The sequence below is a fragment of the Chamaea fasciata genome, unplaced genomic scaffold (assembly GCF_029207755.1).
Source record: "Chamaea fasciata isolate MVZ Bird 193981 ecotype frontalis unplaced genomic scaffold, bChaFas1.0.hap1 SCAF_20, whole genome shotgun sequence".
NCBI lineage: Eukaryota > Metazoa > Chordata > Aves > Passeriformes > Sylviidae > Chamaea > Chamaea fasciata.
Genome location: NW_027094105.1, coordinates 100,328 through 241,893, shown reverse-complemented (window position 1 = coordinate 241,893; position 141,566 = coordinate 100,328). Strand labels below are relative to the sequence as shown.

At 46.4% G+C, this 141,566-nt stretch overlaps 5 protein-coding genes and 2 long non-coding RNA genes across 9 annotated transcripts in view; 4 read left to right on the top strand and 3 right to left on the bottom strand.

Annotated features, from left to right (window-relative positions):
- LOC136299611 (uncharacterized) overlaps positions 1–368 on the top strand; it is a 5,220-nt gene extending 4,852 nt beyond the window's left edge. Inside the window, exon 2 of the long non-coding RNA XR_010723532.1 lies at positions 212–368. This is a non-coding gene — a long non-coding RNA (uncharacterized lncRNA). The remainder of the gene's footprint in view (positions 1–211) is intronic.
- Positions 369–5,135: 4,767 nt separating this feature from the next.
- On the bottom strand, positions 5,136–17,624 carry SAPCD2 (suppressor APC domain containing 2). The gene is given in 6 exon segments (XM_066201149.1): positions 5,136–7,279; positions 8,162–8,275; positions 8,753–8,878; positions 8,996–9,142; positions 12,452–12,585; positions 17,111–17,624. Coding segments are annotated over 6 exon segments (1,161 nt in total). The 3' UTR covers positions 5,136–7,153.
- Positions 17,625–27,850: 10,226 nt separating this feature from the next.
- UAP1L1 (UDP-N-acetylglucosamine pyrophosphorylase 1 like 1) lies at positions 27,851–46,735 on the top strand. The gene is made up of 9 exons (XM_066201136.1): positions 27,851–28,177; positions 35,122–35,326; positions 37,514–37,689; positions 38,719–38,891; positions 39,808–40,001; positions 40,828–40,968; positions 42,509–42,694; positions 43,452–43,518; positions 44,408–46,735. Exons 1-9 carry the CDS (start codon positions 27,901–27,903, stop codon positions 44,492–44,494), a joined length of 1,506 nt encoding a protein of 501 aa, XP_066057233.1. The 5' UTR covers positions 27,851–27,900; the 3' UTR covers positions 44,495–46,735.
- Positions 46,736–48,811: 2,076 nt separating this feature from the next.
- MAN1B1 (mannosidase alpha class 1B member 1) lies at positions 48,812–75,622 on the top strand. The gene is made up of 13 exons (XM_066201135.1): positions 48,812–48,978; positions 51,208–51,316; positions 52,448–52,584; positions 53,576–53,736; positions 55,391–55,500; positions 56,753–56,938; positions 59,453–59,601; positions 60,216–60,404; positions 61,233–61,423; positions 63,070–63,190; positions 71,619–71,816; positions 72,123–72,254; positions 73,055–75,622. The coding sequence occupies exons 1-13, from the start codon at positions 48,850–48,852 to the stop codon at positions 73,256–73,258; spliced, it is 2,016 nt and encodes a 671-aa protein (XP_066057232.1). The 5' UTR covers positions 48,812–48,849; the 3' UTR covers positions 73,259–75,622.
- A 581-nt stretch (positions 75,623–76,203) lies between these two features.
- On the bottom strand, positions 76,204–100,859 carry DPP7 (dipeptidyl peptidase 7). Its single transcript, XM_066201137.1, has 13 exons — positions 100,758–100,859; positions 100,342–100,455; positions 96,198–96,337; positions 95,334–95,497; positions 90,225–90,360; positions 86,758–86,839; positions 84,863–85,029; positions 83,603–83,663; positions 81,708–81,826; positions 81,468–81,624; positions 81,086–81,150; positions 80,191–80,261; positions 76,204–79,099 (listed from the first exon to the last, which is right to left on the bottom strand). Exons 1-13 carry the CDS (start codon positions 100,828–100,830, stop codon positions 78,958–78,960), a joined length of 1,491 nt encoding a protein of 496 aa, XP_066057234.1. The 5' UTR covers positions 100,831–100,859; the 3' UTR covers positions 76,204–78,957.
- Positions 100,860–100,924: 65 nt separating this feature from the next.
- Positions 100,925–106,033, top strand: LOC136299574 (uncharacterized). Of its 3 annotated transcripts, none has more exons than XR_010723528.1 (4): positions 100,925–101,060; positions 102,744–102,848; positions 103,214–104,556; positions 104,935–106,033. It is a non-coding gene; the product is annotated as an uncharacterized lncRNA (long non-coding RNA). The 3 variants fall into 3 exon arrangements; XR_010723527.1 differs by having other exon boundaries at positions 100,925–101,067; XR_010723526.1 differs by lacking the exons at positions 100,925–101,060; positions 102,744–102,848 and having other exon boundaries at positions 102,855–104,556.
- An 11,716-nt stretch (positions 106,034–117,749) lies between these two features.
- LOC136299483 (ficolin-1-like) lies at positions 117,750–133,507 on the bottom strand. Its single transcript, XM_066201148.1, has 9 exons — positions 133,429–133,507; positions 132,522–132,653; positions 131,721–131,774; positions 129,823–129,858; positions 122,216–122,251; positions 120,284–120,411; positions 119,752–119,893; positions 119,088–119,222; positions 117,750–118,218 (listed from the first exon to the last, which is right to left on the bottom strand). The coding sequence occupies exons 1-9, from the start codon at positions 133,505–133,507 to the stop codon at positions 117,971–117,973; spliced, it is 990 nt and encodes a 329-aa protein (XP_066057245.1). The 3' UTR covers positions 117,750–117,970.
- Between the last annotated feature and the right edge of the window lie 8,059 nt (positions 133,508–141,566).

The window sequence follows — 141,566 nt, the reverse complement described above, 5'->3', positions numbered from 1 at the left end:
CATGGTGCAGTCACAGCGGGAGGTCTGCCCCTCCTCAGAACCCATGGCACAGCTGTCCTGTGGAATGCAAAGCAATTGGGTCATTCCTGGGGGTGTTGGATCCTGTGGGATGAGGTGCTCCAAGCCTCACAGCCCGAACAACCCAGTTAAATTTTGCAATACTTATCTTTTTCATAGTCTTTGGTTTTCTAATTCTGGGCTCCCTCTGCAGGCAAGTGCTGCATGAGAAGCTGAGCAAAGGGAGTGAAGGCTGAGGACCCTGAAGAGAAATAAACACCCTTTTCTAAAAGTATTGCTTACAAAGGCTGCTTGTGTGTGTGTGTGGTTTTGTTTTCTTTTTTTTTTTTTTTTTTTTTTTTTCTCTTTTTCATCTTCCTAATTTCTTGATTTTAGGAGGGCTAAGAAGATTTATGACTTTCTGGGAGTTGGCAGTGATGCAACAGTCTACTCATCCAAGGAAAATGTGAAAAATGACTAGGTTAGGAAAACCCACTTGTGATTTGGGACAGAGAAGTAAAACGGGAGCTGACAAATGCAAGTGTCCAGGCAGTGCAGAGTATGGGACACTGCAGGGGTGAACCTGCTCCTGGAGACCTCACCAAGAACCACCCCAGAATCAGTCACATGCCTCCAGCTGTCATGGATGCAGGGGTGCCAGGGATGCTGCTGGGGTGCTGAGTCCCTCTAACTCAATGGGACAAGCCTGGCATGGAGAAGCAGCTGCAGCCACTCACCAGCCACCAGTGAGAAGGCTTTGGCATCGGTGCAGGAGCATCGGCACCAGGATGTCTATCACAAACCCAAATTATTTCCTTCCTAAGTCATCAATACTAAATATTTAATGATGGAATTGTTAGATTATTTGGTTATTACCTTCCTGGCTGAAGCAGCTGAGGCCTTTCCAAGCTAGACAGGGCACAACCATCACAGGGGACGGGACACTGGACTCCGAGCCTGGGGTGCATCCCAGCCTGGCACAGCAGGATGGTTGATCCACCCATGGGACAAGGTCTTGCCCACAAAGTGGTTCAGCCTGAGGACTAATGAAGGTCTCAGAAGATTTGAAAAGCTAATGGAGATTTTGGAAGGATCCCAAAGAACTGGATGCTTTCTGCCTAGCAGAACTCATGCATCCAGAAAGAAAAAAGGGAAATGTTTCAAACGCCTCACTTAACTCAGTGCAAAATATTTTCATCTAGGGCTAAACAAAACCTTGGGGGCCAAGGCAATGCCTTTTGGGTTTCTTGATTTAATGAACAGGACAAAAGACTTTCTTTCCCAGTTTGAGCAGCACCACATGGGAGCAGTGACCTTCAGCAAAGAGGCCATACCTGGGGGACCTGGGGCTAGGGTCTTGGGCTAGGATATCCTGCTTGCACTGGGCTGTCACCGCTGTGTCATTCTGCCCTGTGGGTCCCCATCTATGGGCACAAAGGCATGGATGTGGTTGTAACCTTTGCCCATGGCAGCTGCAGGATGCCCAGGGCTAGCAGTGCAGGCAGCCCTGCCTGCCCTCAGGTTCTCGACAGGAAGATGCCATAATTTAGGTAATAAAAACTGGATTACTTTTTTACCTCCAAGGAAAAGGGCCAGGGGACATCTCTACTAGTAGGCCATCATGTCCCCACCTGGAGTCTTCTTGGGCTTGTAGACACTCACAGATATCCTTCATGGGCAGGAGTTGTTTTCAGTAGCCAAAATAAACCAAACCTGCCTGCCTGGACCTGAGGATGGGTTGTCCCTGGCTGCCCATGACACATTTGTGGGTTTTCTTAGATCCAAAGTAGGGAAGCTTTTGGGGTAAAAGGAGGGCACATGCCCAGGAGAGGCTCTGGGCCAAAAGGACTTGCTACTCCCAGTGCTGTCCCCTGGATCTGGCCGCAGGGCAAGCAGGAGTCACGTCTTCCCTACCCCATGTCCAGGGGGCCAGACAGCAGCAAGACAGGGGAGCAAAGTGCTGGGCTGTTTGTGCCTATGGAATAGTCCAAGCTTTCTGCTTTGAGGATGTGCTGGTCCACAGAGGAGGGCAACAAAGATGATTAGAGGGATGAAGCATTTCTCCTGGGGAAAGGTTGCATAAGTTAGGCTCTTTCAGTCCAGAGAAGAGAAGGCTCCAGGGTAACTTTAGAGACTCTTCCAGTGCCTAAGGAGACTCCAAGAGAGCAGGACAGGGGCTTTAGACAAGGGTCAGGACAAGTCACAGCACAAGGGGGAACGGCCTCAATGGTTAGATAGTGTATTAGGGAGAAATTCTTCCCTGTGAGGGTAGTGAGGTCCTGACAGAGATTATCCAGAGAAACTGTGGTTGCCCCACTCTGGTAGTGCCCAAGGCCAGGCTAGACAGGCCCAGGAGTAACCTGGTGTAGTGGAAGGTGCCCCTGCCCATGGGAAGGTGTGGAACAAGATGGTCTTTGAAGATCCCTTCCAACTCAAAGCTGTCTGGGATTCTGATTCTCTGATTCAATGGTCCATGTGCCCAGCTCTCACCTACAGCTGAGGCAGGGCAGTCAAAGAGTGTTTTTATATGGGTGGATTTTGATGGCTCCCTGGAATGACTGCAGCCCAGATCTAGTGCAGGCTCTGTCCCTCCAGTTGCCTGTTCCCACCCAGAGCATGATCCCATCTCCCAGGAGCAACCAGAGGCATCCCAATGGCACAGCAGGAGGATGGAGCCACCTCCAGCCACTGTCTGCAACCACTGCCACATGGGGGTGTGTCCCACAAAGGGACACTTTGGGTCTAAGTGCAGCGCATGTGGTGCTCTAGGGCGCTGGCCAACACCTCAGCCCCTGCTCTGCTCCCTGACAGCTGCTTTTCCCGGGCTGGGTATCTGCCATATGCTGCTGTCTTCTTTGTGTAATGTGGGGGAGTTTAAGTCCCTGTGGTACACAGCTGCAGAGCAAAGCAGGGATTCTGGGAGCCTGGCTCTCCTGGAGGGAGCATCTGCCTTCAATCAGCTGTACCTTGGAAGAGTGGGATGGCTGTGCAGTCAGAGGTGAACGCCCACACCAGGCTGGGATCACAGCCACAGTGAGTCATGGGCCCTGCAGAGATCTGATGGGACACTGAAGCAGAGCCTGGATGCTGTGACTGATGCCCTCAGGATGGGAAGTGTCCCCCAGAATGAGCCATGCTGGTGAGTAGAGTCTTAGCCTCCACCATACCCTGCAGTGGGGAGGGCAGACCCTCTCCACTCCACATGGGAGAGGGCCTTTGCTCACAGTGCTGCAAATGTCAGCCACAGGCAGGGAGGGGGAACAGGGAGCACAGGGTAGCACCGCGTGACACTCCTAAGGCAGGAGGCAGTTTATCCCTGCCAAGAGAATAGCGCTGGCATTCTGGAACCTGGGATAGAAGCAAGAGTCCAGGATACAGGCAGGGCTGCAGCAGCACAGGAATTGTCTGGGATGGGAGAACACTCTAACTGAGGGATCACAGCAATGATCAGCACGTGCTTGCAGGTCTGAGATGCAACAGGCACCTCCTTAGTCCAGTCAGTCCTGCAGGGCCCAGCTCCCTATCCCAATGAGAACCATCCCCAGGACCCAGGGTTTTCTTCAGGTCATCACATCCTCAGTTCACTTTCCAGGGAGTTGCACTGACAACAGCAGGACAGTAGGTACAGAGCAGGAGAGCTGAAAGGCCAGGGCAGCAAAGACTGGTGGCCCAGCAGTGCTGACCATATGGCAGGGAAGAAAAACAAAAAAGACAGAACATTCAGGTCAGGGGCCCAAGATGTAGCGGTATCCTATGTGGGATAATAGCTCTGCTAGGACAGCATCTCTTCTCGCATGGAGCCCATGCTCAGAGGGCAAGTAAAGGGCATGTAGCTGGGCAGGAGAAGAGAGAAATTACAAATAGGTAAACCTGGGTGATTGGATCCTTGCCAAAGTTTATGGCTGAGGACAGAGAGGATCAGATCCTGCATCCCTGGGCAGCCCAGGGGCCAGGTACACCTCCACTGGTGTACTGAGCTCAGGAGACGGCTCACTCTGCTCAGATAGTAGCACCAGGCCCTGGCAGTGGGGACACCCCATGCACTGCCACCCTGACACCCACCATAAATTCCCAGGGTCAGGCATGTTGACCCCATGGTGTTGCACCTGCATGTAACAACCTCCAGTGTGGAGGGCTGTGGGGAGGTGAGGTGGGTTGGCTGAAGCTGTCCTGGCTGGGAACAGCAGATCCCTGCACCAGCTGTTCCCAGTGTAACCACAGCTTCCCACAGTTGGTTCCAGCCGCTATGAGAGTCCTGGAAGTGCCACAGATCTATGCAAACCCAGCTCCTGCAGGAAGCCTGAAGAGAATGGGAGGTGTACACCCACGTGACCCAGCACTGACATCACTTACAGACCAGGCCCCAAACACAGGTCTCATGGCTCCTGAGGCAGCCCCCACAGTTAAGGGTGCCAAAGTGGACACAGCCCAGACCCACAGGGAAAGGTCAAGGACCTAGAAACACTGTGGCCAGGCCAGAGTGACAGCCTGAGGTGAGCCCTGCAGTTCCCAGGGGAAACCTGGTTCCAGAGGGCTGTGGCACTGCCAGGGCTACCCCGCAACCTGCAGCAGTCTCACAGAAAGTGGAGTGAGGGCCAGTGCTGCTGGACAGGGCTGGGACAACCCCCCTAGGCTGAGCCAGAAAGAGCTGCCCTGGCTCTGCATGGAGCAGCCTGGAATGGGAACCATGACTATTTTTCCTTTGGAAGCCTACATGAGCTCCACATCCAAGCAAAGGCATAAAATGGGAACCAAGGGCAATTACCAACCCTCTTCCTGCCCCAGCTGGAACTAGTGGCTGCCCTAAGCAGCAGCTGGAAGAGCTCATGGCAGAGATCCCTGTGCCCAGCTGCCAGTAAGTGGACTGGGGTCTCCCTCTTGGCTCTGCTCCCCGCAGGGGAGGCTCAGGCTCTGCAGGATGCAGGGCTCACCCCACAGCCTGTGAAAGGAGGGTGCCCCAATCAGTGCAGAGCCACATGTTCACCCCATGTGAGATGCCATCTCAGCATAGGGCAGAGGGACGTGTGCCACACATGCCATTCCACCGAGGTCCCCTGTGGCTGACCCTGTGGAAAGGAGTCATTGCAGACCACCAGCAACTCTTGCCATCACTGTGGGGCAGCTCTGAGAAAGGGCACTTAAAAGCAAGAAAGAGGTTGTGAATTGCACCAGCACTGCCTGAGCAGTGTGAGTCCCAAGCACAGCTTCTGGAGGAGTAGACAGATGAGGCTACAGCACTTGGAAGGGGTGCAGGTGACTTTTCTTTTTCCCCACAGCAGGGGCCAGGGGATCCCCAGTCCCTGAGAAGCCCAGCGATGATGGGAAAGGACATGGAAACATGACCACGTGCAGAGACCCTCGGGCTCTTTGTTTCCTCACCAGATTGCAGCTTCAGCTCTCCCTGCATTCTGAGAGACAGGACAGTCAGGGACTTCAGCGCTGGCAGCAGTAGATGGGCTGATTTAGGGAGAGAGACAGAAGGATAAATTAAATAGGTCACCCCACTTTATTATCCCTACAGACAGGTAACCCTTGTAAAAAGGGTCAGTTCTAATTAAACCTCAGGCAGAACAGGCACTGGACACCAGAGGAGGCATCACAAAAAGGATGGCAGGCACTGATGCCCAGGGGACAACTAACACCCAACTCCTGCAGACAGGGGACATGACTAGCCATGGCCTTGCTGCTTCTCCTCCACCATCTCCCTGGCACTTTGCTGATCCCCACTTCAGCTGCAGGCACAAGGGCAGAGCAGAGATTCATGCCTTGCAGTGAGCTTTAGCTCAGGATCTATTTCAAAGAGAACAGCTGGATGGGACAGAGTCCTGACAGATAAGAACAGGAGTGAGAACAGAATTGGCCTGCATGTGTCAGCTCAGGGCAGAGCCAGCAAATTCTGCCCAGCCCAGCTCAGTGTCACAGCATCACGCCTGGAGAGTCAGAGCATGAAACAACCCCAGAGATAAAGGTCCTGGCCTTGAGGGTACAGAGGGCCAGGCTGCATTACATGGGATCTCCAGTGAAAGTACCATGGATACCAAGTACCAAGCCATAGTCAAATGTCATTCAGATTAAGCATCATCAAGCTGTGTGGGAAGCAGGAGTCCCTGAGATGTGCCACCAAATAGGACCCATCTTAGACCACCACCACCACTCAAGAAAGGGTGGTGCACTCCCTGCAGAGGAGTCCAGCTCACAGGCATGATGTCATCCCTGGCAGTAGCCTCCACAACCACATGAGCTGCCATTTCTCCGTGTGGAGATGTGCACAGGGAGGAGCCTGTCAGTCTTTGCTCTGTCCCACACTCAGTTAAATACAAAACCAAGTTTTAAAGCCCCTCTGTGAGGTCAGGCTGATGTGAGCATCCTCAGGCTATGGAACATCACTCCTCCTTTTACAGTCATCACAAAAAGAATCTAATCCTGGCAGACATCAGGAAGTATTTGCCAGGTCAAGCCAAGTAAAGGGTGAGGTTTCTGTCTCAACTTGTCAACAGCCCAAAACAGCAGCTCAGAGGTGTAGGCTATCTTGGTTGGGTCTATGGCTCATTCCCTACAGCAGCCTGCAGACATGCAAACAGCAACTATGGTATCACTACCACAACCACGACAGAGGGGTTGCCATGAGGGCCACCGGATTGGCCACTACAGGGCCAGGACAGTGTTTCTGGCAGGCAGAACATGGGCCACGGAGAGGGGCCAGGCATGCCTCCTTGGATTTCCAATCTTGCCTTCCAACAGCAGGACAAGCAGGAGCCAGCACCCTCTAAGGGCCGGGCTTGTCTGGAGATGCTGGCTGGAGTGTTGAAGATGCATCACTTTTACCCAAGAGCACCCAAATTCCAGCCTAAATCAGCAAGGGTACAGCAGCTCACCCCACACAGCCAGCAGCCATGTCTCCCACATGCTGGGGTCACAGGGCTGGGGACAGCATCCCTACAGCACATTTAGAGACAGGAAAGGAGCAGCTTCAGAGCAGCATGGCTGATAAGCCATCAGCAGGGCAGGGAGGGGGGCCCAGCTTCCTCCCACAGAGATGCCACCAGCAGCCACAGACCTTGAGACACAACCCCTGGACAGTGAGTGTGAGGAGTCTGGGGCAAGAGTCCCTTGAAGCCCCTCAGGAAGTTTGGGAATGGGACAGGGGAGGCATATGCTAGATGAAGGTGGAGTCCAGCTGGCTCATCTCTTGGTTGTGGGCACGAGCCTCAAAGAGCTGCTTGATCAGGGCAGATTTCTCCTGCTCCAGCTGGGTGATGTGCTCACTCTTGTCAGTCACCTCCTGCACAAGACAGGGGAGGAAAATACTGGTTAGAGGAGGAAAATGCTGGCAACTGGTGTGCTGCAGGTAAAATTTCATAGAACCACACAATCACAGGCTTTGGGTAGGAGGACATTTAAGCCCATCTCATCCCAGACCCTAACCATGGACAGGCACCTTCCACTAGATCAGGTTGCTCCAAGACCTGTCCAACCTGTTCTTGAACACTTTCAGGGATGCGGCAGCTTCTCTGGGCACCCTGTGCCAGGGCCTCACCACCCTCTCAGGGAGGGATTTCTTCCCAGTATTCCATCTCACCTCACCCTCTGGCAGTGGGAAGCTATTCCTCCTTGTCCTGTTTACCCAGGCCCTTGTCCAAAGTCCCTCTCCAGCTCTCAGAGTGCCCATAAAGCATCCTTTAGGCACTGGAAAGGGGCTCTAAGGTCTCCCTGGAGCCTTCTCTTCTCCAGCTGAACACCTCCAGCTGTCCCAGCCTGGCTCCAGAGCAGAGGGACTCAAGCCCCTTTGTGGAGCATCTTTGTGGCCACATGCTGGGACAGAAACTGCAGCAGTGAGCCTGGCCCTGGCAGTCCATCTCTTCCCTGGCAGCCCCCAGCTGCAGCCTCTGCACACTCTCTTGTGATAGCCATTTGTCAGTTCCCTCTGTCAGGAATGCCCCATTCCTGCCACTGACTCACCCAGCAAACAGCTGGAGACAGCCGGGCACAGCTGTGTGCCAGAGGGTCTCCATGTGCAGCCCACATACCCTTCTCTGGGATGACCAAGCCTGGCCAGGCTGAAGGAACGCTTTCCACTGCCTGTCATTCCTTGCCCAGCCCCATCCCATCCCCTTCCTTTCCCAGCACCCCCAAGGGCATTTCCTCCACCCCTACCTCCACTTACCTTGGTGAGAAGCCAATTCTGCTCCTTCAGCATGTTGATGACTTGCTGGGAGCCTGTGAAGGCTGGGGATGTCACAGGGACCAGCCTGCTAAGGGCTGAGGAGGGGGTTGCTGTCTGCAGAGAAGATGAAGGGATGAGACACTAAGCCTCCTACCCTGTGGCCCTCCCCAGCCCTTCTTCAAGGCAAGATGTTTCTATGGCACACAAAGAACTGAGAGAAGCCCAGTAGAGGATTAAAATCCCAGCACAGACCATCACAGGGTCTCCAGCCCAACAGGCAGAATGGGGAAGCATTCCTGCCAGTGTGCCTGGTTCCTGCCCAGCAGGACAGTCAGCTCTGAAGTGGCTGACTCAGCATCTCAGGAGGTTGGGCTCCTTATTTCCTTGAGAACAGGTGTACCTTTTTTGAGGATCTCCTTTAGTCACCTAAATGCCTTAAGCATCCTCTAGCCCATTTCAGGACCAGCTGTGCTGTCCTCTTGGCTGTCCCCCACCACCTTCCCAGAGCTGGGGGAAACTCTGGCAGCTCCAATGTCAACCCAGTCACCAGCAAGGCAGGGGCAGAATTACTCCTAAGATCACACAAACAACCTCAAGCTGCTGATGTGCTGTTTTCATCTTGCCAGCAGTGGAAAGAAGGTCACTCAGGCAGCGGTTGACCTCCTGCAGCTTGGGGACCAGGCATCCCAGGTGGCTCTGGCCACCTTCAGGAAAATCCTGCAAGATGGGGAAGAAGAAGAGGCTGGAGGTTACCATGAGGCCAGCTCCAGGTCCAGCCACCTCCCAGCCCTGTTCCCCAAACCCACACACAGACAGAAGAAGCCCCAGACTCACAGCACTGGTTCTCTTGTTCCCCAGGAGCCGCTGGTGCTCCTGCATGAGCTGGATGCGCTGGTGGTACCACTCTCGAGCCCGGTCTATAAGCTCCAGGCCCTGCAACAGGAAATCCTTCTCCTGTTCCAGCTCCTTCATGTACTTCAGCTGCAGGACAGAGCACAAGGATGTCACTCGCTCCCCACCAAGGCTTTGTTACGCCCCAGGAGTTGGTTTCTTCATGAAGTGTGGGGGGATGTGGACACAGGCAAGGGTCTCAGTCCTTTTCCACAAAAAAAAGAGGAGTAGGATAATGATTGCCACCTGAATGCTGCTTTAGAAGATTTTCAGAAGAAAAGTTCTCCAGTTTGGGAGAACCAAACTGTGTGAAGGATGCTTGGGTCAACTCCACCCTCCAGGTCACCATTGTAGGTGCAGCTTTCTTCACCTATTTATCCAGGGAGGCAGCAGGAGCAGTGCCTGCAGCTGCCCCCAGCTCCCTTCGGGGTGTGGGTATCAGCCCCAGAACAGATACACCTGGATTTCAGTGAGCACTGAAGAGTCAAGCTCACTGTGCAGGCTGGAAGTCAGGGGAAAACTGCAGCCCTGTTTCCCCAGCTTGCCTCATCCCTGGAGGTGCACAAAGCTGAGTAGAACACAGCACACCACCTCTCTGCAGAGGATCTCTGCCAGTTGCTCAGGTTCCAGCACCAGCATCATCTGGAGAGCAGTGGGGGCCTTGCTGTGCCCAGAGAGCTGCTATGAGGGTGTCTGGGGCTTCTGCCCCCAGAGAAACCCCTTGAATATGCCAAGCAGGACCCAAAGCTGCTGCAGAACTGGGGGCTTGGTCCACATCCATAGGGGATACACAGTCCTCATTCTGCTGTCACCTTCTGCTCCTGCTGCCCCTTGGCACCACGCCTCCACCAGCAATCAAAGAGGTGGAGAGGGATGAGGAGACATCCCTGGAGAACAGAGCAACTGATGCAGTGACCCATTCATCACCCTCACCCTGTGAGTCCACGGCCGTTGTCCCCTTTCTGCTCCCCCAGCTCCCAAAGGCATGGGGAACTTCCTGCCTCACTGCCTCTGCCTTCTTTACCACAACATAGCCTGGCCTTCACCAACAGCACAGCCTAGGTTCCACAGTCTTCTCCAGGCACCAGACACTCTGGTCACCCAAAAAATGCTGGATGCACCAGAACCTCCTTCTTTGGAGAGCATCAGGAGTGGTGCGACTCAGAAGTGACCGTGAACAGAACCCTGTGCACAAGTGGCACCAGATGGCCTTCTTTGGGCCATCAGCATCTCCATGCCACCACTGCCAACCCCAAAGCCTCCCTGCATCCCATACCTGCCACCCATTACACTAGGGCTGCTCTTGCTCCCGCAGCTCCTGGAAATGCTTTTTGCAACACAACAACTCCCCCTGCACCTTTCTCCAATGGCCCAAAGGGACATACCTAGAGGAAGAAATGCAGAGCCTTGGTGTTGTTGCTGAGGGGCATGAAGAAGGTGCTGGACCCCCGCCCAGCTGAGGGTGCAGCCCACTGCTGCCTAACCTGCCCTCCTCCCACAGGGCTTTCTGGCCAACGGAGAGACTGGAGGAAGAAGGAGCATCCCACAGAGCAGAGGGACACTGCCAGCCCTGCCAGTGTGGGACAGGCAGCATCTTACCAGGATGAGACACTTGGGGCAGGAGAAAGACAAAGCACTGGACTTGGCCGGTGCTCAGTGGCTGGAAAAAGGGAGAGGATAGAGCTGTGCCCTGAGATGTCTACAAATGACAGTGCTCCACCTCTCAAGGAACATCTCATCCCAGCCACCCTCGTGGCCATGGGGAAATCAGGCCAATAGATGAGGCACTGGCTGGAAAAACACCAGCTGAGTAAGTGGGCACCAGATGAGACGGTGCGAAGGGTCCTGGGGCTGCAGCACAGCCTCCACAGCTCTGCTCCCTGCTCAGGAGGAACCAGTCCTGGTGCACTTCAGGACACAGGACAGACACCAATGCTCCCATTCCCCATGGGCTTTAGGTAAATTAGTCTAATGACAGAGTTCCTTGTCCCTTGGGAGCCCAGCATCGGGGCAGGGAGGGGTAAGGGAGGTGACAGTACAAAGATCCAGTCCTTGCTGGACTCAAACCTGTTCCAGCTGTCTCTGTAGGCTTGGAAATAGCACCAGTGCCTAAAGGCTGTGCTCAAGGTGCCAGGGAAGGCTGAGACACCCCTTCTCTGGGGTCAGAAGCACAGAAAGGCAGTGCAGCACTTGGCAACACATAGGCAGAGAGGGAAGGAGGGGACATCCCTCCCACTGCCCACATGACAACTTGGGGGAATAGAGACCAGGGCAACACAAGCCCAGGGCTGGGGATAGACATGGTGGTCACAAAGCACCCTGAGCTTGGGACTTTGAGATGTACTCCAGCCCAGAGCTGCACACACAGGGAGTACCCTAGACAGGGAAGCAGAGACCTTCCTCTCTCCAAACAGCAACCCCCAACCCCCAAAACCCCAAGAAGCAGAGTCCTAAATCCCAGACACACAGAGCTACATTTATCACTCCCTATCAGCACCTCTCAGCAGAGGCCCCTCACATGGCTGCGAGCCCAGCAAACTACCTGCACAAACATCCCCTCCCCCAGGCTGGCATCGGGGCATGTTGTGTCCCCCAAAGCCAGCGGGAGGCTGGGCACCACTGGTCAGGCCTGCTGGGATGCAGAAGCAGGGTGACACCAGGGCGCAAGGAGTGAAAATGCAGTGGTGACAGCACCACTAAGAACTTATCCTGCAGGCTTGGTCCTGGCTGTATGCCCAGGACACTTTAGCTTGAGCCTGTGGGCAACATGTCCAAGGTAGCTACTTCACTCCACCTGGGAGCAAAGAGATCCCTTCACCCAGGCAATTTGATCCAAGCCCCTCCACTCAGCAGTGGAGATCCCTCCATCCTGGGCTACCTGGATAAATTCAGTGTAGATTTTTCTCTGCTTTGCTACCAGAAAGTCTGTCAGAAGCCAAGAGGACCTGCATGTTTGAGCCCTGATTTACATGGAACGCCTGGGAGGGGACATAGCCAGGCCCCACTGCTTGCCAGCACAAAGAATACCTGATCCTCGCTGGGGTGCTCTAAAGGCCCAGAGATCCATCTGTTCCCACATCTCCACTTTTATCTTCCTCTTCCCAAGACCTTGCCCATGGGGAAGGCAGCCAGCACACTGGCTTCATGGGCTGATCCCACTCTGGAGGAAGACATCCACCTCCTCCCTGTCTGGCATGATTCAGGACAGAAAGTACCTTCGAAATAATGGCAGAATATCCACATATATCAACAGACCTTCATATCCAAAATATCAGGATTTGCCTGATGTCCCACAGCTAACATGTGCAGAGAGGAAGCCAAAGCCCAGAGATGGTGTCAGCAGCGAGGGACCCCTGCAATCTGCCTTCCCCTTCATGGGGGCCCACAACATCCCCTTACCATGCTGAAGTCCACGCCACTGGTGATGGTGTGTCTCCGGTGTTCTGCACGGCCTCTCTGATGCCTCCAAGTGTCCTCAGCCCCCAACTGGCCATTGTCTCCCTGGGACTGCCCAGCACACTTTGCATCACCACCTGGAACAGAGGAAGGCATGAAGCCACAAACTACTTTCAAGAAAATCCTCCCCAGGACGACTTCTGTGAGATGATCTGCAGGGCAGTCTCTCTTAGGGAGAGACTGAGCAAACCACCAGCCTGAGCGCCTGCTCCTGTTTTTGTCCAAGCAGCACAGATGTCAGAATAACTGACTCAGCTGTGCCAGGCTGGCAACAGACCTCAATGTCATCTTCTGTACAGAGCAAGCAGCTTCCAAGCAAAGCTGGTCCAGTCCCAGCTGGGGCAACTAAACCATTAGTGATGTTGCCTGCTTTCACATGTCCTCATGGGACACCTGGCTTCCACTCAGGTGGGACCAGATTTGCCAGGAATCCAACTGAAGGCAGCTCCTGCTTGGTGATGGACTTGGCCATGTGGATATCCAGCCCAGACACTGTGATGTAACCATAAAGTAAATCAGGCTGTAGATTTTCAAAAATTTTATTAAAACCCCAACATCCTATCTTGCAAAAGACTAATCTACTACATAGTGCTGATGCAAATCCACAAATAACCTATTTTTGAAGATTAAGTTCATACCGGCAGGTTCCAGGCTGGATCAGGCACCTCCTGCCCATCAGTAAGGGAATTCCCTGGGCACCGGCAGTGAAGTCCATACAAGCCCCACAGTGCCCACCCTCATCAGAAACCCAGTCCCACAGTAACAGCCGAGCCAGCTCCAATCCACTGCTACTGAGCTGGTAGAACAAGCACCCTGACACCCCACTGTCCCAAACCACAGCATCAGGGCAGTCAGGGGTGCAGCCAGCACATCCCCAGGCAAGTCTGGGCAGCAGCCTGCTGCCCCTCCCTTCCTGCCCCAGTCCCCAGTATACCCTGTCTTGTGCCACCTTCCCAGTTCTACAGCTCACCTGCTCCCTGCACACAGGTTTCCTCAAGAGTTCCTTTCCCAACCTGGCTTTTCAAGAAGAGCAGCAGGGAGCCAGCAAGTGATGGCAGGCAGCTGGGGAAAACGCCCTCTTCCCAGGACAGCTCCCCAAGTGTCTGCCAGGCACCCCCACCCCTCAACATCCTTCTGCCAGAGCTGCCTGGCACAGGTCTGACACATTCCCTGCTGCAGGCACATGAAGGGCTGCGAGTGCCAGGACAGGGTGTGTGGCACCACATGGGCTGGCATATTTCTTCCCTCTGCTCCACAAGTTTCCTTAGCTGAGCACATGGACATGACAGAGGAAGGATATGAAGCAGGAGAGGGCAGCCATGACCACAGGAGCCACCCTTCACCTTGAAGGTACGATGCGTGGGAGCCCTGTACCAGAGCTGCCCGTGCTGCCACAGTCACACTGGTTCAGGGATAGGAGACAGGCTCAGGGGCAGCAGGCAATGCAACACTTCAGTTTGACACTGGGGAAAGAAGCCACCATACTATGGGAAAAGTCCTCCTTCTGGTCCATCACAGTATCTCACTCCATCTTCTACCAAGTACTCTGGCACAGACTCAGGCTGTGCACATCAGATGTGCAGGTCTCTAAGCACATCAGTGAACACAAAGCATTTGTGAACACAAAGTCTTTGATATCACCCATCCATCTGCTTTACCAGCTCCTTTTGTTTTTATACACCTAAATCTATCTGGGAGGAACCCAGCAAGACTAGTGTGACCACACACATGTTGTCCTAGCAGACTTGTAGTGTATCCTGCTCAAAAAGCTGAGAAACAGCCCCCAAAACAATAATACTCTCACCAGTCAGAACCCCAAGGCAAAGCCAGGAGCATTTCTGATAGAAGCTGTAGGACAAACACAACTTAAATAACTTTTGGCCGCAGTTACCTAGAAGTGCTGGGTTGAGCTGAGCTGCACCTGTGTTAAGCAGGTGCTCCTGGTCAACCAACTGATCTCTGCACACTTGAGCTGACAAGGCAGTGGCTAAAACAGGACACCTGCTAATGAGCTGGGGTAGTTCTTCTTAGAGAAATAACAGGATCAGATCACCAGAGGTGGAAGAGATCCTGCCCTGAGATAATGGACAGGTTCCTTCCTCCCTCTGGGACCCTCTCTGCCCAGGATAAGCAGACACCTCATGGCTGCTTTACACTTCTCCACAACTATCCTTGGCAATGGCACAAACAAGTCCCTACAAACCATCCCCTCCCTCCTGCTACTGCCAACAGCTCTCCAGCTGCTAGAAGCCAAGTCACCCCAGGAGCAAGGGAAAGAACTGTGCTGGGGAGAAGCCAGTGCCCAGGGCTATCACTTCCTGGGCTCTTTCTGCTCTGTGCTTTGACTTCTCCAGGTCCCAGCTCACAGGGGAACTACGGGGGTAAAGACCCCTAAGAGCGATGCACTCAGACACTGCACCAGGCACCAGAGGTAGGGACATCGTTATGGTGACTTTCCTGCCCTGTGACTTCTCTGATATCCATCTCATCATCCTTGTGTCCAGAGGGTGCTGTTGGCTCCTCAGGGACCATGGGGTGCCAAGCAGCAGCTCACAGACTGCACCAGTACTGCTGGGCTGAGGAGAAGCTGAAAACTGACTTAACCTGGGACCTCAGAAGCACTTCTGCCCCCACACTAGCAGAGGTTAGTGCGGGAGAGGGGACAGAATTGTTGTCCCACTGGCTCATTGCACCCCTGGACGTGCCAGGAGAGCCAGCTGGCCCCAACCTCTGCCATTTTGCCGTGAGTCACATCCAAATCACGTCTGACACATGCAGATGCTCCTTACACCATGAAGCAGAGCTGGGGAGGCAGCCTGTGAGCACCCTCTTCCCCCAAAACACAGGCAGGGAGCATTTCCTCTGACACACTGCAGCTTATGAGCACTGATACATCATCCCACTGCTCTTGGTTGGGGTCTTACAGAAGCCACCACATGCAGCTGGAGCCTCAGAGCAGCCTCACACCCAAATGATACACTCTTAAAGGAAACAGGTCTTCCTGGAGCCACAGGCGGCTCCCAGCATCCACCACACATCTCCACAGCAGGAATGGAACCGTACCCTGCCACGGCACTGCTCAACTCCCTTGCAGCCAGCTGACAACATCCACGTGTTCAAATGCACCCTGGGAAATCATCTGTGGAGAGGCACACTGGGCAATTGTGCAGAATCTAGAGCTAGAAGAGATGGACTAACAGAGCTGTACCATTTTGAAACTCAGCCCTCTTGCCAAAATACAGCCCTGCAGTGTGGGATGCTGGCAGCAAGGGCTGAGACACAAACCCTGCCTGCAGGTTCTGGACAGTTATGAAACATCACCCTGTAATGGAAAGATCCTCAGCAAGTAGAAAGCTTCTGCAGACATCTGCCCTGCTCCTTCCCAGGGCAGAGCTTTCAATCCACTGTCTATTCACCAAGCAGGATTTTTTTTCAGGTTTTTCCAGATTTACACTCTTGGTGATAGAAGAGTTAGTCTGCTTAATAATATTCCCTTAGGTGAAAGTCCAGTGACTAGTCTGGAGGCAAAATGGAAAGCAGAGAACCTCAGTCACAGTTAAAAGTTCCCTCTCCACGCAGCAGAAGGGACAGCAAATCAGCCTGACCTTCCCAAGGTGAAGGAAGTCATTGCACTCAGGTGGTGCAATAAAAAGTACCAGCTCCTCACACAGACTTTGTCTCCTCTAATCTCAAAGCACTTCACAAACCTAAATAAAGAACTATTACCTACCCAGATAAACCCAGAAGCATGGTTTCCTTACAACGTCTTCTACTGACTAGCAACAAATCAAGAAGCCAGCGAAACAGTCTCCCCCATGCCAAGGTCAGTGTACCACCCTGGAGGGCTCTGGCAGAGCCAGCACAGGGAGCCCAGATCGCGATGAAAGGGCAGAGTCCACAGGGATGTGCAGGTGAGCTCTGTGGACAGAGCCTGGGACAGCAGCGCACATTGCCCTGGTGACGCTCTCCCATTAATTCACTGATCAATTATTTGTTATTGGCAATACTGCTGGGGTATGATCCAAATCAAAAAGCTGGATCGGGTTTTGCATTTTTTACTTGTCTAAACCATGCATGACACCGTGAAAGGAATAATTTCTGAGGGCCAGCCCAGCGCAGAGCCCACCGAGCACACGGCCGCTCCGTGATAGATCCGTGACCGCAGCTTCACCCCAGCGAAGCTGCTCGGCTTTGGGGGTCCCCATTCGCCGAGAGGCCCGGCAGTGCCACGCACCCCGGGGGTAGGTCAGGACAGACTCTATGCCAGAAGACAACCACAGACACATTACGGCAAAGCCCTTAGTTTGTCAGCGCTATAAACAGCCTAGGGCATCTCGAGGGGAGCACAGCCCTGGGCGGGCCGCAGCGCTGGGATATTCGCACCGCGATGGGAGTTCTGCGAAGCCAAACCAAGACCAACAGTAACTCTGGGGGAGTTTTACCCCGGCCCTGCGGGAACCGCTGGCTCTGAGCCCGGAGCAGGACACAGAGGAGCGGGGTGCGCCGCGGGATCCCATCCCGACCTCCGAGAGAAAGTCCCCGGCCCCGGTGCTGCCATCACCCCCACAAGCCCGAAGCCACCAGTCCAGTCCCGACACTCACCGCGGCCTCGGGGCTGGCCGTGCCCCGGTTCCCTCTGCCGAGTGCTCTTCTCCCGCCGCTCCTCGGAACAGCGAGGGCTTGGCGGCTGCTCCACGCCCCGCCGCCTGCCGCTATCACCCTCCACCGGGAGCTCAGCCCCAGGCAGGGCCGCCCGCAGCCCCAAAACGAACCTCTCAAAGGTGAGGTACCCGCTGGCCGGCGCCGCCTGCCGCAACCCCTCCATCACCCCGGCGGGCAGCTCCTGCGCTTCCGCTCCCCGCCAGCGCGACTCGATCTCCCGCAGGTGCACGTAACCCCGCCGCCGGTCATCCAGGATATCGAAAAGAGTCCGTAGGCTCTGCAGGAAAACCCGGGGAAGACCCTCGGTAACAGCGGGGAGCGCCCGGTCACCGCGCTCCGGGGCCATCGCCGCCGCTCCGAGCGTTACTCCAAGGTCCGCCCCCCGGCGCCTATTGGCTGGCGACGGGCAGCGCCGTGCTCCCATTGGCTAGCGGCGAGCAGACTCTCCGGCCATTGGCTGAGAGGTAGCACGGCAATTTGAGTTGCACGCGGCTCCCGCCACGCCCTGGGCCGCTCCTCTCGCGGAGGGAGCCCGACCCTCCCCTGCGGACGAGGGATCGCGATAAACGCCAAACCCCTCCTCCTTCTTCTCCACGCTTTATATACTGAGGATGATGTCGTATGGTCCAGAATATTTCTTGGGACCGTTGGGGTCATCTGTCCTGGCTGTGTATCCCCCCCAACTCCTTATGCACCCCTATCCCCCTCCCTGGTGGGATGAGGTGAGAAGAAGAAAAGACCGTGGGTCTCTACAAACCCTACTCAGCAATAACTGCATATTGTCAACACCATACTTTGGTCTCTGTATTTTCAGCACAAATCCGAAACCTATCCCCTTAACAGCTACTGTGAAGAAAATTAACTCTAACCCAGACAAAATCAACACAATTTCTAAAGACTATAGAGCCAATGTGATTAGTGAACAGGGACAAAGAAAACCACAACGACTCTTATTGCCACCTTTGCAAACACACCCAAGAAGTGCCAGTCAATGCAGCATCCCTACAGGAGGGGGATGTAGAGCACCAGTATGGAGGAGTCCTGTATGGTGTACTTGTCTGGTGCCATGGGGGAAATAAATGTTGACAGAGGGAATAGAATCCCATCCTCCCAGTGCTGTGGCTGGTAAGGCACCAGTGGCCAGCAGCCAGCAGGAGATGGGATAGGAGCTCAGTCGAACCACGGTCATAAAAAGGAGGGGAAAACCCACCAGTGTTGAGAAAACTGAGAGAAACAGGATCTGGATCTTATCTTTTACAAACTTAATATGCACTGGTAAGAGAATGAGTTTCCCTACTTTACAGGGAAATTTGCCTTGTCTGTTAAACACAGCAGCATGTTAATCCTGGTGCCAGGTGCTGCCTCCTCTGCAAACCCCCTTGATCAGAGTCCAGTGCAACACAGCAGACTGCAAAGCCCTGATGTCATGATTCCCATGTCACAGGCACTTCAGTTTGTTCAAGGAGCTCTGGGTAGCCATGTGCCGGCACCTTCAGAGCCCTCACCTTGGTTTGGTGTTCATGATGTTGAGAGGAGTGTCTGGGAGTAAGCCTGCTGGAGAAGGATGATGGCCAGGAAAGGTGATAAACCACTGTCCAGGAGCTCAGGTTGTGATGTCATGGACAGGTGACACATCCCTGTGCCACATGCCAGGGGTGATTCCCTTTAGCTCTGAGTTGGCTTTGAAGGAAGAGGGTGGAAGCTACTTGGGGCTCAAGCCCTCCCACTCACCTGGCCATTGCTGCTCTCCCCTTGCCATCAGATTCCCCGTCCAGGTCAGACTTCATCCACGTGTCTTCAGCACCGTGGTTCTACTTCTGGCTTCTCATTCCATTCTTGCCACTTCTCTTTTCCATGGAGACTCAGCCTTGACAGCCCCAGGCTGGCCAGGTAAATCACAGGAGCCTCTGGAGACCCTCAGGGCTTTTCTCTACTAAGGTCCTGCTCCAGCTGCTCTCTGTGCTGCAGCTGAACTGTTCACAGCCTGCTTTTCTTTAACTCATTTCTTTCCATAAATTGCCCAGACCCGTCCTACCTGTTTGAGATCTCTGCTTGGCTTAGCTGTGTTTGACTGAACAGGTTCACACCTGCTCAGGATACAGGGAGAAAGGACCAGTGCCTCCCTTCACTTCCTACTCCAAAAACAGGGCAGTCACTCTGGTGCTGCTCAGCTCTTGCAGCATCAGCACATGGGCTGTTTTGCTCAGCAAAGGCTTGATCTGCAAAAAAAGGGGATTTCTTCGAGGTTCCTCCCCCATCTCTGACCTTGCAGGAACAGCCAGGAATAACAGGGGGAAATCAGAATGACCTTAACATTTTGTGTCCCATCTTCCTGCCTAGCCAGTCTATCCCACCAGGAAAGTGAACCAGAGATACCAGAAACAATTTCTGATGTTTACATTGTCTGCAAGTTCAGCTGAAATACTCTTGCTGATGTCCATGTGGCAATCAGGGAACTGGGACACAACTGCCAAGGGCAGCTCTGCTCTTACTGCGTTTTCTGTACCAAAGTTCCCTTGACAAAGCTGCTTTGAGACAGGCTGACATTTCCATCCTTAGGGTGGTCTGGTGGATAAGAATGGAAGATTTTGAATATTCTTGGAAAAATCTTCTTGGGAGGTTGTTTTGTTTTTTTTGGAGGAGAGTTTATTTTCTCTCACTATATAGTTTGTCTTGGGGCTAGCCCAGACTCTTCTGACAGAGATGTCTTTGGTTTTTTTAAAATACAATGTAGTTATTCAGCTCTCCTTCCTTTAAGCTGCTGGGAAGCACCAGCTGCCATTCAGACCTGGCCCAGCCCTCCCTCTCTGCTGGCCTGCAGGTATTGGCAATGACACACGTGCCTGTGGTGTGGTGACACCCAACATATCACAACCCCTCTATAGAGAGGGCACAGGGCATCTGCTGGAGGCTGGTGGCAGCCTAGTCTGTCCCACCAACCAGCATTGCTACCTCTGTGAGGAGAGGCCAGAGCAGCTGCATCAAACCTCATCAGAGCACTGGGGTAAAGAAATGCTGATGCTGGAGACCTTGGCCCTTTCCTACATGACACTGAACATCGAAGGGTGCTGATGGGTGATTGTGGCAGTAGATTGAGCCCTGTGCTAGCTTTGGCAGCAGGTAAGTGTTCATATGCAAATCTTGATGCTGCAGAGGACACACGGTGACTTACAGCCACGAGGTTGTCTCCTGATGACCACGTACAAGGAGATGCAGTCAACCTCTGCTGCCACATCTTCCCAGGGAGAGCAAGGTCTGCTGGGAGACCAGCCACAGGTCTGTGGACTCAATGTGTGTATGCTGCTGCCCGGCACATGGAACAGCTAGCACTTCCACTGGCCCATGCAGTGCTGCATCCAGAGTGGGTTTGTTCCCAGCCAGTGCAGGTCACCACCTGGCATGGTTGGTTGGGGCTGTGCCAACAACAGTCCAGTGTTGCTATAGGACACAAAAAGAATGACACACACACACAGTCAGGTCTTTAGGGCGAAAAGAGAGAGGTTTATTTTCCTAATTCGATTTAAATTTTAGACAATGACCAGGGATTGGACCATGAGGTTGATACCTCTCCCACCACACTGGTCAAACTAGAAGTGTATCAGTTATCCCTCCTCCACAGAGGAATGTAAATATCACTTCGTTTATCTGAAAATCTGTGAGAAACTCCACTACAAAAATGCAAACATCAGAAGGCTAAAAAAAATCAGGGCGACAGTCCAGGTTCCAAGTCACGGTACTTCCTGTCACTGAACAATTAAGTACCATTGGTGTTAAGTGTTCTTTCAGCCCCAAACCTAGCAGGGAATTATTCTCAGTGGGGAATCAAAGTGTCAACCCAGAAATGCATCTGTCTATGCTGAGAGGAGACCTCTCAGCAGAGGCTAAAAATAGTGAGAGGAGGATGGTGGGAGAGGTTTCCCCTTGGGAAGGGATATCTGATTTGATCTTTCCAGTTCTGCAATGCCATTGTTTTTCCATCTTTCTGCTCTGGGACATCTTGAGCACATGCTCTGTTTGCCTTGGTGAAGGCCAGGCACTTGCCATAAAGCATCTTTTCTCTCTTCCAGACTCTTTTTTCCTCCGGAAGGTCAGCAAGCAGGAAGTCTGGTGGATGCCCGGTGACTCAGAGGCTGTCACAAGGGCTGGGAGAAGGGAAGCTGGTGAGCTGTTGAAATAAGCTGTCCAGAGGGTGGTGAGTTGTTTGCTCACCTCAGTCCACAAAGCAAGAACTGATATTAGTAGGAAATGGCAGTCACTGCATCCTGTCTCACCATGGTGCCTCTCCTGCTGTCTTAGCACAGCAAGTTCAAATAGAGGGAATCATCTGGGGCTTAAATGGAAGTCCAATAGATGCTGCAAGGCTTCCAGTCAGAATCCATCTAGCAATCACTGTGTCCTATCACAAACTCCACTCTCCTGCTGCCAACAAAACCAAGAGTGGCCAAGGGCAACAGCAGTGTCCTGGGTTTTGTAAAGAGCATATTATTCTATTCCATCTGGGTGGAGCAGAATTGCTTATCTTTGCCCAAATGGGTCAGTGTCACTTATCAGATGGTGGAGTGCTACTTATCTCTCTTCATTGTTTCACTACTTCCATGGGAATGTCTTCTGCTAATGGACCATTAAGAGCTCATCAATGACATTACACATTACAGTGCACTATTGTAAGCTGCTCCACACAAGGAGGAGGAGCCAAACCATCTTAACCTAGATAAAAAGGAGCCACAGTCCCACTAGGTATCCAGTTTTTCCACCAGATCCCTGGAGGAAGACCAGACCCATCTCACCATTACTGGACCCTTTTTCTTCAACGGGACCATCTCTACTCCAACAGAACCACATCCGCCACTCCAGGAGGGCTTACTTTGGACTGCTTCCAACACCCTGACCAACAGGGCGTCAGGTTGTATTTCTGACTCTGTCAGGGTTTTCTAGGATTTCTTGTTTGTTTATTTGTCTGCTTATTCTTCTGTACTACAACATCTGTATTTTTATATCCCTAGTAAAGAACTGCTATACCTATTCCCAAAATCTTTGCCTGACAGCCTTTTAATTGCAGATTTATGATAATTTGGAAAAAGGGGCAAAGGGCTTACATTTTAAGGGAGACTCCAACCCTCCCTGGCAGATACCTGTCTATCTAAACAAAGACAGATTTGGAAGATTTTTCATGAGCTGGGGAAATGTACTCCCTCAGCATCTGGCTCATCTCATGCATCTCTTTTACCAGAACCTCAACCCAATCCGGGTGGGTCCTTTCTGAGGCAGGCTGTGGGGCAGAGTCAGGCTCTGGGGTATCATCCCTATTCTGTGGGGTAGGTATCAGGGTGGTTATCCAAGTCAATCTTCCCTTATCTCTGAATACTAAATAGAATACGCCTATTAGCAGCACCAGCCATTGTATGATATCATTAGCATTCAGAGAGGATTTAAACTCTTCAAAAACTGGTGAGGCAGACCCAAAGAGATGGGTAAAGGGTTGGGAAAAAAACTCCCCCGGTGTCATTTCCTCACAGTAGGTACCATTGTTAAAGTAACTCCAAAACCACACAGTTAGTGTACAATAGCCCTGAATCCATGTGCCTGCCTTCCAGAGGAAATTAAAAATCCATGAGTTCTTCACCTTATTAAGCCATAAAATAAACTGGATGACAGTCACAGTAGCTTTAGTTATGGGGCCCATATTTTGATAAGGGCTTGCAAATGGCAGAAATACAGCCACAACCACGTGCCACCCAAACCAGGGAAAACTGGACCACATGATGTTGTCCCACAAGGCTTCTATACACAAGAACTTAGGTCACCAAAGAACTGCTATTCCTTTTTCCTCTCAATGCCCTCTAGCCCCACCTTGGGCGCCAAAGTCTGTCTTTGTTTAGACAGACAGGTATCTGCCAGGGAGGGTTGGAGTCTCCCTTAAAATGTAAGCCCTTTGCCCCTTTTTCCAAATTATCATAAATCTGCAATTAAAAGGCTGTCAGGCAAAGATTTTGGGAATAGGTATAGCAGTTCTTTACTAGGGATATAAAAATACAGATGTTGTAGTACAGAAGAATAAGCAGACAAATAAACAAACAAGAAATCCTAGAAAACCCTGACAGAGTCAGAAATACAACCTGACGCCCTGTTGGTCAGGGTGTTGGAAGCAGTCCAAAGTAAGCCCTCCTGGAGTGGCGGATGTGGTTCTGTTGGAGTAGAGATGGTCCCGTTGAAGAAAAAGGGTCCAGTAATGGTGAGATGGGTCTGGTCTTCCTCCAGGGATCTGGTGGAAAAACTGGATACCTAGTGGGACTGTGGCTCCTTTTTATCTAGGTTAAGATGGTTTGGCTCCTCCTCCTTGTGTGGAGCAGCTTACAATAGTGCACTGTAATGTGTAATGTCATTGATGAGCTCTTAATGGTCCATTAGCAGAAGACATTCCCATGGAAGTAGTGAAACAATGAAGAGAGATAAGTAGCACTCCACCATCTGATAAGTGACACTGACCCATTTGGGCAAAGATAAGCAATTCTGCTCCACCCAGATGGAATAGAATAATATGCTCTTTACAAAACCCAGGACAAGCAGTCACAGCTGTGCCACAGTGAGAAATTCACCAGCCTGTCACCTTGTTCAGAGAATGACTGCAATGCCATATTTCTTTGGAGAATATATTGGTGGTGTGTGGAAAAGCCAGTGTCCACAAAGTAGACAGAGGAGTCCTTCAACTTTATTCAATAAAGGGAGAGAGTTTACTGGGCCATAGCCCGGTGGGATCTCTCTTGAGGTTTCACAGGCAGGATGCAGCCTCCTTTTCTCCTAAACTCCTCGCCTCATTTTGCCCTCTTCTTTTCCCCACTGGCTGAGTTACTAGGAAGGTACAGTCTTCCTGAACTGCCCACCACACTTATTCCACCCTTGAACATGTATTGACATTTTCCCCCAAAGTTCAGAAATTCGGGCTTTGTTCTGCAGATCCACCAGAAGTTCAGACTGTCTGGGTTCTGCAATAGACTTTGTGAAGATCCATTTCATCTTTTATCCTGAAGTTCAGAAGCTCAAACTATCTGGTCAAACTGTATGGGTTCTGTTACAAACTTGTGCGGCTTGATGTTTGTAGATTAAGACCCATTTCAAAGATATTAACACTTTTCTATTAACATTTCCATTAAAGACCCTCACCCATCGACTCATTTGTAAAGACATTAGCACACATCTTTCCTATCAGTTCATACTTACATGCTGAAGCCTGGAGCAAGTCCTAAATGCAACCACCTCTGCCTATCTCCTGCTGGGATACTTCACCTTGATGGAGCAGTGTTTGCTGTCTCTGCTATCAGTGAGCTGGAGCTTTTTTCTTGCTGAATTTCCTGTTCCTGCATGTTTGTCTTTTGTTTGGCCCAAGCATCCCTCCCTCCTGTTCACTAGGGTTGTTCTGCCTGGTGTAACTAATCTAACCTGTCACCATTTTTATTGCTCTGCAGAAGAAAATAACTACACACAGAGTGCCATGGGCTGTAGAACCAGCTGGGGGGATGTTGTGCAGCCAGACTAACCTGTTCTGGTGGATGGCTAGATTTGGGGAGTGGGAATACATTTGCCAGCAGCAGCACGATTTGCTTTGGTTCTTCTAGAATCCTATGGGTATGAGATTCCACATCAGGGAGAGGTTTCATTTAAAGGGAAGCAGAGTGAGGTCAACACCCCAAGGCTCTTCTGAGCAGGAGCTGTGTCCAGTCACGTAAAATAAGAAACAGAATGTGAAACAGAAGCTTTGACAACTCTCAGGGATTCTTTCTGACCGGATGGTCACATCCGGATGGGGTCTAGCTTCCCTGACTCCAATTACATGCAGGGAGGTGGCCGTGTCTAAGCTGCTGTCTGTCTTCTCATGTTCTCCTAGCCAGCTGGGCTCTGACTGCAGGCAGGATAGCTACTGCAAGTAAGTGGCAATAACAGCCTGTGGGTGAGGATTTTACTATGCTCATGTAAAAAAGGGACTCCAATATGATATTGGCTTTTGCATTTATATATTAGTTTCTGCACTGATCATAAGTATTAAGATACACTATCATATATACTTTTATTTAGCTGTTTGTCAGTATAACATAATCTACCAGTTTAAGTATGCATAGCTTTTAGAAATAGTAGTGTGGTGAATATATGATATTATAGGCCTTAACTAAACACTGTGTGTTAAAACACCTCTTTGTAACCAAAACAAATGGTGTAAGGCAATCATGATACCCCCACTTCTCTGCTGACTGAATTCTCCAAGTGATAACCGTGATACAAACCAGAGCACCAGAGGACAATTAGAAAATACCATGTTAAATTTAAAGAGGACATCCTAAATCCTTATCAGAGGATGTAAAACGACAGGGTGGAGGTACAAGGAGGAATAAAATATATTAACCTGACACACAGGATGTCATGCAGATAAGCCAGACTATGAAGAAACAAAACAGAAGAATTCCTGTAACATCTAACAGTTCACAAGAATGTTTGAATAATGTATGGACTCTATAAATATGCATGTACCTCAGTAAAGTAACAGTACATAAATATAAATAACACGGTTTTAATGTACCAGTGTGTTCTTCGGCTGATTGCCAGGAGCACATCAGCGCTGGACTTTTCTATCTTATTTTTATTCCCTTATTAAACTCTTTAAAAATTTTGAAGTTTTATTCAGTTTTTCACACTCATGACCAGACTACAAAGTTCAAACAAAGATGTTCTTTGGCATTTTAGTTTGATTTATAGTGTCCTCCTCCTCTTCTCAGTTCATGGCTCCTTGTTCCTGCAGGTTTGGTTATTCCTTCATCATTCCTTTGTCTTTCATAATTTCTTTTATTTGTCCTTGAATTTGTCCTGTTATCCTTCTCATTGGCACTTAATTTCAAAAATTAGGCACTGGATCTGTGAGCAGGTGGTCTGAGCCTGTACCATGTCAGTACAGCTGGGCCTATCCAACTCCTGCTGCATTGAGGGAACCCTGAGACCTTGCAATGTTTCCAAGTGTGAGTGTAAGACAGGGCATTGAGACCTCCTGGCAGAAGTTGCACCAGGACTTGGAGGTCCTGTCACACACATCTCATGCCAGCCACAGGACCATGGCCCCTGCAGGGCAAAGGTTTGGCCACAGGGCCAAAATTTCAAGTAGGGCAAGAAGGAGTACTCCAGAAACTACAGGCCTGTCATGTCACCTTAACACCCAGTAAAGTTATGGAGAAGATTATTCTGGGAGTTATTGAGAAACACCTGAAAGACAACACGGTCACTGGTCCTAGCCAGCAAGGCTTCATGATCAAACCTGATTTCCTTTTATGGCAAGGTAGCCCACCTGGCTGGTCAAGGAAAGCTAGTTGATGTAATCTTTTTGGATTTCAGTATTTCAGATACTGTCTCTCATAGTATCCTTCCAGATAAAATGTCCAGCATTCAGCTGGATAAACACATCATGTGATGGGTGAGCAACTGGCTCACGGGTTGGGTACAAAGGGTGACGGTGACTGGGTTGACATCAGGCTGGCACTGGTCACTAGTGGGGTCCCGCAGGGCTCCATTGTAGGCTCTGTGCTCTTCAACATCTTTGTTAATGATTTGGACACAGGGCTGGAAGGGAAACTGAGCAACTTCACAGATGAAACAAACAGGATAAACAAACAGCAGGAGCTGTTGACTCCTCCAGTGCAAGGGAGGCTCTGCAGGGAGATCTGGACAGTTTAGAGAACTTGGCAATTACCAACCATAAGCTCATCAAGGAAAAATGCCAGACTCTGCACTTGGGATGGGGCCGCCCTGGATATACAAACAAACTGGGGAATGAGATGCTGGAGAGCAGCGCCACAGGAGGAGACCTGGGGGTCCTGGTTGACAGAAAGTTGAATGTGAGCCAGCTGTGCCCTGGAGCCAGGAGGGACATGTATGTCCTGGGGGCATCAGGCCCAGCATCACAGGCTGGTCAAGGCTGTCCCGCTCTGCTCTGGGTTGGGGTGGCCTCACCTCGAGCTCTGAGGGCAGTTTTGGGCACCACAATATAAGAAAGATATTAGGCCATTAGAGAGTGTCCAAAGGAGGGCAAAGAAGATGGTGAAGGGCCTTGAGGGGAAGCTGTATGAGAAATGGCTGAGGACACTTCTGTTCAGCCTGGAGGAAAGGAGACTGAGGAGAGATTCATCACAGTCTACAACCTTGTTCTGAGGGGAAGAGGGACAGAACTGATCGCTTCTTGGTGGTCACCAGGGATAGGACCTGAGGAAACAGCCTGAAGTTGTGTCAGGGGAGGTTCAGTTTCCATATTGGAAAAAGGTTCTTCCCTCAGACGGTGGTTGTACACTGGAACAGGCTCCCCAGGGAATTGGTCACAGCACCAAAAACCTGACAGAGCTCCAGGACTGTCTGGACAACACTCTCAGGTATATGGTGTGACCTTGGGGATGGTGCTGTGAAGGGCCAGGAGTTGGACTCCATGATCCTTGAGGGCCCCGTCCAACTCAGACCATTCTGTGATTCCATGGGGGAAGCGCTGCACTGGCCGCAGTTCTTGCGGGACCGGGAGCGGGGCGAGCCGGGAAATGACACCGGGACCCCCTGAGAAAGGAAGCCGCCGCAGCCCACAGAGCGCGTCACCCGCCGGTGGCGAGGAGGGGTTCCGGCGGACGGGCACCTCTGACCCCGCCCCCGCACGGTGCCGCCCCGCCCGGTCCCGCCGGGTCCTGCGCCGCTCAGAGCGGGCTCCTCATACCATGGATCCGCTTGAGGAGGTGCTGGCGCGGCTGGAGCAGTGCGGACAGGGCCATCTGCTGCGGTTCTGGGCCGAGCTGGACACGGCACAGCGCGGAGCGCTGCTGGCGGCGCTGCCGCCGGGGCTGGGCGAGCACTGCCGGCTAGCGGCGGCGGCCGGGGCCCGCCAGCGCGGCCCGCCCGAGCGCCTGGACGGCCGGATGGAGCCGCTCCCCGCCGAGCTGCTGGGCAGCGCCCGCCACAGCGGCCCCGCCGCGCTGCAGCGTTGGGAGGCGGAAGGTGAGCGGGGTGCAAGTCCGCCTGTCACTTCCATTCCGGGGCTGCCGGGGGTCCGGCGCGGGGGTTCTGGGGCAGCCGCGTTTCGCCGAGCCCCAGCCAGTGCGGGACGGGCTGCGCCCGGCGGGGCCCCGGGGCAGGAGACGCCTCGTGCGGTCGCACCGCGGGGCGCCGGGTTGTCCACCCACGGCACCGCGTGCTGCCGAGGCCGGTGGCCGGCGGGTGGGCGCTGCAGGGACGGCGGGTCGGGCAAGGAGGGAGTTAGCGGGATCACAGCTACACCCCTGCCCTTCGCATCGGCAACCGGTGTCCTCGGCCCGGGGAACTTTGGGTGAGGCACCGCGTTTCACTGTGCGTTATGAAACGCAGCGGCCGAGGCCCCGCCTGGCAGGATCAGATCTCTACAACTCCGTAACAAGCAGTGATGGCCAGGTGGGGCTCAGTCTCTCCTCCCGCATAACAAGCGATGGGATAAAAGGAAAGAGCCTTAAGTTGTGTCAGAGGAGATTCACGTTGAATACTGAGGAAAATTTCTTCACTGTAGGGGTGATCAGGCACTGGCACAGGCTGCCCAGGGCAGTTGTGGAGTCACCATCCCTGGAATTGTTCAAAAAACAAATGGACATGACACTTAAAATACTGTTTAGAGGGTATAGGGATATTCTGTCGAAATTATTTACAATACCTGTCATGAAAAATATGTAATACTCAAGGATTTAAAGGGGCACCAAGAGAGCTGGAGAGGGACTTTGGTCAAGGACGTGGAATGACAGAACAAAGGGGAATGGCTTTTACACTGACAGAGGGCAGGGTTAGATTAGGTATTAGTAAGAAATTGTTCCCTGTGAGAGTGGTGAGGCCTTGGCACAGGTTGCCCAGAGAAGCCATGGATGCCCCATCCCTGGAAGTGGTCAGGGCCAGGTTGGACAGGGTGTGGAGCAACCTGGGATAGTGGAAGGTGTTCCTGCCCGTTGCAGGGGGTGGAAGGAGATGGTCTTTAAGGTCCTTTGCAACCCAAAGCATTCCATGACTAGGTGTCCCTGGGGAGGGTGGGAGTGGGGGGTGGGGGTGTTTCATTGCTGTTGAACTGGGTAGCTGCCTTCATGGGAGGATGAGCTCCCAGCCCACCAACAGGTACAAAGGCCCGTCTCAGGTGCTGATCCCCATCCATGCTGTGTCATGTGCGGCAGGAGGCTGATAGGATCTGGGAGCAGAGAGGATGAAATAAACCGAGGGAAGTCCATAATCCATGATTTTTGGAGCCTGGTAGATGTGGGTGTGTGAAAGCTAGGGGTAATGGGGGGATGGTGCCTGGATGTGCTTTTCCCACAGCATGTAAATATTACATTGATGACCTGTACTTTTTTTCTAAGTGCATTCTCTTATTTGTTTATGAGGGCTCATATGTGTCTTGGAGCTTTCTTTATAAAATATAACAGCACTGTTAAAAACCAATTTTAATTAAAAGAAGAAAACCAGGAAAACCCACCTGTAGAGACACTTGACGAAATTTGTGGTTGTAGAGGTACTTGCCTAAATTTTGACAAGTGGCTGCACAGCCTTCGCCCAACGTTGCCAGTATAGAGGTGAGGATATACGGACAGGGGAGTCAAATTTTCCAAGCAGAAACAGAAACTTCAGGGTCACAGGGCAGAGGAGCTTTTCTGTTGTGTCAGACTCCACTCATGGGGCTGAGTGGTGATGGAGGGAACATAAGCTGGTACAGTGAATCATAGAATCCCAGAATGGTTTAGATTGGAAGGGATTTTAAAGACCACCTCATACCACCCCCTGCCATGGGCAGGGACACCTTCCACTAGACCAGGTTGCTCCAAGCCCTGTCCAGCCTGGCCTTGGACACTTCTAGGGATCCAGGGGCAGCCACAGCTTCTCTGGGTAACCTGTGCCAGGGCCTCCCCACCCTCACAGGGAACAATTTCTTCCCAATATCCCATCTATCCCTGCCATCTGGCAGTGGGAAGCCATTCCCCCTTGTCCTGTCCCTCCATCTCTTGTCCAAAGCCCCTCTCTCACTCTCTTTGAGCCCCTTTAGGCCCTGGCAGGGGCTCTGAGGTCTCCCTGGAGCCTTCTCTTCTCCACATGAACAGCCCCAGCTCCCCCAGCCTGACTCCAGAGCAGAGGGGCTCCAGGCCTTGGAGCATCTCTGTGGCCTCCTCTGGACTTGCTCCAGCAACTCTATGGCCTTCTCATGCTGACAGCCTCAGAGCTGAAGGCAGCACTGCAGGTGGGTTGTCTCCTGAGCAGGGCAGGGAATTCCCCCCTCACCCGCTGCCCCTTGTGGTATCAGCCTAGGGGCTTTCTGAGTGCCAGTGCACTTGGTCAGGACATGTTGAGCTTCTCATCCACCACACTCCCAAGTCGATCTTGGCAGGGCTATTTGAGGGTATCACAGTGAGGAGGAAGGGGCCCTTTGAGCCGTAGAGGCAGATGGGGCTGGGTCAGGGCCCCACAGCTAAACTAACAGCTTTATCAAACTGGGTCACATGCCCCCAGCCAGCTAGGTGAGTGAGGAGCTGGTGTGTCTGCCTTGTGCCACTGGCCACAGCCCAGAAAGGAAGGGAAAGGAAGGCCAGGCTACCTGCGTGGGCTGGCCTTACTGGTTGCCAGAGCTGCCTGCAGCAGCCCAGGTCAAATGTGTTTGAGATCCTGCCACTGTGCCCAGATCATCTGACCCTAAAGTCCGATAGCTCCATGGCACCTCAGCCCTGCAGGCAGCCTGAATTTCTACCAGAAGGGGTACACGCAGATGTTCTGTTTCCTTTGGTTTGTTTTTATGATCCATTTTAAGGCTGAAGAGGGATTTTATTTCCTGGAAGAGGGCAGACAGGAGCAAAGGCTTTGTTCCGCTGAACCCGGGCATTGCTGTGTGTCCCTGCAGATGTGGCAGCATTCCTGCATGGCATTTCCCAGTGGAACTGGTGTTGTGGGCAGAAGCTTTGCGGGATTGTGGGTCTCTGAGGGGATGCAGCTCTGAAATGCCTTTGTTTGTGGTGTGTTGAGCAGGCTGGGAGCAGATGAACCATCCCAACTTGCTGCCCAGTGTCCCTGAGGCTGCATGGCTGGTTCAGCCTGTGGCTATGGAGTCATCATCACCCTGAGCTGAGCTGCTCTGTGCTCTGTCCATGAGTGTCTGAGCTCCCCACAGCTGCCACCTGCATTGCTTCTTGCAAAGACTGAACAGCTGACATGATGTCTCCTCCTTCCCTGTCCCCCTTTTTCTATGATTAAAAAAGATAGATAAAAGAACCAGACAACTGAAAACTTGTCTTGGGAACACCTGAGATATTTTTAAAAGTTAAAAAAAATAAATTTAAAAAATTAATTTAAAAAATTAATTTAAAAAATTAAATAATTAATATTGTTGTCGTGTCTCAGACAACAAAACTGCCTGGTCAGATTTGCTTTCAGGTCTTAAACACCAGCATTTAACAGTCACATTTTCCAGGCAGCCCTAGGAATGATGGTATAAATCAAACACAGACACAAGCATTTTTGAATCATCAGTGTTTCATTAATGAAATCTAAGTCATGGCCGTGGGCTGAGGTGTACTCCATTTCATCAGAGAGTCTGATGAGCCATTCTGGTTATCTGACTGCTCTGCAGAATTGAAAAGTTTGGAGTCTTCTTCTCTTGCTGACTGCTGTTGTAATGGGACTCATGCCTGTTCAGTATGATAATTCAGTCTATTCTTGCAAGACCAGTCTGTTCCTCCTACAAAATCTATTTTTGTTTTTTTTTTTTACTTTTTATGCAGAGTAGGACTGACTGCAGCATTGGTGGGTGTCTCAGCAGCCACCACATTTTCTCTTTAGTTGAGCTGTTTGTATTTCATGTGCTGCAGAAAATAAGGTAGATTTTTTAAAAGCGGATAGATCTTTCCATTGCACCCAGAAGAGTCAGTTCTTACGAACTTTAGTTGTGAATATTGGTAATTTTACAGTTGGGAAGTCAGAGCAGAGCTACTTACTCAATTTTTTTTTGTTTTTTTGTTTTCATGGTGACCTAAGTTCAGAACCTGGAAAACTCTGGGTTGTAGGGTTGTACCGTAAATACTGAGAATGCCATAAATGGTGGGATACACTCCCCTGTCTGGGTTGTTCACGTGCACCATGGTGAGCCCTCCTGGAATACAGCCCTGTCAGTCTGCTGGATTGTAAAAAAAGTGACATCATTGATGTTATCAGTGATATTGCTTTGGGCTTGGGTTTATCCCGATGAGGTTGTGGTTTCAGTCTTGCAGTGAGAGGCCCCTCCAGGAGATGGATGTGAGATGCCAACTCCCCCTGGGGCAGATCCCATCCCCTTGTCACTGCATGGAAAACTTTGAGAACTGCTGTCTCTTGTGGGGCGTCTGCATTTCAGTGGGGTGACGCCAGCTGTGGTACCTGTGACTGAGAATTTTAGCCCCTTGATGCTGTGGGACAAAGTGGGGACCTCCTTGACTTTCCCAATACAGTGTTCACTCCAGAATGCCATGTGCATGATGCCCTTGGTCACAATCTCTTGCTCTGCAGAAATGTCTAAGTTGGGATCTGGTGGGATGTGGTCTGTTGCATCAGAACCTGAGTGTGTGTGTTGATGTGAGCCTGGCAGTACAGGGGGGGGAGATGCAGCAGGGCAAGTGTCCAACTTGTTCTGCTGGTGGGTGAAACTCAATTGCACCCCAAAGCAGCACCCCCCATGCTGCAGCAACTGAGACCAGCATATGCTGAGCTCAGACCTCAAGCAGCTTTGGTTTAAATTGCTGTGAAATACTTTAGCTCAAGTTTCAGTTCTAGATTATTTTAAAGAAAAATAATTTTAAAAAATGTATTAATTGACCATTTCACAGAATCACGGAATGGTTTGGGTTGGAAGGAATGTTAAAAGACACGATTATCTTGTTCTAAATCTCCTGCCATGGGTGTGGATGCCACCCACTATATGAGATTGCTCAGGACAATCTGGCCTTGAGCATCTCCAGGGATGCAGCAGAATAATTTGGAAGTGTCCCCCAGGGCAACTTTTTTAGGATTTTTTTTTTTTCCCCTCCATAAATTCTTTCTGTGCTGGATCCCTGTAGGGAAACAGCCATCACCCAAGCCAGGGCATGAGGTTTGGAGCCATGCTCTGGTATCTCTCCACTCAGCTCTTTCCCTTCTCCTGCGGTGGTGCCCTGTGCTGGCCAACAGCTGAGCATGCAGAAAAACCATGTTATGGGACTGGGGCAAGTACTTCTGGTGTAAGTAATACCTCAGGCCCTCTGCTCTGTACTTTGAGTCTCCTAGGCAGCTCAGTGGAGGCGCAAAGGAGCCATTTATTGCTTGTGGTTTGTTGTGAAATGCTGGTTGCAAAATGCTGGATGTCTTATTTGCATCATCTTGTAGCTCACCCAGATCCTCCATGTTTTAAAGATTACCTATTTAAACCTATTTAAGCTTCCCTGCTATCCAAGGACCTCCTGAAACTTTGAAATTCCAGTATTTCCACTCACAGGTTTCTTCTTAGGGAGCTCTCCTAATCCCACTTGGAGGATTGAAGATCTCCAGAGGTGGCTTCCAGTTCTCACTCCTGTGGCCCTGTGACCCCAGAGGCTGGTCTACAGCAGAACCATGGCTGTGGAACTGGCTCCCTGTGTGGCTGGACACCACCAGCCTTTTTGGAAGGGGTGTGTTTAGGGAGAAAGACTTGTGTTATTGCTGTGGTAAGACTGAAACTTGTAAGCATGGGAAGGGGAATCATGTTAGTGCAATGTCATGGACAACTTAAGTCTTTGCTAAAAAAATTGCTGGAAGCTGCAGTTTTGAGCAGAATTAAAATCGACCCGGGTTGTTAAAACAGCACTTGATGTTTTTGCTCTATTGTTCATTTAAACAGCCAATTATTTAAAGATTAGCATAAACCAAATCCTGTTTTTTTTTCCTAATTCAATTTCTTTGGTCCCCATATCTTTCAGTCCAAATCAGGAATGTTTTAGCCTCAGCTGTGGTTAATGTGGGGTTTTTGCTGAAGGCTGGTGTGCTCCACAGGCTGTCCTTAGCTGCAGGAGCAGTGGCAGAAGGCCCTGATAGCTACTGCAGCAGAGCTGTGGCTTCTGCCATGGGCAAGCCTAGTATTCCTTGCATTCCCAGGGAAACTCAAAATGTTCCCTAATGAAAAATCATTCTTACAGTTGCTAGTCATTATTGTGATGCTGACTTTGGAGAAGGCAGGGACCAAAGTCTGAGAGTGAGCTGAGTGTTAATTATGTGCTCTGGTTCTTCCCCAGGTTCTGGACTTCCCTGGTTTGTCAGGAGCACTGATACTGGTTTCAATTAGATTGTGGAAGTTGTGGCTCCTGTAGGCTTGTCTGTGTTACTAGCCCTGACTGCAGCTGTGTTCAGCTTCTGTTGAAGCTGGAGCACAGGTGCAGATAATTGATTAAGGCAGATTCCAGAAATCTTTATGCTTTACTCAAGATGATCAGATTTGACTTCTTTGGGATATAAAAATAAGGGACTTCTGGAGGTCTCTAGTCCAATTCCCATTTGGAACAGAAGTCTAAACAGCCCGAGGCCAGGTCAGCTACAGCTTTACTTTAGTAAAGCTTTACTTTAGTAAGCCTTGAAAACCTTAGGGGACATTGCTTCCTCTCTGGATGTCCTTTCTAGTGCTGCAGTACCTCCCTAGTAAAGATTTTGTATCCTAATTTGAATCTCTTAAGCTGCAGCTCATGGCTATTGTTGTAATTGCACCAATGGTTGCTTTAGGTGAGGAAACTGCTGCATCCAGGAGGTGAAATGAATTTTCTCCTGTGTGTGCAGTGACATTTCTCTCTGAGCTGCCAGCATTGAACTGGCAGCTTCTGGCTGTTGCCTGAGCTCTGCAGAAAGGCTCAGGAGAAGAACATGGGGTGTTGATTGCTTTGGAGGTTCTTATGTTCCCTTGGGCTTCTTTTCCTGTACAGGTTTACATCAGATCTCACAGAACAAGGTGGCAGTGCTGCTCCTAGCTGGAGGACAAGGAACCCGCCTGGGAGTCAGCTATCCCAAGGGCATGTACAATGTGGGGTTGCCCAGTGGCAAGAACTTGTATCAAATCCAAGCAGAAAGAATACGCAAAGTGGAGCAGCTTGCTGGCAAGAGACACCACTGCAAATGTGCCATTCCCTGGTAGGTGAACTAAAGCCAGACCTGCTGTATTTTGCAGGTCTTTGCATTCCAGTCTTGCCCATGTTGTCTTCAGGAAGCACTGAGCTGAGTGCTGTACAGAGACAGGTCAAGAGGAGCCTTTTGTTGCAGGATTTGCGATGGCAGTGGCTGGAGAAGGGTGCAGAGGGATGGGAGGTGGCAGGTCCCTGTCTACAGACCTGAGGGATTGAGTACTGCCTTTATATCACTGACCACAGCCCTAACTGCTGTACCTTGCTGGCTTTCCAAGCAGCTACTGGCAACACTGTAAACAGCACTTCTCAGTGATTTTTTCAGATGCTTTACAAGAAATGTCATCCATTTCTGTTTTATCAGGTTCCTGCATAGAGGGCAACCTAGAGCTTGCCTTCCCAGCCCTTCTTCCTGCCCCTGTCCATAATCTCTGCAAAAAGCCTCTTGCTTTGTGTTCAGGTCACCTCCTGCTGTCACTGTTTAGAGTTGCCAGTTCTTCTGGCTGCTCCTGGCTTTCAAAAGACATGAGCCCTCGGCAAAGTGCAAAATGTGAATTCCCTATGAGATGTGGTGGGTGAGAGGAAGGCACTGCAGGTGCATCTGGAAATGTTTAATGTTTTCTACTAAATGTTTTTTGTGAGACCATGAGGACTATGTAGAAATACCCTTATGGAATCAGTGTCTGGTCTGAGGCAGGGCTTTGGCAGTGAAAGAGAGGGTGTCTGAGGGCTTCAGGTTGCCACATTGTTTTACAGATTGGAAGTCAAAGTTGATTCGTACATTGTTTCCTTGTGGAAAGTGAGTCCATATTGTGTTTCTTCTTGAAGCCTTGCATACAGGACCTGAATTGCAAATACATCATCCCAGCATCCCAGGTGCTGCTGGAAGCCAGGATGCCACATCTCTTTCCAGTTCCCTTCACCGGGGTGAGGAGGCAGTTAAAGCAGTTTGCATCTCCAGTACATCTGGGTCCAGGCTATGCTGTGCTACAGAGATGTAAATGGGGGATGGGGAATTGAGGTCCAGGCTCTCCTGTGTTGTTTCCTCATGGTTACGGAGGACCCTGTATTCCTGTGCCGATAATTGTTGAAGTTTGACAGGTAGATGGTGAAAGTGGCTTTTAGACAGTAGTGAAGGAGGATAGTGGAGTGTTGCAGTGTGCTTTTCGGGAGTGGAGCTGAAGCCTAGGCCCCAGTAAGCCTCTCTGGTGGAAAGGCTGCTTGGGGAAACTCAGACAGAGCAGTCAGGCTCACACACCCACATGCGCCACAAGGCCAGCTCAGCAAGGAGAGGCAAGAAGGCCTTTGTACTAGATCAGTTCCAGCCAGGTTTTTTTCCAGGAGCCGAAGGGGAATCCAGAACAAAAGGCCTAAACATGTGCTGGGCTCAAGCTTAAGTATGAGCTTTAGCAGCCAATGACCTTGAGACACGGGTGCAAAGGGCAGGTAAGGTCAGTGACCTATAGGGAAAATGAGATCAGTCACTGAGGTCCCACAAGCAGTGGAGACACAGGGGAAAGGAGAACCCAGAGGGCCAGGGGCACTGGGGAGGAGAGAAACTGGGGCAAACCACTGTGTGCAAGGCACCATTGGGAAGTTTTCTCTCTCAGGCTGGGCAGGTGACTCTATGATCTGTCCTGCCAAGGCCGGACCCTGGGTATTATGTCAAGGGGCTATAGGGACTCCACAATGGAGGAAGAGATAGAGGCAACATGGACCTGAAAGGAAAGGAGGAAATAGAAAAACTTGTAACAAAAACAAACCATGCAGCCAACATGTGGAAATACTGCTGTTTGCCTTTGCACTGAAGAGGTGGTGGCAGAGTGAACTGGTCAGGGTTTCTGTAGACACTTAACATCACTTTGAATCTAGAGTGAATGAGGCTGTTTTCTGCCCTTTCTCTTGTTTTCCAGCTCATCCAGATAGCCAGATGTTGTTCACATTTAGGGCAAGGCTCTTCTGTCCTGGCTGAAGCTAGGCCAGGGTAGGATCATACTCTGGTATGGTCATAGGACCCCATGCAGCCTTACCACAGGATGAGTTCTGGAGGAGAGCTTTTGTGTGCAGATGCTCACCACAGATGCTGCCATGTCTCTCATTTCACACTCCTGGGATTCCTCTCTTTTGTGTTCAGTTTGTAGTTTTTCCTTTCGCTTGTGTTGTTCTTTCTCATTGCCCGGTTCCCAATCCTGCCCAGGTACATCATGACAAGTGAGTTCACACTGGGGCCAACAGAAGAGTTTTTTGTGCAACACAACTACTTCAACTTGGATAGATGCAATGTTGTCATGTTTGAACAGAGGATGCTGCCTGCTGTCACCTTTGATGGGAAGGCCATCTTGGAGGAGAAAGGGAAAATTGCCATGGCTCCAGGTACCTGCTGTTTGCTCTTCCATTACCTTCATGTGTGTTGATAGTTGCTACGGGCCATCAGACAGCCCAGGCACACAGAGCATCTGACCTTTGGGGGTCAGGGTTAATGCTTCCAGTTGATGTGGAAAGGTTCTGCTAATGTTTCAGGCTGGTAATCAGGAGCTGGTAATCTGTTTAGTTCTTGCTGGCGATTTGACTACAGCACTTGTTTTTTATCCAAGTCTTGGAGTGTTGGCAGGATTAGGAGTGCTGTGGCTGCAGGTTAGGAAAATCTTGCATTAGCAGAGCTTTCTACGAGGTCTCTGGAGTGCTGCCTCCTGTGGTGAAAGTCAGGAGCTCAAGGCTGATAGCTGGAAATGGGTTAAAAAGCAGCAAGATTAACTCTTTTCAAAACTACAGCAATGTCTCATCTAGACATGGTAAAGAAACTTGGTGACGGCAGCCCAGTTGGGACCATGTTGCAGCTGCAGAGTGGTTCTCCCGAGCAAAAAGGGGCATCCCAGGAGAAACTGTAAATGGGTGATCTGTGATAAATGTGTCTTTTGTACAGTTCAAGCTGCAGTTCAAGTCTTTAAAAAGGCATTGAGAACTTGTGGGGGAAGATCAACAGAGAATAAGATTTATTTTAGTCTTTCTAGAAGAAAGAGAATAAAAATGCTTTTGCCCTGTACTGGAGGAGAAGTGTAAAATACTTTTCCCACCCTTTGCATAGGTTTGCCCTTTAGTATTCTCCCTCTGAGAATCCTACTAGCCTTCATAAAGTCTCATAATTCTGCTCAGTGAGGCTGGTCCCCATGGTCCCACTCTTCCAGTGAGAGACCTGGGGTGAAAATAAGGGACATACTCCCCTGAACTCTGTGACAGAACTGGAAATAAAACCTGGTACCACTGGCTCTGGGCTAGAAAGCATTCCCTACTCTTCTGTTCAAGAAAATTTGTTCACTACTTTCTGCTTTTGCTTAACTACAAAAAAAACTCACCTCAAAGTCATTAATGACCCAAGACTTTCTCTTTTCTCTTGCATTATAGATGGCAATGGTGGCTTGTACCGTGCTTTGATGGATAATAAGATCTTGGATGATATGAAGCAGCGTGGAATCCAGTATGTCCATGTATATTGTGTGGACAATATCCTCGTGAAAATGGCAGATCCAGTCTTCATAGGTTTCTGTGTTTCCAAAGGGGCAGACTGCGGTGCAAAGGTGAAGCAGTGCTAGCACTGGGCTGGTTTCCCACAGGGAGTTTGGATCTGATGATGCTTGGAAGCTGCTGGTTCTGGGGAGCTTGCATGACTTGCAGTGTTCAACCCTTTGCCCATCAGCAGCTCACTCTGAGCAGATTTAGAGTTGGTTGCTGCCTGCACTGCATTTCAAATCCCTGTCCATGGGTTTCCTCTGTTCTTCCCAGAGTACTGTGGAAAAGAAACTTCAGTAAGAGCAGGGGCTATAGCTGCACAGGAAACCACATGCTGGAATTGCTTTGCCTCTACGCCCAGCTCTTTCTCAAAGGCACTTGGGCTGTCTAGAAGCCATATTGGACTGGGCTGTTTTATCAATGCACCTTGAAATCTAATGGAAGCATTTTTTATGCTCTGCTGTGGCAGATGGGGAAAGCCTTAACAGCCTAAATTTTGTTAACCTAAAGCAGCAGGTGCCTGAAGAGAAATTTATGTTACTTGAGTCATTAGTACTGTTCAGGCAAATGGGGAGTTGAAGGCTAATAGCTGCAAACAGCTTTCTTTTAATGCCAGATCCTAGTCCTTGAGGAGAAAAGTGCCCCCCAGTATGCTAATTGCTTTTAACTGGTTTGTCTTTTAAGAAACTGTCAAATTAAGTGGTTGAGTACTGGGGTTTATGCTGAATTGTTGGGCAAAATGTGCCTCCAGACTGCACTGTGCCCCTTACACAGTAAGCCCTGACTAGATAGCCCGAGTGCCTTTGTAGAAAGAGCTGGGTGTAGAGGCGAAGCAATTCCAGCGTGTAGTTTCCTGTGCAGCTATAGTTCCTGCTCTTGGAGGATCAGCAGGCAACAGTCCCATGGGATTGTTTGCACTTGGGAGCTGGAATAGTCCTGGGATTTTCTTCCTCTTTGTAATAAACCTGTGTCCTGTGGCTGCAGGTAGTGGAGAAGGCCTACCCCACGGAGCCTGTTGGGGTGGTGTGCTGTGTGGATGGGGTGTACCAGGTGGTGGAGTACAGCGAGATCAGCCCGGAGACTGCACAGCAGCAGCGCCCTGAGGGGGGACTGATGTTCAGTGCTGGCAACATCTGTAACCACTTCTTCACTGTTGAGTTCCTCGAAGTAGTGGCCCAGTAAGTCCCAGCAGACCTTCTAGGTAGCTGTGCAGCCCAGAAATGCCATCAAGACTGGGTGTTCCTGTTTCCCATTCTGTAATTTCAGTTATGGTTATCCCCTGTGTTGCCTTTCACCTCCTCTCTCTTCCAAACACCTGAGTCCCCTTTCTGACAGCCCCAGCCTACTCTCCAGGCCCTACCCAAGAAAGAGGTTCCCAGGTTAAATCTAACTAAATTGAGATGTACCATTGCACGATCTTCCTGGGCCTTCAAGGGTGAGCAGCTGTGCAGGCTGCAGTGTGGTCAGTGATGCAGCCTCACATCATGGATTTCCAGTGGGAATGTCACCCATGCCCATGTCACCCAATGCTTGGGACAAGAGAGTTTGCAGGAGAGGGTGAAGTTGCAGGTGGACTCTGCATGTTGGTGTTGAGGAATGAGGATGTGATGCTGGGCATTCAGTGAGCAGCTGTGCAACCTTCCTGAAGAGCTTGAACCACCCTTGGGTGAGGGATGTGCTCTGCTCCATTTTCATCCCAATCAGGTAACAATTTGGGTTGCCTCTCTTTTTTTGTAATCTCTGCCTGCACTTTCAGCTTGATGCAAAGTTTTCCCTCTCCTCTGACTGTCATGTCCCAGTGGTACAGAGAGAGCCCATGGCCTGGCTGCTCTGCTCAGGGAAGTGTTTCTTGGATGTGACTTGGTTCACTTGGGAGGGAGCAACACCCACAAGCAGTTGAGAGTTGACCCAGAGCAGTAATGAGCCGTCTGCTTCCCTCAAGTGTATTGATTTTTTTTCTATGTGGGCTTGAACTAAATAAAATGGTTTCTTCTCCTTCTGCAGGAAGTGGGAGTCACAGCTGAAGCATCATGTAGCCATAAAGAAGGTGCCCTACATTGACAAGGAGGGAAATCTGGTAAAACCACTAAAACCAAACGGGATAAAGCTGGAGAAGTTTGTGTTTGATGTGTTCCAGTTCTCTAAGTTAGTGACAGACATCATTTTACTTTTCTCCTCCCCTTCTCAGTGTTTGTTTGAATGACTGTAGGTTGAAACAAGCCATCCCAGGGAGCACATGGTTTGTGGGTGGCTTGTTAGGAGGGTTGTTGGATCTACACCCAGCTACAATCTAACAGTAATGCCGCAGGCTCTAAGGGGACCTCACAAGGCATTGAGTGCTTGTGCCAACCCTGCTCCCAGACTGGTCATCCTCCTGAGGATGTGTTGGCTGGCCTGGGCTCTGTTAGCCTGGGAAAAATAAAAGGAAATTGAGTGCAAAGCCAATGAAGCCTATATTGGAGTATTCAGACTTGCAAAAATCGGGTCTTTCAACATTGTGGCTTCCATGGTAATTGCAGCTCTGGTTACATTTCTGGGTGGTGTTATGCCCGGACTCAGCTCACGCCCTTTGTTCTCAGAAAACTTTACTTAAGCACAGTGGGGCCAAGTTATGGATGCTATGGGAACTGTTAGTGTTCACTTTCCAAGTTCTGCAACATAGCTGGGAGTGCTGTTACATACGTAGTCAGGGGTACTTGTGTCTAGGGATAGGATTTTAGCAATTAAGCATAAGTGTTGTTATAAAATCAATTTTTCCAAGGTCTCAAATTCAGCAGTGAAGAATCTGTTTTAGGCTTAAATAAATGCCAAAGAGAGCCTTCAGGAAAGCTGAATTATCTTTCTTTGGGGATAGTATTTATCTTTTTATATTATTTCCTTTAGAATAGACAGCTCAAGGTTTGAACCAGTCTCTGTTTCCTGACGTGTTAAATAACGTAGTATCAAACTAAAGACAAAACCAAGGTGAATGGGAACACTGCTGAGTTCTGAGCTGTGACAGGACTCATTTGCCTGTGGTGGTTCCTTGAACTTTTTTAACAGCTCAAAACCACCTTGGCATCTGTGCTTCACGCATGAAGTGCAGAAATCCACAGATGTTGCTGTGGGGCATTCTAATTTGCATTCCCATTTCTGGTAAACAGCTGTACTTCACATTCACCTGTGAGGGGTCCCTTGTTGCTTGTTTGTCCTTGGGAACTAGTATCCTTAGCTGGTCCTTACCTACAGACTCCCAAGCAGGGGACATTTCTGGGTCATGGTGGGGAGCTCTGCAGTGAGTGCTCTGCTTGTGCTGCACCTAAGCTCTGGACAGTGCTGTGCTCTCTGTCCTGCTGTGTTCTGAGCTGTCTTGTCCAAGAACGTCCCACTGCTTAAAGATGTTTCTCTGGCATCTCTGCAGAACTGTTGCTTTTTCTCTCCTCTGAGCACAGCTCTGGTAGGTTGGGAGGCTGCTGTTATGTTCCCAAAGAGACAGGGCTTCTTGTGTTTTTCCATTCTACAGCCCTGGTACTCCTTGGCTCTTCAGATGAGTGGTGGGCTTCCCTTGGCTTGAATGTGTCAGGCTGCATCCGGTGCTCCTCCCAGAAATATATGTGAGCCTTTCCCCATGAATGTTGTTGCATTAGTGGGGCTGATCACCAGCTCTGGTTTTCATGATCATTGTTTTCTTCCCTTTGCTGGGTAGGAATTTTGTGGCATTTGAAGTTCTGAGAGAAGAGGAGTTCTCACCACTAAAAAATGCAGACACAGCTGACAAAGATACACCTACTACTGCTCGGCAAGCCCTCCTGGCCCAGCATTACCGCTGGGCTCTCAAGGCTGGGGCCAGATTTGTGGATGAAAATGGTTTCAGGATACCAGAAAAGCTCAGGTATAAATGTGTGACCTTCTCTGCAGCTTCTCTGCTGGAAGTGCTCAGCCATGCCAGCTGGCCAATGGCACATGCTAGGCTCTCCAAAATGGGCATTAGTGTAGTCATAGGGTGGCTCAGCATGATTTTTGTTCAGCTGGTCCTCTCTGGATAATGCAGGTTGATGTCTATTACAGTTCCTGCTCCTCTTATGACTGTTGGTGCCCCAGGTAGTTAGCACACGGGGCTCTGGGCATTCTTTCTGGCAGTTCCCTGCTTTGGGGTAATGAGTTGGCCTTTCCTATAGCACCTTGTTACACAGGGGCAGTTTTTTCTATCACTCTGGATTTAGCAATGCAAGGAATTTTAATTTGTAGGCCCTGACAGCTTTTCTGACTGTGGCCCCAACAGGATTCTCAGGTGATCTTAAGGATTGATTGTTAGACTGATTACCAGTTCGGATACCTTCCTGCATCATGTATAATGGAAAGATCCTTTTACTCCATGGGGCCATTATTTCATCAACTCATAGTTCAGTAAACCCAGAAGTTCATTTTACTTGAAAAGCATCTCTATAAAAGGGGTGTTGTAGTTTTGCTGAGTAACATTTGGGACCTGCTAATTTCTTTTATTTTCACACTGTTTTCACATAATGTTTGGTGCATGTGACTATAACAGATGTCTTATCCTTCCAGATACCCTATTCTGGACAATCTTTTGAAGAAATGCACTGTTTTTTAACCATGGCAGGAAGTTAATCCTGTGTTCTCTTCTTTAGTCTCTCAGGAACCGAAGATCCTCCGGCTGTGTGTGAGATTTCTCCATTAGTGTCTTACTTTGGAGAGGTGAGAATAACCATCTATGGAGGTATTTTTAAGAGTGTGCAGGTGTGCATTCGATTTCCTTCCAAACACAGATGTTTTCTTTAGCCTGGGTTTGCTGAGAAATGGCAAGGTCAAGGAAACAGGGACTTGGGATCTCTGTTACCATAATGTGGTTCCCTTATGATTTACTCTTCAGCAGTTTGTTAACTCTCAGTTTTTAACCATCTGTAAAATGAGATTTGCAACAAGGCTGCACTTTCATTAAGACTCATGAGAACTTTGAGATTTTAATGAGAAGTGCAGAATATTCAAATTAGAAAATCCATGGGTTCTGTGCTCATTTGTGCCCATCTCCCACAGTAAGTGAATCCCGACTGAGACATGGGATATGTGTGTTGGCTTTAGGGAAGCCATTTCTCAAGTTTGTCCCTCTGAAAATAATTGATCCTGAGAAACCTGCTTCCATTTAGTAATGAGAATAGGAACTTCCCTCTGTTGCATGGACAGGGTGAGAAATAGTAGATTGCAGGAGAAGGCACTCATTGCTAGGTTTCCATATCTGTTAACTTGCAAACCAGCTACCTGCATTAGGTGTATTCCTCAACACGTGCAGGTAGTGAACTCATTGCAATCAATAGGTTGTCAGAACAAAATGAAAACAAGGCAATTTGACTTTCCTTTGCCAGGATTATTCTAATGTCAGTTAAGGACACATCTTCCCGTGCTGCCTCCCCAAGAAGCTTGTTTCTGACATCAGGTTTTAGGGTTCCTTAGCGCCTCTGCTTCTTGAACCCCAGAAACACGTTCTGTCACTGTTACTGTTGTGTGTCCCTGACCTTTGTCAGTCATTCCTTGAGGACTTAAAATAGAGCATTTACAGCCTAACAATACCGTTCTCACACCTTCTTAGGGTCTGGAGGTGTACATGAAGAACAAAGAGTTCCCTTCTCCCTTTGTACTCGACGAAAACAAAGTGGAAATGCTGGAAAATTCTTGAAGTGGGAAGCCTTTCCCCCTCAAATCAGATCCATGTTTGTCAGATCCATTATAAGAACTGACAGTATTAAATGTCAGCTATGAAGTGCATTATAAAAAAAATTGCAGTGTCTGATTGATGTCAAATCCTCGCAGCAGTTGTGATTGCATGCATGTGCGAGCTCCCCAGTTCTGTTTGGTAACTTGGAGGGCATTGCCTTTTACGTCAGTCTGTTGAATACTTGAATGTGAGTGTGGATTAACACTTTCTGGGTGCTAAACAGATTCTACATTTCTTATTTACTGTTGCATATGAATATTGAAAAGAGCCAGTCATGGCCTGATAAATCAACTTTGCCTTCAAAAGATTCAATTTCTTCAGTGCCTTTTTAGGTATCTTGTTTATGTTGGTGTAGTTGGTTTTTGGTTTGGTTTTTTTCCTAAATCATGTGCACAGCTTCAGTCAGTTTGAGGTCTCATCCTGAAAAGTATGGAAGGACTTTGGATACTGAGGTTTTCTCTCCAGTGGTCAGTTTTTTTCCTAGAAGAGAACATAGGATTAACTTCCTGCCATGGTTAAAAACCAGTGCATTTCTTCAAAAGATTGTCCAGAATAGGATATCCAGTTTTTTTGTTGCTGCGCCTAAGCATTGCTTGAGGCTTGGAGTCCAAAGTAATACAGACTAGTTTTGTATCTGGGCTTGCTGGTGCCATGCCTAGACTGATTGCTCCTTACAGTTGTAATGACTTGGGTTTTTTTAAGTTATAAAAAGAATATTTTCACAACCCTGTGCCCTTCCTGACTTTAAAACTTTTCCATTTCCTGTTTAATATATACCATATCCCTCAGACAAGGCTCTCTTGAGGTGCCTGAAAGTAGTAAGAGAAACAGATCCCAGTGGTAGAATTTAATGCCTAACCAAAACAAACAAAAAAAAAGACTTACTCTCAGCATCAGCAGGGTACACAGTAAAACACCAGCCTCCGCTTCTACCGTTTTTGCCCAGGTGATTTTCCAGCACTCTTTCACTTAGGAAATAATTCCGTAGATGGCTATCTTTTAGATATGTTATTAACCATAATGTAAAGATAAGTGTCTGCTAATGAAGGACACTAATTGTCAGAACATATGTAGTGTGTGAACTCAGCCTTATCCAAGGGTAGCCCTGACCCTTGAGTCCCTAGTGATTCTTCCTGTTCAGTTTTCGGACACTGCCCTGGAAAGCTTATGCCCATCTGGTGCAGAACCTGCGCTGAGCATACCCGAGTCATTTCAGCCTTGATGAGGATGCATCAGCTGCACTCTCTGGTGGCTGGCCTTAGCATTAGAAATATTTCATACTCTTCCTGTAAACATGGTGTTAGGGAAGGTAGTGAGAAAGATGTTTCATCTGAAATGTTACTTCATGCATCAGTTTCTGGTGAGGAATTGTTTATGCTATTTCATTAAGCATAATTAAGTTCCCTGGCTTTCTGCAATTTCTGATGTGAAGCTCTATTCAGAATAATAGAATAGGGAGTGGGGAGGTACAAAAATTTTTTTGAGAGTAAGTACAGTTTGTAAGTATGCTCAAGTTTTCCAGAGAAAGCATCTAAATATCAGTATCAGGGTTTTTGGTTGTAAAGTATTTCTGCATGAACTTGAGTAAAGATCCTTACACACATGCAGACCAGCTAATGACAGTTCTGATTACCTCAATTGGCATGTGCAGCCAGTAATTCACATTTTTAGTATAAATGAAGCATTTGTCCTTGTCACCCAATTCTGTAGTCTTTTTGCAATGTTTCTATGACACATTCCATTCCTGTCAGTCAGGTTTTATATCTGAGAACAAATTGTGTTTTATTTGTGAGCATTGCTCAGCAATTCAAGCACACACTTCTTTTACACTGCGCTGTGCTATAAAGATTTCTTTTGCTTTTTCGAAAGTTCTTTCTCTTTTGAAGCTTTAGTTTCCATGCACACAGAACAGAGCTGCTGACATGGTTTCCAAGGCTGTTTTCAAGGAGAAGCTAAATTAGAATGTTGAATTCCTTGTCTCTTGGGTTTTTTATTTTCTGTGACTCTTCACATTTTAAACTGGAACATAGAAACAATTTTGAGAGAACTTTACAAAAAAAAAAAAATCTGTCCTGTATGTAATAAGGTCTTTGTATGCATTATAAAATGAAAAATAGTACCTGAAACAAGGTAGGCCTGTAGTACTCCAGAAACTAATGGACATCTAAACATTTTAAATAATAAAGATGTTACTGTGATTTCTATGTGTTTGTCTGTGTTTCTTGTATGTGAGAAAAACACTTGTTGTCTGTCCCTATGAATGTTGTCACCACAGCTGCAGGATGGTGTCACTGGTGGTGAATCTGGAGGCTGCAGTGCCCACTCTTCAGATTATAGGGGCATATGGAACTGAACAGAGGGTGATTCCTGAAGGGGGTTGACATTGTGGGATCTTTTATTTCATCAGAAAACAGAATATTGTGTTCTTGTCTGCAATGCTGTATTATTTTTTCCAGGCTTTTCAGCTTATTTTATTGAGGGCGGGGAGTTTAATTGCAGGTGGTGGCTGTCTTATTTCAAGTCAATTTGAGTAATATGGTTCTGAGTCTGTCTAGCAGCTGGTGTGTAGGTAATGAGCACTCGCTGCAGTGCAACTTTTACTTTGCTTTCCAGTGAGAGGCACTTCTTAAACAGGGCTCTATTTATAGCACAATCAGTAGAGAAAGCCAGTAATACCTCACAAATGGCAGATTGCCCTCATTTGGGGGTTTAGGGCTGAACCCAGAAAGTGTAAGAAGCAAATCTTCCTTTCTTACCTCTTTCCCCGTTTCTCTCTTGACACCCATGTGAAGGCTGCTGGGGATTTAAATTTGTTTTTAAGTTACATGAATCAGTAGTTTCCTGTGATAGGAAAATTAATACTAAAAATGAGCGCATGGTTTAGGCATCTTAAATTATTGTTCTGCTTGTTTGTGTGCTGTTCGTATCTACCAGGATTTTTGGTTAGTTTTCTTAATAATGAAATGCTCAGAAAACACCAAGTTTTCAGTTCTACCTTGAAATCTACTGTGAGGTGGATTCCAAATATAAAGGCTCAAATGATGCATGCTAACCTGCCACTTAAGCACAGCTGAAGGTTGAATTCAGTGTCAGCACTTGGAGCAGCAGCCTTAAAGCACCTGCTTCAATGCTGACTTCTTCCTATTGGACTATGAACCTGAGCTAAAAGTTACTACAAACCCGGTCCTGCTATAGCTCTGAAAGTGTACATCACTAAACAATGCTCTTCCCTACTCCAACTGAGTATGTCCCTCCTTCTCCGCAGGGAAGATGCAGGGACCTCTTTTATTGCAGAGGGAGTGACACAGGGCTGGAGGGCTGTGAAGGAGCAGCTGAAGGAAGGAGTTGTATGGGATGAGTGCTTCCTGCTGCATTCCAAAATTCAGTGCCAGGTCGTATGGAAGGGTTTATTTACACAACTGGGTGCTTTTCACCCACTCACATCCTCGCACAGATTCCAGTTGTCTGCTCTCAGGTCCGTCTTCCCCCATTGCCTGCTGGGAAACTGTGTCTTGGTTTTTCAGTGGCAAGTGATAATGCCTTCTTGACAGCACTTCCCTGTCCTCCCGGAGGCAGCAGCACTTCGGGGTTTTCCCTGGCTGTGTTCACTCTCCAGGTGGGCGGGAGGAGCTGCCAGTGTCCGTGCCCCCTCCACGGGTCGGGGAAGAGTACTCTGTGCCGGGGCTGCGCCTCACCACAGCGGCCTCCTTCCAGCTCCATGAGGCCTTGCAGGCCATTTACAGAGTTGATTTTCCTTACGACCTCCCACATGCACGTCTTTATTTCTAGTTCTTCCATGCCAATGACTCTATGACTGGTCTCTGTGATGTACTCTCACGACACGGAAGAACAGCGAGGATTCCCAGCCTCTCCTTTGCTCCACTGCCCACCCTAGCAGCTGCTGTCCTCGCTGGACAGGACGAGGTACGGCGAGATACGCCGGGACAGCGAGAAGCAAGGGCAAAATCAACGCAGCCCCGAGCACCCCCACCCCGGCCTGAAGCCGGAACCCGTTAAGAAGGTGGGGGACTCGGGCCGGGCCCACGCCGAGGGCTACGGCCTCGGGGCACCTCCACGAGAGGGCAACACGGGCTCAGACCTCCGCCCGCCTGCCCGCGGAGAGGACGCGTCCCCACGGGGCTTCCTCAGGGGAGGTGCCTCCGCGGGGCCGCCGGGCACGTTAGATCCCGCCCCGCCCCGCCCCGGTGCCACCGAGCGTGGATGCGCCGGCGCCAGAGCGGCACCGGAAGCGGTTGCCGGAAGCGGCCGTTCCGTCCCGCGGGGCGATGGCGGCAGGCGGCCCCTGAGGCGCCGCCATGTACTCTGGTGCCGCTGTGGGATCGCCGCGCCGGGATTTCATCTCCGTCACTCTCGGCTCGGAGGAGGCGGTCGGGGTCGGTGGCTACAACAACAGCAAGGCCTGGCGGCGGCGCTCCTGCTGGCGGGTGAGGGCCAGGCGGGGAGCTGTGCGGTACCGGGTGTATCCGCGGGCTGGGTGTGGAGGGTACCTGGCGATGGGAGAGGGCTGTTGGGCGGTCAGGAGTGTTCCTGGGCTTAGCTGTAACTGGAGTGTCATGCGGCACCTGGCGTGGTCCCCCAGTTCCGAGTCGGGCAGAGGCCGGGTCCATGGGGCCTGGGGCGGCCCCGCGCTGGGCTCTTCTCTCGGAGTGCTCACGGGACTGCTCTCCGCCCGGTAAGGCGCCGGCTGGCTGAGGTTATCTCCACGTCGTGTCTTAGTTTTCACGAGCAAAACTGGGACGGGGGCATACGGTAAAATCCTGCCCTCTGCTAGTGGACATTTTAGAGGCAACGCTGCGCTCTCTGGACAGGAATAAGGGGAGTGAGATTTAGTCTCGGTGACTTTGTTCCCTGTCTTAAGGCTTAAGGGGAGGGTCCTGTCTTCTGCTGTAGGAGAGTAAAGGGAGCAGTTCTACTTTCAGTGTGAAAGCTGAGTGTGAGGAGAGGGGTCCTCTGTCAGAGCTCTGGGAAGTGACCTTGTTTGCTTGTGAGTAGAATGGGCAGGCCATCTTCATGTGGAATGGCAGTCTTGGGCTGGAGAGTCCTGTGTGGGAAAGAGTGAGTCAGGGGGGCAAGATAACCCTTGTTACAGATAGGAGATGATGTATAGTCACCTATAGAGGCTTTGCAGGTCATCAGATGAAGTGTATGAAGAGCTTTTTAGGCACACAGTCCCACAGTTCTCTTTTTATTACCAGCTAGAGAGATATGGGCCCAAGTCATCATCCTTCATTTTATCCTTATTCTTTGTAGCAGAAAACCAGTAAGATGGTGGTGATTGCCCTCGTGTATTATTGTTCCTTACTCCTGCCCCTTGCAGGACACCACAGTTAAAGCTTCTTTTCCTGTCCTGCCCTGATGAACCACAGGGCTGCTGGATTTCAAGTGTCTTTCTGCAATGGGGAGAGGGTCATACAGTTTGCCATGCAGGCAGAACTGAAGATGACACAGTGGGACCAGCATCTTTCAGTGTCCACAGAGAAGGGTGTACAGTATTCCTGTACAGTCAGCAGTGCAGGTGGAAGGCAGGAAATTGTGCTGTGGGACTCACAGTGTGAGCACATTGACAGTTCTGCACGGAGACATTCCTGGCCTCTGACTGTTGCTAAGAGAATGAGGACTGTGGGAAGTACTGTGTGGTTTGTGGGAAAGGTCGTTCCCAAGTGTAGCATTGGCAATGAAATTCCCTCTCTGTATACCCAAGGCAGTACTAGTGAATTTCAGGAGGACTGTTGGAAAATTAACAGTGACAATTTAGCCCTTAATGTTTAACTCCAGTTTCTCTCTCTGTAAATGGAGGCTAATGTACATTGGCCTCTTTCAGGTTAGTGTAGTTTGCTGTTACTTTTTCAGTGGTTGTTGCATATAATCTAGTCCTAACAATACATTTTTGCCCAGGACTAAACTTGAAAAGATTGTGGGTTTGTCTTGTTTGTTGTTGTGGTGTTTTACTTAATTTTCACATTGCTGCAGGCTGGTGGCCTTTTTTTTTTTTTTTTTTTTTGTGGTGCAGAACTTGTTCTGTGTGACAGTTCCCATGCTTGTCAGAGCCAGGATACCTGACTTCTCTTTCACAGATTAACAGAATATTGAGTTGGAAGGGACCCACTATTCAAGGAAATGGCCCATATGAGGATTAAGCCAACAACTTGTCCAGTGATTGGTGCTCAGCTTATTTTGAGCCTTTCTTCTTTGTTGCAGTAACATTTTTAGTTTTTCTACCATTGTCTTCTGTTTCTAGTTTTGCATGTGCACTCTGCAGTCCCTCCCCAGCCAGGAGGAAGGAGGTTTTTGGCCGACTTCCCAGTTCATAGCTGGGCAGGTGCTCTGGTCATCCAGTGGAGGTTGTGATCAAAATCAGCTGTAGTGGAAGCTTTCTGGGAGTCTTGGCATTTGGCGGGTTCTGAGGTTCTTGCAGCAAGTGGCTCTTATGTTTTTGTGAGCTTCTTGTACCTTGTGCTAGCTGGTTGGATTTCTGTTTTCTCTGTCATCAAAGAAAATAAGCAATGAATATATGCAGTTGGAAACGGTGAAATTAAACCTACTCAATTTTGTGGGTTTTAATTTGAGAGAACCAATAAGAGTTTATTTTTAATCACATAGGTTCTTAATGTCGTGCTAAATATTCTTTCTTTCACTTCTTTTCTCTTCTAAAGAAATGGAAGCAGCTGTCCCGACTCCAGCGGAGTGTCATTCTCTTCCTGTTTGTGTTCTTGGCGGTGTGTGGAGTAATTTCGTACACGAGCATGGGGGAAGCATGGAAAAGTATGTGTTCTGTACAGCTCACAATTGCCAGAACGAGGTGTTAGAGTTAGGAAATTGGGTAACTGGTCTTAAAACCAGTTTTAATTTCCATTGGTAATGACTGGGTGTATTCATTAAAGTGCATTTCTGAGGTGATTTTATGTGATGTTTGAATGATGTAATGTTTAATCAAAAATATTTTTTTGCGTGCCTTTTCATTCTTTATCTTGACTAGAGCAACGTTTTGTTTTAGTTGATGTCCTGGTTTCAGCCAGGATTGTTAATTTGTTGAAATAGCTGGGGGAGGGGATGTGGCTAAGGCCTGGATGTTGTTCTGTACCACCTCAGTCATTGCTGGGCATGGGAGAGGGGAGAAAGGGGCTCTCTCTGGGGAGAGAAGGGGTTCCTTTTGGTAGAGAAAACATGGCAGGGGCAGCCGTCTGTATTCATGCCTTCGTGTAAATAGTTTCTTTTTCCTGTACCTTTTGTTGTTAATACTGTTGGCCTTACTGTTTTTTTTCTTATTTCATTGCTGTTTACAGTAAATTGTTCTTATCTCAACCTGTGATCTTTGCCTTCTGTGCCTCCAATTTTCAACTCCTCCACTCCAGATGGAAGGGGGAGGGGAAAACAGACAAGGGAAAGAGAGTGGCAGCGTGGTTTTTGTGGTTTCAGGGAGCACTGAATTGGGTAGTACCATTCCTAAACTATGACAGTTGATTAAGATTTGAAGGTTTTGAGTGTGGTTTTTGATTATGTTTGTATGTAGATATGGGTAGCTCAAACCTAACCACTAGAATAAGGTAATCCTCTCTTGGTTTTGACTGCCTGTCAGTTTAGAAATTCCAAGCATTTGTGTAATACTAATGCACATTTACCTCTGATATTATCTTATTAATTTTATTGAAAAACTGAAACAGTATCAATTTCAAAAATCCCCAGGTGCCTTTTAGCAGCCTGCTTTTATATTAGGGAGAGGATTAATACCAAAAGACGCTTTGTATCTAACAATTAGTGTGTGTTTGTCGATGTTTTGTGAATGCAAACAGTTTTTGGAGGTGCATCTACTACTTGAATACAGCAAACTGTTATAAATTTCTAGCTGCAGCCTTAACTGTTGATTCCTTGTGCTGAGTACTTTCGTGTGTCTAGGTATAACAAACAAATCACTGGATGATCAGAGAACAGAACAAGCAATTCCTAGATTAAAGCTGGCAAATCCAGCTGTTCTACCAGCACCCCAGAAAGCAGATGTCGACCATGGAGTCTACCCTGAGTTTTCACTGCAGGTAATATGAGAAGAAATTAGTTTTCTAATGCCACAAAAAGTTTGTGAAGGCAAATAGTGCTTGGTTCCAACAATTGTTGTGGGGGAAGGAGTTAGAACTTGCAATAAAAGTGTACTCTTGGTGGAATGCTGTCCTCTCAGGACGGGTTTTTGGGGTAGTATTTCTTGGCTTTATCTTTTTTACTTGCGTGTTCTGTATGCTGTTTTTTACTCACTGCTCTGCCCAGGAGTACCAGGACTTTAGGCCACAGTGACCTCTTACTTGAGGCTTTACTCGTGCTGTGTGCATCAGTCTCCACTTTTGTGAGGAGCCTGGAGTCATGGTTTATCTGGGAGCTTGAGAAATAGCATCAGAAAGAGCAGATGATAGGTTTTCAAGGGTTTGTGGGGAATGCAGTGGGAAAGGAACGTTAACTGACTGTGTAAATTAGTGGAGCAAAGGAATACTGGTTACTGTGTTGTTTGTCATGGATTTATCTCATGAATTCAGGGATTTTCAGTTAACGAATACAACATTTTGTATGAAATCTTTCCTTCATCATGTAAAAATGTACACGTATTAATGTATAGAAATTCTTGGTATTTACACTGGCATTGTGGAAACTTTTTTTTAAGAAGCCTTTTTTTAAGAAACATTCTTCTTGCTAATTCTTGTAAATTTACTGTGCCTAATAAAATGGAATCAAATATCTTTATAATCCTTTGTCACTGCCTTGTGTTAAACAAATACCTGGTAGCAGTAGAGGTAGTTTAGAAGTGATTTATCAGTGTAAACTTAAGAACTGGATGATTTTACCAAAAGTCTGAAGCAAACAAAACCATAAGGTGTTTAGCATACCTTCCATTCAGGTCAGAATTCCCCTGCTGCTAAACAAACAAAATAAGATTTATCTGAAGTTATGTTCAATACTGGAATGATGTTGATTTATGGTTTGAAATTTTACCATCTCTGCAACTTACCAAGCACTTTTTTTCCCCCTTTATATTCTCAGAAGCCACCAAAACTGCCTCATGTTCGTCGTGGTCCTTCCAATCTTCAGATCAAGGCACCACAGAGAGACATGAGGCTGAAGACCCGACATGATACCATGAGGGCTGTAGAAGAGTTGGTCGAAGTGGATAAAGTAGAGAAAACAGAGAAATCCATTATCAGGTAGCAATAATGTTTCAGGCAAGGTGCAGTGCTTCCCCCTTGCCCCCACCAAGATCCATTGATTGTTGGATTGAAAATTTTAAGGGCTTCTTGTTGTATATGTCTGAGGTTATGTTCTTTCCTTGCATGGGTTTGCTCTCAGGCCTGGCCTGATAGCTGCTGACATTACTAGGCTGATAGATTTAATTTTGATGAATGTGCACTTTCTCTCATTTTACTGTTCGCATCACACAACTGCAGAGTGTTTGAAGCCTTGCAAGGCTGGCTGTATTTCTAATGCACTGAGACACTCTTAATGTTATGAAGGATTTTCTGTGTCCAGAGGTTTATGCTGTTTGTTGTAATAAATGTTAATGTAACGGCATCAATATAATAGTGCTGCTACAAGTGTTTTTGTCCTAGGGCAGGTTTGGAAAGTGATAGCAGTGTCAGTGCTGCTTGTGGGTTGGTGCCACTAAACACAGTGGGCCCAGGCCGATCAGACAGAACCAACGGATGTGTACATGTGTATGTAGTTGCGTGCATGTAACACCATGTGCTTCCTAATTTCTTACAAGATATCTCATCCCATGTACAGATTTAGTAGTATCTTAAACAGGTCATCTGTGTTTCTATGGTTATGGAGGTGTTTTGATTTGGGAGTAAGTGAAGGAAAGTAAAGTGGATATAGAAAAGACTACTAAAAGTTCAACAGAGGTTCTTCAGACTTGGAAAACAAGGCTTGGGGGTTTTATGTATTTATGTTCTCTTTAGCACTGGCTCAGATGATCTGATCACAGTGTGTCTGGCTCAGCATTTTGGCTGTGGTATTGTCTGAAAGTGTTTCATTGTTTTGCTTTTGCTTGTGCTGTAACTCACAGAGTGAAATAGGTGGTAACAAGAGAACTTACAAGAGCAATGAAAACATATTGAAGACTAGTTACAAATTTAAAGAATGAAAGTAAGAAATGAAATATGGCATTTATTTAAGTCAGAAGATGTGCTGACTGTAAACAATATAGACTTTAAAGGTCCTGTAAGCCTGGTTCCCTTAGGAAGCATATAATGGGCTCAAAGGCAACATACCTCTGTTAAATAGTATGGTTGAGATTGTTTGATCTTGATATGACCTTAGCTTGACTTGAAGTCCATTCTGAAAGGCTTCTCCTTCAGGAGATTCTTCTTAAAAACCTGTAAAAACTGATCTATGAATCTGGTGGCAGAGAAGGCTTGTGATCCCTTGATAGCAAAGTTAGTCCTTTGAGCTTCTCATCCTTTCTGCTTAATCATGAGTTTTGGTGATCATTATTTATGTGGTGCTATTTAGCATTAGTAGCTACTGTGGTCATTTCAGAGCTGGTAGAGAACAAATTGCTTGTAATACAGCATTTTCATGTGTTTGACTAATTTGAAGAAGTTTTTTATTAAATTCCATTGCCAAGATATTTAATGAAATTCCAAGAGCTTGTAACACGTGTTTCTTAATCAAAGAAAATTTCTTTGAACAGAAAACTTACCTAATGGGCAACATAGTTATTTTGATCCTTGAAACAAAATCTAACTTCTGTTTTATCAAAGCATTGTGTGACAAAAGAAATGCAGAGATAAGTCCCGTTCATTTGAATGATTTTCTGTGAACAAAAAAAGTCTTAATTACAGTCCCTTGTATTTGCAGCTGGAGAGGAGCAGTGATAGAACCTGACCAAAGCACTGAACCTCCATCCAGTAAAATAATGGAACCAGAAAAACCTTCATCTGTGGAAGCTGAAGACCAGAAAGAACCAGGTAAATATGACAGCTAATGATATTTTTTTTGTTTGCTTTTATGGTTTAAGTTGTGCAGTTTCTCCCCATACACATTTTATTTATTTATTTTGATTAAAGGAAACAAAAAGTATAGGAGAGATTGCTTACCTAGAACATCCTAGTTTTTCAGTGTTCTTATTTCAATATGCCAGCCTTTGTGCTTGTTAGTCTTCAGAATTTGAAAATAAATTTTAGAGACAAATCTTTGAAATATAGCCTCAGGGAGGAGGCAGGACAAAGAAGGAGGGCATGAAAGAGACAGCTTCCTTTTCAGCAGTGCCTTTCCTTTTGTTCTGCAAATATAGGGAAAGTGACTTCCTCCCTTAACTAAATGGAAGTGGTTTCAAGGCTCACCAGAAAGTTGCAGAAATTGTTCTTGAAGTTGCTGTGCTTGTGGAACAAAGAACCTGTTGTTCCTTTTTCTGGGTTCAGAAAAGAAACCAGGAAGTTCTGATGTGATAAACATGGCATATTTCAGTGTGATGTATTTGCACTTTTGCAAGCTCAATATTTATGAGGTTAGTTATCCTGCTTGGCATTTCCTACTCTAGAAGTCTTTGTTCCTAATGTTTCAAAATTTCAGATAACGGCTTGAGATTTTTCATGTTCAATGTGTAACATAAGCTCCACTTCATGGCAAATTGCAAGCAAAAATCAGTACAAGTATGAAAAAAGAGATGGTTTTGCCAAGATGAAAAATGTAAATTTTCTTTGTATTTTGAGATTAAATAGAAGTTCAATAGAAATAATTTTGTAGAAGTGATACTGAATTTAACAAAAAGTAGTTAGTAAGAGAGGGAAGATGAAGAAAAAGTGTTAAGTGTTGAATTAGCTGAGGTTTTTATTGTTAAAGTATATGTATTCAGCATCTGAATTACCATGGATCTTGATCCTGTACTTCCTGATTTTTGTCTCTTTGAGCTTTAGTGATACTCATCTACAACTGTGCATGTGATTATTTTAATGTTTTATTTCCAGAAGTGACAGTTTTGTTGCCATGGAGAATTTTCTGTTTCCACTTGGCTGAATTGCTGACTGGAAACACTGACTGGTTATTCTGCAGAGGAAAGGCTGTTCTGAAACGAATAGTGTGAGGGTGGTTTTTCCGTTGCAATGATCAGTTAGTTTGGATGAAATTTTATTTTCGGTGGAATGCAGTAAGGTGGTGCATAGTAGAGTTCCATCAGTGCCCTGCAGAAGTCCTGAGCAAGGTGCTGTTTCTCCTTTGCAGTGCCAATCAATGAGCGCCAGCTGGCTGTGATTGAAGCCTTCCGCCATGCCTGGAAAGGGTACAAGGATTTTGCCTGGGGCCATGATGAGCTGAAGCCTTTGTCCAAGTCCTACAGCGAGTGGTTTGGACTTGGGCTTACCTTAATTGACGCCTTGGATACGATGTGGATTTTAGGCTTAAAAGAAGGTAATTTTTTTTTCCTCTTCCATTTTTTCCCTCTAAATTAATTCCTTAATTTCTCTTCAGGCAGTGCATGTTCAGAGTTCTTTCAGGGGAATGTTTATTACACATGTGTTGCGGTGTTCGGAGCTGCAACGGCTAGCTCGGTCCCGAACACGCATTCATTGGTACAACTCCACTACTTTCTTGCTTTGTGAGTCCTGGCTCTCAGGTAGAAACGTGGCTTCAGCGTGAAAGAACGGCAGACTCTCTCACGAGTGACAAGATAGGTTTATTGCTGCCAGCTGGCCACATGAAGAGTCTCTTCTCTCGGGTCTTCCTCAGCTTAAGTACTGGAGGTGTGGAAAGGGGCAGGGATTAGCCCAGGACCAATACCAGGTGGGGTGAGAGTTACCAAGACAGAAAGACAGTACACAGGACATCTCATACATGATACAGGGCGGAGAAGTCATAGGCTCTGCCAATCACCCCAGCTCCCCACTGGAGTCTGGGAAGGGTTGTAGGGAGATGGACAGGACCCACAACTGGGGAAAAACCTAAGGGGTTAGAACATGGGGTAATCTGGAACAGACCATTCTACATAAAATTGCAAATTAATAATTTCACACCACAACACATGTGGCCTATAAATTTAGTTTTCCTGTGAGTGTAAATACATACATACATATATATATATGTACACAGTATATATATCTGGTAGAACTTGAGAGATGTTTTACTTAAGTTCCTGGTCGTTATTTCTGTACTAAAACCTCTGTGCCATTATACAGCCATTGAAAGCTTTTTCCCCATCACTCTTGGGTAGTTTGCCATATGTTCATCGCTTGTGTTTTATCACATCTAATATCAGTATTTCATATGTGGATTTAAGAAGGCTGTTTCTGTAAGGAATCCATGGGTGGAAAAAGGGAGTGCTCAGTACCTCTTTCCTGAATTGTTTTGCTGTCTGTATTTTTGAGAGTTTTTCTGGAAATGACAATGTTAGAAAACTTTTGAACAGATTTTAAAGCCAAAAAATTTTGCAATTCTGTTGCAAAAAACTTAAATGCTTAATTAGTGTTTAAGACTTTTTTTTTTGTAGTTGTTGTTGGCTGTTTGGGGGTTTGGGGGGTTTTTTTTGGTGATGCAGAGGAGTATTTTTAATAGTTTTTAAAAATTTCTGGAACAGTATCTATTTAACCAGGGTAGATAGCCACCTTTGTAAACTTTTATTAATCTTGCAGCTTTTTCTGTCAAGATAGGGGGAAGAGAGCTGCCAGTGAGGGTACAATAAATACTCAAACTATTTCATGGTTCTGTCTCTTCTACCTTTGAAGTTTGGGTAAGATAATGTCATGGGTGTGCCACTCTAGGCCTGAGCAGGCTATCTGGAAGTTTGATCAAGTTATCAGTGTCCTGCTCTTTTATTTCCTAAAATATTGTGAACTGAGTAAAGTTTTTAAAATAAATTATTAGTATTAGAGATGTGTTGAAAATGGGTTCTTGATGAGGGCTTTTTTCTAATTTTTATCAGTTCTGCTGACTGTCTTAGAGAGCTCCTGGGGTTTCTTTGGAATAACAAGTGCTATGTAAATGAGAGTTCTGTTTGAGGCTAGTCTTTCTAATCAGCTGATGAATGCAAAAGCAGAGAACTGCCTTTGCTGTTGTACTGCTGACAACACTTACTGGAGGTTTTTAGTAATTCTTCTCAATGTGCCAAACATCCTGTATTTGCCCAGCATCCAAGACTGGAGGGTGCAAAGTCATCCATTTGCTTCAGAATTTATCTCCTAAGGAATATGTTCAATTTCTGGTTGTTCTGCTGCTTCTCACAAGCAGGAGTTTCCAGAAGCTGAGAGATTGCTGAAATAGCTCAGCCTCCAATTGTGAGGGCTAAGCTGACTCATGCGCCATGAAGACACCTTGTTCCATAGCAGTCATTGAGTGATGATGCTGCTAAGCTGGTTGATGAACATAATACAGCTTTTCTTTTAATCTTTATTTTGAATTAGTTGTATGATAAACAACTATTTTTGTTTCTAGAGAAAAAAATTGCAATGTCTTGCAGGAAGCAGGCTCCTGAGGACATTGCTAGATTAAAGCTGTTAACTGAAAATGTTACCAGTTAACTTGGTAGATAACAGCTTTGGTTGAAAAAGATTTAATTAAAGTGATGTGGCTTTGTGTAAGTGTAACTAATTATCTGACAAGTCAAATGGATGGATTTGAAAGATTTTAATTTCTGGACTGTTATAATTAAAAATTCCTCTATTTCTTCTTTCCTTAAACTATTAAGGAAATAAAGGACTTTCTGTTTTGGTGGATTTTTATGTCTGTATGCATCTGTGGTGTGTGCTGAATAAGAATTAAGCCAATGGTAATGAAACTTCTGCCATCATGTGTTCTTCATTTTAATTTTCCACCGAAAATTATCTCTGTAGACAAATTCAAATAACTGTCATCAATATATGGAATACTCATGTCTTTAGTTGTTGAAACATGCCAGGAGTTCATAACCCCATTACCTTTTATGCTTTGCAGAGTTTGAAGAAGCAAGAAAATGGGTAGCAAATGATTTAGTATTTGATAAAAGTGTGGATGTGAACCTATTTGAGAGCACTATCCGTATCCTGGGTGGCTTGCTGAGCACCTACCACCTCTCCGGAGATAGCCTTTTCCTGGAAAAAGCTGTGAGTGATTGACCTTACAAATGAAACTGGGTTTTGTATTCCATATTGGACAAAGTTGAGGGAAGATTCCTCAGAAAGTTCAATGATGCTGCTTTTTAACAGTTTCGTATTTAAAATGGTGGGAAAGGCATTTACCATTAAGCTTTGAAGCCTGCACCTCTGCTCTCTGTACAACCTCAAAGCCTTGCTGTGTTTGTCACCTCTTGTATGTTGGCTCTTCTGATGAATGGCTGATCATCATAAAGTTCATGAAACAAAAGAGGAAATAAATGATTGGCAGAGGGTATTGGTTGTCTTTTGTTGCCCTTTCTGTGTGTCTTAACAGCATCAGCCACCTCATCAGATCAGCTGGATCAGCCAGTGACTGCATGATAGGGTTTGCAGCCTCAGATGAGGCCTGCAGTGGTAAGGACAAGGTGGAAACTCTGCTCATTACTATGAATGAGTTAATGACTTTAAAATTTTTTTTAAAATTGCTTGCATCATCTAAAACTAAGCTGCTGTTCTATCTTTTTCTGTCTGCTTTGTGAAGAAAATCTAATGGGATGTGCATGTGTATATATGTATTTTTGGTTTGTTTGTTGTTTTGTTCTGTGCTTCTGGGTTTTCTTTAGAAAGACATTGGAAACAGGCTTATGCCAGCATTCAAGACTCCCTCCAAGATACCATATTCTGATGTCAACATTGGTCGGGGCACTGCACATCCCCCTCGCTGGACATCTGACAGCACTGTGGCAGAGGTGACCAGCATTCAGTTGGAGTTTAGGGAGCTCTCTCGTCTCACTGGAGATGAGAAATTCCAGGTATTCAAGAATCAGTTGATGTCTCTTCCCTTTTCCATTTGTCTGGAGCTCTACCACTGGATTCACCATCAGTGCTCACGGTTTCAGTAGTCTATAAGTTATGATAAATAAGTTGTGAAACTCTAGACAAGGGAACAGAAAGAAACAAAATATTCTGTTATTTTATTGAACATCACAGTAGTGGAGATGAGTAATTACTTGTTTTCCTCAGAAACAGCTTTTAACAAATAAAATTCTGAGTGTGGTTTTTTGATACCATTTTTATATGCAGAGAACAAAACTGAAATGTTACCATCCAAGGAACTAAAATGTCACTCACTAGGTAAGAATCTGAGAGCAGGTCACCATATAGGGAAAAGTTAGTTGAAATAGAAAGAATTTCAGAGAAAGTAATATTTTCCACTTATGTTTTTGTTACCTGATGTTATTATTTTGAACTATATCCACAGCTCCGTGTTGAAGAATGCAGTAATTTAAAGAACCTTAGCTATTGCTAAATAGATTCTTGTAGTTGTTATTTTTGCTGGACTTCTACTTTGCAAGTCCGAGTAAATCTGAATGCTGTAGTACTGGCTTTTGAATGGGCTTGCCTTTAAGGAAAGGAAACAGTTATAATTGCTTCAGAGTACTTGAACATACCCAGAACATCATATTTTGAGAGTCCCAAAGTCTGACATCTTGAATTTTTGCTCTGGCTGAACTTGATGTCCCTGATGCTTATTTGAGGAAGCAAAGTTACAGATTCGTTACTGGACTGTAGTGACTAGACACAGTTCTGTACCTCATTTATACTTATAATTTGTGTTTGCCATTTTCTTTCTTGTAAAGAAAGCTGTAGATGAAGTGATGAAGCATGTTCACACCCTCTCAGGGAAAAACGATGGCCTCGTGCCTATGTTCATAAATACCAACAGCGGGCAGTTCACCCACCTGGGGGTCTACACTCTGGGAGCCAGAGCTGACAGCTACTATGAGTATCTTCTCAAGCAGTGGATTCAGGGTGGAAAGAAAGAAAATGAGTAAGTTCTTTACAGTTCTCATACTGGTGTGATAATTAGGTGAGATGTAAAACTCTCTGTTGTTGTTGGCTGCTTAAAGAAAAATAATGCATGTGCCCAAGAGTCAGCTGAACTTATTACTGTTTTTAAAAGCAAGTTAAGCAGAAAGAGAGACCTGTGGTAACTTGATGAAAGAACATGACGAGAGTTAGCCTTAGTCTTAAAACTCCCTCTCCACAAAAACCTTTTCTTCCTCAGGTCATCAAATGTGAGGAGTGTCATAGACACGAGATGAGAGTTAAGTCTTTTCAATAGATATTGAGCATAATTAGACACTTCTGAAATACTGTGGGCGTTTCCTTTCAACAGTGATATCTGTGTTTGCTCTGGGTTTGTTAGTAAAAGGAGACAACAGAAGTTTGATGTTTGTGTTATCTTCTCTTTAATTCCAGAATCCCAGACTGGTTGGGGTTGGAAGGGATATTAAAGCCCATCCTGTCCCACCCCTGCCGTGGGCAGGGACACCTTCCACTAGACCAGGTTGCTCCAAGCCCCATCCAGCCTGGCCTGGGACACTTCCAGGCAGCTGCAGTTTCTCTGACACAGGGCAACCTGTGTCAGGGCCTCCTCACCCTCACAGCAAAGAATTTCATCCTAATATCCAGTATCAATCTATTTGCTTTCAGTTTAAAGACTCTTGCTCTATCACTACATGCCCTTGTAAAAAGTCCCTCTTGATGTCTCATATGTTTCTTTTATTTGTACTGCATTAGTGGAAGTGTTTGCAAGGAGGAGTTAAAGATGTTGGAAAAGAAGCTTTCCTTCAAGACAAGGCTGCATATAAGTTAGTTATGTTAGACCTTGGTAATTTCAAGGAGTTTAATGCAGACAGAGCAAAAATGTGCCTCTTGGAAGTATTTCTGTGTGTCAGACCAGATGCCTTTCTGCAAAAAAAACTGTCATCACTGCTCCTTTCAAGGCTTACCTTACTGTAAATTGAGACCAGTGTCTTTTGGGACCACAATGGCATTTTGTGAGCCTCACAATCAACAGGTTGTTTTCCACATTGAAAGTACCTGATAAGGAGGAAATAGGAAATGAAACACTGTGAAACATGTTGCACAATGAGAAAGGTCAATTGGAAGAGACTGCTCAAACTCTTTGAATCTCCATCTTTGGCTGGCGGGTACTAAAAAATTGCTTGGGTAACCACTCAGACAACCTGATGTAATTGAATCTGCTTCAGAGCAGAGGGTTGAAGTAGAGACATCCAAGAGGTCCTTCCCAGCCTAGATCTTCTGTGATTTCAATAACTCTGCTTCCAGGGATTTTTGAAATAAATTCTGGTTATTGCCTAGAAACAGTTGCAGGTGTCTTCTTTAGTATTTGAAAAAGTACTAAAATATTATTATTTACTTTTCAAGTAAACCTACTATTGCTACATGGTAGTGACAACCAATTAATGTTGTGTTGATGGTTACTGAGGGTTTTTTTAAGTTTTTGCGTTTAGTTAAATATTATTTAACTAAATAACTAAAAAATAATATTGGTTGAATATTATTTTTTAGACTGAAGTAACAGTCGCCTAAAAGATTGTGCTGAACATTAGCTATGACCAAATATGTTCTGTGTGCATGTGAGCCAGGTGGGAATGATTTTTTTCACAGGCTGTTGGAAGACTATATGAGAGCCATAGAAGGAGTGAAAAAGCATCTTCTTCAGAGATCAGAACCCAAGAAGCTTACTTTTGTGGGAGAGCTTGCTCACGGCCATTTCAGTGCCAAGATGGTAAGAAATACAACTGCAAAAAAACCCAGAAAAACCATTACAAAATGTAAATAAAAGGTAACACAGAGGCAAATGAAAAGCTTTTCCCTCTCTGAAAACAAAACAAAACAAACAAAACAAAAGCAAAAAAAAAAAAAAAAACCAAACAAAAACCCCCTGAAACTCAATATGATATATATACATACACATCTGTCCAGTGTGATGGCAATAATGAGTAACTGCCTTGTAGATACTAACCACTTGTGCAAACCTGGGGCCTTTTTTTCTCTCTCAGTTACTCTAGTAAACCCATTTTCTTCCTTCAAGACTGAACATTTTGGTGCTGGAATTAAATTTTCTTTCTCGTTTTTCCTTTTTTTTCCTTTTGGTCATAAAATTCCAGTGTCTGAAATTCTTGAGATAATGCCTACTTTATGTATTAATAATTTTCCATAATTCAAAAATATATGTAGACACTTGCATACCTGTGTTTTCAGATTTGCCTTCAAAAGAAGCATGTCATCTAATATTGTATTATGGGGTTTAAAAAGAAATTAATAATTTTGGAGGTTTCTGTCCATTTATGACATCTTTATTTTCCTACCTGAAAGATTATTGAGTAAAACAGTATGCTGTTTGCTGTAGGGAAAATTGATTGATCGTAACTCTCTGTGCCTAATTTGTGCATTTTAAGATCTTTCAGTTAAAATTCTCAGGGACTATATGTGCGTGGCTTGTCTGAAAGACAAGTGATGTATTATTAATGTATGCATAGCCTTTCCGGATGTAGTATTTTTAAGATACTCAGTTCTAGTTTTCAGCATGTGAATCTGAATTTCCCAAAAGTGCTCCAAAAAACCTGCTGTAAGACTGTCTTGGTTTGGGAAGACAGGTATCTGCCAGGTAATAAAAAAAAAAAACCTGCAGTTTCCTTTGGGATGGAGAGTGTAAACCGCCCCCCTCCACCACCTTTTTTTCTTTTTCAATTATAAATTACAATCAGAGGCTCTTAGGCAAAGATTTGGGAAATAGGAATAGCAGTTCTTTACTAGTATGTATTACAAAGCAAACAAACACAAAAAAACCCCACCAAACAGCTACAGCATTAATAACAAACGAAAACAGTACCAAGAACCTTGAGGGCTTTGTTTCACAAAACCCAGGGCAGTTTGGTTTCGGTGTCCCTGCAGGATCCTCAGAGCACCAAGCTGAAACAGTGGAAAAGTCCCAGGCTGGTAGATGGGATTGCAGGGTGTCCCGGCAGGCAGGGGGTGCAGGGTCACTCTGTAGCAAGAGGAACAGCGCTGAGGAAGCCGAAGGTGAGGCAGGGCTGGCCCAGCTTCCGCGGGTGGCAGAGAAGGCTCAGGATTCAGGCTGAATCGGTGATAGTAGATTTCCCAGGACTGGATCTTTTTGGCCACAGTGAAACTCTTCCAGCCAGCAACAGCCATTCTCTCTCTCCGAATGCCGGAAAAAGAAGAGCCCGCAGCTGCCTCAAGCTCTGTCTTTTACCTGCATTATCTCCCCCTTCCAACTTTGTCCACCTCTTTGTTTTGGTTAAGTACTCTCAAGTATCCAAGACTTGGTCTCCTTGGTAACTTATGGGGAAAAAATTGTTCAGAGAAAGAAGGAACAAACCTAACCCCCAGCATTATCCACCCCGAATTTTTTTCCCATACTAACATATTACATTGAGTTTAAACTGTTAAAAAAAAATATATATATATGCATATATATATATATATATATATATATACGTGCAAATATGGATACAGCCACACTGTCATGGGTAGTTCACCCGAAAACAAGGTCCCCTTGAGGTATGCATTGGGTCTCTCCCTCCTTTTGCATCACCCACCAGGTGCAACCTGGTCCCTGAGTGAAGACAACCCCACGGATGGGATTGTCTTTGCTGGAGGCAGGATTAATCCAAACAGTTTTTCCCAGCATACCTCTCATGTGTACCACTGGAACCTTATCTCCATCTGTCGTTTGCAAGGGCTCAGATTGGGCAGGACCTGCTCGGTTGGTGGAACCTCGAGTATTCACCAACCAGGTGGCCTTTGCTAAATTAATATCCCAATTCTTGAAGGTTCCCCCACCCAGTGCCTTCAAGGTAGTTTTAAGCAGGCCATTGCACCGTTCAACTTTCCCGGCCGCTGGTGCATGATAAGGAATATGGTACACCCACTCAATGCCATGTTCTCTAGCCCAGGTGCTTATAAGACTATTCTTGAAATGGGTCCCATTGTCCGACTCGATTCTCTCAGGGGTGCCATGTCTCCACAGGACTTGTTTTTCCAGGCCCAGGATGGTGTTCCAGGCAGTAGCATGAGGCACAGGGTAAGTCTCCAACCATCCAGTGGTGGCTTCCACTATGGTTAGCACACAGCGCTTGCCCTGGCGGGTTTGGGGAAGGGTGATGTAGTCAACCTGCCAGGCTTCCCCATATATATATTTGGACCACCGCCCACCATACCATAGGGGCTTCACCCACTTGGCTTGCTTGATTGCAGCACATGTCTCACAGTCATGGATAACCTGAGAAATACTGTCCATGGTTAAATCCACCCCTCGGTCTTGGGCCCGCTTATAGGTGGCATCTTTGCCCTGATGACCAGAGGCATCATGGGCCCATCGGGCTAGGAACAACTCTCCCTTGTGTTGCCAATCTAAATCTATCTTTGACACGTCTATCTTGGCAGCCTGATTTACCTGCTTGTTGTTTTGGTGTTTCTCATTAGCCCGACTCTTGGGAACATGGGCATCTACATGGCGGACTTTCACAGGCAGCTTCTCTACACGAGTGGCAACGTCCTTCCATTCATCAGCAGCCCAGATTGGTTTTCCCCTACGCTGCCAGTTGGCCTTTTTCCACCTTTCCAGCCAGCCCCACAGAGCATTGGCTACCATCCACGAATCAGTGTAGAGGTAGAGCTTTGGCCACTTCTCTCTTTCAGCAATGTCAAGGGCTAATTGAACAGCTTTGAGTTCAGCAAGTTGACTTGATCCCCCTTCTCCTTCAGTGGCTTCTGCAACCTGTCGTGTGGGGCTCCATATGGCTGCTTTCCACTTATGGTTCATTCCCACGATGCGACAGGAATTGTCAGTGAAAAGAGCGTAGTGTGTTTCTTCTGCTGGCAGTTGGTTGTACGGAGGAGCTTCTTCAGCCCGTGTCACTTGTTCCTGCTCCTCTTCGTCCGTGAGACCGAAGTTTTCTCCTTCCGGCCAGTTTGTAATTATCTCCAAAATCCCAGGGCGATTTGGGTTTCCAATACGGGCGTGCTGTGTGATGGGGGCAGTCCATTTGCTCCATGTGGCATCGGTGGCATGGTGCGTGGAGGGAGCCTTTCCTTTAAACATCCACCCCAGCACTGGTAGTTGGGGTGCCAAGAGGAGTTGTGCTTCTGTGCCAATCACTTCTGAGGCGGCTTGAACTCCTTCATAGGCGGCCAAGATCTCCTTCTCTGTAGGAGTGTAGTTGGCTTCAGATCCTCTGTAACTTTGACTCCAGAATCCCAGTGGTCGGCCTCAGGTCTCTCCAGGCACCTTCTGCCAAAGGCTCCAGGACAAACCGTTGTTTCCGCCTGCGGAGTAAAGCACATTCTTCACTTCTGGTCCCGTCCTGACTGGGCCAAGGGCTACTGCATGAGCAATCTCCTGCTTGATCTGGGCAAAGGCTTGTTGTTGTTCAGGGCCCCAGTGGAAATTGTTCTTCTTGCGGGTAACCAGGTAGAGAGGGCTCACGATCTGGCTGTACTCAGGAATGTGCATCCTCCAAAAACCTATGGCTCCTAGGAAAAGGAAAGCTTGTGTTTCCTTTTTGCTGGTCGGTGGAGACATTGCTGTGATCTTATCAATGACCTCAGTGGCAATCTGCCGCCGTCCATCTTGCCACTTTACTCCCAGGAGCTGGATCTCTCTGGCAGGTCCCTTGACTTTGCTCTTCTTGATGGCAAACCCAGCTTTCAGCAGAATCTGGATGATCCTCTCTCCTTTCTTGAACACTTCAGCTGCAGTCTTCCTCCACACAATGATGTCATCAATGTACTGTAGATGTTCTGGAGCCTCACCCTTCTCCAGTGCAGCCTGGATCAGCCCATGGCAGATGGTGGGGCTGTGTTTCCACCCCTGGGGCAGCCGGTTCCAGGTGTACTGCACGCCCCTCCAGGTGAAACTGAGGCCTGCATTCTGCAGCCAGAGGAATGGAGAAAAATGCATTGGCAATGTCAATAGTGGCATACCACCTCGCTGCCTTGGACTCCAGCTCATACTTAAGTTCCAGCATGTCTGGCACAGCAGCGCTCAGCGGTGGAGTCACTTCATTCCATGCACGATAGTCCACAGTCAGTCTCTATTCTCCTTCTGACTTGCGCACAGGCCAGATGGGGCTGTTGAAGGGTGAGTGGGTTTTGCTGATCACCCTTTGGCTCTCCAGCTCACGGATCATCTTGTGGATGGGGATCACGGCATCTCGATTTGTCTGATCTGCCTACGGTGCACCGTCGAGGTGGCAACAGGTACTTGTTGTTCTTCTACCTTCAGGAGTCCCACTGCAGACGGGTTCTCTGATAGTCCTGGGAAGGTGTTCAACTGCTTAATGTTCTCTGTCTCCACAGCAGCTATTCCAAAAGCCCATCTGAGTCCTTTAGGGTCTTTATAATATCCATTCCTGAGGAAGTCTATGCCCAGAATACATGGAGCCTCTGGGCTGGTCACAATCGGAAGTTTCTGCCACTCCTTCCCAGTCAGGCTCACTTCGGCTTCAACTAGAGTCAATTCCTGTGATTCCTTTGTCACCCCGGCAATGGAAATTGGTTCTGCCCCCACATGTCCCGATGGCATTAGAGTACACTGCGACCCAGTATTTACCAAAGCTTCATATTTTTGTGGCTCTGATGTGCCAGGCCATCGAATCCACACAGTCCAAAAAACCCGATTTTCCCGTGCCTCTTCCTGGCTAGAGGCAGGGCCCCTCTAGCACTGGTTATTATTCCCTTCTTGGACATACATGGTAGAGGTTCCTTCAAGGGAATCTGACACAGCATTCCCACCTCCGTAATACCTGGCAGCTTGCTCATGGGAGGCTGAGGCTACCTTCATTCTAGTGGAACTCCCTCTGTTACTGTTTCTCTCCTTGAGCTCACGTACCCGTGCTGCCAGGACAGAAGTAGGTTTCCCATGCCACACTCCCATGTCCTCCCCATGGTCCCGCAGATAAAACCACAGGTCAGCTCGAGGGGTGTATCCTCTCTCTCTCACTGGGGGATGTTGGGTTCTGATTCTGGGGCCTGTGACTCGCACCGGTGCTACATGGGAACTGTTCCTTCTCATCTGCTCTCTCATTTCCCTCATCTCCTCTTTGAGTTCCTTCACCACCGCAGAGACATGAGCCTTCATTGGGCCACTGATCATACTTTCATAATTTCTGAGCTTGTTGGCAACAGAACCCACTGTCTCTCGGTTATCCTCGGCATTAATTGTTGCGATGAATGTGGCGTATTGGGATGGTCCATGAGTTGCCAGATTCCATAACATGTGCCCTGTGCATCTAACCTTGTTGGGGTCATTATCATGCTGTCCGGTCCTCCCAAAAAGTCCTTCCAATACTGCCACTTCTCTCAACTGTTGGATTCCTTCCTCAAGGGTCTTCCATCGCATTCTATTGTTATGCTTTTGCATTCTGTCTCTGTGGACAAATCTCTCTCTCACACTCATTAGAAGTCGTTCCCAAAGGGAAAGGGGCCTTTGCTCTCTTACAAATACCTGATTTATACCTGAGTCCTGGGTCAAGGGTCTCAAATTTTTTGCTTCAGCACTATCCAGTTGCACGCCTGTACCCATAAGGTCTTAGACTCGAAGTAGCCAGGCTGTATAAGCCTCACGTCCTCATCGTACAATATCTTTTTGCAGATTACGTAGACTTTCATACGACAGGGACTCAGTGATGATCTCAACCTGTGGCTCTTCTGTGGACTGTGAGGACCCTCCTTTCTTATCCTTAATACCAGGATCTGACGATTTCACTTTAGACTTCCTTGTTTCTACAGGGGCTACTGCTGCTGGCTGTGGCTGCCCTTGTGGTTCAGCTGGAACCTGGACAGTTGTAACGTCTGTGGGTTCCACTGCTGCACCATCAGTCTCTGCCTTCTCAGGGCAGGGGGAGGGTTTTTCATGAGCTGGGGAAATGTACTCCCTCAGCATCTGGCCCATCTCATGCATCTCTTTACCAGAACCTCAACCCAATCCGGGTGGGTCCTTTCTGAGGCAGGCTGTGGGGCAGAGTCAGGCTCTGGGGTATCATCCCTATTCTGTGGGGTAGGTATCAGGGTGGTTTTCCAAGTCAATCTTCCCTTATCTCTGAATGCTAAATAGAACACGCCTATTAGCAGCACCAGCCATTGTATGATATCATTAGCATTCAGAGAGGATTTAAGCTCTTCAAAAACTGGTGGGGCAGACCCAAAGAGATGGGTAAAGGGTTGGGAAAAAAACTCCCCTGGTGTAATTTCCTCACAATAGGTACCATTGTTAAAGTAACTCCAAAACCACACAGTTAGTGTACAATAGCCCTGAATCCATGTGCCTGCCTTCCAGAGGAAATTAAAAATCCATGAGTTCTTCACCTTATTAAGCCATAAAATAAACTGGATGGCAGTCACAGTAGCTTTAGTTATAGGGCCCATGTTTAGATAAGGGCCTGCAAATGGAAGGAATACAGCCACAACCACATGCCATCCAAACCAGGCTAAGTTAGACCACATGATGCAGCCTAATGAGGTTTTTATATCCAATGCACACAAAAGAAAGTATTAGGTTTAGTTAAGAACTGCTATTTCTCTTCCCTTTTCTCAGTGCCCTCAAGCCCCACACTTGGGCGCCAAAATCTGTCTTGGTTTGGGAAGACAGGTATCTGCCAGGTAATAAAAAAAAACAACTGCAGTTTCCTTTGGGGTGGAGAGTGTAAACCCCCCCCCCTTCCACCCCCTTTTTTTCTTTTTCAATTATAAATTACAATCAGAGGCTCTTAGGCAAAGATTTGGGAAAGAGGAATAGCAGTTCTTTACTAGTATGTATTACAAAGCAAACAAACATAGAAAACTCCCCCCCCACCAAACAACTACAGCATTAATAACAAACGAAAACAGTACCAAGAACCTTGAGGGCTTTGTTTCACAAAACCCAGGGCAGTTTGGTTTCGGTGTCCCTGCAGGATCCTCAGAGCACCAAGCTGAAACAGTGGAAAAGTCCCGGGCTGGTAGCTGGGATGGCAGAGTGTCCCGGCAGGCAGGGGCAGGATGTCCCGGCAGCGCAGGGGGTGCAAGGTCACGCTGTAGCAAGAGGAGCAGCACCGAAGAAGCCGAAGGCGAGGCAGAACCGGTGATAGTAGATTTCCCAGGACTGGATCTTCTTGGCCACAGTGAAACTCTTCCAGCCAGCAACAGCCGTTCTCTCTCTCTCCGAATGCCGGAAAAAGAAGAGCCCGCAACTGCCTCAAGCTCTGTCTTTTACCTGCATTATCTCCCCCTTCCAACTTTGTCCACCTCTTTGGTTTGGTTAAGTACTCTCAAGTATCCAAGACTTGGTCTCCTTGGTAACTTATGGGGAAAAAATTGTTCAGAGAAAGAAGGAACACACCTAACCCCCAACAAAGACCAAGAGTCTGGTTTTTTGGGTAGAGGGGGCTGCCCCATCCCAAGATATGACAGAGGTGAATTGAGACAGATAGATTTTACTTAGGTATCTGTACATGTCAGAACACTTTGTTTTGTTTCAGGGAGTCAGAATTTTGGTTTTACTCCGTTATTATTGGGTGAAAGGCTGGACAGGTCTCTTACCCTGACCAGCTGGAAAAGTGGGGGATATTTGGCTTCTATGTCTATGCTGACCTTTACAACCCTCAACTTTCTTTAAGGACTGGACAAAGCTTTTAAAGATCCATACAGGGGCGTCAGAGTGGTTTTACTACGTTTTTGAGTGATGAGACCTGAGCTTTGATTCTGAATGTTGAGAATCATTTAAGATCCCATATGTGACATTAATCTGCAGTGCTTTACTTTCTTGTATCAGTGGCAGATTAGCCCCAGAATGAGGGACAGCCAAGCCTTTAGGTGGTTCTGTTGACACCCTACATGATTCGATATGAAATGTATGCTTCTGGTAAACCAAAAGACACTCTCCTTCCCCTCAACATGACCTGAGACCTTTTTTTCAGAACCTTGTCATAAAAACACATTCTTGTACATTTTTGAAATTAATGATTTCTGCCTGCCTCATGTTACATTACATCAGATTTTTAAAAGGCTACCCTGAAGTTGTTGGCACCAGAAATGTGTTTTGAAAAAGAATAAAAAAAAACTAGAAAGACAAACGTACACTCCTGGACCCCCTTACCTCCCCTTGCCATTTGATGTGTTAACTTCTCAGTAAGAGTTGTCTTGCCTTGCAGGATCACTTGGTTTGCTTCCTGCCGGGTACTTTAGCATTGGGAGCTCACAATGGACTGGCTGCTGATCATATGAAATTGGCTGAAACTCTTATAGAAACCTGCTACCAGATGTATGCTCAAGTAGAGACAGGCCTGAGCCCAGAGATCGTACACTTCAACCTCCATGCACAGAAGGGCCACAAGGATGTGGAAATCAAGGTGAGCAGATAGCAGGCCTGAACTCCAGTTCCATGATTTCTCCATAGCTCTCTTCTGCTGTTGAACTCCCGGCCAGTTTTTAGGGATGGGGTATGTTGTGAAGCAGTTAATTCTTCTGCTGCCTTGCCTTCTAGCTGTACCCTACCCTTGGTTTTAGTTACCCCAGCAGTATATTTAGAAGCTGGCTTACGTGTAGCAAACTCTTAGGAGCAGATGGAGAGGTGAATAATTGTTTTTCTCTCTGCGTGTATCCTTGAGGAAATTCCTTGTCTGAAGTACTCTTGCCTTTTTTTTTTTCTCTTGCAGCCTGCAGACAGGCACAACTTATTGCGACCAGAAACTGTGGAAAGCCTTTTTTATATGTACAGATTCACTGGTGATAAGAAATACCAAGATTGGGGCTGGGAAATCTTGCAGAATTTCAACAGATACACCCGGGTAAGGCCAGATTATAATGACCTTTTGTCAGGACTGTATTTGCTCACTTGCTTTCTAACCAACTTTGAAAACATACCATGTTTCCAGATTCATCAGATAACTGTGGAGGAATTTGTAAGTATATACAGAAGAATCATTTTCTTACAGATGGAGATACCCTGCTTAGTCCATATAATGAAAGAATTTGTATTACATTGATGAAAAGGTGAAATGCAGAAGCTGTAGGCAAGACTACCAAAGTGTTAGTATCTGTAGTTTTTAGACATTGGAAGCTGAGAAGGACATGGCTGGATTGAAGGAACTCTTAATTAAAGTTGCCAAAGAAAAAAAATTAGCATAAAATGCCATTAATGGTTTAATAAAAGGTTTTCCTATTCATTCTGACTCTAGTGCTTGTGGAGATGTCACTGATAAGCTGTGAAAGTGTGGCGCCAAATGTCAGTGGTCTGTTCGTAAGAGAAATGGATACAAGGCTTGGGCCAGTTCTAATGTAGAAATCGCTGGGTTTTTTTCTGTGTATTTGTCCAGAAACTTTGAAGGGATGTTCTTTTTGATACGTCTCTACCCTAAGCACGAATGGATATTTTACTTCATGTATCATTGTGGTTTCTTTTAAAATGCAGTGAGATTTTTTTTATATCACTGAAGCTTTATATGTGAGTAAAAACTAAGTATGAAATGAAAAGCATGAAAACATGATGATCTGTTTCTTAGCACTTACCTTCTCCAAGTGCATCTGGATGTTAGGAAGTAAAAAAACTATTTAAGATTATGTAAAGATACTTTTTCCCCCCCCACAGGTTCCTACAGGTGGTTATACATCCATTAACAATGTTCAGAATCCAAGTAATCCAGAACCACGGGATAAAATGGAGAGCTTCTTCCTTGGGGAAACACTCAAGTACATGTTTCTGCTGTTTTCAGATGACATAGACTTAATCAACCTTGACAAATACATCTTTAACACGGAGGCTCATCCACTCCCTATCTGGGTGCCAGCATAGACTCTGCATCAGTGGATCTTCCAGTGGCGGCATTTTTATCTTCAAGTCACTTTACTTTTCGGGGTTTGAGGAGAGATGCTATAATGCACCTTTTTTGACTTCAAACAACAAACAAAAGCTTGGGAAAAGCATCTCAGTTTGAACAAATCATGTCAGTCTTAAATCTAATCCCTGGTTCTGGGATGGGCAAAGCTGTGCCATATGAAGCTGGTACTGATGATGAGGTTCAGAAGGTAACTGTAGTGTGGACCATGACATTCTCAGGGCTGAGATGACCCAGAGCTCACTTATGTCAGTGTTACTAAATGCACATTAAATACTGGAAATGCAATGAGTTGGCTTAGGGCACAGTGTCGTTCCTGGAGAGCAGGAATAAGCCTACAGTTTTCTGGTTTATTCTGGATTCACTGAAATACTGGATTACAGAGCCATTCCTTTGTCAGACTGTGACAGTGGTTCAGGTGGAAAGTTGAATAAACTAAAGAGCTGTAGTGCTGTCCCAAGGAGAAGCTGTCAGTATTGCTTCTGGTACTCTGATCTCATTCCGAACTCCCAAGCTATGCTGCATCACCATAGAAGGAAGAGGCAGCAGAGCATCTGTTGTATAGTGTCTTAGATTTGTAGAGCACTTTGAAGAGTCTATTCAAGCTGTGGATGAAATGAATGGTGAAAGAGAATTTGCTGCTGGTTTGGCTCAAAGTGGTATATAATTTTGTAGAGGTGTTGCAGTTTTCTAACTTCCCTGCAGGAATGCAGGAGATAATGTGAAATGCAAGTAAAACTACATGTGCATTTTATATCTTATTTGCATCAGTTAGACTCAGGTATTCTGACTGAAAGCTGCTTTCTGAGGTTGGGCACTGGGAAAGCTTGTGAGCATATTAGGTATCTGCCTCCTTCCACCTCTTCCTCTTCAGATATCACATCATGGGTGTTTGTTGATTTGAAACAAGCTTATAACTGTACAGCAAAGTTCATGTTATTCATAATTTCTTGGACCATGGAGTTTTCAGTTATTTTTTTTCCTTAGGAGTACATTGGGTATTTTCAGCAGTAGTGTTGAAAGTCTGTAAAGTTCTAGACCCCAGTAGAATTGGAGAAATGCATTTCAGTTACTTGAAGATAAAGCAGATCCAGGTTTTTTAAAGAATCTTACAGGAGCCCTGAGATCTTACATTTTTATATGTGCACGCTTACAGATTTTAAGCCATCAATTTGGAAATGTGCATTCTAGAGTGCTTTTCCTTTTGAATTTGGACTTGGACAGTCCTGTATTTACAGATAAGATCTCAGAAATGCGATTGTTCGTATTTCCAGAAGAGGCTGGTCTAACTGAAAGTCACTTTCCCCCGTGGCACTGGGTGTTATGGGCAGGGCCAGGAGCTGCAGTCCCCACTAAATCCAGGGGTCCCTGGCCATTAATGGAGCTGACTGAATTTGACTCTAATGGTTCACTTTCCAGTGGCTGAGGGAGTTATTTTATAGTAATTGTAACCTTAGATTTGTAAAGTGAGATGCCTCTTTGTTTTATGCTGGTCCATTCTGTTTGCTGGAGTTACAAGTTACTCTTGGGACCACTATGTAAGTCTTTTATATAATATTTATCATTCCATGTAGTAATGGAAATGAACAAATTTTACAAATTATTTAAATGCACATTTCTTTGTCATCAGAGGGACCCTGTCCTGGGATTGATGACTAGTTAGTGCAGAATGTTAATGTTCCTCCTGTTCACATGCCAGCAGTAACTCTAAGAAAGAGCTTCTCACTTACAAGTGCAGTGGAATCCAGTCACTATGGCCTTTGGCTGCACAACTGATTTGCTGCCAAGGTTTCTGTTTTCTTTGGCACAACAACAAATGAGGACAGTGCAGGGCAAATGTGGAAGGAAACACCTTCAGCTTTTTTGTTTGGGAAGCAGGTTTGTGCTGCTAAGGGGCTGAGCTTTGGCTAAAAGCTAAAGGCTTAAAATTGGAGACTAAAGAAAAAAATGAAAAATATAAATTCAGTGATACTACCCAGGTTATTCTGACCTGTGTTGCTTTGGCCTTGTGCCTTTGAACAAAGCGAATTTTGAACCTTTAATTATGACTGTGGTATGGATTATAAGACTTCAGGGTTTGGTGTTTCACCCAGAGAGCTGCCTGACTGAAGTTAGAGACATTTCTTAAAAAATGAAATACATATAAACCTTACCAAAAGTCTTCTGGTTTTGAAGGTACACAAGTCTTACTGTTAATTGATTCTACAAATGCAATTATGGGAGTCTGTGTGATACTTCTTTTGCCTTATGATTGGCTTGAGAGTAATCATTCATTTCCTAATGAGTTGAAGGAGAGAAGAATAAACTGTCACTTTCACAAACATGTCTTGTCTTTTAGCTGAGCCTCTTGGTCCAACTGATTTTTATTTAGTGTCTCTTGGGACATGCAGTCTCCTCAAAATGTGGCCTTACATTTTGTCCTCAGCCTTTAAACCTGAGGTTCAGATTGTTAGCTCTCACTCCCTTTGATAACAAATGCTTGTTTCAGACCCCTATATCATGTGTGAAATAGCACAAACTAAATAATCTCAACAAAGCTCATCTGTTCTTCCTGTTCTTCTGCAGAGGTCATTTTAATTGCTTATTTATTTTTACTTCCTTAACAAACTCTGGGCTCCACAGCCTATTTCTGTTCCATGGTGTGCTCCCTCAGTGCAACAGAAGTCAAAGTTTCCTTGTGGTTCCGTGTTTCAAGACTTGAACTGCTGAGTCCATAACCCACCTTGGTGTTTCTGCATGCTGGGACACTCATGGCTTGAGTGTTGTGGGAAAGCCACCACTGAGCCAGGGATTCTGTCCTTCACAATGGAAAGCCTTGGGCCTTCACTGAGAAACAGACAGGCCCTGGCAGAGCCACAGAGAACTGCAGGACTGTGGACTTAGGAGTCTCACACTTGGGGCTTTGAGCCACAGTTCAGGAAATACTGACCTGTTTGCTCAAAGAAAATATAGCAGATGAATGGGGCACAGTTACCATCTAATCCCTGAAATTTTGAAAGCTGCATTCTCACTACAGACTGGCAGTTTTGCAAGGTCTCTGGTGTTGGCTTGACTGGACCCTTGTGTTTTGCAGGACTTTGATGTAACAGGATTTACAGCATTCCATGCCAAGCTCAGGTACAGCTCTATTTACTCCTCCAAAGAATACACCTTGTTTTCTGTTCCATGCCAGTGTGATGTTGGCAGTAATGACAGATGAATACAGGAAAAGTTTTTGCAATAACACATTTAATTTAATGAATTTTTCCTGCACTTAAGGATTTGCTTCAGCTGTGCTCTCTTAGAGCCCTGGAAGGGAATTCAGCTCCTGATTGCTAGTGCCACACAGTATATTTACAGGATCAATAAAACTGACATGATGGGGCAGCTCCATGAAGCTTTTTGCTTCAAGAGAAGGGGTTAAGATTTTTTTGACATTGGATTTGGGCACAAAGGATTGGGTTTTTTGGTCTCTGGAATACTGCTGGAGAATACTATCCAAAGCTGGAAGCCTCTGTGTCTACTGGAGCCCACGCCTGAGTTTCTGGTCTGTATAATGTTCCCACCTTGGCTGCACTCATTGTGTCAGTAAATGTCAATAACCCGACTGGTGCAGCCCTTAAGCACAGGGGCTGCACCAGTCTGGCCTGGGTCTGCTAACACACTATTTTCCTTGTGTGGCCCTGAAGTTCAACCAGGAGCAGCATCTCCATGATGCTCAAGAGTAGTGCTTTGGGGCTCTTCCCTTCAGCTCAGACAGCACCACACAACAGGGTTTTCTTTTTACCTCCCATGCTTGCTTGCTAACGGATTCAAAACATTATGGATGACGGTGGCACTGGCTTCAGACTTCTACCATGATTTCTTTTATAGCACTGCTCATCTGTCCTGGATGTCCATGTGTTTTATCTCTTTGCCACAGTACCTGAAAGCCTTTCATATCAATCAAACTATGTGTATTCCTTTGGAATAATAACTATCTGTAAGAGGAAAATAAGAGCTCAGTATAGTCCAGTAGAAGGGGATTAAAAAACTCATCCTTCTGGGAAGGTCAGCAGACACCCAGGCCTCCTTTCTCTCCAAAGCACAAACCCCGCCCTGGGATGACTTGCACTGACTTCCTAAAACACTTGCCCCTGAACCTGGCTATATTCATACATTGCTGGGCCGGTGATCACTGGGTGCCTGCTTATGGGTGTGAAGGGTGCTGTTTGAAGGCAAATATTTCCCTAATGTGGCATTAATCCTGAATAATGGCTGGGGTGTAGCATATCTGAATTCAGGAAAGTTGGGGGCTCTGAGTTCAACAGAGGAGGACCACTTCAGTAAGGGTTGATAGGGCAGCAACAAACCCAAAGCTTGACTTTAGCAGGAGCAAGAAGGACAGTGGCTCTTAGCAGGACCCATGGAGGTTTTCATCAGCATGAACAGAGAGGATCCAGGTTGAGCTGAGGATGTAGTGCCACTGGCAGTCTTAGAGCCACTTTTGTAGGGACTGGAGTTTGACTAATTGGGTCTTCCAAGTTGTCCTTCATTTACACATATCTGAAATAGCTGATCAGCGGAGTCACCTGTTCCTGCTCTCCTCAGCATCCCTGGCTGGAGGGAGCAGAAGCTTTGGTCTTTTGTTAAGAACAGGGCAGGGGTGGATGGGACAGATCTCGGCACCTGAATATTGTGAAACACCAGCAATGGCTCTGGAAAGCAGCCCTGCTGTGAACAGGAAGGGCCCAGCAGTGCAGTCACTGACACCAAGCACCGCTGTGACTGTGCTGCACAAACAGTGGAAACCTTTGGGGACTCAGGAAACCTCTTCACTAACTCATAAAATCACTGTAAAGTAAAATCAACTGAGGCAGCCACTTGATTAACAGGAATTAGTATTTTCACAGTTATGCTAGTAATTATTGGTGCTTAGTTAGTCTAGTAGCACCTGTTCATATGCAAAGATCCACTAGAGAAGGTGAGAAGTAACCTTTTTTATCTTCTTTGGTAGTATTACCAAACATGAAATTATATCATGCCCTTTAATAAACTTTTATATCACACATTTTAATATACTTGTAATTGATTTTCAAAAGCTCTGAAGATGTCAGTAATACACAGCCCTTGAGTGACAGCAGTGCACACCAGAATTCCTTTGTGTAAATCTTCATCTCAGCAACTGGAATCTCTTGGACAGGTTAAAACTAAAACACCCCCAACCCACAGCCCTGGCTTAGACTGACAGTCTGTTGTATGTAACTAGTCACTAGCGGAACTCACCATGACCCTGTGTCAGTCATGATCATACCTCTGCTTTTCCACTAGCCCTCTAGTATTTCCTTTTTCTCCAAAAATAATTTAGTTTCAACCTTAAGGTGCCTCATGCAACCATCCTCTTCAGGGCTGTGATGGATCTTGGACCTTCCAGGCAAGCTTTTCTTATTGCTGCCCTTTGAAACAGGTCATTCTGAGCAGGCAAGCATGGAGCCCAGAAAATGTGGTTTTGGCTTCTGTCAGTGATTTGGCCTTTTGTATTTCTTTTGATGCTCAATGAGGTGTTGATGGGACAGTTTGGAAAAAGGAGTCTCCACCATCATGGCAGAGAGAATAGTGTCCCAGCCAGCCTAGAACCAGCACAGCAGGCTGCAGTGTCCTGAGCAGCTGCACCCAGGGGCTGCAGGGATGGAAGAGCTCAGGGCTGGCTGCCTGCTGCAGCTCCTGTGCCCTGCTCCCACACCTGCTCCATGCCTGCAGATTTCACCCAGCTGCTGATGATCCCAGCTTCAAGCTTGCGCACTTCCGTGACAGATGGGGGATCAGCTGGGTTGTGTCCCCTAGGGAAAGCAGAGCAGTGTCAGTTACTGGACAGTAGATTTTTTTCCTCCTGTGCAGGCAGAGTCTGTGATCTTAAGGACAGGGACTGACTGGTTTGTGCTTCACATTTATACCCTGGAAACCAAGTTGCAGCGTCCGATCTCCAGTGCAGTTGAGAAGCAGCCTCAAGCTTGCCCTTGCTGACTACTGCCCCCTCTGCTCCAGACCCAAAGGCAGATGGCTAATGCCAGGAGGCACTGGACTACTTCATGTGACTGATTGCTGCAGGCTGTCTCCCACTTGTGCCAAGCCCTGTGCAAGAACACAATCTCATGACAGCAGGTGAGCTGAGTGCCAAGTTCTGCACAGCTTGGCCTCCCTGGAGGCTGAAAGAGCCTTGTGCTGGAGAAGATCATTCTTCCACACTGGGCTGCAGCAGCCTTAGAACCCATCCTCTTTAGGTACTTGCCCTATGCTAGGCACTGGTGAGGCCACACCTCAAATCCTGAGGTGAATTTTAGGTCCTTCTTGACAAATAATACATTGAAGGGCTGGAGTGTGTCCAGGGAAGGGAACCAACTCGGGGAAAGGTCTGGAGCACCAGGAGTGGCTGAAGGAGCTGGGGGATGGGGGGGGGGGGGGTGCGGGCGGTGGCTCAGCCTGGAGAAAAGGAGGCTCAGGGGGGATCGTCTTGCTCTCTACAACTCCCTGACAGGAGATTGTAGCCAGGTGGGGGGTCAGGCTCTGCTCTGAGGTAACAAGGGACAGGATGAGAGGAAACAGCCTCAAGTTGAACCAGGAGCTCTTTAGACTGGATAACAGGGAAAATCCTTTCAGGGAAGGGGTTGTAAAGTATTGGAACAGACTGCCCAGGAAGTGTTGAATTCACCATCCCTGGAAGCATTCAAAACACTTGTGGATGTGGCACTTGAGGACATGGTTTAGTGGTGAACATGGTTGGACCTAAAGATCTTAGAGGTCTTTTCCAACTTCAACAACTCTCTGATTCTGTGATTCTAAAATATCGCGTAGTTGTTTGGGCTGTGGCTTGCTGAGATCAAATACCCAGGGCATCAGGATTTTGCCAGCTGAAGGAGAATTCGGTACTTACCGGAGATCAAGGTGATGGGCACCTCCTTTAATGGTAAGGGCAATCAGTGAAGGGCTGAGGCTGCGGTTTATCTGGGAGGAGAAGGAGCAAAGACCAATTCTCACCAAGTTACTGGGAAGAACTGGACATGAGTTTTGAGAACTGGAACATGATCTGGGCAAGACTGAGGGAAAGCATGGGAAGACATCCTTGGTATGGCTGGCATTCATAGCTAACTGTCTGAATGAACCAGATCACCTGTCCCAAATGAAGGGAATGTTTTCCGCAAGGTGGGAACTTTCAGATGATTCCAGCACAGGCAGTTGGAAGTTACATCTCCTTTGGGCCCATGCACCTTAATTCCCCCTGGAACTCCAAGCCAGTCTAAGACGCTGAGCTTCTGTATTTAATCAGGAGCTCAGCTAACTCAAAATCCAGTCCTGGCTAATTTTTGTTTTTAAATTTTAGACTGGACACTGACAGATTTAACAAAACTTCAGAGTACTAAGCCAAAGCATGTCCTGATTCGAGTTGCTGCTCATAGCACCCCCCTGGTCTCACCAAGTGTGCTGGGACTGGAGAGAACCAGGAGCAATGGCCAGCAGCACTAAGACCACGTGTGAATACAGAAATACACCAGGTCGTGGTTCAGACCCTGGGTGTGGGGTAAGGAAGGTCCTGCTGTGTCTGCACTAGTGAAGCCACATTTGTTCCATCAGTATTCCTGGCTGATGGACACTACTCAATGTGTTTATCATTAGTGTCCCGAGATTCCTCAGTGGTTCACCATGCAACAGCTGCTCACAGAAACTCAGGATAAAACTGAATCGCCAGTGCTGCTCTGAAAGGGAGGGAGGACGGTATGTCACCTGCAAAGGCTGCTCTGTGCTCAGGGTACAGAAGTGCACATGCTTACCCCACCTCCAGCCCAGGGATCCAAGTCTCCATTTGAAAAAATGATGTTGCTTGCACTTTTCAGATCTGAAATTCAGAGAGTTCATAACTGGGATGTCTCCTTCCTGCCTAGTTATCCAAATATGTTTGGCTACTGCAACAAACACGGCCAAGAACAGAAAACATCAAAGAATTGAGCAAATTATTGGTAGTTTTTATGTTTTCCCCTTCGGTCCCAAAGAGATAGGGAAAGGTCTCTTTGGCTCAAGTCAGCACAAAGCTATGATTTTCTGCCAGGACTCATTAGTGTGCTGTGTCTGTCCTCATGGGGCTCAGCTGGACAGAGGGAAACAGGGACACAGCTACAGGGTAACACAAAGGGACAAGCAATTAGCACAACTCACCTTCTCCCCAGAAGTTTGTCTGCAGCCAGTGTGCTCGCGGCCTCACACGCCATTTGTTCCAACAGTACTGCTCACGCATAGCCTCTGTGAAGGGCATCTCAGGGAACATGTCTGTCACATTGTTACTGTTAAATGTTAAGTTGATCTCAGTGCAAACCTAAGAGAAGCACAAGAGCTGTTATGGGGCAGGGGCATAGCCAGGACAGCAGCTGAAACCTGTTGGGGACTCCAACCCCTTACCTGGTAGTCCCAAGCCTCTGCATCTGAGCCAGTGCCACAGCCTGTGGGGTCAGCACAGGACTGGTACAGCTGGTATATGTCATAACACTGCGTCAAGCCAGAGGAGTTGTAGAACACCCCTGCCAGGTGAGAACACAGCACAAAACCAGTCAATAATTCTGCTGTCTCATCCACCACATCGCACATGAACTTCATGGCCAAAACCAAGCCAAGGGCTGAGTGAGTGTGCAAGGATGGGACAGAACTCACAGAGCCTGGAACTGCACAAGGTTACAATCCAGCTTTATGGCAAAGCTTTTACATGGGGATGACAAATTCCTCCAGATGACACAAACTTGGCTATTGCCCCCAGTTCAATGCAATATTGTCCTGTTTAGACAATTTCCTTTGTAATGAGTTAAACGCCTGGAAAGCAGGCAGGGCTTCAGCTGTGCCAGGTTTAGCACGTCTCTGTGGCATCTTGCTCAGCTTACTCCTCTGATTTCCCAAGAAGAAAACTCCTTCTAAGCCATGCCATTCTGATATTTTCTTCAGCTTCTTTTGAGGCTCTGATTGATAAATCTGGATCAGAAATCTGGCACCCTGAGCCATACAATGTTCAAACAGATGTTGGGACACTAGTTTCATTTATCATGAACCAAGGAAACAGCAATACCACTTGAGACATGATCTGATGGGTAAGTGCTAGTCTGGTCCTCTGCATGTGGAGAAATGGATTCACATTAAGGATACAGAGTATTATTGCCCTGGAAGCAACCAGTGGACAACACTGTCCCCATTCACCTGTTGCCAGTTCAACATTACAACCCGTGGCACTATGCTCTGCCTGGTAGGAGATGGGCTGATGCAGCACATGTAGAAAAACCACAGTGTTTTCTTGTGTGACACAGAGGAGCAAGTACGGAGAAAAGCCAGTCCCCTACCTGAAGTTCTGATGGATCATTCCTCTTGTATGATTAAACTCCACCAAATGAATGCATCTGGGGAGACAGGGAGAGGCATGAGGTCCTCCCCTGCAACTGTGAGGAAGAAATCCACCTTTGGCTTATTCATCTCAAAGAAATAAGACTCCCACTCCTCACAAAAGAAGTAGCATGTGAATACATCCAGTAGATCTGACAGAGTTTGCCAAGACATTAGTGTTTTAACAATGCTTCTAGCTGCCAGCCAAACACCTTTAGCAGTGATTTAGGATTGGTACATTTCTGACTTGGGGCACATACATCATTTGGGGAAAAAAAAATTGCTCCCAGTCATACTAAATTCCATTAAACCTGTAAGAATTCCTTAACTTTTTTTAATGTCATTCAGAACCTGTTTTTCTGAATAATGACCAAGGTAGGACTCATTTTTAATAAGCAACTTGAGAGATTTCATGAGGAACTCTTCAAAAGTTCTTCAAATTCTATCTCTATTAATAATTTCCTTACAAACACTGCTGGCTGACAAAGTAATTGCTTACAGAGATAAATGTATATGTGCGTATACATGACATATTTAAGATTGCCTTGCCCCTGGATTAAGACCACAGGACTTGTCCTCAACAAGGAGACCAGAAAACTTCCTTCAGTGAATGTGCACTGAGCCCGTGACTGCTGCAGCCAGAATATGGGTAAGCTTCTAGAGAAGAACTAAGTATTTTAGAAGTCCACATCTCATGGACAGACAACAGACTATGGGGTTGCAAGTCATGCTGAGAAACATGACTAGAATAAGTTGGGAAAGGTGAGAGAATGAACCTATGGGCCACTGAGAGACATCTCAACAAAATCAACAAGGGGCAAAATGTCCTAGAGGGAGATCAGAGTCATACCAGCTCCCCTGACACAGCAACGTGACAGGTCTACTAATAGGTGCTTCTAGAACATAAAAGATCAAACATAATATTAACTCACCAACAAGAGCAGCCAAGCCTTCAACTGGGTCTTTGTGGGCAGTAATTTGGTCACAGCCAACCTGGGTGAGACACATTACAGGCAAATGGCAGACAGAACAGTTACCAGTTGCTCTGTGGAAGGGTTAAGCTGGAAGATTCATTAAAATTATAATTTAGGTATTTTATGTTTCAGTGGCTTTCCAAAGGCCTAATGCAACAGGTCTTGAAGTTTTTAGCTTCCTCTCCTGATACTGAGTAGCATGTGGCCGGAGTGTTATAAGCCACGTGCTAATATATCAATCGCTGAGGGACCAGCTGTCTGTAGAGAAGTGGCTATAATTAATTAGCGAGATTGCTCCTCGGAGGTGTTCTGTAAATCAGAAGGTTTAATAAGGAAAAATATCAAAATAACAAACATTACAGAAAACAAGTAATAAAGCCATGCACAGGTGTCTGAGAAATCTCTTACACCTTGCTAAGACACCTCAAAAAGCCTCTCATTTCCTTAGTGCTCCTTCCTAAACACTGAATGTTCTAGGAGGGATAACCTGGCTTGCAGCCAATAAGATCACCAAGAGGCTTTGAGTTACACTCTCAGAGCCCAATCCATGCCCCTGTGCTGGTGCTGAGCCAATCTGTCAGCAGGGTGTGGAAATTTCTGGGTTCTTTACCTTAAAGGGGTGAGCCTTAAGCTTTTCCCTATATGGAAAACACTTGCTGGGTGTGGGAAATGCTTTACTACACTCCCCTGTAGCAACAAAATACATAGAAGCAACGAGACATGATAGGAGTCCTTCACCAAGTAAGGGAGCTGTGAAGGGGCCACAGTGATACACAACAGTCCCTCCTACAATCAGAGTATTTTAATGCCCTTTTCAGGGAGTGGGGGTAATGTGCAGAATAATTATTTCCACTTTAGAGGTCATTACACAGACCCTAGAAGGAAACTGGGTGCCCAGTGGAGCCAGAGGTAGCACATCCAGAGTTCCAATGCAGCAGAGCCTGTGTGACTTCTTGCACAGTGCGCTCCAGGTAGGACTAGAACCCTAAATGCCACACAGCCAGAGGCAAATGAAGTCCCATGGGGTTGACAACACACCAGAACACACCAAGAATTGCAACAGCCTCTGGTGATCTGGGATCAAAGCTGGTACCTTTCAAAAGCAGGGAAGTCTGGGAGGGCTGCAACATCCACCACTACTGCCCTGTGACCATCACCAGTGGTGTCTGCCTGACAGTGTCTTAAGCTCCAGTCACTCACTCACACCAATGTCCTCACCTTTACTGGATTGGCAGGGAGGTTACCCATGAAGTTGGTTTTGTATGGATAGTCCATCATGGCCATCATGGTGAAGGCATTTCTAGCAAACCCAAACAGCTGGTAAACATCCTCCCTGTTAGAGATCTTATTGCATGTGGCCATTTTGCTGCTGATCTCATTATAGGCTGCAGAAGAAAGGAAAATAAAAGACACAAACTTCAACAGAGGAAAGGAGCACCAAGCTTCAGCATCTTGTTTCACTCAGGAGTAGGAAGATGCTGTAACATGAGGTTTTTAGTGGAAAGGACACATTACATCTAAAGTTACGCATGTGAATGGAATGTTCAGGCACAGCCTCCCTGAGCAGTGTCACAACCTTGTGTGGCCCACAGCCCATGCTCTGCCCCTCATGGAACCATTAATACCTCCATGGGGAGCCTGGAGCAATCAGCACCTGCCAGGACAGAACTGGTCCCAGCTGAAACAGTGAGCAGGGCAGCTTGGTACAGCCTGTCTTTGCCAGTGCCCTCATGGCTGCTCCTGCTCATGCCTGCAGGCCCCTTTCCTGGCAGGGCTGCTGTGGCCAGCAAGGCTAGCTCCCCAGGCAAGCTCTCATGCAGGAGAGCAGGGTAGAGCATATAGGACACAATGAGATTCAAAACCTGGAAAAATTGGCAGGGAAAAAAACCAAAAAAAATTTTAAAGAGAAAACAAAAAATCCAACCCCAAAAAACCAAACACACACCCCCCCCCCCCCCCCCCCCCAAGAAAAAGAAGAAGAAAAAAAAAAAGCTTCTTGGCAGGAGGGTGCATCTGCAGTAAGAACTGCCAAACAAGAACAGTGCTCACAAAGGACTCCCAAGACATGCCTTCAAATGTCAGTGGGATGCAGAGGTCAGCTGGAGTCAGGAAAATAATCTTTGAAGACATTCCTTCAAGATGTATCCATACACCTTTGCTTTTCTGCTGCTCCCTTCATTTTCATCCTCCACATTTTGGAGTTACAGTTCCTGTCCGCATCCTGCTCTACAGCTGACCTCTAGAGCACAGCTGCTTTTGCTTGGAAACCCATGGCCTGGGACCTGCCTCTGCATACACACTTGAGGGCCTAAGCCTTAAATGTGACCACTTGACCTCAGCTGCAGAGCTGGAAGAGCTTGACTAGTTAACAGTAACATTCTTCCTACTGTGACCCAAAGCTAAAATGGCTGGGCTTCCCTGGCAGCTCCCGGACCAGCAGCAGCTGGAAGGCACACAGATCCTGACACGCAGCATCACAGACCAAGGCCCAAGACAGATCCAGAAGCCACTACATCTGTCCCAACACCATGCACAGCTTCCAGGAGATGCCGCATCAGCCCACAGCATCTGGTCCAGCCTACTTAGGAGCCATTGCAGAGGTCTTCACCAGTCTGTCCTAACTGTCCAAGACTAGAGATGGAAGGGACTTGGATGATTGTTTCAGGACCTAGACTGCCCTCCACATATTTCTCAGATCTGTCCAGTGAGATGAGCCACACAGCTGTCATACCCACCAGAACAGCTCTTAATGGTATGGATATTGAGGACAAGTATCTGGGGAAACATGTGGCTTTACTAGCATAAAATAATATGCAAGTGGTTTTCATCTGCAAGTGGTTTTGCATTTTGGTGCAGAAAAAATGGTTTCATTAACAATGTGCAAAGCTCCACAGAGCTACTTGTGTTTCAGTGCTGGTTAACAATTTAAATGCTAACTGAAACTAATAATAAAAGAAAAAAAATCAATTGTGCAAGCAGAAAGAGGAAGCCATGAGGGCATCTGCACTGATTTATCTGAACAACTAGCTGAGGTAAAGCTGTTTCAACTGTTTTCCCCTGTGGCTGGGAATGCTGGCTCCCCTTGGGAGCCATCTGCAGGGTTCCCTTCTTACCTCCACTCAGGCACAGGTCCTTGATTTGCTGGAAGGCTTTACGGACAGCTGTGACACAGCCCAGGCTGGACTTCTGAAAATCCTGAAGGGACAGAAAAGATATGACAGTTTCCCACAGGAGATACTTGAAGAGGCTGCAATGGAAAGAACTGCTAGCAGGACCAGAAGATGACAGGGGTTATTTGTCTGCTGGTCAGCACCTCATTTGCATTTCCAGGAGCAATGACACCAGTGCATCTGCCTTGTCCTTCAGAGAGTCAGCATGTCTCTGCAGAAGCCAACACTCCGCACAGCTCAGGCCAAGCAGCAGCTGTGTCACCAGGCCTGGCTGGAATGAGATGTCAGACAGAACACTCTGCCCTTCATGAAGCATCAGGATGAACACGAAGCAGCAAGAGAATATGAAGCATACTCAGAGAGGGGGGCAAGCTGCAAGTGTCATAAGGGTTTTGTTGTTTTTAAACACAAAGCAGAGGCTTAAAACTGCACTTTGTCTGTGAGAAGGAGCCATGAGAAAAGTCAGTTATGCACTGGGAGTACAAGAGCAAGATCTGCTTTTCTTCTTTAGCCTGCTGGTGGCCTGCCAAATGACCACATCTTTTTTCTTGAGAAAACCACCACTGCACCTGAAAAAGCACTTTAAGTTAGGTTTTGAAGAGCTGCGGTTGGTTATGGTGGATCAAGTTGTTTCTATGATTGAAAACCCTAGGAACTCAAGCTAGTTCTCCTCTCTCAAGTTGTAAGGCAGATTTAGATCTGCTGGAAACCAGTGTTTTATAACAAGAAAAATTATTAGGGCTCTTCTGAGGTCTCTTTACCCTGCTAGAGCAAGGTAAGTAACCACAAATCACTAGCTAGGCATTTTTCTTATAAAGACCTAGCCTCAACTAAAAACCAGATATGGGACCTTTCTTTTCTTCCTAATTCTACCTTTGTCTGATAATTATGTTTGAAGAAATCGTTGTGAGGTTTTCCTGGACATACCTTTAGGAGTTCCAAATATCCTTCTGGATGTGCTTATGGATCTTCACCTACTGATGGCTCTAAGTGGAGTGTAGAGATAGTTTGGCCTGGCACAGAGGAGTAGGTCTGGTCTAGCTGCTGTGATGGCAGAGCTCTCCTCTAGGCATTCCTCTCCTCTCCTGCTGGGCTGCTGTCAGGCACTGCCTGACATGAGGATCTTTTTAAGCTCACCTGCAGACCCTTACAGATCAGACAAAGTTCAGCTTAGCAGAGGCAGGAAGAATTGCAGCCATTTCATGTGCCTTCATTGGGATTAACAGCTCTCACAGGTGTTCTCAGCAAGAAGAATTCATCTGAATTCAGATTTCAGATGCATAAACTGCAAATCAGTGCAACCTCCACTGAAGATGGGAGTACATTGAAACCACATAATGCTTGCTTGAAAGCTCAGCCCAGACCTTGACTTACTGCTGCAGAGAAAATAGACTTTTAAATTAATTGGAAAGTTTTTCCATGTGGAAAGGTTAAAGCCCTAGGTTTGAGGGTGTGTAATGACTCACTGCATACTTACAGCTGAAGCAAGACAGGGATACTGAGAGGAAGTTAGCTTCAACCAGGGAAGAATTCCCACTGCAGAGCCTGTTAGCTGACTAAACTGAAAGGAGTAGAATGAATGTGTCTTTACAGACAGACTGTGAATCTGCTTGTAGACAGGACCAGGGACTTATAGACAGAGAAGCAACAGAAGAAACTATCAGTTCTAGAAAATGTTACTAACTGACATGGATCATTGCTCAGCCAAGGCCATGTTAAATTCCTGAACTTAGAGAAAAAGAACAAAGGCTTAATAGAATTGTAAACAGTGTTTTGGTATATTAAATTAAAAAAAAAAAAAAAGAAAAAAAAAGAAAAAAAAAAGAAAAAAAAAAAGGGTGCAGAGCAGAGGGGGACATAGAGTAGGTGATTTGGGAAGTGTGTACCTTCCAAGTACCTCAGTCAAGGTGAAAGGAAGAGGGTGATGCATCCAGGAAATTAGGATAAAAAGAGGGCTGTGTACCCCAACCATTTGAAAGATCCCATGGGAAATGCCCCATGGCCTCTCCCTTTGTTCAAATAAAATTACAGAGCTCCTCTGTCTCCTTTTTGAACCTAAACCTCTGGCACTGTGAATTTTTCCCACACAAAATGATATTACATTTTTTATTTTAAAATGTGTAACTCTAAGACAAGATGTCTATTATTCTTTTATGCACTTAAGAGTTTCTAATGTGTTTATTTTCACATAATAGTCTCTTCTTTATACTTACTGGTAAAGCTATCTGTTGCACAAGTCTCTGCACAGAAACAAGTTGTTCATGTATATAATTAAGAACAAAGAAACCAGAAGTTACGTACACAGGTGTGGTCTTTGAAGTGGAGAATAACAGCAAAGTAACACAAGAATGACAAGAATATGTAAACAAAGACAAATCACCTCCAGACTAGAGGGATTGAGAGAAGAATGCTAAGGTGGCTAAAAGTAACCTAAGACTAAGCAGCAAGGTAAAAATCACCCCTGAGACATCTCACATGCTAATGTCAGACCACCCTGGTATAGGGACCCAGTCACTGACTGGAGCATGTGCAGAAAAGCACTGGTTAAGTTGACCACTGAACAACTTCTTTGTTGTTACTTATATAAAAGCCTGCAAACTCCCCAAAGAGAGGTGTGAGCTTAATGCATTATAGACTAGCACTAATTCCGGGCAGAAAAGCATGAAAGGTCTCATGTGCTCATTGGCACTGCACCAGGCACAGACATCAGCCCCAACTCAGGGACAACGAAGGAAGTTCATACAAAGATATCTGTGTCACCCAGATTTTGAAATTCATGCCAAAAAAGAGGCAGAACAGATATCATCACAAGATTTCAGTACAACCAGGTAGTACATTTCTTTCCTTTTAAGATAAATGTAAGTCAGTTCTAACATTAACTTTTCATGGCCTTAAACTGCAAAAGCCACATTTAAATTTTAGTTTAAGTGATCTCGGGACACCTTGCACATTTTTAGTTATGAAATTAAGATTTCCAAGTTCTTCACTGAAATCCAATCACCTTGGACTAAGGAGATGCTGTGAATCATTGGTACCAATACAGCATTTTGGGAGAGGATTTGAAAAATAAATTATCTAAAAGGGGTTCAGCCAGGCACAAGGGAAAAATTTCAGGCTGTAATACGGTCAAGCCACTAGAAATGGGAAAGTCAGTTCTTAGTGGTACTAAAGGTACTGGCCCGGAGTTGTGCTGTTCAGAGCAGCACCTCTGAACGCTGAGCTGCCCCAGCTGAGGCAGTGCTCAGCCATCCTGCAGCTACTGCTTTTCCTTGCAGGTTGCCATTTAATTGTACTCCCTGCTTAGCAGTGATACTGTGAAGACAGATAACTATTTAAACACCTGGAAAAGAAAAAAGAAACAGCATTCCTAAAGGAAGAAAATACTGCTCCTGAAAAGAGATGTTACTTACTGCTGTGACATCTCTGAAGAACTGGGTGGGGTCTCCAAGCCCAGCCACAGACAGCAGAGGAGCACTGGCAGCTAATGCTCCAGCCACAACATTTGGGTATTTCATCCTCAGGTAAGCGCTCAGCATTCCTCCATAGCTACCAAGGAGAGACAAGAGTTATTTCCTTTAACACACCTCTTATACTATAATAACTCAGAAGTTCAGGCCAACATTTACAGGCTCACCTAACCCAACATAACAAGAAGCTCACAAATATCTCTGATGCCTGATGTTGTCACGCATGCTTTGTGATATGCATGATGCTCATGGATATCTGTGATGATCTGTGCCCCATCCTAGTATTGATCCAGCTATGGCAAATGAGCAACACACAGTGCTCTTACTGGCCTTTCTTCAAATGCTCACACCAGCTCTGGTGGGAACACAGCTGCGCAGTTTGCTTCTGAAGACAAATGTAAATCCTGCCTCAATATTTAACTTTGTACCTTCCTGAACATGTCCCGACAGTTTCAAAGCAGAGCAAAGCAGGGTTTGAGTGAAGTGCTCACTGTTCAAAGAGAGAATACACACTGTACATTTTGCATACAGAATGACAACAACTAGTTAGAACTAGTCACAACTTAGCCAGGCTTTTGGCAAAAGGTGTTCCTGAACGTGGCAGAACAGGTAGCCCTCTCAGCTCCTGGAAAGTGGAAACTATCCTCCCTGGGCACCCCAAATAACAGCTGCATAGCCGATCAGCAGATACAGGGAATGGGAAAAGTTAACAAATGCCACAAGAAAAGTCAAAGCTACCTTGGTAGCTTCAGTGCCAGGGCCACAACTTACATATGGAACAAAGGCTGCTAGACAGACCAGGGATGACAGAAGTCATTGATTTCCTGATGGTTGCGGAGTTCCTCTGAGGCCACTGGGGGGGCAGGGGGCAAATGAGATCCCCCAAAATACAAGTTAAACCTGGTCTAACTCCAAACTTAAAAGCACTCAATCTCCCTCCCCCACCACCTCAAGTGGTTCAGTAAATACTGTTCCCGAAACACCCACATGTAAAGCAACTTGCCTTTCTCCAGCCCTGGTCATGGAGACAAGCATTACCTGAAACCTGCTGCAAGTAATTTCAGGTAACTTTAGCACATTATAAGCACCAGAAGTGGTCTGTTTTTTTCTCCCAGGGAAATGTTCTGCTTCTCCAGCATTGCCATATTCCAGTGTTCTTCATTTGGGTTTAGTGTCTTCAGGGCTGCTGCAGACTGAGCCCTCAATTACACACAAAAAGCTGCAGCCTAACATGCAGCCAGCTAGGAGGTTTTGCTGAATCTCTCCTATCTTCCTATCCCAGGACAGCTTCTGGGCCTTCATACTCTAGCTACTGTCCTGATAGTCACAGTATAAACCCCTGTGAGATCAACAGTTCAGTCACCACACTGCAACCAAATGAAGGCTTAATGATAACTCTCATGTCAAATGCTTTTTAGCTCACAGCAATTGAATTTGAAGCCCTGTACTTCTGGAAGACTTTTGGAGGGGAGCACCCCTCTACTACAAGAGAGGGGATCCATCAAGAAACTGGGACATCACATCCACACGGCTGCAGCATAGTGAGCACTCTGAGAAAAGACTGCTGCAAGGAACCAAAGAGCAGCAGAGCAGAATTATGAAAAGGCATACAATGAAAACGGCTGGATGCTGTTAAGGAGGCTGTGTTTAATAAAAAAAAGCTGTGTGGCCCCTTGAAAGAATATTTTATCATTTAATAGTTTCCTGTGTTTCGAATGTAAAATGTTCTGATCCTGCAGAAGGAATTTCTTGTCTTCACAGAATCATGGAATATGCTGAGCTGAAAGAAACCCATCATGATCATTGAGTCCAACTCCTGGCCCTGTAGGACACTCCAAGAATCCCACCTTGGGCCCAGGAATGTTGTCCAAACACTTCTTGAACTCAAACAGGCTTGGTGTATGACCACTCCCCTGGGGAGCCTGTTGCAGTGCTCAAGCAATCATTGGGTGAAAAACATTTTCTTGATATCCAATCTAAACCTCACCTGACACAGATCCATGCTGTTTCCTTGAGTCCTGTCACTGGTCATGAGTGAAGAGATGGGTGCTACCCCTGCACAGGATATTGAAGACGGCAGTGAGGTTTTCTGTCAGTCTTTTCCAGGCTGAACAAACCAAGTTATCTTAGTCTGTTGCAGCGGGAGCACTCACATTAGCCACTCCTCATAAGGCCTCCCCTTCAGACCTTTCCCCATGAACATGGCCCTCCTTTGGACACTTAAATAGCTTAATGTCTTATTTACATTGTGGTGCACAAAACAAGGTGAGGCCACCCCAGTGCACAGAACAGTGGGATAATTGCCACCCTAACCTAGCCAGCAATGCCTGATGCCCCCTAGGATGCAGTTGGCCCTTCTGGCTGTCAGGGCACTATTGACTCAAATGTAACATGCCATTGGACCCCCAGTTCCCTTCCAACAGCTGCTCTCCAGCCTCTCATTCCCCATCCCATACACACAGCAAGTGTTGCCCCATCCTAGGTGAAGAACCCAGCACTTGCCGTTGGGAAACTTCATAGGGTTGGTGATTGCCCATCTCTCTGATTTATTGAGGCCCCTCTGCCGAGCCTCCCTGTCTTCAAGGGAGTCAACGTCTCTTCCCAGTTTTGTGTTGCTGGCAAACTGACTTAGCACTCCTTCAAGTCCTGCATCCAGGTCATTAACAAAGATGTAGAAGAGCAGAGGGCTGAGGCTGGAGCCCTGCAGAATCCCACCAGTGATTGGACACCAGCCTCGTGTTACCCCAGACACTGTAACTCTTTGTGCCAACCAGTGAGCCAGCTGCTCACCCATCATATGCTGGACATTTTGCCCAGAAAAGTCTTTGGGAGAGATAGCACCAAAAGGTTTTCTGAAGACCAAAATAATGACATTTACCGATTCTCCTAGATCAACCATGTGGGTTACCCCATCATAGAAGGAAATCAGGTTCAACATGCAGGACTTTACTCTCCTGAAGCTGGCAGTGACCAGTGACTGCATTGCACTGCAGGCGGTTTTTCAATACCTCCCAGAATAGTATTTGCCATGATCTTCTCAGATTTTACCAGCACTAAAGTGAAACTGACAGGCCTGTAGTTTGTAGGGTCCTCCTTCATGCCCTTCCTGAAAACTGGAACAGCTTCCAGTCAGCTGGGATATCTCTGGACTCCCAAGACTGCTCAAAAATCATCAAGACAGGTTTTGCTATGACATCAGCAGCTCTTTGAGGATACTTAGATGAATCCCAACATGTCCCATAGATTTGTAGGGATCCAGATGTAGGAGTTCCTGCACACGTTCAGGGACAACAGGGAGTTGATTATTCTTGCATTCATGGTCCTCCAGCTCAAGGCACTGAGACCCCTTTGGTCTGTCAACTGTGCTGAAGACAGAGGCAAAGAATGCAATACACACCTCTCCCTTGTTTCTGTCCCTGTTTGTGAGGTAGTGTCATGGGTTTTGTAAAGAGCATATTATTCTATTCCATCTGGGTGGAGCAGAATTGCTTATCTTTGCCCAAATGGGTCAGTGTCACTTATCAGATGGTGGAGTGCTACTTATCTCTCTTCATTGTTTCACTACTTCCATGGGAATGTCTTCTGCTAATGGACCATTAAGAGCTCATCAATGACATGACACATTACACTGCACTATTGTAAGCTGCTCCACACAGGGAGGAGGAACCAAACCATCTTAACCTAGATAAAAAGGAGCCACAGTCCCACTAGGTATCCATCTAAACCAAGACAGGTGACCATCCTCATCCTGGAACAGGCCAATGTTATTTCTACATTGCCTTTTGCAATTAATGCATTAAAAAAACTTTCATAATCCTTTCAGAGTTTTGGCAGCTTCAACTCCAAATAAGCTTTAATCATATCAATATTCTCCCTTTAGTGGGGAGCAATATCTCTGTATTCTTCTCACGTCACCTGACTTTGCTTCCACTGGGCATACAACCTCCTTTTTCACCTTATTTCCAAGAGAAGATCCCTGTTCAGCCAAGTTGGCTTTCTGCCTTGCCTGCCTGACTTTCAACATTTAGGAATTGCTACTCCTGCACCCTTAACAGGTAATATTTAAAAAGTAACCAACACTGATAGACCCTATCACCTACAAAAACGTTTTCCCAGTGGACCTTACTCAATAATTCCCTGAGCAGCCTGAAGTCTGCTGAAGTCTCTTCTCATGGCCAGTACTGAGGTTTTGCTGGCACTTTTCCTCCTGTCAACAGAGATTTTAAACTCAATGGCTTCATGGCTGCAGTTGCCAAAACAGCTGCCAATCCCCCTGTTTGGGAGATCCAAAGTAGACTCCCACAGTGACATCTGCTTTATTTATTTGTCCCTTGATTCTTACCCAGAGGCTTTCAACTGTGCCATTGCCAACTGTGAGCTCCAGATACTCTATCCCTTCTACTACATACAATGCTATCTTGTCTCTTCTGCCCCATCCCTCCTGAAGTGCCTGTAAACATCCAACAGGGCACTCCAGTCACAGAACCTATCCCACCAGACTTCATTTTTGCTAATGATGCCAAATCGCTGGGCTTGGGCCAAACTTTTGAGCTCCTCTTGTTTGTTCCTCATGCTGCATGGATTAGTGTAGAAACATTTCAGGTGAGGTTCATTGTAGACAACACCTCGTGAAGCAGATTGAGGGACCCCACTGATCCTTGTTTCCTCTAATTTTGGCACGCCATCCCATTGCTCATCACTGGCACGCCTGGTATTTTCCCCTTACCATTTCCAAGCTTGTTGTTGTTTGTTTTTTTTTTTTTTTTTTTTTTTTTTCTCTTCCCAGTTCTGCATGATTCAGACACTGAAGAAGCTTAGAAATGCCCAGTCAGGGGTGCTTCTCCAAAGCAACCATAAATGGAGACTAATTTCTGATAGGAAAGCAGAGTGGGACCTGATGATGAGCTCATGGGAGCTGAGGCACATCTGCTCTCAAAAGGATATCTTGAAGCTCTGCATTGAGTACTTCCTTGAGAGCAAAAGAGATCTACAGCAGCATAACTTTGGCTGGGAAACAATGCAGAGAAGAGAAGGAACCCACACAACCCTTACCTGCCTCCGAAAGCGATGACAGGGCAGCCTACTGCACCAAACTGCTTCTTAAGGTCAGTAATGAGCACTGCATAGTCAGCAAGGGCTTGTTCCACAGTGAGCAGAGCAGTCTTCTTCAGCTGTGTTGACTCAAGTCCAAAGGGAAGAGACTTCCCATAGTATCTCTGAAACACAAGACATACACTCTGGCGATGCTGATCTGGGTCTTCTCTGCTTTCACCATAGAGCTGGGCTAAGTGTGCACTAATACAAAGAGATAACAGAGCATGAGGTGTCCTCTAACTTGTCCATAACTGAGGAAGTGCCTTGTCTCCTGCACCTGACACACTGACACCCTCAGAACAGATCATGGAGTGGATGGCCAGTACATGACAGCTGCTTCAGTGGGTGCCAAGTGGGTTCTCAGCATGTGTATCTCTCCTGAAGTCCCCAACTACAAAACAGAAGAGGATAATCTCTTCATGCCTAAGACGATAGATAGTAGATTTAATAGGCTAGTGTGGGAAAGGTTGGCTTGGGATTTTGCAGGGTAGAGAGATTAAATATCATCCAAAAAAAGTATCTCCCTACTCCAACATGGAGTTTATGGCTGTAGAAACTACTTACAAAAGCAAATCATTTGTGGCACAGGCTGTACTGAAACACCAGTCTGTATCCTGGAGTGCTGGAAGGTATAGTAGAAAATTATTCAAAAGCCAGGATTGTGTAAAGAAGATCTGCTGTCATGGGGAGAAAGCTTATAGCAGGTCTGACTCAGCTCCATGGCAAGAAATGGTATCACTATTCCAGACCTGCAGAAAGCAGAATTTGGTAACACTGAACAGAACAGGACTCTAAAGGATACATAATGACTAAAATACTCACATGTTCAGCAAAAATGACAAGTGCTTGCTGTTCCTCTGCTAATTCAAATATGAAGTCAGAGTTCTGAGCGAAAGTCCAGATGTCACCTTCATTGCCAGTATAGAAAAAGATGGGTCCAAATCCCTTCTTCCAGAACTTTGCTGAGTCAATTGAAAGAAAGAAATTAAAAATACTAAAACCCACTAAAAACACATAAGACCCCCCCAAAACACAACAAAAATATGTGCATGAAATGAGTCAATTTTTGGTGACTTTGGGCAGGAGCTTAACAAGGAAGAAGTCTGTGAACAAGCTGATTCCTGAGTCCTGACCTGGGACACAAAGGTGTTAGAAAGGCCAGGCTCCAGAAATCTCTTATTTGGGTGGGGGTAAATAAGAGCTTCCTTGTCATGGCCTGAAAATTTCACTTCTGCCTGAAAAATACCTAAAATCTCAAGTTCTGCAAGTCTTTTGCAGACAGCTTCCCCCCAAAAGAGTTATTTCCCATTTATATACCCTTTTTAGCCCGACTCCTTCCAAAACAGCTCAATTTTCGCACAAAAGTGACATTAGGGAATTGCCTGCATCTTTCTGATGTTCCTGCTGTGATGTATAAGGTTGTAAATTACACATCATAGGACGGTTTGAGCTGGGCAGGACCTTCAAAGACATCCAGTTCAAGCCCCCTGCCATGGGCAGAGACACCTCCAACTAGACCAGGTTGTTCCAAGCCCTGTGAACTGTGGCCTTGAACACTTCCAGGGATGGGGCAGCCACAGTTTCTGTGGGCAACCTGTGCCAGGGCCTCCCCACCCTACCCTCACAGGAAAGAATTTCTTCCTTATGTCCAATGCAAATTCACCATCTGTCAACTTCAAACCATTGCCCCTGTCCTATCACTACTGGATTTGGTAAAAAGCCACTCCCTGTCTTTTTCACAAACCTTCTTTAAGTAATGAAAGACCACAGTAGGGTATACCCAGAGCCTTCTCTTCTCCAGGCTGAACAAACCCACTCTCCAAGCTTGTCTCCAGAGCAAAGAAGCTCCGTGAGCCCCTGTCATGAGATAAGGGAAAGCTTCCGACAGGCCCTGCCTTAACCTCAAATTTTGGCAACACTTCAAATTTAAGGAATCATTCTGGCTCACAGTTCTAATGACAGCAAATCAGATCTACTTATAAAAATGAATTATTTATTAAACAGACAAGAGATAACAGACAAAAGATTATAATCAGAATTACTCACTATACAGTATAAAACTAAAGAACTACTAGTTGGTAACAGTAAACCATAAAACAGTGCACTATATCAAGGTATTTATATTAAAACTGGCAAAAGAAATAGTATTGATTACGAGTCACAAGTAATTTACCACCAAAATGGTGACAACATACACAGACTCCTTCACTCAGCCCCTGGGGAGAAACTGTGAAGCAGGTATCCCTGCTCATGGGAGAAACTCCACACATTTCCAGAAAAATATATACACTCTAGCAGATTTTTGCTTTGTAATGCAGAATCTATAGCAGATTTCTGCTTTGTGAAAGTTTGGGGTGGCTTTTATAGTTCTAAAGTGAATGGCTATCAGTCAGTCAAAATCCAGCTTATATTGTCAGTTCTCACTTCAACAGTAAGGCATCTATTGGCAGTTGGGAAATACCAGACCATTGTTAACCCCATGGCCCAAGAACACCCACAACAACACAGCTTGTTCTGTTTGAGTTATCGGACTGGCTAACAAACAGATTTGGGAGCTCTTGGGAGAGGGTGAGATGCTCTGCTATACCAGCTCTCAGATCATCTCTGGGGCTTCCTCTAGACTCATTTCAGCAGCCCCACACCCATCTTGTGCTGTGGTCCCTGGGCCTGGAGCAGTTCTACCCATGGGGCCTCACCTGAGCAGAGCAGAGGGACAGAATCCCCCCACACACCTGCTGCCCACACTGTGGGGTGGCGCCCAGGATATGCTGATATGCATTCGTGCATACGTGTGTGTATATGATGACGATACATGAAGATGGTGTGCTTCATCCTCAAATCACATTATAACTGAAGGCAAATTGAGTCTGGCAGGACAAGCTGAGCCGTGATGCCAACACTGGCTTATCTAACAAACAGTTGCTCTAATGTTTGCTGACTTTTTGATTTTACCTTAGGCATAAATTGCTCGGGAATTAAGAGGGATAATAAATAGTTTTCTTCAATGACAAACCTCAGACTGCCAGTTAAGTGTTGATATTAGCATACCATCCAAAGAGACTCCGCATGGCAGTTGTCCCATGGATGTTGCTGTCACATGACACTGTTTCCATGAACAGAGAGCCCCAAATTTACTTCCTGGCCTTCTCAGCACAGAACTGCCAAAGCCAGATTTGGCTTGAAATGGGATTTGAAACCTCTCATTAGTGAAGCTGCTCCTCTTCATTAACAAAGAGGCCAACAGACTCCCTGTGCTGCATTTGCTTTGGGTATTGGGTAGGTAACTGGAGTGCTCAGTGTTCTCTTTCCTCTGACTCTTCTCCTGATATGCTTCATGGCTCCTGGAGTAAACAAACATCACAGGAACCAAAACGAAAACAGATTGAAGGTATCTATTTTTAGATTGAAATCCTGGGGAGTTGCCAGATAAACTCAAGAGTATCAGACACCCTGTTGTGAAATTACTCTTCATTTTCTTGCTGATAATCTGAAAAGTCTCATACTGCACCGAAAAACAGTAGAGGGAAATGGAATTACAGGAATTTTGACTAAAAAACTCTCTATAAACCAGCAGAACTACAATGTTAATATTTTGCTCCTCACAAATATTATTCAGCTCTGCCCAGGACTCACAGATAAAACATAACACTTAAAAAGAACACATGTTCTTTTTAAGTGAAAAGTTTAATGAAATAAAAGTTGCACAGTGCTTTAAACCATGCAATCCACACATTGTGTTCAAAAGGGCCATTTAAGTAGTGAAATTGCAGCCTTGGTATGCTCTCAAAATTCACTGGTGTGACCTTATCTTTGGCTTGAACTGATCCATGAATTCTTGCCTGGTGAAACACACGACTTGGCTGAACAACAGATGATGTGAAGGCAAGCTGCAGCATCTGAAGACCCCAATGCAGCTGGGAGGCACCAGCAGGTGGGCACCAAGTTGGGCAGTACTCACTGTTAGTGGTCACTATTAGGTAATAGTCTGCTGCTGTTACCACATCCAACTTTCCTCTCTCACTGCAAACTGATCCCCAGTTCCTCTGTATAGGAAGGGTTGAAAAACATGTGACAAAAAATTGCTGTCTTTTTAGTCACATGCTATTTAGAAATGCCTGTTCTCTTTTACTGCCAGTGACACAAAAGGAAGACACAGCTGGCTCCTTGCTGGCAGTGCTCATTGTTTGGCATGGATTAAGCTATTTATGGTTGCACAATTTTAAATAATGCAAATCACTGACCCAAGAGTGGACCTTCACTCCTAAAAATGATCGTCACACAGTGAAACATTTCAGTCACTATTTGTTTTTCCTCATGCATTCAGAGCACTGAATTATATGCACTTGCAAGAGATGCTGGCATCAACTGAAGACACACACACACACAGAGCCAGCTCCAGTGCTAGCCTAACACAGCTCCTGCTTCTAGCCTACTCTTGCTCCAGAGAGGCCAGTCCCCACAATCCCGTCTGCACCACACAGCCAGAACAGAAGACAGAGTCAATTCCAGATTGGTTACGCTGGAAAGGACCTTAAAGACGATCCAGTTTAAGCCCCCTGCCATTGGCAGAGACACCTCCAATGAGACTAGGTTGCTCCAAGCCCCGTGCAATGTGGCCTTGAACACTTCCAGGGATGGGGCAGCCACAGTTTCTGTGGGCAACCTGTGCCAGGGCCTCCCCATCCTCACAGGGAAGAATTTCTTCCTAATAAGCAATCTAAGCCTACTCTCTTTCAATTTAAAGCCAGGCTTCCTTGTCCTGTAAGTACATGCCTTTGTAAAAAGTGGATGAAAAGGAGAGGAGGATAATGCTGGGGAATGCTTGGCTCGTATAGGGTTGCCCTTTGCTAATACTGATTCTTGGCTGCCCAGTGCTCTAGCTCCTGCTCTGCGCCTCGGAACAGAGGCAGTTAAAGCTTAAGCAAAAAGGAATCCACCCCGAAGCCACAGCACACACAGGACCTACCTGACACCAGGTACCGCTGCGCGAAGGTCTCGTTGCCGCAGCTCTCGAAGTTGAAGTGGTCCCTCACCTGCGGGAAGAGTCGCTCCTCCAGGCCGGGCCGCACGACCCGGGCAGCTGGAGGGGGCGTCATCAGTACAGGGGAAACCGATAACAGGCGTTGTCACCCGGTACGGCACAACCCAGCCTGGGAATGGGGGCCCGGGGGAACTCGGAGCTCCGTCCCGATGCTCCCCAGGCTGGCTGAGGGCTCCGGCCCCGCGAGGCTAGCTCGGGATCCTGCCGGGGGCCTGGAAAAGCTAGTTGAGTGTTCCGACAATGGGAGGATTTGGGCTCTGGCCAAGGAAGAAGGTGAGGCAGAGGGGTCAGACCCGAGGAGCAGGGGGGACAGGCAGAAGGACCCGGTCCGAAGCACCCACCGGGAGCGGCGCGGGCGGACGGCAGCGGCGAGAGCAGCAGCAACAGCGGCGGGAGCAGCAACACCGACCCCATAGCAGCCGCTGCGCTCGAGCGTGGGCACCAATCACGTGACCCACCGCTTCAGGATCACGTGGTAACCCAGCATCCTTTCACGTGACCACGCGAGTGGCACAGCCGCCGCGGGTCCGTTATGGCGGTGGCTCTATCCTACGGTTTCCCTACTCATCTGACTGGGCTGACGCCTTCCGACCGTCGTAGGGGTGGAGGGAGCCGTGCCACGGTGTACTGCAGAGGCTAAAAAGGTAGCAGGTGGGCTAAGCTCGTTCTGTAATTTGCACCTCTGGGTAGGGTTACCTGGCCGCTCCATCCTGTCTGCTTAGGTCAGAGCTAGAAGAAGGGGGCACCCTCTTCCCGAAGATCTATTTGTTGTGGTCCCTCCCAGGTGTGAGAAACACGACTCACTCTTTGAAAGTTTTTAAAGGTTTAATAAGGGATAAAAGGGAAAATATCCAGCTCTGGAGTGCCTTGGCTAAATGCCAGAAGCACTCCATTAGCTTAAAACAATTTTCTTACGTACTTTTTTTGGTACACTGGTCACATACCTATTCATAAGGTTATGCATATTCAAACAATACTACTGCTTTTACTTGTTCTGGGAATTCTTCTAGCTTTGTTCAGTCCTTGGCCCGTTGTTCAGTAGTGTAGATTTTATTTTGGGGAGTCGTGTTGAATTATTAAAAAAATATGAATATCGTCCTAATGCCGATATCCAACTATGACGGACAAAAGACTCTCTAACAGTTTAAAGTTAGAAAGTGTATGTTTAATTACGACGCCGGGCAGCGTGCGGGATAGCTCGCAAACACACGCGCTCACAGAAGATCACAGGGTCTTTTTATGTACAGAAGTATTGAATACCCAAAACACAAATGTCTATTCATGACTTTAGTACATCCCATTCCCCGCTTCGTATGGTAATTAGCCAAAAGCTATTAAGCATGCGTGGTTTGTTCCTTGAAATGGGTCGGTGGTCTTTTTTTTATGGGGCAGGGTCTCAAAATGATGAAGTAAGTGAGTCTTCTTCGCTTTGACTTTTTAACCTTTTAGCGTTGCGTGACAACTGAATCCTGTTTTCCTAGGAGTATTTGATTTATGAATTCATTGTCCTTCTTGAAGCCTATTGATTAGTCAGAATACACAAACATACGTTGACAGGCCCCATGATTTATCAGTTCCTTATATCCGGCTTCTGCTTATCAAAAGGGAAGTCTATCTGTCTTACTTCAGCAATATCTGGTTTAACTGAAATCTTTAATTCTTCCAAATTAATGTTTCAGTGTATGTTGTTTCCTTACAATGTATGTGCCACTTTCTCACAACGACAGACAGGGAATGCAGAGCCAGTAGCAGGAGTTTTTCTACATCCTTTTTCCAATGTTATCTATGTGGTTCCTTCAATACTATCTAATCATACAGACAGTTTCAGCTATTTCTAAGTTATTTTCATAATTGTCAGCTGGTTACAAAATGAAAGCATCCTGCAAAAAGTTAACATGTTTTGCTAAAACCTAAACTAATATATCTATATGTACCACACTACTATTTATATGTATACAAAAGCTTACAGATTATACTATATTGAAGTAGTTAAAAGGGGTTACAAATAGTACTACATCAAAATTGTTGTGATTAATAATAATTTGCAAAAGTCAACACATAAGAGCAAAAGCCAGTAATTCCACAGTTACTTATAACACAGGCACAGGTTTGTGTCATTGCATAAAAAGCAGAACCAGGGAGCTGAGCCAGCTGAAAAGGAGGTCTGTTTTTCTCTTGTTGAATTAATTTTCTGAGGGATTGTTCTTCAGGTCTGGCTCCCAAGAGAGTCCATGCAGAGGCTTGTGCCAGCCCAGGAGGGAAGGCAGGGGCAGCTGAAGCAGGAGAAGGTAAGGACGTGCCTTCAAGTAATAGCTGGATTTCTTCAGGGTTGCAGATTTGGTGTAGCCCAGGAGAGCACTATGGGACAGGTCTCTTGTTTTGATTCGTTCCAACGTTGAGCTAAGAGTCACCTCAGAGATTGACTCAGTGAGGTGGGTATTTGCTTTATTTGTTGCCAGATACGTGGGGGATCGCTCCTCCTAACACGTGCACTCTGCACTTTTACACAGCACAGTATATGGCTAAATGTCATGCGTATTTATTACATTCCTTGGGATAGGAGTGGTTATGCAAATTACTTCTAAGAAATAATTAATATCACTAGCATATGTAGCAATGTATCTGTATAACAGGCCATTCTGATGCACCAGCCAAACTGGTTGTGTGTAATCTTATCAAAGCAGCTGCAGTTTTGTTGTTAGAGCTCTCACGAGTTCATCAAGGTTACTGAGAAAACTACAGGATCAAAAATAAGAAGAGAGCCTGAGAAACTGTCTGTAAAAAATGTAAACCCTAGATAGGGGAAGCACAACTTGAGGATGGATGCTTGACCAATTGGATGTCCTGAAGGTTGTGTGCCTGCCTCATGAAGAAGCAGCTTGGCCAACCCAGAGATGTGTGCCCATGTGGACAGTAGACCTAGAATCTATATCTGGCATGTAACGTAAACAATAAATGGCTTCTGTTGGAATCGTATTGGTTCTGTTATTCAGTGGCCCATTTCCCCCCTGCGAAATGTGACATGCTAGTGCAGTGTACTCTGGTGGTCACACTGAGGAAGGCTCTAAGTCGTCCTCAGGGGTTGTTCTGATGAAGGCTGGCTGTCTTCCTCACTTTGCACTTTTCACCCTTCTTTCTGAAGCATGTGCAGTCCTTCACTGGCTGGTTCAGCATTTCCTGCTGACAGTAGGTTTTGTTACTCTTATCTTGACAAGGTGCATTTGTTACCAGTAGGGACACAGAAAAACCACACTCACTCAGGTTCAGAGATGAGCAGAGAAAGAGAAGAGTTTATTATGATTTGGGGTTTAAATAGGATTTGGAGTTTGATCAAAGATTGGAGGACAAGAGGAACACCTTTCTGACACCAGTGGTCAGTTCAACAGTCCATCACAGACTGGAATGAAAACAATCTACTTTGTTTATGGTACATTCGTGAGAGACTCCACTTGAAATATGTAAACATCATCAGAAGGCTAAAGAATCAGGGCTGTTGTCAGTGCCCCAGGGTACACCAAATCTGCCAGTGGCACTTGGTGATGGGCTGCTGCCAGGACCTGCAGCACCATGCTGTAGGCTGGAGTGGGCGCACATGAAAGGGACCACCGGTCAGATGTGTAGCCTGAGGAGGTGAGTGCTGGTGAGAGGCTCTGCCCCCCGAAATTAAATTTTCGCTGTTGGCTTTTCTTAACGTGAGCAGTCCTTGCACTTCTGGCAAGTGTCCATTGCTTTGAATTTACTCTGAAAGTAATGTCTTCTGTGCTGTTTGGACAGGATAAAGCACAGGAGGCATTACTTGTGAGTAAGATATGGTTGGGCCATACGTGAGAGATTCAGTGCTACTTGGGTGTTGTGTTTTGCAGGAGAATGGCAGATCCATCTCTGAGTAAGGTTCAGAGATACCAAAAGCTGGGAGGCTAGGAGTGAATTTTGTAAGCCAGAAAATGGGAACTTGTAGGGGATATTGGGGTACACAGGACAGAGGGTACTGTGGATTTAATTAGCATAACCAGTTTGATAACCAAGATGTCTTGGCAAGAACAAACAGAGCTTTGAAGATTACAAGAAGATTGGATCAAGATTGGTGACAGAAAAAGAAGATTAAATCCACTTCCACAAGCAAGAGATGTTGTAAAATGTGTAAGTTTGTCTGTGTGATGTTTAACCTAATTATCATAGTAAAAAATTACTAGCCTTCCTAGACTAGTATATAAGCTTTTGAAAATCACAGTAAAAACAGATTCTGATCACCAGTCTCCCCCTTCTCTCAGTCATAGATAGGAACTTGCCTATGGGCAAGAGTGGGTGGGCTGGTGGTGGCAGAGGGGCTGTCTCTGCCAGGACTGGCAGAACAGCCACTAAGCATCCCATTATGTGGGCAGAACTAAGGCCAGAATCTTCCTGCACGTGCTACCCCTACTGATGCCTTAAGTTTTAGTTTTCATATTTGCAGATTCTGTGCTGCCTAGGGATGTAGTTCTGAACCTCATATTAAAGGGCAGTAAACTCTCTTCACAGAATAGGTAGACAAAACAAATCTCTGCTGAGAACCAAGGACACCTTTCAGGCCTGAAAGCATAAACAACAGTGGACTGAAGGGAGGAACAAGAAGGACGGGACCTCACAACCTGAAGCTGTAATTGGACAATTGAACTCCAATATGCAAATGGACCAAAACTTGTAAAAAGTGTAAGATCTCGTGACGGAGGGGCCATTTTGTGACTATTCTTGGTCCACCCGGACTGCAGCCTGGGTGAAGCTTCTGTCCTGCCCAGGGTGGATCCTGGAGGCTTTTCAATAAATACCTACTTTATTCTTTAGCTCTGTCCAGTCTCTGTTTCAGGTCAGCCCTCCAAGGCAACGCTGCCAAAGTGTGGCAGTGTGAGAAATGAAGTCTGAACAGCTCTGAAATGTTAAGTAGTTACAAAGTTATAAAGTCAAAGTCAAAGTTAGTTTAAAAATTGAAACAATAGTATTAAAACCTGTTTGTATTCATTTTTGTACTCTCTGCCCTAAAAATCCTACTAACTTTTCCCATTGCTTCCCTGTTAGGTAAGACTGCTGCTGTTTCCCCCCCCGACATTGCCGTACCCCCCATTTTAGTTTCCTCAGCAGGACTCCGTCTCCTCTCTGCCCTGTTGCTCCGGACTCGTCCTTCAGAATCCTACTCTCTGCCCACTCTCCGCCTCCCCTCTGGCTACTCTCTGCCCACACTGACCCCCCCTGCTCGCCAGTGCCAGCCCGAGTATGTAAATTACAAAGCCCAGGTGCATGATGGGACTAAATCGATATAAAAAGCCCCTACTGGAAACGAACCAACTCAGAATCTAGATCTCCCAAGGACAGTACTGAACTGGCAACACCCGGAAGAATGTATGGACAATCTCCTGTATCTCGCTGTAACTTCAAAAGTACTTAGATAGCGGGACATCCCTGGGCTTGGTGTGAGCCAAGACAGGTCTCCGGGACTCCCGCAAGAAGGAGAGCTCCCACTTTGTGGCGAGAGCTGCAGAATGGATTGCACCTCCTCCTCAGCGGTATAGGTCAGAGCAGAAGGGGCAGAAGCCACCCTCGAGACCCCCCCTTCCTAAGAACTGAAATCAATAAAGGTAATTAATGAGGAAACATTGTCTCCTGCCCATTTATAACAGCAGGACATCCCCCCTACCACAGAAGAGCTTATCTGTAGCTGGTGTGTCAGCTCTGCACATCTCCCCTCCATGTCAAGTGATGAGATAACCCAGGCTAGCTCTCTGACTAGTAAGTTGCCACAAGCTTAAGCCACAAGCTTAATAAGTGAGTTTTTTCTCTCTCTGGTACCAGGAGTAGAACTCCCAATAAACAACTGGACATGAGAACAGATGTGGGGAGGTAAGCCAGAAATTCTTGACTGAAGGACACTACACTTAAAACAATAAAGGCTACACAAATTTTCATGGAGGTAGAAGCTTCCTTCATACCCCCTGGAAACGTGCAGGGGCTCCTCTTTGGAGTTTGGACATAAATTTCATGGTTACTTTTCTGAGAATCGAGAAGAATTTGATGTGTACTCCATCATCCTTTTGGTGGTAAATTACATTGAATCTTAATCTATACTTGTGGCAGCCCCTCAGGCTGCCACAAAGGAGAGTACTCTCCCTTGGAGAGCGTGCAGCCCATGAGCTGTTTTCAAGGTGGCAGGCCTTGACTTCTGGAATGTCTTTCTAAGTGACTTCCCTGTGACCTGTGGTGAGGTAACTGAAACGCCCCTGTGAGTCTTTGCTGCAGAATGCAGATTGTTCCTCCCTGATTTGTTGTTCATACAGTTCCTAGTTTCTCTGTTCTCCCATTGGTGTATTTTGGATCCGTTTGTTGATTGATTGTTTTTCTAATCCATGGCTTGATTGGTCCAAGTTCTTGGCCCTGCCCTCAGATAAGTGTATAAAAGTCTGCTCATGTATAAAAGTGCAGCTCTACAGCTGGAGTGTGTTTGCTAGGCGCAGGTTGGAAGCAAGGAGTGAGAGAGAGGCAGTCTGTGTGTGTGATCCAGAAGGGTTTATTCTTCTGAACAGCCAGTGACGATCAACCCCAAGTGCCGGGCACAGCAGGTTAAAAATCAGGAGGACTCAAGGGGCTAGTAACAGATTCTGACCAATAGTGGGAGGGTACGGAAGGTAAAAAAGACTTCAGGAACTAATAGGAAACCAGTGGAAGGAAAACAATATACAGACAAATGGAACACTGGGGATTAGGGGAACCCCCGAACCAGGTTCTGGGAGAAATTGGTCCAGTAAAAAGATTCACTTTGAAGATTCAAGAAAAAGGGTTGGGGTTTGTGTAACTGACAGCTCCGGGGAGCAAACAACTTTTGGGACAAAACCACGAACTTAGACAAAACAAAGGGGGTACAGAACAGTCCCTGTAACTCTACAACTTGAACAGACTGCAACACCCACACCCCCAAGTAACAAGATCCTGTACCAACACCTAAGATTTAGGTAACTGGAGGTCACTAGAGGACTGTAATGACAAATAAATTATTTAAGATGACAGGGTTTTGGAGTTTTGCAATACTGTGCAATATTTGCAATATTTGCAAAAATTGCAAGATGATTTAAAGTGCACAGGGCTTTGGCTACCCTAGTCTGTGGGATCTCACCACACATCCCCCATCTCTGTTTTCAAAGACATGCTTTACTTGTGTCAGCATGTTTGTTTGTGGTGAGTTGGCGATAGTAGCCAACCTTGTAAGTAGGTTGTGTTGCTGAGATTAATGCAGAGTAAAATTTTGTTAATCAGTTTCACTGAGAAAAATTCAGTGGATTATGGTATTTTGGATAATTATCCAAGAAGCCCTAAGCTTACACCCAGGAGGAATGCTGGCTGTCAGGCTGGGGCACAACAACTTTTTAAAGGATCACTGTGAATATGAATAAAATTATTATAAACATCAGTGAATGATGGGTCAGAGAGAGTTATTTAAAGGGTTTCAATGCTCATGCAGGTCTTGACCTGGTGAGCACTAGTCAGTCACAACACATGCTTGTCATTTCACTGTCTAATACTAATTAGATGTGTTTATATTAAGGCAAATAAGCTTTGTTTGCTGTGGCAGCTGAACAGGTTATCAGTACTCACCTCTGTTTTCAGTCTTAACAACTATGGCATGAGCATAATTTAACCTGTTGAATTCAGAAGGGTGTTTAGCATAATATGCACTTATTATGAACAATAAATCAACACATCCATCAAAACAATAAGCACTACTTAACAAAATTACTTACAACTGCCTATGTGTTTGCCATCCCCCAGGGTTTCCCATAGCTGGAAAGCCCCTTTTCCCAGGAAGGACTTGGAAAGACTTTTCTGAACAAACCTCCAAGCTTACCTTGAAAAGGATTCAGCTTTTAGGACACAAACACCTGGGTTTGAGGTGTTTGATGGTATTCTTCCCTGTCAGCCAGGGCCATGGCCAGGCCAGAGCCAGGGTCCTGGTTGGGAGGGTTTCCTCCTGTTACGATTTGGAATGGCTTAAATAACGATACATACAATTCCAGTTCTTCAGAGGGCTCATAGTAAAGATTTATTGAAAGACGGACTCTTTTATATAGTGTTTTGGTACAGTCAATATGATTGGTCATTTAGAGCAACACCTCTTGACTATTCCTGACAAGTAACCAACAAGTTAGAAAAACATCAGCTTCTAATGGTCTTTTATTTTCCAAGGATTGTTTTAATTCCTCCCTATGCGTGGGTTTAACCCATACTCCTGAGGGTCCAGCCTTGCAGGGACCTGCTAATAATAATGAGCCAGACTGCTCTTCGAGGGTGTTTTGTAAATCAATGGGTTTAATAAGGAAAAAAATAACAAAGTAACAAAACGTTGCACAAAACAAATAATAAGTCAAGCACAAGCGCCTGAGAAACCTCAGACACCTTGCTGAGACATCTCGAAAAGCGAAAAGGCGTGGAGTTCCTTTGTTCTCTCTCTTTAGTACCTATTTGCTTAGGTGGGCTTTTTGGCCTTTGGCCCAAGGAGTGTAACAGTTTTTGAGTAACATTTCCAGGGTCCAATCTACACTTCTGGGCTGGCTCCGAGCCAATTGCAAAGAGAAATCCACAGAACTTTCCAGCTAACTTCTTAACATGTCAAAAGGTAAAATGAAACTCTTTCCCTATTTGGAGACACCTGCTAGATGTGTAGGGATTGCATTTCTACGCTTATGATTTCCCAGGCCAGTGTGAGAGAGTTCTGTACTTGGCTTTCCCAGAGGCTTCAAGCCACTGCCTGGAGCCTAAAAATCTGACCACTGTCAGTTCCCATAGTTTCCCTGCTATACCTTAAAAACAAACCTCTATTAATATCCATTAAGAAATAGACAACATAAATAACTTAACAGTAATCAAGGGAATGATCCACAAGTAACATCAAATGATATCTTATGGCTGGATCCCTGTTGTGCCAGGCATTGAGTTTAAAGCTTAGTAAAAATAAACACTTAAGAGACAAGGTCACATTTAGGCTTTGATTTCAATTTTGTCACATGTTACTAATTTTTGCAAATGCATCATCAGTATACTTAACAACATTCCTTTTTGGAATCTGTAGTTAACATAATTTTGCACCAATTCCAAAAAGGCACCCTTAAAAACTTTTAGCATATTTTAAAGTGGGTAGATATTAAAACTAGTTAGCATAATTAAACACCAGAATCTTCAGAAGTTATTTTTGTGCATGGCCAAATGCTGCAAGATGATTTCACATTTAATAAAGCAGACTTTCATTAGAGTTGCATAGGTCATAATCAAATTTAGGTAGTTTTGTTAATTCTGAGTTCACAGCAATGTCAAAGAAGACTTGGAAGACATCAGTTACCTTGCCCATGTCCCTCTCCCTGGTCCCAATGTGGGGGCAGCTGCTCGGGACCCCCCGAGGATGGTGGCTCTCTGCAGCCATGGTAGGTTCAGTGATTTCAGGGATAACAAAGTGGTCTTGCTTAATCGTAACAAATTGTGGCTGGGAAAGTGATAGGTAATTTGCCCTGTATAGTTATGCAAAGCAATTTGTAGTGGTATGCAATTTGCAAAGCACCATTCAAAATATTCTTGCTGTATTGGTATAAGAATTTTTGAGGGGTCTCTATCCTTTAACTTCAAACACTTTGGATGGCATTTGATAATTAACTGTACAATTAGTTTAAAAATAGTAGGTGCTGTCCTTTTAGGTTGGTAGGGCAAAAAGATCCATTTAAAAATGTGCAGTGAGTTAGACCACTCTGTGTTCCATTGACCAGTAATTCCTGTAGGATGCAAGTCAACAATGATAATAAACACTGTAATACAAACTTCAGGACATATCCGGTAAACTTGTCTATTTATTAGGGCCCACTCGACTGTTTCAAGAGTGGTTTTCGCTTCTGGAGTTAATTCTCTTGGATGGGTTATCTCAGGGTCACCTTCAAGAATATTTAACAGGGCTGATAACTGTGACATAGTTAACTGTAAATAGGGTCTTACCCAGTCTGTGATACCCCAGATTTTTGTGTATATTTATATAAAAGTTTTTGTGCATATAATCCCCTGGGATCTTGTTTTAAGTTTGTATACCTGTGAGTGAGACCTGAGACGTGTTTGCAATTTTCATCAGGGCTCATTTTCTTAAGTCATCATGTGCAGGAATGGCATCCAATAGGAGCAGTTATGGAGCCAGTACCAGCAGTGCAGAGGCTTCCTCTTGGGGGTCGGCAGAAGGGCGGTTACTTGGGTTCCCTCTGTGGGGGTCTCGTGTATCCATCAGCGATATGGGTTCCTCCAGCTGTTCAAGCCTTGGCTGCAGGCATGGTGGGGTTGCAGTGGTGGTGGGAACAGGCTTCGGCAGCACACTGGTGGCACTTCCAGGTTCAGGAGCTGCTTGACTTCCAGCGCACTTCTGGGTTCCGGCAGCCAAGGTGAAGGGAGTCCTGGGCACCAAGGTGGGGGCTTGCTTGCTCAGCAGTCGTTGTGTGGGCTGAGCAGATGCATTCAACACTGGCAGGGGCCCTGCCTCCAGGGCTGCCAGCTTCTCTTCCGGCTTCCAGTGCCACAATTCTTCCGGGTCCCTGAGGGGCACAGTGTTACTGTGGATGGACGTGTGTGCTGGTTTAGCATGGAAGTGATTTTTTTTTCAAGGAAGTTATAACATAACCAATCAATGACTAGGTTTGAATATTGATATCTGTTGTAACCACTAGAAAGATGGCATGCCTCTGTGAAAACACAGGTTAAAAATCAAAGAAGTCCTGGGAAAAATCCTTTTTCTGCCAGCCTCACAACAGGTAACAGGGGCCAGCGGGTCCAGCCCCGCTCCACCATGTGGCCCCCAGGCCTGGTGCAGCTGGCCAGGTCCTGCCGCTGCAGGAGTCCCAGCTGGATTGAGCCTGATGGCTCCTGGGCAGGGGAGGAGAGTATGCCCTGTCCCGGCCAGATCGGGCCCGAGCGGCTGCTAACATCTGCTGTTAAAGCCACAGCCCAGGAGGCATGGCAGGTCTGGGCCCTTCCCCCAGCCGCGGGCATGCTGCTGTGAGATCCTAGCTGCCCTCCCCTCCACTGCTACCAAGACCCCAGGCCAGGCCCTTCCCCCAGCTGCAAAAGAGATCATGCTGCTGAGATCAGGGACGGCTCTGCTGCTTTGTAGAGTGGCCCCACAACGCAGCCTGATTTTACCACCTGTGGCCACTGCCTGGAAGAATCATCATGCCTTCTGCAGGCTGTTAACTCTTTTCTTGCACAGATCAAACTGGCAAGCACTAACCTTTCTCTGAGTGAGAGAAAAGCCAGAGTGGGGACATGTAAAGAGACAATATGAAGATATCAAAGTCAGTGAAGGAAGAGTTACATCTTAGATGGAAGAGATGAGAAGATGCCTTGGTTTTAGGCTGAAAGTCCTTTGTGAGCTATGGTGATAGATTGTAATATGCTAAAATATCCTTTTAATTGTGGAAAAAATATGCATTGGGGAGTTGAGAGCATTCAGATTGTAGATATAAGCAAAGGCATTTTTAGTGGACTAAGTAGATACTGAAGTAGCTGTGATCTTATGAGAAGCTTGAACAGAGAGAGAGAGATGAGATGAAGATGAGGATCTTCCCCTAGAAAGAGAAAAGATCTTTGATCCTAGAGATGAAAAACCTTTGCTTTTGGAACCATTCATCTTTAAATTGATACCCATGAATATGCATGACCCATATTGCAGCTGTGGAAGGCTGTGTAATATGGGAGGAACTTCACAACTGCAGATTTCCCAGGTAGCTGCTTTTGTGAGAGTTAAAAGCCACAAGCAGAGTGTTCTTTCTTGTGGAAAGTTCCATGGTAAACCAAAAGAGATTTTTCTCTCTAAATGAACTGATGAAAGACTATTTTATATGTAGAAAAAACTAACCTAGAGTTCCAAATTTTGTCTTTATATGTTGTCTGTGAGAAAGAAAACAAGCTGTTGGGGAAGAGGAGAAGTGTTTTGAAGGTTGAATTCTGATTATTATTAATTTTTTCACTCTTGTAGTTTTGTTCATAAATCTGTCTTTATACTCTTATAAGTTTTGAGCATGTTTTACCTTCCTCCTAATCCTATCTCATAGAAGAAAAAGAGTAAATCATTCTAGTAGACACTCAAATCACTACACATAATTCAGAAAACAGAAATTGGCAAATGTGAAACCACTACAGCGTGTCAAGCGAAGGCTGGGCTATTGGCAGGGGCTCCAGGACCGTACCAATCAGCTGGAGGCAGAGGAGGGCTGAGCGCTTCCATGGCAATGTGGGTTGTGGAAGAAACGGCAAATGGGTTTGGCAGGCATGGCAGAGCCAACCCCAGCTGCTCTGCCTGCCAGCACTACAGGGGTTACTGGTGCTCATGGCAGGGCAGTCACCATGTGGGCTGTGCAAATGCACCTAGCGCATATGATGGGGGAGGTTATCCAGTCCCGATAGCATGACACAGTGGCACTGCAGGGCTGGGGAGCCTGAGAAATGGGGAGCTGCTCTCCCCGTGTGCCCAGTGTGGCATCCCCTCCCCCGTGGGCTGCTTCCCGTGCTCCACCATTTCAGGATGTTTCGGCAGGCTGCATCCACAGCACCCGGGCTCCACTGTCTTGGGTGAGTGACTCCCATGCCATGTGATGTCCGCCATCTTGGGCGAGTGACTCCTGTGCCATGTGGCATGCCCCATCTTGGTGTTTTTCACGCGCTTGCGCCACATGCTCTCCGCCATTTTGAGCAGCTGGCACAGGCGTCTTAGCAGCCACTTTCACATTTCTCTCGACTTCTATCAATTTTAATGTATACACCATTGTCCTCCAGGTAGGTAAAACACTCCTAGAAATTTTGTCACCTCTGGAGACAGAGTCAAAGACCAGTCAGCAAACTTGCTCCCAGATTTTAACATTAAAGGCAGCATTTGTGGTGATTTCTACACCTTGGCTCTTGCAAAACTGTAATAAAGTCTCTAGAGCCTCTTCATCCTGCTCAACCCCTCTTTTACTTAAGATCAAAGTCCAGTTATTCACTATAGCTCAATCTTCTGCAGAAATGGTACCACCCATTGTTCCCAGGAGTGGTTTACCCTTTTTATGTCCTCTTTTAGACAGTCACAGCTCTCTAGCTTTTTCTTTCACACAGCTCTCTAGGCTGTATTTTTCCTCACAGCTCTGGCTGTTTCTTTTGCAGCTCTGGCTGTAGTACCTCTCCAGCTGATAGCTCTATGGCTTTTTCTTTCACAGAGCTCTCTAGGCTGTATTTGCCTCACATCTCCCAGCTGTTCCTCTCTGGTCCTCCATCTCCTTTGTATTCTCATGGCTTAGTTATCATCATCACACTGGGGTCATCATATGTTGCAGCGGTGAGAGACAGAGAAATGGCACAACACTCCGAGGTTCATGCAGCAGAGAGAGTTTCAATGGTGTGCCTTACTCATACATAGGTTATTCAAAGACTCTGCATTCGAACCTGGTTGGTTATGATTGGATACCACCCAGCTCACTGACCAATAGCTTCCTGCTTACCTTTTCGTCAGGGATTGGCTCTCAGTAGCTAAATCCCTCCTCCTTTTAGGCTTACAGACCAACTGTTTTGCAGTCATATATACTATTTCTTCACTAGCTGTAATATAGGTATTTTTATCATGCGCTGTATTTTATCTATAGTAGTTCTTTTATTTATCTGTAGTAAGTAGTCTGTTTAAAGTCTCATCAGAATCCTTCACAAACAAAATCTAAACATGGAAGGTTTCTGTGTAGTAAGAGGAGAAGCTAGAGGTGAGCAAAGAAAGGGGTTTAGCACTTTTAGCTAGTTTAAAGCTGAGTAGGTCAGCACCTGAGTAGGTCAGCACCTGCTCATACATCTCTGCAGAGGAGTCTCTGGTAGTACCTTGGGCCACTGAGTAGCTACTCCTGGAAGACAGCATCAGCAGCTGATGGATGAGATACAGTTGAATGCTCTGGGACCATGCCCCTGCTCCTGGTAAGGGCATGTGAATCTGTTTGGGAGTAGGAGAAAAACAAGATGGAGCTCCTGGAGAGGGAAACATGACTATGGGGCTTTCAAGGTGCACTTCTCTGCACACACACACACTTTCTCATTGTCATGGGTTTTGTAAAGAACATATGTCTTGGTTTTGGGAAGACAGGTATCTGCCAGGTAAAAGCTGGAGTTTCCTTTGGAATGGAGAGTGTAAACCATCCCCCCCCCCCCCCCCCCCCCCCCCTTTTTTTTTTTTCCAATTATAAATTTACAATCAGAGGCTCTTAGGCAAAGATTTGGGAAATACGAATAGCAGTTCTTTACTAGTATGTATTCCAAAGCAAACAAACCCCCCCCCCCCCAACAACTACAGCATTAATAACAAATGAAAACAGTACCGAGAACCTTGAGGGCTTTGTTTCACAAAATCCAGGGCAGTTTGGTTTCAGTGTCCCTGCAGGATCCTCAGAGCACCAAGCTGAAACAGTGGAAAAGTCCCGGGCTGGTAGCTGGGATGGCAGGGTGTCCCGGCAGGCAGGGGCAGGATGTCCCGGCAGGCAGGGGGTACAGGGTCACTCTGTAGCAAGAGGAGCAGCGCCGAGGAAGCCGAAGGTGAGGCAGGGCTGGCCCAGTTCCCGCTGGTGGCAGAGAAGGCTCAGGATTCAGGCCGAACCGGTGATAGTAGATTTCCCAGGACTGGATCCCTTTGGCCACAGTGAAACTCTTCCAGCCAGCAACCGCCCAGCCATTCTCTCTCCCCGAACGCTGAAAAAACCCGAACCTGCAGCTGCCTCAAGCTCTGTCTTTTACCTGTGTTATCTCCCCCTTCCAACTTTGGCCACCTCTTTGTTTTGGCTAAGTACTCTCGAGTACCCAACACTTGGTCTCCTTGGTAATTTATGGGGAAAAATTTGTTTAAAGAAAGAAGGAACAAATCTAACCCCCAACAACATGTTATTCTATTCCATCTGGGTGGAGCAGAATTGCTTATCTTTGCCCAAATGGGTCAGTGTCACTTATCAGATGGTGGAGTGCTACTTATCTCTCTTCATTGTTTCACTACTCCCATGGAAAGATCTTCTGCTAATGGACCCTTAAGAGCTCACCAATGACATGACACATTACATCGTACTATTGTAAGGTGCTCCACACAAGGAGGAGGAGCCAAACCACCTAGATAAAAGGAGCCACAGTGCCACTAGGTATCCAGTTTTCCACCGGATCCCTGGAGGAAGACCAGACCCATCTCACCATTACTGGACCCTTTTTCTTCAACGGGACCACCTCTACTCCAACAGAACCACATCTGCCACTCCAGGAGGGCTTACTTTGGACTGCTTCGAACACCCTGACCGACAGGGCGTCAGGTTGTATTTCTGACTCTGTCAGGGTTTTCTGGGTTTCTTGTTTGTTTGTTTGCTTGCTTATTCTTCTGTACTACAACATCTGTATTTTTATATACCTAGTAAAGAACTGCTATACCTATTCCCAAAATCTTTGCATGACAGCCTTTTAATTGCAGATTTATAATAATTTGGAAAAAGGGGGGAGGGGCTTACATTTCAAGGGAGACTCCAACCCTCCCTGGCAGATACCTGTCTATCTAAACCAAGACACTCCTGTAACTGAAAAGAAATAAACTGAGATAGGACCTAGTGAGATGGGAGATGCAAACCCTCAGATTTATTTCCTAGCACCCTGTTGACCTGCTGTGGTGGGTTGAGTGACCTCCTCATTTCTCTCACCCATAAGGTTTGGATTCTGTCTTGCAGGGCTGGAGCTGCCCTTCCTGCATGTCTGTGCAATATATGGTGAAATAAACCCGGGACCATTAGGAGCATGACACGAAGAAATCCTTCATTTCCACTGTCTGTGTCTTTCCCTGCAGTGAAGAGTTAGGACTTGGCTCTCCTGTGTCAGCTGTGGCACGGAGTCCACCAGCAGGAGCGCAGGCAGAAGAGACCCAGTTCTGCTAATAGTCAAATACAATACATGAACCAGATGAACTGTGTCCACCTGCCAGAAGATAGCCCACCCTCAAACACTACTGGAAAAAAGATGAAATGGAGGGTACTGGCACTCTAGGTGATGACCACGTGTGCAAGGCTTGACTTGGAACTGCTGTAGTGTCTTGGTACTGTGACGGTGCGGTGCCTTTCCTGGGGCTTTCGCCCTCACTGCCAGGCCAGCTCTGGCACCAACGTCGCAAAAATGTACGGTTCTGTATTTGGGAATACAGTTCCGAACTTGTGGGTCTTTACCTTAGCAGAAGATTGACCCATGCGAGAAATAAAGGGATGGAACTCCGGTGGGGAACTTCAACTGGGTTTTATTAAATGTACACAAGTCCCTTTCACCCAGGAGTCAGCCTGTCGAAGCCAACTGAACCCAGGGGTTTTCACCTTAAATTTGGGGTTGGGGAGTGGGGCGGATACAACTTGGAACCAATCCAGAACGGGAAGGGAGTGACCCTGAACTGAAATGACAAACTATAGAACAAATCATGAAACAAAGGAGGAAGGGGAACCTGGACCACACCAATCACTCAAAGTCCTCACCAGAACTTTCTAGAGATCAGGGTGAGGCTTCAAAGTGACAGGCAGGACCCAGGAGTCACATAACAATGATGGATTGATAAATAACCGGAGCAAACCATTATGGGACAATACATGGACATATGGGAAAAACCATTCTGAAACAATAAGAGACAATCAGATATATATAAAAGTGGGAAAACTTCAAAACACACCACTACATGGTACCACATGTGCTGGTGTTTTGCATACACTGTTTTGCATACAGCTCTTGGTCCACAGCAGCTAATGAAATCTAGGAACATGCCCTGTAAGAGTGGCTAAATCTGGCTTTGGGCCCATCTGCAGCTGTATCCTGGTGGGAAGTGTTGAGCAACTCTGCTGTGGTTCTAGGAGCTGAGGTTCCATCTGAGGACCTGGAACACTTGGGGAAGGAAGGGGGAAACTAGTAGTGCTGACAGCCCTGTGCTGGAAGCTCAGTCTTTTCCATGCTGTTCTATGTTGTGGCTCCATCACAGCCTACAAGGAAAGTGGGACTGGTCAGGAATTCAGTGCCTTTTAGATGGTGCCTGGATCCAACAGAAAGAGCTCCATGTGTATTGGAGTCTTCATAGACATGGATTAGACTGAAAATTACCAGTAATTACCATTTAGGGTAATAATATTAGAGAGCTTTACTAAGGTTCCCTAGCCCCACCCATCACTTGGTCTTTAAATCACTTTTCACACTTTAACTTATCACTTTTTCATGTCTTTAATACACTTTTCAGAAAAAGGTGCATGGGCTCAGTCAGCATCAGTGGGGCTGCTGGAGGTAGTCAGGGTGAGAGTAAGAGTCAGGGTGAGAGAGTAAGCACCAGGGTCTGTGCTTACAGGAACTCAAACCGGCACCGATATCTTCTGGCTTCAAAAATCCTACTTTAGGAAGAAAACTCAACCTGTAATATCCTTCGTGGTCCATTTTTGTCCCTAAACAACATTATGTTTTGTGTCTTCTCTTGGTTGGTGAGTGGCACCTCTTGGAGCTAGTCAGGCACCCTGTCACCATGTTAAACAGGTCTGAACTTCATTTCTGTTTGCTTATAGGAGTAGTGGTATCCTTTGCCTGTCTTCCAGTTGATGCCATCAGCGTAGCTCCCATGCGCACCCATCCGGTACATCCCATTCAGGTTGGAGTAATGGCAGTCATTGTACCACCACGCTCCCTTGTATTCTGTGGCACAGTTAAAGGAGCTCATGTCATTGTCATGATCTGCTGTTGAAAATGGCATGTCCCTGTGGTATGATAAAGAGTCTCCTGCAGAGAGCAAACATTCACAGTTACTGCAGTAGGCATCACAGATGGGATCCTGATGTGTCTGTGCACCCCTGCTGGGCATCAGTGGCCCTTGCTAGGTGCAAGGCAGGTTGTATAAATCCTGCTGCTTTCTTGCCCAGGTTGCCCAGGTTTCATCCTTGTCTTGGACAAAAGAAGTATCCTGAGCTCTGTCAATACACATGGAGAATTTATCTATGTCTGTGAATCAAATGGGCCAGATTATCTTCACAGTTACACAGGTGTCAGTTCTCTTGCTATGCTCAGATTCTCTACAGACACGCTGAGGTCTGAATTGCCAGACAGGGCTGCAGTGTACAAAGCCACATAAAGCCAGAGCACTGCTCTCAGGTGTTGGTTTCACTCATTCATGAATGATAGATATTGAATTTTGAAGATTTGTTTACTTTTTTTAAAAAAAACAAAACATCAGGTATTAAGAGGATGGAGTGCATGTGTTGAAGAGCACTCCAACCGTGGAAATGCCAAACCTCGTGGGCAAATGTCCCTTGCCAATGTAATCAAAAGCAGAACTTGACCTAGCTGCTGCAGAGCTGTTGGGAACGTCAGTTGAATTAGGTGCTGCTCAGGACCAGGTTCATTTGCTCTTAAACCATAGGACTGGGCTTGTAGGTTATGCTCTGAGTCTCATTTCTTTGGGTGATGGGTGTTCCCCTCCATCCCTGTACCCAGAGGTCACTCATTACCTGAGGTACCATGGCCAGTTTTAAAAAATTGACTCAAAAGGTTGCTGATACAAGGAGTGTGCATGGTACATTTCTGCATAGAAGCTTAACACTTCTGAAATGCTCTAGGAAATAGACTTTCCAAGTGAGCTGCCTCAAACTTACCAGCATTTCCATCAAGGAAGTCTCCTAGAACCAGTCTGTATTTCTCTGACTCTCCTAAAACTCTGAATGAAGCATACTTGGCAAAACAGTAGTTGTTCTCAAAGTCTCTCAGGTCAATGCGGAGTTCACAGGGTCCTAGAAGAGAAGATGGACAAGAGTGGTGCAGGGCGGATGGTGAGTATGCCACTGGATTTTAGGGTAGAGAGTTTAAGGAGCTATGAGCTAACTTGAGAGGAGCTGTTTGTGAGATTTTGATTTATTTAAAATTCCTGCACAGCCTCCTATACCTTTAATAGTTTTCTAGGGAAGCACTTTTTCAGATATGATATTGGCTGGTCATGGACAGGAGTCCTGCACACAGCTGTAACTCCAAGGCTATGTGTGAACCAGATGATGCCATCACAACCAGTCCAAGTAGGAAGATGTGTTGGCCTTTCTCCAGGGTATATCATGTAGCCAGCTCATTCTCTTCCCTGACTTCTAGTTTCATTTTTTTAAAGAGTGCAATTTTCTGTAAGCAATGGGCTGCAAGAGCCTGCGTCCTGTTTGGGATTAACAGTGGGCATCTCAGATGAATATGAGGAGCTCAGAGGTCTACAATGGCCCACTGTGGTACAGGGGTTGGACTCTCATGGCCTCAGCCCGGGAGAGAGGCAGACCTTACCCAGAGATGTGAGGAAGTGAATGTTGTCATTCCCCATCCAGAACTCTGTCAGCTGGTTGCCAAAACCTCGCTTGTATGAATCCCAGTCTCGCAAGAAGTTCACTGATCCGTCCCAGCGCCTCTGAAAAACCTGAAAGAGACCCTCAGTCCCACCAGCCCATCCCTCACTCAAAAGCATCCACAGCACCTGGAGGACACGCTCACCATGGTAAATGCTTTCCCTGCATCAGGACACTCCTGATGGATGTGTCTGGGAAGCAAACCCCACAAGAATCCCTCTCTCAAGGATCTCCTCCATATGCCCTTGGAAATGAGGAGGAAATGATTTGCTGATTTAAGCATGGAGTGGACCTGTGGCTCTCAGCCTGCTTCCAGGGACAAGTCCTGGAGGAATCCCCTGGGTCCTGAAGGATTCACTCTGGCTTGCAGACATGAACCTCAGCTGTGTGTTTATATTTTTGAGCCATCTTTTGCAGCCTTAGCAAGAATCACTGTAGGAAGATGTAAACCTCCCTCTCCTCATCCTACTCACAATCCATCCCCCACCATCTGTATCCATGTCGCAGAAGACGGTGGTGGCATTGCAGTCTTGGGGGTAGATTGTGTACCAGCCACTCAAAACCTTCCCTTTGGCCAACAGTTCTTGGCAGTTCCCAGGTTCTGTGCAAACCAAAGAGATCAAGTGGAAAGAGTTATAATATGTTTACTGATCCAGGGAGCACATCAGCCTTGAGCCTTTGAGCCCTTCAGCACCCAGCTGGCTCTTTGTACTGCAGGATCCTAATGTAGAGCTGCTGGGAACCAAACCTGCCATGGCTTCTGTGCCCATAGGTTGCAGGGGAGAGGAGCACCTTCTAAGAAAGAGATGGTGTAAGGTGCTGGCACTCCTCTCATCTGCAATGAGTTTTGGGGGTCTGGATAATGGAGCTGCTATGAAAAGGATGACAAACTCATGATCCAGGGATTTGTCCCAGCTCCAGAATGTATGCAGGGCACAGAGAGTGGGTAGTTGACAGCAAAAGAGTTAGTGACACAGAGAGACAGCTCCCTGTGATGCAGTGAACAGTGTTCAGCTCATGCTCCATGAATCATGGAATCATCCATGGTTTGGGTTGGAAGGAACCTTAAAGCTCATCTCATTCCACACTCTGCCATGGGTGGGGACACCTTCCACTAGACCAGGTTGCTCCAAGCCCCATCCAAACCTGGCCTTGGACACTTCCAGGGATGGGCAGCCACAGTTTCTCTGGCCAACCTGAGCCAGGGTCTTACCATCTTCTGAGCAAAGAATCATCTCCTAATATCTAATCTAAATGTCTCCTCTTTTTAGCTGTAAATCGTTCCCCAGTGTCTTGTCCCTGCCCAAGTAAAAAAAATCACTCTCCAGCTTTTTTATAAACACCCGCTAAGTACTGGAAGGCCACATTGATGTCTCCCCAAGACACACAATGCTTTTGAATATGTACATTTATATATATGTATACATACATGTACACATCTTATGTATAATTTTTTCCCACCAAGAAACTATACCTGCTGACGGAAGTTCAGATTCACAGGTGACTGAATGGTCCCTATCAGACATCCCAGCCTACAGCTGCATCGGTACCTGTTGTAGGGAAAGCCTTGGTGGGATAATCAGAGACAGTGGTGCTGGTGGTGCAGGTGTCCCAGTGTGCTGTGTATGATACATGGATACACAGCTGTACCAGGCTGTCTTGTGATCTCCCTAGCAGGAAGGTGGTCCTGGACTTGGTCTTTTCCTTTTTCTTCCTATTAGTCATAAATTTTTCATGCCCACAGAAGTGTCTGGGGCAGCAAGGGACCAGTTCAGTAGCATCCCAACATGTCAGATGTTACAGCAGCTTTGATCTGTCTGAGCCTTTACATGTTATTGTGGCCCTACAGCACCCAGCTGTAGCCAGAGCAGGTTGTAGCTCTCTTTGAACTTTAGCTCATGGAGACAGATGGGGGAACTGAAAATTGTTTGGTTTATTTTTCTTCTTTTTTTCCAGTGAATAAGTTGATCTGAGCACTATAACACACATGAACTCCACAAGTACTAAAGGTGTAGGAGTAGTAGGAGTGCAAGTGTAGGAGTATAACTGCCTTCGAAGTAGGCACATGTCCATACAGCGGACATGTAGTGGTTTCATATCAGAAATCAGGACACCAAGTCTGTGAAAAACTCAAACAAACCTCCAGGACACACGGAGTACAGGATATCTAAGTAGTGCTCAGAGGACATGACTTTCTCAGCATGACTGGAGTACAGAGTAGACTCACAGAAGCTGCATGTATCTGTGAGAAGCAAAGGTAACAGAGATATTTCCTTGCTCCATCCTTCAGTGTTACTCTGAACTTGTTTCTATTCCTCTCCTGTCCTGACTTCTAGTGCACGTAGTCCACCACCATCCACTCTGCAAAGCTGACCAGTGTTGTGAAGACCTAGGATGAAACTTACTCCATATTTCTGGAAATCCAGGCTCTCCTTTTGTTCCTGTTGGACAAACAACACCATCAATTGCTCTCCACCTTTCACACCCAGCGCTCCCCTACCCCAGTACTTGACATTTGCCAAGACAAATCCTGCTGCACTGGAGAGCTGTGATATTAGAGGAAATGGTTGGCTTATCTGCACCAGGCAAATAAAAGGCATAGAGAGACCAGGCCAGAAGAGTTGCTCAATGCAGCTTACATTGAGCTTACTGCTACCAAGCCCACCAGAGGAGACTCACCAGCCTATCTGCACAGACACAGGGAAGCACAGAGGGTCAAGCGGGAAGGCAAGTCACAAACCCCTGGAACTACAGCAATGACACTCAGCTGCTTTAGACACTGGGAAGAGCTCTCCAGGTTGACCAGGAGGTACATGGGCACTGGGGAGAAGCACTATATACATATATACACACATACATGTGTATATAAATATATATGCACAATGAGCAGCATCTTTGCCTCTTGTCCTGGGTTGAAGTATATTCTATCACCATCTTCAAGAACTGTTGAAACCAGGTGAGGCAGTGCTCCCTGCCTCCTCCACTCTGGCTTATCTTCTGTTAATGGGCCATCAGCACCTTTGCTACACAGCTCACAGATAACCCCCTCCTGGACTACCTCCTGTTAATGGGCCCATCAGGCCTTATCACATGACTCACCATCCCATTGTGGGATGCTCCGCCCAGAGGGAGAAACCAAGCATTCCAGCCTGGATATAAGCTGAGACTCTGAACACCAGAGCAGCGCTTACCCACTGGATTCCCAGAGGACCCGAGCTACCAGACCTTTCTACAGGATCACTGCTTCAAGAAGACCACCTCATCTGGACTGCTTCCATCACTACGCTCAAGTTGTATTCTGACTCTGTCAGTGGTCTTTTGTATTATTGCATCTATTTTATTTTACTTTCTTTCTTTTTTTTTTTTTTTTCCTATTAAATTGTATCTCTGACTTGGAGCCTCTCATTTGTTTTGTCTTCAAACTACTACATTTTTTGGCGCCCAACGTGGGGCACAAGACACTGAGAAAAGTCAAAATTACAATTTTGTATTGAAGAAGACACCTGTTCGCTATGATGCTCAACATGCTTACATGTGTCTTATATCTACCTCTCTATATTTTTCCACAACTGGGGTACTATCTGTCAGTCTTAATGCTTCTGCGTAGACCAGGGTATGGTACTAAAATTGCTTTAGTGGTCTATTATGTCCATTGCTTGATAAACTCCGAGGCAATGAACATTATTCAGAATATACACCCACTTTTGTTTTCTTGTTCTGGTCTAGGATGCTACATCTGGGGCCTCAACAATCTCACCCAGCCCCTGTGGGGAGGGGTGAAGAATGATTTTTTCCAGCTTTTCAGGCATGACACAGCAGTTTTTGAAAATATGGAATACCCTCTGGATACCAAGGACAGCATGATGTTGTTGTTAGTCCTGCTTTGTCTTCTCTGCACGGCCCGCACCATGCTTAGAATCAAAACACTACATGGTGTGATACAGCGTGTTCTGAAGGAAGAGGAAGAGGGAAAAAGAAGCAGAGCAACAATATGAGTGTCTACACAGAGTGTCACAGAGGCGAAAGGAACCAAAGGCAAAGCAACAGTGTCCTCATCTACACAAACCGTCACAGAGGAGAAAGAAGCCAAAAGTGAGGCAACAGTGTCCACATCTACGCAGACTGTCACAGAGGAGAAAGGGACTAAGGGTGCCATCAGCATCTCCACACAAACCATCACCGAACCGGAACAGCCTAAACCAGTAGCAGTTGCCCCCGTTCAGAAGAAGAAATCAAGGACCAAATCAGTCCGCATAGTGACTGATGAGGGTGCAGCAAGACCTTCACAATCAGCAGAAGAGACAGAGCCAAAAATCGTCACTCGCTCTCTATCTCTGGGTGAGCTGCGTGACCTGCGAAAGGAATTCACCCGCCAGACCAACGAGTCCATCCTGACCTGGCTGCTCCGCATCTGGGACGCTGCAGCCAATGACACCATTCTGGATGGAAGTGAGGCCAGGCAACTGGGATCGTTGTCCCGAGATGTGGTCATTGACCAGGGGATTGGGAAAAGCCAAGAACCTCTCAGCCTCTGGCAGCGACTGCTAACAAGTGTGAAGGATAGATACCTTTGTAAAGAAGACCTCCAAGTGCACCAAGGAAAATGGAACACAATAGAACAAGGTATCCGATGCCTGAGGGAATTGGCTGTGTTGGAAATCATTTTTTCAGAAGATGAGAGATTTCCTAAAAACCCAGATGGTGTCCAGTGCACATCACGGATGTGGTTGAAATTTGCACGGCTTGGACCCGAGATGTACTCACGTTACCTGGCAACACTGCAATGGAGGGAAAGTGAGGACAGGGTAGGTGTCTTGGCTAATAAACTAAGAATTTACGAAGACACTGTCACTGCTCCAGTTCGTACCCATGTCTCGTCTGTGGAAACAAGACTAGCTGAGCAAGTCCGGAACTTGATTGAAGAAGGCCATCAGAAACTGAAAAAAGAACTTAAAGAAGAAATTTACCATATCCAGCCAGAACCAATGAGAGTCTCTGCCATTAGGAGCAGGCGCTCCCCAGCCAGGGAGAGAGGATACACACCACGAGGTAACCTCTGGTCTTTTCTTCGGGAGCATAGAGAAGACATGAGGAAGTGGGATGAAAAACCCACCTCCTCCTTAGCAGCCCGGGTATGTGAACTGAAAAAAGAAACACCTACCACAAAGAGCCCATCTAGAATCAATGTTGCTCCGGTCTCTCGTGCACAGAACTCCAGACGGTACAGGAATGACAATATGACTGATCCTCTTGAAGGAACCTCAGAAACATATTTACAAGAAGAGAGCAATGTATGCCATGACCAAGAATAGGGGGGCCCTGCCTCTAGCCAGGTAGAGGAAAGGGACAATCGGATCTACTAGACTGTGTGGATCCGATGGCCTGGAACATCTGACCCACAAAGATATACGGCTCTGGTTGATACCGGTGCTCAGTGTACTCTGATGCCATCAAGGTACGTGAGAGCAGAACCCATTTCCATTTCTGGGGTGACAGGAGGATCCCAGAAGCTGACTGTACTGGAAGCTGAAGTAAGTCTAACTGGGAAAGAATGGCAGAAACACCCCATTGTGACTGGTCCAGAGGCCCCATGCATTTTGGGCATAGACTATCTCAAAAATGGGTATTTCAAAGACCCAAGAGGATACCGCTGAGTTTTTGGCATAGCTGCTCTAGAGACAGAAGGCATCAGACAACTGAGTACCTTGCCTGGACTCTCAGACGACCCCTCTGCTGTGAGACTACTGAAAGTTAAAAAACAACAGGTGCCGATCGCCCAAGCAACAGTGCACCGTAGGCAATATCGCACCGACAGAGACTCTGTGGTCCCCATCCATAAAATGATTCGTGAGCTGGAGAGTCAAGGGGTGGTAAGCAAGGCTCGTTCACCCTTTAATAGCCCTATATGGCCCGTGCGTAAGTCCAGTGGAGAATGGAGACTGACAGTGGATTACCGTGGCCTGAATGAAGTCACACCACCACTGAGCGCTGCCGTACCAGACATGTTGGAGCTTCAGTATAAGCTGGAATCCAAAGCAGCAAAATGGTATGCGACCATTGATATTGCAAATGCCTTTTTCTCCATTCCTCTGGCAGCAGAATGCAGGCCTCAGTTTGCCTTCACCTGGAGGGGCGTGCAGTACACCTGGAATCGACTGCCCCAGGGGTGGAAGCACAGTCCCACCATTTGCCATGGACTGATCCAGGCTGCACTGGAGAAGGGTGAGGCTCCAGAACACCTGCAATACATTGATGACATTATCGTGTGGGGAAACACCGCAACAGAAGTCTTTGAGAAGAGAGAGAAGATCATTCAGATTCTCCTGAAGGCCGGCTTCGCCATCAAGAGGAGCAAAGTCAAGGGACCTGCTCGAGAGATCCAGTTCCTGGGAGTGAAGTGGCAAGATGGACGGCGTCAGATTCCCACTGAAGTCATCAATAAGATCACTGCAATGTCTCCACCGACCAACAAGAAGGAAACACAAGCTTTCCTAGGTGCCATAGGCTTCTGGAGGATGCACATTCCCGAGTATAGCCAAATCGTGAGCCCTCTCTACCTGATCACCCGCAAGAAGAACGATTTCCACTGGGGCCCAGAACAGCAGCAAGCTTTCGCCCAGATCAAGCAGGAAATCGCTCATGCGGTAGCCCTTGGCCCAGTCAGGACGGGATCAGAAGTGAAGAATGTGCTTTACTCTGCAGCTGGGAGCCATGATCTGTCATGGAGCCTTTGGCAGAAGGTGCCAGGTGAGACTCGAGGACGACCACTGGGATTCTGGAGCCGAAGCTACAGAAGATCCGAAGCCAACTACACTCCCACAGAGAAGGAAATCTTAGCCGCCTATGAAGGAATCCAAGCTGCCTCAGAGGTGATTGGTACTGAAGTACAGCTGCTTCTGGCACCTCGACTACCGGTGCTGGGGTAGATGTTCAAGAGAAAAGTTCCTACCACACATCACGCCACCGACACCACGTGGAGCAAATGGATCGCCCTGATCACGCAGCGCGCCCGTATTAGAAACCTGAATCGCCCTGGAATTCTGGAAATTATAACAAACTGGCCTGAAGGTGAGACCTTTGGATTATCCTCTGAAGAAAAAGAGGAGCAAGTGACACGGGCCGAGGAAGCCCCACCATATAACAAGCTACCAGAAAGTGAGAGACAATATGCCCTTTTCACCGACGGTTCCTGCCGAATTGTAAGTGCTAACCAGAAATGGAAAGCTGCTGTATGGAGCCCCACACGACGAGTTGCACAAGCTACCAAGGGAGAAGGTGGATCGAGTCAGGTCGCAGAGCTTAAAGCTGTCCAGCTGGCTTTGGATATTGCTGAACGAGAGAAGTGGCCGAGGCTCTATCTCTACACTGACTCATGGATGGTAGCTAATGCTCTGTGGGGATGGCTGGACCGCTGGAGAAAGGCCAACTGGCAGCGCAGAGGGAAACCCATCTGAGCTGCTGAGATTTGGCAGGACATCGCCACCCGAGTAGAAAGGCTGACCGTGAAAGTTCGACACGTGGATGCGCACGTACCCAAGAGTCAGGCTAATGAAGAACATCATAACAACGAGCAGGTAGATCGAGCTGCCAAGGTGAAAGTATCTCAGGTTGATCTAGACTGGCAGCACAAAGAAGAATTATTCCTAGCTCGTTGGGCTCATGATGCCTCTGGTCATCAAAGGAGAGATGCAACATATCGATGGGCTCGTGACCGAGGGGTGGACATTACTATGGACAGCATCTCCCAGGCTATCCATGACTGCGAGACCTGTGCTGCGATCAAACAGGCCAAGCGAGTAAAGCCTCTGTGGTATAGCGGACGATGGTCAAAGTATAAGTATGGGGAAGCCTGGCAAATTGACTACATCACCCTTCCCCAAACCCGCCAAGGCAAGCGCTACGTGCTCACCATGGTGGAAGCAACCACTGGATGGCTGGAGACCTACTCTGTGCCTCATGCTACTGCCCGGAACACCATCTTGGGCCTGGAAAAGCAGGTCCTGTGGAGACATAGCACCCCTGAGAGAATTGAGTCAGACAACGAGACTCATTTCAAGAATGGCCTCATAAGCACTTGGGCCAGAGAACACGAAATCAAATGGATATACCATATCCCATACCATGCACCAGCTGCCGGGAAGGTGGAACGCTGCAATAGACTGCTTAAAACTACCCTTAAGGCACTTGGTGGAGGGACCTTCAAAAATTGGGAACTGAACTTAGCGAAGGCCACCTGGATGGTCAATACCCGAGGGTCCATCAATCGAGCTGGTCCTGCCCAGTCTGAATCCTTGCATACAGTGGATGGAGATAGGGTCCCTGTGGTACACATGAAAGGTATGTTAAGAAAGACTGTTTAGATTAATCCCACCTCGGGCAAGGGCAAACCCATACGTGAGGTTATCTTTGCACAAGGACCTGGTTACACTTGGTGGGTGATGCAAAAGAATGGGGACACCCACTGTGTACCACAAGGAGACCTTATTTTAAGTGAGAACTGTGTGTAGAATTTCATTATATATATATATGTGTGTGTGTGTAGTTTAAGGAAGGTATTGATTTAGGATGATGTAGATGGTAATAGAATAAGGGGTGGATAATGTCCTGGGTTGAAGTATATTCTATCACCATCTTCAAGAACTGTTGAAACCAGGTGAGGCAGTGCTCCCTGCCTCCTCCACTCTGGCTTATCTTCTGTTAATGGGCCATCAGCACCTTTGCTACACAGCTCACAGATAACCCCCTCCTGGACTACCTCCTGTTAATGGGCCCATCAGGCCTTATCACATGACTCACCATCCCATTGTGGGATGCTCCGCCCAGAGGGAGAAACCAAGCATTCCAGCCTGGATATAAGCTGAGACTCTGAACACCAGAGGGGCGCTTACCCACTGGATTCCCAGAGGACCCGAGCTACCAGACCTTTCTACAGGATCACTGCTTCAAGAAGACCACCTCATCTGGACTGCTTCCATCACTACGCTCAGGTTGTATTCTGACTCTGTCAGTGGTCTTTTGTATTATTGCATCTATTTTATTTTACTTTCTTTCTTTTTTTTTTTCCTATTAAATTGTATCTCTGACTTGGAGCCTCTCATTTGTTTTGTCTTCAAACTACTACACCTCTCTAGGGCTGTTGGACCTGGCATGATCTATTTCCTGCTGACATCTGTTTTAGGGTGTAGATGTCCAAATGGTGATACTGACACAAGACATGTCTCTGTTGGAACCAGCTGCTCTGCCTGCTGCTGCCCAGCCCATGAAGTTGTGTACTGACAGTTTGTGCCAGTGAGTCCCATTGGGCTGGGATACATGGGATAGGAGTGGGTAAGTGTGGGAAGCAGGACGAAATGCATCTTGGAAAGGCAGAGTTTCAAGTCCCATTAGGGGAATGGCTGCTGCTGATGCAGGGCTTTAGCTAGCAGTTTGGGAGCAGCAGTGACAACTGGAGCACTAGAACCATCTGGCAGGCCAGCAGTGTTGGACCCAGTGATTGCCAGCCAAACTCCAGAGTGGGAAGCCACAGTGCAGATTGTGCTCATGGTGGGTGCATGTGGCCCTCACATGCAGGATGATGGTGCAAGGGTAAAAACCAATGTTTCCCTAATACCTTATTGCTAGTGCTGGTAGAGACACGTTCCTCTGGCTGCAACTGAATTTCATTTGAGCCTCTGCATTTTGCCATAGCATGGGAATGTTAAGACCTCTGCCCAAATCTGGTTGGTCCCTCAGCCCTGTGGCTTCTGCAGCTGATGGTGCCAGGTGGCAGCACCATCTGGTGCTGCCAGACCTGCCGGGGCTGAGGGCAGCACCTGTTGCTGAACACCTGGTTGGGGAGCAGGACTACCTAAAGCACCTAGGCCAGGGCAGAGCGTATGATGAGATATAATTGTCACCAAACAGTCCCATCCAGTCTCTATAACTGCTCCCATCTGGTGTATTATACCAGAACAGCACAGGGTGGAAGTTCACAAAGTAGCTCACATGATAAGTTCAGCACAGAATAATTCACCTTTCAGACCTGGGAAGCCAGGCTCTCCAGCTGCTCCTACAAAACACAAGAGGAAAATGCTCATCACAGACTATCCAATGCAAATTAATTACTATGCCTCCACAAATGGCTGCTCCAGCCCCTCCGTATGTCCCAAATGTACAGGAGAGGCTTTCAAGAGGTGCAAAACTACAGTGCTTGGCTGAGTGTCCCAGGTGGTGCTGCTGCCTCAGCCTGGCTGCTCTCTTGGTCAGCATTATCTCTGAGGAACAGCAGGAAGAGCAGGCTACAAATGAGAGAGAACTGCTGCTCCATCTCTTGGAATGTGTGGGGGATTCACAGTTCCATTTCAGTGACTTTTTGTAGGGGCTTTCTGTTTACAATCAGGCATTTTTGAGATTTCCATCAGTAGGGTTTGTCAGGGTTTTCAGTGGGTTTGTCCATCTCCTGCTGGCATTTCAGTTCAAGTCTTGGGTGTTTTTGGCCAGGAAATACCTTCATATTCAGCATAGAAAAGGGATGCCTTCCCTGCTAGTCTGTACACTGCTGCTCAGTTCTTACTGTTCCCATGTGCTGGCAGCTGGGTTCTTTAGAAAAGACACTTTTCCAGTATTTTCAGCACATGTCTGGCTGAAGGTCCTAAGCAAGCTTGGGTGGTGAAAGCCAGTTTCTCAACAGACATTGTCATCTTCAGGTGTTCATCCTATTACAAAGGAAACCTCATCCTGTGCCATTGTTTGATCCCGTTCTTGTGATCAAGTGGGCACTGCACACTGAGTCGAAGGGTGGAGGCTGCTGAAAGCAGTGATGTGCTTAGGCCTGAGCAGCAGGTCTAAGCCAGAGTTGACTCACAAGATGGATCCTGGGCATTGTGTGACTAACACCATCAGTATTATTTACCAAAAAATAGATGACAAAGATGCTTATGCTAGCTGTTTATAACCTTCTGTAGCTATTTGCAAACAATGTATCATTTTAGGAAACTTTGCCAACTGACAAGAATAGAGGCTTGTTTGTAGGATATTTTAGGGGAAAATCCTCCCATTCAAGGTCTGGGCTTTGGCCAAACACTGGCTACGGCTAAGTGGGAAGCATGCCATCAGATCCAGGTTTCAGTGCTAAAAATATAATCAAGTCACTTTGACTTGCTGATTTGGGCCTATAAACACTGGATTCCCTTTTAGGGCAAATACAGAGACCTCATATACTGGTGGACGCACCACGCAGGATTTTCCCAATTGCCAGGAACGGTTCTCCAGGTCCTCACTGCAAAATGGGGCACCCCAGCAACTTTAACTCTGGATGATAGTAAAGTATTTAGGCAATTGGTGATGTATCTTTCTCCATCACTATCCTGCCTCTCCTGTAGTAATGATTAGGTGCATTACGTTGCTGATTTTCGCTTGTTGCCAAAGCCAAGCATGTAGTTTTATTGAATGTTTCTTTTGTGTTGCCTTTATATTCATAGTAAAATAAGACCATTCTTTCCTTTTGTGTCTGCGTTCTTTTAATCGCCCCTGTCAATTGGCAGAAAAAGCACTCGGCATAGTGCCTCTGCATCAGGCCTCTGGGCTGAAGCTCTACATAGAGCTGAAAAGCTTCTCAGAGCTGGGGGTCATTTGGGCAGGCTTGTTGTGTTGGAGGCAGGTTAGGGTAGGAGTGGGAAATGGGAATTTTAGGGTCAGTGGGAAATTTTGAGAAGAGTGGTGTCTTCTTCTCTGTTGTAGTCCCACTCAAGGACACTGTTTCTAGTGCTCACTCCATGCAAGAGCCATACCCCCATATCAGGCTTTTCCTCGGCTACTTCAGCACCGTTTCTTAGCGCATGGCCAGCCCTGCAGCTCATCTCTGTAGAACTACCAATGCATGTCTGAGCCTGGGGGTGTTTATGGATTACAGCTGCAAATGTTGCACATTACCTTTTGCACCAGGTGGTCCTGCTTTCCCAGGGAATCCCTGCTCTCCCATTTCTCCTGCGAAGAGACACATTTTTAATGTGGTCGTTGCAAACTGACCAAAGGGGGGAGTCACAGAAGCCTGGGCAACTGGGCCTTGGCTTTCACAGGAACAAGGGAGCCAACTTAATCAGATTCAGTCTTGCAACATCTTTTACCTTACTCTTTCTTTCCTATTGAAGCCGTACTAGACTGGTACTGCCACTGAAAGTCTTAATTTGCACTTCACATATGAATTCTTATGAGCTTTGATACATCATGGAGCCAGTACATGGATTTTGCTGTGGTGGATCAGCTTGGTCAGCTGATGTGATTCACCTTCTCTGAGTTGCCTATGAAAACTCTGAAGAAGCCCCATCTCCCTTGCTCCCTGGAATAGGAGTTACAAGTATATTTCCCACACTGTTCCCCAGAAAACAGGCAGGAGTATTTCAGCCGCCTTCCCACTCAGATTGTTCAATACAGACTCAGAAAATAAATGGATTCTTTTCTTTCTTTTTTGTCTTTTCTTTTTTTAGAAGAAACAAATTAAACACTTCACACCCCCAGATCACTTCAGATTTGTGACAGGACTCAAGGAAGAAACAGGTCACTCCATGTGTACCAGTGTATGTCTAATTGGGGTGTGTTCCACCCCAATTCTCCAGTTCCTCACAGCAGCCAGTGCCAGGCCAGCCACTGCTCCAGCCTCAGTTTGCTTCCCCTACCTAAAGCAACAAAACCATCTCATATCACAGTGCTCATCACTGGCTTTGGGGGCCTTACCTTTTGTTCCTGGGAGACCTGGTTCTCCTTTTGGGCCAGAGACACCTGGGATCCCTGGACATCCCTGAAGAATGGCAAGTCGGTCAGCATCACCCAGTCCCACTATTCTCACCTCTGAAAAATGAAGACAGTCTTTGTGGAGATTATTAGGGCTCTGAAATATCTTGGAGATGAAAGCAAATCCTTTGAAGTTGAGGAACAATGCAATCAAAAGCAACGAGTATGGAAGTTTTGGGGTGTTTTATGGGTTGAAAGATGGCATTGAGGATCTCACATATTAGAGGAGCCAGACTCTGCATCTCTCTGGCTTCAGGAGAGTTCAGTAGGAGAGGAGGCTGATATATATGACATTGCATGCATGACAAATATACTGTAATTAATAAAACAAAAGCTGAGGGGTGCCCCAAAGGGGTATTGATAGCAGAGTAAGTGACACTGATGAACGATGGACAGTAAGGATAAGGGTTCTTCTGAATTTCCTGATGGCAGGCCTGTTTGAAATTGCCCCATGGCCTTCCTGAGGAATACAGTCAGAACACTGTGCTGTGCAGCATCTCCAGGCTGATCCCTGTATTCGTCTGTATCCTTTGGTAACTGCACCAAGGCCCTACTAACAAAAAACCCAAACCAGGGGGAAAACCTTACCGGAGACTGTCTGTTCCTAGAGACTCCACTGGTGAGGCAACAATGTTACATCACTAGCTGGAGCCAATAGCTTTTTTAAGCAGCTGCTGAGATTTTAGCCTGCCCCTTACTCTCCTCCCACTGGCAGATGAATTTAAAAAAGCATAGAAGGAAAAAAACCCATATGCTACTTCTCCCCTCCCTTCCCAGCCCCCTTCTGCTATCAGGGAAGATGAAAAAGGCTGTTTCAGTGAGATGGCAGTAAGATTTGTGCTCTACTCACCTGAGCAGGTGTCCTCAGCATCACAAATAGTCACTCTTAGGCTGAGCAGTACCAAGAGGGCTGGGGCTGCTGTCCCCATGGCCAGCGCTGCTCTGTGTGAAGCTCTCCTCAGCCACGTCCCGGGTGCTGTGGTCAGCACTGACCCATCCAAGCATTTCATATCTAACAAACAGCCTCTGTGTAAGCTCCACCTCTGCACTTGCCCAGTAGCTGCTCTCCGGTCTGGGGCCTGGCTGGGTCTCAAGCTGTTTTGCAGATAAGCTGCTTTCCAAAATCTGATCCAAAAGTTCTTGCCTGGCTGCCCCAGCTTGCCTCACCTCTGTCTTCTGCAAGTTTTGGATGTTGTTCCCTTCTCATATTGTGTTTCTAGAGAAAATGAACCAGCAAAACAGTATTTACCTAAGTGTAGACAGCTCCCCTCATCCTGCCTGCTGGTAGCCCTTTATGAAGAATGAAACTTACTGTGTAGATGGGGAAACTGAGGCACTCGGAGTGAAAAGCTCAAGGTCAGCTGAGACCAGTGGCAGAGAGGTGCTACACAGCCTGGCTCACACTCCAGTGCTCTTCCTGCCTGGCAGCCCAACACCACTTCTCAGCCCTTCAGGCTTCCATTTGTATGTGATTCATGAATGACAGAGTTCAAACTCAGACAAGCATAGGTAGACAGATCATGTTTGATTTCCAGCCCTGCCCCCCCCCCCCCCCCCCCCAACCCCCGAGCTGTTCGTTGTACTAGAGAGCAGGATTTCTGTTTTCTTTCACCCTGTGCCTTGCTCAATTGTGACAGTGTTACTTAGAGGTCCAATCAGATTTACCAAGTCTGAACCCCATATTATTTTCAGACCCAGAGCCTGTAAAGTTTATGAATTTTGGTAGAGGGCAGAACTTAAGTTTTTCCTTCTTATTGTTACATCCCAGCTCAGAGCAGACTGATTTCTTGGAGATTTTCACCAGGATATCAGAGGCAGAACACAGCTCCCCCTCAAGCACTTCTATCATAAGATGCCTCTAACAGCCCAACCTCCAATGATACATGACAGTTGAATGTTAAACAAATGGAAGAAGGTGAGGGAGACAGAAGTATTTGATTGTCACCTAAATTTTGTGTCCCCCATGTAGCCCAGACATACACTCATACACATACGCCTATTCACATATGTAATAATGTAAAATAATAACCCAGTAGATATTGCAGTCATTTTAGTTCCTAAGAAATGATTCAATGCACACCTTACTTTCTTTCTCCCATCTGGAAAATTTGCAGAAAAATCAGAGGAATTGGGACAAGATGGGCTGCATTCAAACTTGGGTTTTGATTTATATGGGAAAAACATCTCACTTGTGGCAACTGCTGTGTTGCAGTTCTTGGGGAAAAATGAGATCAGGTTCTTCCTTCCTTCAGGGGGAAGCCTCCCAGAAGGAAAGAGAAAAAGGGTTGGCAGGTGCTAGGGAGGGAGAAATCCATGCAGGGCAGCTCTAGGGTGACTGGGAACTGTGAACCTCTTTTCTCATCTGTGCAGCCTGTGCTGTCCATCTGCAATGGTCTGGTGTCTGGACCATGGGGCAGGTGGAGGTGATGTAGAGCCAACTCCCTGCACTGAGAAGGGGCTTCTTCTCCTGCCCAGAACCTCTGCTGTCTTTGTGGAAAGAGCTGCAATACCTTGCTTCAACTGGAGGCAAAAGCTGCTGCCTTCCTCTGTTTCCCTTTCGTAAATGACTCCAAAAATCAAAAGCCTTGTAGATCACCCCATAGTTACAGTCTCTCTAGAACTCTGGGCTAGATCTGTCCTGACAGATCTAAAAATAAATAAAAAAGGTTTGCCAAGCTTTTCCCAGGTACCCCGTTAGCAGGATCCAGCTCAGGGTTGAGCTGCAAATGCATGTTATAGAGGCAGCTATGATGTATCTGCCCAGCACTGATGCATCTCCCCACAGTGCTACCAGCTGTGGAATCCATCCAGCCTGGGGGATATCAATATCTCCCCACTTTCCTCTGGGAAAGCAGCTGTGTCCTTGTCGATGCAACTTTTAGGAGGAGGGAGGAAACTGCCAGTAAACAAGCTTAGTCCAAAGTAGGTCAGACTCCTGAGGGTAGATTTTGAAATTGGTGCAGAGATCAATATGTCCTTAATTACTTTGCCTCATGACAGCACCCAGAAAAGGTTGCAGAGTGTTGATTTAGGCCTGAAAGTATACTAAGATCTTACATCAAAGAACATCCTGACTTCAGATAATCTTCACATATTCCACATATTGCAGCACTACTAAAGAACAAATGTGATTTTGAAAATATTATGTTCTATTTCCAAAACTTTTTCATTTTTTTACCTCAGTGTTGCCATTTTGTAGGAAGCTTCAGAGCACATAAGTTTAAAAATAAAAATTATTGAAATTCAGCTTCCCGGGGATGCTTCATGGTAGAGATGATAGTTCAAAATCAGGTTAGTCTCAACTTCTTTTCTAAACCTAGCCACCCATCACAAAAGCAACATCCAGCTGCACTGTGATATGTAATATGTAGTCCGAAGAGTAGCTGGTTAGCACTGGCATGCTATGAACCAGAACATACACCTTTTCAAAACCACAGACTCACTCACCTATGATTCCGATGTGCTAGGTTTCTCCCTCTCATACATAAGGTTCCTGAGCTCTAACGTGCAATTTTACTAACAAACCATGCACACATTGTCATGTCTCTTCTAAACTACCATTTCCTTCAACTTCAGTGCAGCCTCAACTCACCCAAAGGCCTTGCAACATAACAAACTGGGTCCATTCAGCCTCTGCTTTGAGCTTAGGGTGTGGGTTTTTAACCTACTCCCAAGTCCCTTTTTTGATGATCCTTGCCTGATCCCTTGCTATCCCATTGCTATCGTACCTCACTCTTGATTTAGCATAGGTAGCTCAGAGACAATACCTACTTTGCCAGCTAACACCTGGACTTCAGATCTCCAGAGCCACTTTTTGCGTTTCTTCTAGAAGGAGGAGAGCACCTTCTCATTTCTTTTTTGTACAGAGGAAGCCTAACAAAAACAACTGCAAAAGCACATAATCTCCTATCTTCCTCGTTTTAACAGTCTCAATTACAAATCCACCTTGATTTCTTAACAGAAAGAGCAAAGATAGACCATTCAATTGATTGCAACATCTCTGAAACAGCAACCAAACCTGTAGTTACATAAATGCATAATGAATGTTTCTGTTTCAGCTTTAATTCCTTCCTCAGCCCCCAGTTTTACCCATGAGCTTCATGTCGTCACTGCCAACCTAGATGCTGTTAGAATTCTGCTTATTTGAGAAGATGGGTTGATTATAAATACTATGTAATACTAAGTAAGATTGATTATAATACTACATAATACTAAGTAATACATATAAATAATACACTTTAAGGAAAGAAAAACCTTCATATTTTTACATGCATAAAAAAGCAATGAAAAAAAAAGCCATTACTGTCTAAAAAAATTCCTGCCCTCTTTCCTGGAAGCTGGTGGTTATGTTGTTGGGTTTTCAGGGCCTTGCAATCCTAACAGTGAAAGTGCCATGTCAAAATCACCCACTAAAGTGGTAATTTCTGAAATCAAGGGATTCAATGGGCCAACACAAATCAGTATGGGAAGCCTTAAACTGAGAGTTTGCTTCTTTTGAAACTTAAGGAGGCCATCCTGCTAAACACAGTGTTTTCAGCTTCATAAGAGTAATGTGTGTGTGATCACCAGGACCTGTTACTCTGGAGCAAGCTGCTCCTGTCTAAAGGTTTCCAGAAGAATGCCATCTACACCCCTTGGCTGTTTGCAAGTGATCAAAAGTAAGGGCAATTTTGCTAGTGTATGGATGTCTTAGGCTGCAATGCAAGATGTAACCAAAAATGTATATTCTATTACCATCTGTTAAAACCAGGTGGGGCAGTGCTTCTTTATCTCTTCCATTCCTCAGAACTCTGGGGAGGGATGGGGAGAGGTATCTTCTCTTAATGGATCAGCTGTTAAGACCGGGTGGGGTAGTGTTCTTTATCTCTTCCATGACCCATCCTCCCTCCAGGAGATATCTTCTGTTAATGAGCCATTGAGCCTCACTGCATGACTGATGAAATTATATCATCTCGTTGTGAGATGCTCCACCCAAGGGAAGGAGCCAAGCATTCCTACCTAGATAAAAATCTGAGATTCAGAACACCAGAGCAGCCTGTTTCCATTGGATTCCCAGAGGAAGACCAGACCCATCTACACCATCACTGGACCTTCAGAGAAAAACTTCACCCTTCTACAGGATCATTGCTCCAACAGAACCACATCTGTCACTTCAGGAGGACCACAGCCACAATTTAATTGGACTGCTACCAACACCCTGACCAACAGGGTGTTAGGTTGTATTCTGACTCTGTCAGTCTTTTGGTTTTGTTTGGTTGTCTTTTTTGTACTACTACATCTTTATTTTAATTTTTCTAGTAAGAAACTGTTATTCCTATTCCCATATCTTTGCCTGCGCGCCCCTTAATTGCAAAATTATAGTAATTTGGAGGGAGGGGGTTTACATCTTCAATGGAGGCTGTTGCCTTCCTTAGCAGACACCTGTCTTTCCAAACCAAGACAATGGGCTGTGGCTGTATTCATGGAAAAAATGGGCAATATGAAGATGGTTTTATTCAGCAGGGAACACCTCATCTGAGAGTATTTATAAGCAATAGCTGTGAACATTTCTTTAAATAAAACAAGTTTAAACAATAACCTTAATGCCATGCATGCTTGGGCTAGCCTCTAAAAGGACCAAGAATACAAGTCTACTCCCTTTGCTCTTCCCACCCAGGCCTCATCCACTACAAGAATGTTCCGAGCTCATTGCTGAAGCTTTCTATGCATTTCAGTTTTAACAATTCCAAGATGAAGTCCAAAATTATTCCAAAATGAAACACAAGAGACTGTAGAAAAATGTTACATAGTGTTCAAATTTCTCCTTCTTCCTCTAGAAAAGTAGAGGCTACTTTATATTACAGCATGGCTCACTGCCGCTCTGGGGAAAGGCATACTGATTCTGCCAGGAATAAGAGTGACTTGCCAGGAAATAGAAAATGAAACTATTTCTAGAACTGTTCACTGTTATTAATTTAATTGGTTTACATTTGTGTAACTTCCACAATCATTCACTTTCAGGGTAACTGCAAGACATATCTCCTCCAGAGTTTGGGGAGAAGTACACTGAAGATAAGTTTTGCTGCATGCAGTAATCCTTTGGAATAAGGTTTTGTTTTTCCTCTACTTTCTGCTATGGAAGCTGCTGTTTAGCAACCACCCTGCTGAAGTCTTCACTCTGGAGACTGGTAGTAGAAACACAAACCTAACCAGACAGTCTCCAGCTCTCTGGTTCTATTACTGAATTCAGAAATGGCCAAAAGAGGTAGTCTATAGCAGCGAGAATAACAAAAAAAGAGAGAAAATAATCCTATTTAGCGAGTCTAAACAAGTGTATGGCAGCATCCCTTAGTAATATAGTACAAGACCACTCATCACAGAAGCGCCGTCTAAGACCTGTGGCTAGGCAGCAGAACACCAGTGAAACATCTGTTGTTAAAGTTTGGGAGCTTCAGTAAGATGTAACTTTGATTTGCTCCAGGCTCAAAAGTCCAGTTTTTAATCCAGTGCAACAAACTACATACTGCTTCCTAGCTAGAGCACATATGCTTACCATTTGGATGTTTTCCACTTGGCTTTCTCTTTTAAAAGTAGGATGAAAAATAAAGTTATTTCTTTTGCTGGAGAAAGCTTTATGAGTATTTTCTGAAAGATAGCCAAGGGCATAAAACCAAAATAGCGATTGTCTGCTACAAAAATTAACCCCAAAAGTCATGTGCGTTCTAATGGGTCCAAAGGAAGGCTGTCTGCTTTACCCTAGCTCAAATGCACCCTAAACTAGTAACTCAGCATTCTGTAAAAATGGTAATTGAAACTATCTGGGCAAACTTGGCTTTTGGAGATACCAGCTCCCTCTATTTTACAGGATTTAAATTCTTTACTTAGCTTGTCTCTCAGATACCATCTTTAAGTTCAATGGTACAAGACTTGAGTAAGGATATAGGATGAATGTGTGTGTGCATTTGGCTGCAGGGCAGTGCAGCTATACAGGATCCATGCTGTTTCTTGTCTTGGCTTTGTATGGTTTCCTAATGCTATTAAATGAGAACATCTAGAACCTCCCTGCAGTACCCAAATGGAAACGTGCAAGCAGCAGCTTGTAGTTTTTACTGACATCTCTCTAATTTTTCCCCAGAATATTCTCCCCAGCTATCAAAATCTTCTTTTTAAAACCTGTAAGATTTCCCACCACCATTCCTGTCTCCCTGCATTCCCGTCTCCAACACTCCTTGCAATGTTGCTGATTCTCCTTATACTCAAACTCCTCCATCGTTTCTACAGCAACCTTCTCAAGCCCTCTACTTATTTTCCTGGTTACTACTTATTTGAATTAAAGCCCTTGTTAAGAAAATTCATTATTTAGAGCATCGGCCTTCAGAACACACAGGGGCACAAGATTTCCCTACAAGCTCTTCGGGGCTCTCTCTCATTTGCACAAACCAGTTTTAATTCTTGAGGGCTGGGGAAACAGGAAAAATGACAAGGGCTGGAGCAGAAATACAGAAAGCTAGTTGGTGTCCAGCTTTGTTTCCTTTAAAAGACTAAAATAGCAAATCTTGAACAACACAGAAATGGGACCATAGCATTCATTTTGCATGGAAAATGCTTTTAGAGACAATGGAAAAGAGGTCAAATTCTCTGTGCGTATTCCAATAGTCATCTGCATGACTAGGACTGTACCAGTGCCATTTCAAATAAATATCCAAACTGATATATGGCTTGCAAGCTATCTGCCTTAACTTTGTGACCAAAAGGTAAAAACATTTTTGTGAAAATAAAAAAGGAAGATGTTAGAATCAGTCACGCAAGATAGTCTGATAAAAGTGTATTTTACATTTGAGTAGCTTCTCCATGAGAGCCTTACTTTGTCCCTCAAGTGGTTATACAATATATTACTTCTAATTCCGTGTGGGGTTTTTTTTTTTTTTTTTTTTTTTTTTTTTTTTTGGTCTTCTCTGAGGGTGCAAAACAAAGAGCTCTCAGACTTCAGTATTTCGTCTTACCTCCTATGTCTTACCTCCTATGTTTATTGTGGAGTACTAGAAATTAGTCCCTGAATCCAGCAGTATTGATTTGTTTCTTTTCAATTGAAGACTTAATTAAAAACTGTGAGCTTCAGACAGATTAAATAATTAACCTTCATGAGAACTCTGTGAGACCAGCAGGCTGTATTACAATCTGAGACTCAGGGAGACTACACCAGTCAAAGGTACTCACTGGTTCTGAACACCTTATTTGGAATTACTTGATTTTTCTTCATCAAATGAGATTATTTTATATGCAGCCTTTGTCAGCATGCAGCTCTAAGCAGGCATGGGTTCCACAGATCCCTTCCCAGGCTGTCAGGAAGGTCATCTACACAATGAGATACATCCACTAATAAGTCAATGTAGAAAATCTGGGTAGGTTAAGAAAACACTGCAAAATGATATCCAGTTGTTTCCAGGGAAACAGATATCATTTTGCCTGGTGGAACAAAAAGAAAATTGTCATGGATAGACTTGAAAGCAGTTTCTATTAATTTCCATCTTGCCTCTTCTGCTACCTTATCTGAACTTTTGGATAGATCTATTCTTTTGATGGTTAATTCTGAGTAATTGTTTAAATCCAGCTTTTATTTAAAAACTCACAAGAAAAAGAAAATTACAGTTGTCAATTCCGTGAACAAATGGGCTTTTAAAATCCTTTGTCTTTGGAGGGTAAGACTGAGTTAAGGAAGAAAATTATTCATCAGATCTGCTGCAAAACCAAGAGTCAGTGCATTTCTATAATTAGCCACTTATAGCAAGAAAAAGACCGCTGTGTCTGATCTGTTTAAAACTGAGAGTCTGTCACAGTGTGTGCAGTCCAACCTGCTTGACTGGCCTTAGCATCATCTGCTGTTAGGATGCAGCATTTGTCCCACATATACAGCATTGGCAAATCTGTCCCAGGAACTGCAGCAATAATATTTCTTTCAGCAGCTTTTAAATGTTTCCTTTTCTTCCCAATGCTGGGTCATCATGAAGT

Coding starts and splice junctions, on each gene's coding strand:
- UAP1L1 (XM_066201136.1), top strand. CDS start 27,901: ATGGATCCGCTTGAGGAGGTGCTGGCGCGGCTGGAGCAGTGCGGACAG. Junction 35,327..37,513: donor TGCAAATGTGCCATTCCCTG/GTAGGTGAACTA, acceptor AATCCTGCCCAG/GTACATCATGACAAGTGAGT. Junction 40,002..40,827: donor TTCCTCGAAGTAGTGGCCCA/GTAAGTCCCAGC, acceptor CTCCTTCTGCAG/GAAGTGGGAGTCACAGCTGA.
- DPP7 (XM_066201137.1), bottom strand. CDS start 100,830: ATGGGGTCGGTGTTGCTGCTCCCGCCGCTGTTGCTGCTGCTCTCGCCG. Junction 96,338..100,341: donor GCAGCGGTACCTGGTGTCAG/GTAGGTCCTGTG, acceptor CAATTGACTCAG/CAAAGTTCTGGAAGAAGGGA. Junction 83,664..84,862: donor TCCCTGCCAATCCAGTAAAG/GTGAGGACATTG, acceptor TGTCTCACCCAG/GTTGGCTGTGACCAAATTAC.
- LOC136299483 (XM_066201148.1), bottom strand. CDS start 133,507: ATGGGGACAGCAGCCCCAGCCCTCTTGGTACTGCTCAGCCTAAGAGTG. Junction 119,894..120,283: donor CAGATGGTGGGGGATGGATT/GTGAGTAGGATG, acceptor GGTGGGACTGAG/GGTCTCTTTCAGGTTTTTCA. Junction 118,219..119,087: donor CTTCCTTGATGGAAATGCTG/GTAAGTTTGAGG, acceptor TGCTCTCTGCAG/GAGACTCTTTATCATACCAC.
- MAN1B1 (XM_066201135.1), top strand. CDS start 48,850: ATGTACTCTGGTGCCGCTGTGGGATCGCCGCGCCGGGATTTCATCTCC. Junction 48,979..51,207: donor GGCGGCGCTCCTGCTGGCGG/GTGAGGGCCAGG, acceptor TCTCTTCTAAAG/AAATGGAAGCAGCTGTCCCG. Junction 52,585..53,575: donor ACCCTGAGTTTTCACTGCAG/GTAATATGAGAA, acceptor TTATATTCTCAG/AAGCCACCAAAACTGCCTCA.